Raw genomic sequence first — 144,179 nt, 5'->3', positions numbered from 1 at the left:
TTTTTAAATATTGCACTTCTCTCAACATCAACAGCATCATGAATGGGCTAAAGAAACAGGCTAAAGTGCCTTTATAGACTCGTTGTCAATAATTTTATATACTTCACTCACCAACTTTACTTTTACTTCATCCATTACTTATCCTGCAACGCTCGCTCCATCTGGGCTACGAGTGGCATCAACAAAAGTCACAGTGGTGGTGACGTGATGGATCAAATGGCAAATAGTTGTTGCGTGTATGTGTAATGGTAAATTGGACATAGAAATTGTAATACAGTATGTTTGGGGGGGAAGAAGGACGACCGGATCGTTTTGATCCGTTTCTCGAGAACCGGCGAACATTTAAAAGACTTAACCAAACAAAGCGAAAGTAACGCGGCCCCTCACGGACATCTGCCACGCACACACATAATAAAACAAACACAACTCAACGTAAAATCCAGGTCTGGTGGTGATCTCTCGTCCTTATATGCCGCCGAGCTCCCTCGTGAGAGGATTTGAGACCGGTGTTGCTCACAGGTGACACTCATTCGCCATCACGCCCCAATCTCGCTCGCTCCTCCGCCTCGCCACAGCACAGAAAAATATTGCACATATTTTTCATCCGCGCTTCTACCCGCTCGCACGGAATTAATTATCCGCCCGCACCCCGCCCGTGTATTTTATAATTTATGTCACAATCCACCTGTTTTAACACTTTTATGCCCGCGGGTACCCGACCCGTTGCAGGACTCTACTGCTAGCGAGGCAGCGGGAAACACACACACACACAATTTCCAGGCGTGTTCTATCTAATGCATTGACGCTGCGCAGACCAACCCACATATGATATCCAAATACTGCGCGAGCGATTCAAAAGCATAAGGGGTCGTTGGCGCTCGCTCTACTTTGATGTCATACGCAATCAGTCTGCACAGCGCGTGCCGATGCATCTCGAACAAGCCTTCCCTCAGTGGCTCATGGCTTTATGATCCTACATCAGCATTAAAACACCGCAAATCCAACGCATTTGTGCAGCTCTCCATGATTTGTATAGACGGAGATTACAATCCAGCAGCTGTTAGCTTGATTAGCTGCTATTGAAAAAATGGCGGTCACAGGTTTGTGTTCATCTTGTTGATCACGGTAACGCCGCCCCCAGCCGGTGACGCAAGCGGTTCTTACTTCTAGCCCAGCAATGTTTTGGTGTTACTTAAGAACCACTTTTCCTGGCTCGGAGCTGGTGCTTTGGCTGTGGAAACACAAAGAACCGATTTGAACCTAGGCTCTGGCTCCGATTTAGCACCAGCACTGCCTTGGTGGAAAAGGGGTATTAGTTGTTTACTCACAGGCCTGTATTGCAGTTACATGAAAGTGAGACTTTTTGGAAACAACTCAATTGTTATTGAAATATTTTTTAGTGAGGCCAGTAGGGTGTTTTCACACTAGCAGAATATGTGGGAGAGAGTTGCTATAGTTTGAGTACACTGTAATGCAATAGAGGTGGTAGCTCATTCTGAGGGGCATCTTGAGCCCCTCAGAATTTGCTTCCTCTCCATATGGACCATTTTATCAAGCCAGAACCCATCTGTTGTACTGTAGCGTCCCATGGCCGTACCCTGGCTTCCCAACGAAACTTAGCAGGTTCTAGCCCTGATGTAATGTGAACTGTAGTTTTTTTTTTTTTTTCAAAAACTCAATTGATATTAGAGGATGCTTTAGGTAGTCAACTCTTAGTTGTTTACTCACAGGCCTGTATTGCAGTTACATGAAAGTGAGACTTTTTTGGAAATAACTCAATTGTTATTGAAAGATTATTTAGTGAGGCCAGTAGGGTGTTTTCACACAGAATATGTGGGAGAGAGTTGCTATAGTTTGAGTACACTGTAATGCAATAGAGGCGGTAGCTCATTCTGAGGGGCATTTTGAGCCCCTCAGAATTTGCTTCCTCTCCAAATGGACCATTTTATCAAGCCAGAACGTATCTGTTCTGCTGTAGCGTCCCATGGCCGTACCCTGGCTTCCCAAGGAAACTGAGCAGGTTCTAGCGCTGATGTAATGTGAACTGTAGTGGGGTTTTTTTTTCAAAAACTCAATTGTTATTAGAGGATGCTTTAGGTAGTCAACTCTTAGTTGTTTACTCACAGGCCTGTATTGCAGTTACATGAAAGTGAGACTTTTTTGGAAACAACTCAATTGTTATTGAAAGATTATTTAGTGAGGCCAGTAGGGTGTTTTCACACTAGCAGAATATGTGGGAGAGGGTTGCTATAGTTTGAGTACACTGTAATGCAATAGAGGTGGTAGCTCATTCTGAGGGGCATCTTGAGCCCCTCAGAATTTGCTTCCTCTCCATATGGACCATTTTATTAAGCAAGAAAACATCTGTTCTACTGTAGCGTCCCATGGCCATATCCTGACTTCCCAACGTAACTTAGCAGGTTCTAGCCCTGATGTAATGTGAACTGGAGAGTGTTTTTTCAAAAATTAAATTGTTATTAGAGGATGCTTTAGGTAGTCAACTCTTAGTTGTTTTCTCACAGGCCTGTATTGCAGTTACATGAAAGTGAGACTTTTTTGGAAACAACTCAATTGTTCTTGAAAGATTATTTAGTGAGGCCAGTAGGGTGTTTTCACACTAGCAGAATATGTGGGAGAGAGTTGCTATAGTTTGAGTACACTGTAATGCAATAGATGTGGGAGCTCATTCTGAGGGGCATTTTGAGCCCCTCAGAATTTGCTTCCTCTCAATATGGACCATTTTATCAAGCCAGAACGCATCTGTTCTACTGTAGCGTCCCATGGCCGTACCCTGGCTTCCCAACGATACTTAGCAGGTTCTAGCCCTGATGTAATGTGAACTGTATTGTTTTTTTCCCCCAAAAACTCAATTGTTATTAGAGGATGCTTTAGGTAGTCAACTCTTAGTTGTTTACTCACAGGCCTGTATTGCAGTTATATGAAAGTGAGACTTTTTTGGAAACAACTCAATTGTTATTGAAAGATTATTTAGTGAGGCCAGTAGGGTGTTTTCACACTAGCAGAATATGTGGGAGAGAGTTGCTATAGTTTGAGTACACTGTAATGCAATACAGGTGGTAGCTCATTCTGAGGGGCATTTTGAGCCCCTCAGAATTTGCTTCCTCTCCATATGGACCATTTTATCAAGCCAGAACGCATCTGTTCTACTGTAGCGTCCCATGGCCGTACACTGGCTTCCCAGCGTAACTTAGCAGATTCTAGCCCTGATGTAATGTGAACTGGAGAGTGTTTTTTCAAAAATTAAATTGTTATTAGAGGATGCTTTAGGTAATCAACTCTTAGTTGTTTACTCACAGGCCTGTATTACAGTTACATGAAAGTGAGACTTTTTTGGAAACAACTCAATTGTTATTGAAAGATTATTTAGTGAGGCCAGTAGGGTGTTTTCACACTAGCAGAATATGTGGGAGAGAGTTGCTATAGTTTGAGTACAATGTAATGCAATAGAGGTGGTAGCTCATTCTGAGTGGCATTTTGAGCCCCTCAGAATTTGCTTCCTCTCCATATGGACCATTTTATTAAGCCAGAAAACATCTGTTCTACTGTAGCGTCTCATGGCCGTACCCTGATTTCCCAACGAAACTTAGCAGGTTCTAGCCCTGATGTAATGTGAACTGTAGTGTTTTTTTCAAAAACTCAATTGTTATTAGAGAATGCTTTAGGTAGTCAACTCTTAGTTGTTTACACACAGGCCTGTATTGCAGTTACATGAAAGTGAGAACTTTTGGAAAAAAAACTCAATTGTTATTGAAAGATTATTTAGTGAGGCCAGTAGGGTGTTTTCACACTAGCAGAATATGTGGGAGAGAGTTGCTATAGTTTGAGTACACTGTAATGCAATAGAGGTGGTAGCTCATTCTGAGGGGCATCTTGAGCCCCTCAGAATTTGCTTCCTCTCCATATGGACCATTTTATTAAGCAAGAAAACATCTGTTCTACTGTAGCGTCCCATGGCCATATCCTGACTTCCCAACGTAACTTAGCAGGTTCTAGCCCTGATGTAATGTGAACTGGAGAGTGTTTTTTCAAAAATTAAATTGTTATTAGAGGATGCTTTAGGTAGTCAACTCTTAGTTGTTTTCTCACAGGCCTGTATTGCAGTTACATGAAAGTGAGACTTTTTTGGAAACAACTCAATTGTTCTTGAAAGATTATTTAGTGAGGCCAGTAGGGTGTTTTCACACTAGCAGAATATGTGGGAGAGAGTTGCTATAGTTTGAGTACACTGTAATGCAATAGATGTGGGAGCTCATTCTGAGGGGCATTTTGAGCCCCTCAGAATTTGCTTCCTCTCAATATGGACCATTTTATCAAGCCAGAACGCATCTGTTCTACTGTAGCGTCCCATGGCCGTACCCTGGCTTCCCAAAGATACTTAGCAGGTTCTAGCCCTGATGTAATGTGAACTGTATTGTTTTTTTCCCCAAAAAACTCAATTGTTATTAGAGGATGCTTTAGGTAGTCAACTCTTAGTTGTTTACTCACAGGCCTGTATTGCAGTTATATGAAAGTGAGACTTTTTTGGAAACAACTCAATTGTTATTGAAAGATTATTTAGTGAGGCCAGTAGGGTGTTTTCACACTAGCAGAATATGTGGGAGAGAGTTGCTATAGTTTGAGTACAATGTAATGCAATAGAGGTGGTAGCTCATTCTGAGTGGCATTTTGAGCCCCTCAGAATTTGCTTCCTCTCCATATGGACCATTTTATTAAGCCAGAAAACATCTGTTCTACTGTAGCGTCTCATGGCCAAACCCTGATTTCCCAACGAAACTTAGCAGGTTCTAGCCCTGATGTAATGTGAACTGTAGTGTTTTTTTCAAAAACTCAATTGTTATTAGAGAATGCTTTAGGTAGTCAACTCTTAGTTGTTTACACACAGGCCTGTATTGCAGTTACATGAAAGTGAGAACTTTTGGAAAAAAAAACTCAATTGTTATTGAAAGATTATTTAGTGAGGCCAGTAGGGTGTTTTCACCCTAGCAGAATATGTGGGAGAGAGTTGCTATAGTTTGAGTACACTCTAATGCAATATAGGTGGTAGCTCATTCTGAGCGGCATTTTGAGCCCCTCAGAATTTGCTTCCTCTCCATATGGACCATTTTATCAAGCCAGAACACATCTGTTGTACTGTAGCGTCCCATGGCCGTAGCCTGGCTTCCCAACAAAACTTAGCAGGTTCTAGTCCTGATGTAATGTGAACTGTAGTGTTTTTTTTTTATTTCAAAAACTCAATTGTTATTAGAGGATGCTTTAGGTAGTCAACTCTTAGTTGTTTACTCACAGGCCTGTATTGCAGTTACATGAAAGTGAGACTTTTTTGGAAACAACTCAATTGTTATTGAAAGATTATTTAGTGAGGCCAGTAGGGTGTTTTCACACTAGCAGAATATGTGGGAGAGAGTTGCTATAGTTTGAGTACACTGTAATGCAATAGAGGTGGTAGCTCATTCTGAGGGGCATCTTGAGCCCCTCAGAATTTGCTTCCTCTCCATATGGACCATTTTATTAAGCAAGAAAACATCTGTTCTACTGTAGCGTCCCATGGCCATATCCTGACTTCCCAACGTAACTTAGCATGTTCTAGCCCTGATGTAATGTGAACTGGATAGTGTTTTTTCAAAAATTAAATTGTTATTAGAGGATGCTTTAGGTAGTCAACTCTTAGTTGTTTTCTCACAGGCCTGTATTGCAGTTACATGAAAGTGAGACTTTTTTGGAAACAACTCAATTGTTATTGAAATATTATTTAGTGAGGCCAGTAGGGTGTTTTCACACTAGCAGAATATGTGGGAGAGAGTTGATATAGTTTGAGTACACTGTAATGCAATAGAGGTGGTAGCTCATTCTGAGGGGCATTTTGAGCCCCTCAGAATTTGCTTCCTCTCCATATGGACCATTTTATCAAGCCAGAACACATCTGTTCCACTGTAGCGTCCCATGGCCGTACTCTGGCTTCCCAACATAACTTAGCAGGTTCTAGCCCTGATGTAATGTGAACTGTAGTGTTTTTTTTTTTCAAAAACTCAATTGTTATTAGAGGATGCTTTAGGTAGTCAACTCTTAGTTTTTTACTCACAGGCCTGTATTGCAGTTACATGAAAGTGAGACTTTTTTGGAAAAAACTCAATTGTTATTGAAAGATTATTTAGTGAGGCCAGTAGGGTGTTTTCACACTAGCAGAATATGTGGGAGAGAGTTGATATAGTTTGAGTACACTGTAATGCAATAGAGGTGGTAGCTCATTCTGAGGGGCATTTTGAGCCTCTCAGAATTTGCTTCCTCTCCATATGGACCATTTTATCAAGACAGAACGCATCTTTTCTACTGTAGCATCCCATGGCCGTACCCTGGCTTCCCAACCAGGGATGGAAATTAGCACCCGCCACCAGCCAAATGCGGGTGATTTTGCGTTGTGGCGGGTAAACTCGCTTCACCTACCGGCCACCGTGGCGGGTAAATAAAAATAGCATTCTGTTTCCCCTCTTTATAAACTGTGTTCAGTGAATGCGAGTGCGGCCGCACTATGCATGTCCGAATATGACCAGATGTTTTCGCCGTCATTACCCGGATGTAGTGCCAGAAGACGCGAATAATAACCATAATAACTCGCGCGCACTGAGAGAAGCTGTCACTGTCATCCGGAAGCGCGCACCCGTCTCACAGCGTGCAAATATTGAGTTCTCTTTCAAGTCTTGTGCTTAAACGGACAAACTCACGCAAAAAGTATGCCAACATGTTCATCTTGATGAGAATTCTAGCAGACATAGTCTGAATATGCCTTAAGAGGACTTTATACAGTCGTGAAAGATGACGGAAATCCCTCTATTAGGTCTTAAAGGGGCAGTAGCTTTTACTGCTATGTTTAATGTCAAACAAACGATAAGGACATCACTCACTGCTCTTGATTGAATAGCTTTTGTAAGTTTAAAAAGGAATAATCTTTCATTTAAACAGTTAAATATGCAGTTATTTTACATTTGATTACTTTATTACATTTCTGTAGGCTAGTAGACCTGTACATTATTATTTAATGTACACATGAGTGAGATCAAGTTAAACATTTTACTTTGAATTTTATTTTATACTGATTGATGTTGCAATGTGCTAAATAAATATTTGCATAATTTGTAATTGATTTATTATTTGAAACTTTAATATTAATTAATGCAATTGCAATGCCTTGATTTTTAGTAGTTACTCAGTCATAGCATTAGCCATAAATGCAATGGATAATTGGCATAATTTCTTTTAGTGCTTCGGTTTCAGCCAATAATTTTTATTTCGATGCATGTTCTGCTCGGTATGTCGTCAACACACTTCAGGAGATGCCAAAACTAGTAGTTTCATTGTTGGTACTAAAAACCTAAAACTGGAAGCCATAAAAGAATCATCCAAATGCCACATCCAGGTAAAAAAAAAAAAAAAAAGAGAGAGAACATAGAGCCCTACTCATTTAATGAAATGTATATCAGTTGATGGTTTGTGTGTGTATAAGAGTGAAAAAATGTCAGTATTTCATTGAGATTTGAGATTAAATAAACAGCTTAAGTATTGTAGAGCTTGTAGTATTAATTTTCACGTGCAGTTACACGTTGTCGGTTAAAAACAAGAAAGTGGCTGGTAAAAACATTGAGTGGCTGGTAGATTTTGAAATCCACCAGCCACAGTGGCCGGTGGACAAAAAAATTAATTTCCATCCCTGTTCCCAACGATACTTAGCGGGTTCTAGCCCTGATGTAATGTGAAATGTGGAGTGTTATTTTTTTTTTTTTTTCAACAACTCAATTGTTATTAGAGGATGCTTTAGGTAGTCAACTCTTAGTTGTTTACTCACAGGCCTGTAATGCAGTTACATGAAAGTGAGACTTTTTTGGAAACAACTCAATTGTTATTGAAAGATTATTTAGTGAGGCCAGTAGGGTGTTTTCACACTAGCAGAATATGTGGGAGTTGCTATAGTTTGAGTACACTGTAATGCAATACAGGTGGTAGCTCATTCTGAGGGTTATTTTGAGCCCCTCAAAATTTGCTTCCTCTCCATATGGACCATTTTTTCACGCCAGAACACAGCTGTTCTACTGTAATGTCCCTTGGCCATACTCTGTCTTACCACTGAAACATAGCAGGTTCTAGCCCTGATGTAATGTGAACTGGAGAGTGTTTTTTCAAAAATTCAATTGTTATTAGAGGATGCTTTCGGTAGTCAACTCTTAGTTGTCTACTCACAGGCCTGTATTGCAGTTACATGAAAGTGAGACTTTTTTTGGAAACTACTCAATTGTTATTGAAAGATTATTTAGTGAGGCCAGTAGGGTGTTTTCACACTAGCAGAATATGTGGGAGAGAGTTGCTATAGTTTGAGTACACTGTAATGCAATAGAGGTCGTAGATCATTCTGAGGGGCATTTTGAGCCCCTCAGAATTTGCTTCCTCTCCATATGGACCATTTTATCAATCCAGGACACTGTTCTACTGTAGCGTCCCATGGCCGCACCCTGGCTTCCCAATGAAACTTAGCAGGTTCTGACCCTGATGTAATGTGAACTGTAGTGTTTTTTTTTCAAAAACTTGCAGTTACATGAAAGTGAGACCTTTTTGGAAAAAAACTCAATTGTTATTGAAAGATTATTTAGTGATGCCTATAGGGTGTTTTCACCCTAGCAGAATATGTGCGAGAGAGTTGCTATAGTTTGAGTACACTGTAATGCAATAGAGGTGGTAGCTCATTCTGAGGGGCATTTTGAGCCCCTCAGAATTTGCTGCCTCTCTATATGGACCATTTTATCAAGCCACAAGGCATTTGTTCTACTGTAGTTTCCCATGGCCAAACCCTGGCTTCCCACTGAAACTTAACAGGTTCTAGCCCTGATGGAATGTGAACTGGAGAGCATTTTTTTTAAAATCAATTGTTATTAGAGGATGCTTTAGGTAGTCAACTCTTGGTTGTTTACTCACAGGCCTGTATTGCAGTTAAATGAAAGTGAGACTTTTTTGGAGACAACTCAATTGCTATTGAAAGATTATTTAGTGAGGCCAGTAGGGTGTTTTCACACTAGCAGAATATGTGGGAGAGAGTTGCTATAGTTTGTGTACACTGTAATGCAATAGAGGTGGTAGCTCATTCTGAGGGGCATTTTGAGCCCCTCAGAATTTAGGCTAGTGACAAATGGTCAAAAAGTGCTTTCGTTTTTGAGATACCCCTACCGGAGGTAGAACCAAACCCAACAATGTTTTTCCTCCTCTCTAAGGTCTCCCATTTATGAAATGGATTCTTGGCTAAAAATATTTTACTGCTAAGATTGTTAAATTAACAGATATTGTTATACACCCCAAAACCAAAAAGAGACTAAAATATAGCCTGTCCGTTTGGGAGTTAAGGCATATAAACTAATGCAGATCAATCACACAAGCTCTGAGAGCTTTGAAACTTGACATGTTTGTAGTCAGGAAGTTGATTTAACTGCTAGAAAAGACTGAATGTGAATATATTGATGTATGGAATAAATAGAGGCATATAAACACATACCTAAAATAACCGGACATGCACAAATTGAATATCTATACAGAATGTTTTCATTTACTTTATGGTTGCTTAGCCAGGGATTGTCATATAAACACATATGATGGCTTGTTGGAAAGGTGAGGTTGTGCTGAATCCAGCAATACCAAATATGAAAATATAGCATGATCAAATCAGGGTATTCTGTTACTCAATGTATGAGGTGTCTAAAATGACTGGAAATGGAACACTAGCATAATTTAGTAGGCCTACAAAGCCCATTATCAGTGGTGAGAAGAATGTTGAGAAATTCAAATATGAGATACATCTAATAATGAAACATTTCATATGGCACCTTGTACTATATGGAAACAAAGACTGAAATCGAAAGATAACACGTTACCATAGCACAAACAGGAGACTCGGAGTCAGGATAGCAGTTTGACTTTAATGAGCCTTTTAATAGAACTATAACTTAACATCACACAATACAAATTAAATTACTGTCTTAAATCAAACAAATGGCAATCTAACTAAACAAACACTCCACGGGGAATGAGCCCTGTCTTCTCAGGCTGTTTTTTTTCTAGTAGCAACCATTTGGAATATGAACTGCTTTTGGTAGCCATTCTTAGGTCAGCCCCTCATGATGTTACAACTGCAACACACCACTGTCACTCATCCACATTGTCATCAGTGACAAAGTTGGTCATATTTGGACAGTCTGGGAAAGGGCAAGAGCAAAACCCTGTGCAGGTCAAGCCCACTGAAAGACACTGGCATTTGGTGGCATCATTGCAGTTTCCATCTTTACAGTAGAGGTGGGTGATGTTTCTAACTTCTTTAGGTGCTGGTGCCTTCTGTAACATCACAGGTTCAATACACCCATCTTCTCTGAGCCTCCATCCTCTACCAACTGGGTTCCAGAGAAGAGGTTTGGCCAGGTGGCGGTGGCGCCACACTGCTGTTTGATACAAAGCTCTCAGCACATGTTGCTGGAAGGCATCTTCTGTTGGGGGTAGATTTGCTGCTGACAAATCTGTGGTAGATGCTAGTGTGTACCTCAGCTCATCCAGGTTGGTGCAAGGATGCCTATCCACCTTTTTCTTTTGGCCATACAGGAGGAGGGCATACCTTCTTGCCACAGGCAAAGCCTCTTCCAGGCTACCAGAGAGTCCAAATTTGGTCATTTCCTGTAACTCACAAAGATGGGTCTTCCGTCTTGTGAGGGCAGTGGCCTTCCCAATTCTGTACAAACTGCTTGTGGTGTCACAACCCGTGAGGGCGTGGCATGCAGGTAAACACTCACAAAGCACTGCTCCAAGCTTCTGAGCGATCGAACAGATAGGGACAAATCTTTCCTTAAGGCCATGTCCCGAGTGCATAAACACTACTGAGGATCCAAACATCTCTTTGCTTGAATAGTACAGAAGCAAAACGAGTACATCTGTATCATCACATTTGACAATTAGACGAGAATTTGACTGTGCAAGGTGTATTGCATGTAACACCAGCCTCGTGTCAGCCTCCTCTTGGTCACTGTAAAGGTCTTTCAAGCAGTCAATGCCTGACTTGCTAACACTCTTAACCTCCTGACCATTTTCAAAGCCACCTGCCAAGATGACAGTGTTCCCTGAAGGAATTCTCATTGGCCCAGTACTGGTGATGTGGGTGCTGACAAAGCTACATAGAGCAGCCTTGTTTCCACTGATCCTGAGGTATTTTCTGTAGTTTGGAACACTTGTTTGTCCTGTGATGATGTGTGTTTGTCTGCTGGTGTGAATTGTGCCTCTTCTTTGTCTTTCAAGATCTTTGACGGAGTGTTGGTGGTCATATCTATCAAACACTATAACGACACAGCTGTTACCTTCCTTTCCCATTAAAGTTGCAATCTTTTTCCAGACACACTCTCCCAGGTCATTGAACGTTTGAAAGACTGAATCATTGAGACTCTGTAGAAGAGCCATGCCATCAATGATATATGCTGATGGTTCTTTAACATTTGGCAGATTTTAACTTTCTCAGATGCAACCTGACCACTTGCAATGTTGATCAGTTCCTCAGGAATGTTATCAAGATCAAAGGGATTCTGCCTCTGCTCCACAGCTTCCATTATCTTCTGTATGTCTCTTTCGTCTCTGTCCATTCTGGATGCTCCATGCTCCTTGTGTGCTTTCGAGCTCTGATCATCAGTGTCGCAAAGCTCTTTCATGGCATCCACATATGCTGTGGTCACATGTCTTGTCATCAACCATCTTGTGAGAGCTCCTTTTCGTAATGTGAACCCAACAACTCCCAACAACTCCACCTTGACTCTTGCCTTCTCAATTAATGGTTTGCTCTAGTGCCTGATCAGTAGCCACACAGTTGAAGCTTCGATGCTCAGACCGGCGAACAACAAAACCGCCTTGCTGCATGAATGTGTATGCTTCTGGTTGTTCATGTTCAAGTGCTTTCATTTCTGCAACATAGACTGGCATGTACTTGCCATAATTGGTCCTGCCAGCAGCTCTGAACCAAGGTATCACTTCACACATGCAATTCAGGTGAAGTTGAAAGTCAGCTTCACGCTCTGAGCGAAGAACCCTTAGCAATAGATCATTGTATAATAGCTGTTGTTAAAGAGACACAGCAGCTGCCAAATGTTAAAGAACCATCAGCATATATCATTGATGGCATGGCTCTTCTACAGAGTCTCAATGATTCAGTCTTTCAAACGTTCAATGACCTGGGTGAGTGTGTCTGGAAAAAGATTGCAACTTTAATGGGAAAGGAAGGTAACAGCTGTGTCGTTATAGTGTTTGATAGATATGACCACCAAAACTCCGTCAAAGATCTTGAAAGACAAAGAAGAGGCACAATTCACACCAGCAGACAAACACACATCATCACAGGACAAACAAGTGTTCCAAACTACAGAAAATACCTCAGGATCAGTGGAAACAAGGCTGCTCTATGTAGCTTTGTCAGCACCCACATCACCAGTACTGGGCCAATGAGAATTCCTTCAGGGAACACTGTCATCTTGGCAGGTGGCTTTGAAAATGGTCAGGAGGTTAAGAGTGTTAGCAAGTCAGGCATTGACTGCTTGAAAGACCTTTACAGTGACCAAGAGGAGGCTGACACGAGGCTGGTGTTACATGCAATACACCTTGCACAGTCACATTCTTGTCTAATTGTCAAATGTGATGATACAGATGTACTCGTTTTGCTTCTGTACTATTCAAGCAAAGGGATGTTTGGATCCTCAGTAGTGTTTATGCACTCGGGACATGGCCTTAAGGAAAGATTTGTCCCTATCTGTTCGATCGCTCAGAAGCTTGGAGCAGTGCTTTGTGAGCGTTTACCTGCATGCCACGCCCTCACGGGTTGTGACACCACAAGCAGTTTGTACAGAATTGGGAAGGCCACTGCCCTCACAAGACGGAAGACCCATCTTTGTGAGTTACAGGAAATGACCAAATTTGGACTCTCTGGTAGCCTGGAAGAGGCTTTGCCTGTGGCAAGAAGGTATGCCCTCCTCCTGTATGGCCAAAAGAAAAAGGTGGATAGGCATCCTTGCACCAACCTGGATGAGCTGAGGTACACACTAGCATCTACCACAGATTTGTCAGCAGCAAATCTACCCCCAACAGAAGATGCCTTCCAGCAACATGTGCTGAGAGCTTTGTATCAAACAGCAGTGTGGCGCCACCGCCACCTGGCCAAACCTCTTCTCTGGAACCCAGTTGGAAGAGGATGGAGGCTCAGAGAAGATGGGTGTATTGAACCTGTGATGTTACAGAAGGCACCAGCACCTAAAGAAGTTAGAAACATCACCCACCTCTACTGTAAAGATGGAAACTGCAATGATGCCACCAAATGCCAGTGTCTTTCAGTGGGCTTGACCTGCACAGGGTTTTGCTCTTGCCCTTTCCCAGACTGTCCAAATATGACCAACTTTGTCACTGATGACAATGTGGATGAGTGACAGTGGTGTGTTGCAGTTGTAACATCATGAGGGGCTGACCTTAGAATGGCTACCAAAAGCAGTTCATGTTCCAAATGGTTGCTACTAGAAAAAAAACAGCCTGAGAAGACAGGGCTCATTCCCCGTGGAGTGTTTGTTTAGTTAGATTGCCATTTGTTTGATTTAAGACAGTAATTTAATTTGTATTGTGTGATGTTAAGTTATAGTTCTATTAAAAAGCTCATTAAAGTCAAACTGCTATCCTGACTCCGAGTCTCCTGTTTGTGCTATGGTAACGTGTTATCTTTCGATTTCAGTCTTTGTTTCCATATAGTACAAGGTGCCATATGAAATGTTTCATTATTAGATGTATCTCATATTTGAATTTCTCAACATTCTTCTCACCACTGATAATGGGCTTTGTAGGCCTACTAAATTATGCTAGTGTTCCATTTCCAGTCATTTTAGACACCTCATACATTGAGTAACAGAACACCCTGATTTGATCATGCTATATTTTCATATTTGGTATTGCTGGATTCAGCACAACCTCACCTTTCCAACAAGCCATCATATGTGTTTATATGACAATCCCTGGCTAAGCAACCATAAAGTAAATGAAAACATTCTGTATAGATATTCAATTTGTGCATGTCCGGTTATTTTAGGTATGTGTTTATATGTCTCTATTTATTCCATACATCAATATATTCACATTCAGTCTTTTCTAGCAGTTAACTCAACTTCCTGACTACAAACATGTCAAGTTTCAAAGCTCTCAGAGCTTGTGTGATTGATCTGCATTAGTTTATATGCCTTAACTCCCAAACGGACAGGCTATATTTTAGTCCCTTTTTGGTTTTGGGGTGTATAACAATATCTGTTAATTTAACAATCTTAGCAGTAAAATATTTTTAGCCAAGAATCCATTTCATAAATGGGAGACCTTAGAGAGGAGGAAAAACATTGTTGGGTTTGGTTCTACCTCCGGTAGGGGTATCTCAAAAATTTGGGGGCATTGTCACTAGCCTAATTTGCTTCCTCTCCATATGGACCATTTTATCAAGCCAGAACACATCTGTTCTACTGTAGCGTCCTATGGCAGTACCCTGGCTTCCCAACGAAACTTAGTAGGTTCTAGCCCTGATGTAATGTGAACTGGAGAGTGTTTTTTCAAAAATTCAATTGTTATTAGAGGATGCTTTAGGTAGTCAACTCTTGGTTGTTTACTCACAGGCCTGTATTGCAGTTACATGAAAGTGAGACTTTTTTGGAAACTACTCAATTGTTATTGAAAGATTATTTAGTGAGGCCAGTAGGGTGTTTTCACCCTAGCAGAATATGTGGGAGAGAGTTGCTATAGTTTGAGTACACTGTAATGCAATAGAGGTAGCTCATTCTGAGGGGCATTTTGAGCCCCTCAGAGTTTGCTGCCTCTCCATATGGGCCATTTTATCAAGCAAGAAACGCATCTGTTCTACTGTAACGTCCCATGGCCGTACCCTGGCTTCCCAACGAAACTTAACAGGTTCTAGCCTTGATGTAATGTGAACTGGAGAGTGTTTTTCAAAAATTCAATTGTTATTAGAGGATGCTTTAGGTAGTCAACTCTTAGTTGTTTACTCACAGGCCTGTATTGCAGTTACATGAAAGTGAGACCTTTTTGGAAAAAACTCAATTGTTATTGAAAGATTATTTAGTGAGGGTAAAAAAGAAAAAGAAAAAAGTAAATCTTCCAATACCAATAATGTTTTAACTTTCATGTCACTGTCAGACTAGAACCATCAAAGTTCCAGTAGTAAGTCAGGCTTTGGCAACGGGACGTTACAGTAGTATTGACTTTTTCTATTTTTATTCAACAGGTCTTATGGAGTTGCAGCAGATCCGGAGGAGATCATAATTCCTCTTAGAATGAGCTACCACTTACATTGGCAATCAAGTTTTACCTTTCATGTCACTGTCGGGCTAGAGCCATCAAAGTTTTGTTAGGTTGTCATGCTTTGGACGTTGGCTACTACAGCAGAATTGTCTTGTACTATTTTTATAAAACGGGTCTTATGGAGTGGCAGCAGATCCTGAGGAGAAAATGTGTCCCTTTCATATCACATCCTGGCTAGATTTGCTTAGCTTTGGTTGGAAGCCATCAAAACAAATGGAATGCTTCAGCAGAAAATGGTAAATCTTCCAATAACAATCACGTTTTTTTTCCTAAAGAGTTTTCCTTTCATGTCACTGTCGCACTAGAACCATCAAAGTTCTGGTAGTTAGTAAGGCTTTGGCCACGGGACGCTACAGTAGTATTGACTTTTGCTATTTTTATACAACGGGTCTTATGGAGTGGCAGCAGATCCTGAGGAGCTCATAATTAATCTCAGAATGAGCTACCACTTGCATTGCTTTACAACGCATTGCATTAGCCCCTACTGGCCTTGCTGAAGCATTTTCTAATAAAAATTGAGGTTGTTGCCCAAAATGTATCCTTTTCATATCAAATCTTGGGCGGACCTGCTTAGCTTTGGTAGGAAGCCATATTTTGTCCATGGGATGCTTCAGCAGAAAAAGGTAAATCTTCCAATACCAATCAAGTTTTACCTTTCATGTCACTGTCAGGCTAGAACAATCAAAGCTCTGGTAGTTAGTCAGGCTTTGGCCACTAAAAACTACAACAGAACTGACTTTTTCTGTTTTTATGCAATGGGTCTTATGGAGTGGCAGCAGATCCTGAGGAGATCAAAATTCCTCTTAGAATGAGCTACCATCTGTATTGCATTACAGTGCAGTGCTTTAGCCCCTACCGACCTCGCTAAAGCTTCTTCCAGTCAGGTTTTGGCCATGGGACGCTACAGCTGAACTGAATTTTGCTATTTTTATTCAACGGGTCTTATGGAGTGGCAGCAGATCCTGAGCTAATAATTCCTCTCAGAATGTGCTACCACTTGCATTGCATTACAGTGCATTACATCAGCCCCTACTGGCCTCGTTAAAGTATCTTCCAATAAAAATCTAGGTTTTTGGCCAAAATGTATTCCTTTCATATCACATCCCAGGTAGACCTGCTTAGCTTTGGTAGGAAGCAATCCTTTGGCTCATGGGATGCTTCAGCAGAAAAAGGTGACTCTTCCAATAACAATCAAGATTTTTCCAAAAAGATTTCCTTTCATGTCACTGTCAGGCTAAAGCCATAAATATTTTGGTATGTAGTCAAGCTTTGGCCATGGGACGCTACAGCAGAACTATCTTTAATTATTTTTATAAAACGGGTCTTTTGGAGTGGCAGCAGATCCTGAGGAGCTCATAATTCCTCTCAGAATGAACTACCATCTGTATTGCTTTACAGTGCATTGCATTAGCCCCTACTGGCCTTGCTAAAGCATTTTCCAATAAAAATTGAGGTTGTTGCCCAAAATGTGTCTCTTCATATCACATCCTGGCTAGACCTGCTTAGCTTTGGTAGGAAGTCACATTTTTGCCATGGGATGCTTCAGGAGAAAAAGGTGACTTCCAATAACAATTAAGATTTTTCCAAAAAGATTTCCTTTCATGTCATTGTCAGGCTAAAGCCATCAAAGTTCTAGTAGTTAGTAAGGATTTGGCCACGGGACGCTACAGTAGAATTGACTTTTGCTAATTTCACATAACAGGTTTTATGGAGAGGCAGCAGATCCTGAGCTCATAATTCCTCTCAGAATCAGCTACCACTTGCATTGCATTACGGTGCATTGCCCCTACTGACCTGGCTAAAGTATCTTCCAATAAAAATCTAGGTTTTTGGCCAAAATGTATTCCTTTTATAACACATCCTAGGTAGACCTGCTAAGCTTTGGTAGGAAGCCATCTTTTGGCCATGGGATGCTTCAGCAAAAAAAAAAAAAAAAAAAGGTAAGGTAAGGTAAATCTTCCAATAACAATCAAGTTTTTTTCCAAAAATGTTTTTCCTTTCATGTCACTGTCGGGCTAGACCCACCAAAGTTCCAGTAGTTAGTCAGGCTTTGGCCACGGGACACTACAGTAGAATTGACTTTTGCTATTTTTATAAAACAGGTCTTATGGTGTGGCAGCAGATCCTAAGGATCCAATAACAATCAAGATTTTTCCAAAAAGTTTTTCCTTTCATGTCACTGTCAGGCTAGAACCATTAAAGTTTTGGTAGGTAGTCACGCTTTGGCCCTGGGCTGCTACAGCAGAACTGTCTTGTACTTTTTTTTATCAAACGGGTCTTATGGAGTGACAGCAGATCCTGAGGAGCTCATAATTCCTCTCAGAATGAACTACCATCTGTATTGCATTACATTGCAATGCATTAGCCCCTGCTGGCCTCGCTAAAGTATCTTCCAATAAAAATCAAGGTTTTTGCCCAAAATGTATCCGTTTCACAACACATACTGGCTAGACCTGCTTATCTTTGTTAGGAAACCATATTTTGGCCATGGGATGCTTCAGCAGAAAAAGGTAGACAAAATCTTCCAATAACAATCAAGTTTTTTTTCCAAAAAGTTTTTCCTTTTATGTCACTGTCATCCTAGAACTATCAAAGTTCTGGTAGTTAGTCAGGCTTTGGCCACGGGACACTCCAGCAGACCTGACTTTTGCTATTTTTATACAACAGGTCTTATGGAGTGGCAGCAGATCCTGAGGAGCTCATAATTCCTCTTAGAATGATCTACCACCTGTATAGTTTTTGATTTAACTCCCCCTTACTATCAATATTTTGACATTTGGTTTAAATATATAGGCTATAGCTATCGATGTCACATATCTGTCATGTCTTGTTGAGCACATGTGGTGTTTTGTTTATTTTCTAGCCATGTTCTTTCCGCTGTCATTTTTTGGTTACGTCATGTCTGTGGTCTTTTTTCCTGACCCTATCCCTCTTGTTATCTCATTATTGTGTAAGAAATTGATCCGGATCAAATCAAAGGAGTATTGAATTACAGTGAAAGGAATCGTGATACATATTAAATGATTCAAAATTAATATATTTAACACTTTATCAGCTATTTGTTCAGCGATATGTTGAAATTTGAGTACATTATCAATCTTGAATCGGGATATTACTCGTTACAACGGCAATAATATCAATTTTATGTTTACTGTTTGTGGGCTTAGGTAATTCAATCGATCCGTTTGACGCAGTAACTCATAAACACATAGCCAAGACACTTGTATAGATGAAAAAGTAAACAAAAGTTTATTGAACTAGTACAGTTACTGGGAAAGGGATGATTGTTCATGGAAATGTAACCCCTTTAAAAAATGAAGGTGGTTAAAGGACTCTTAATTTGAAAAAAAAAAAAAAAAAAAAAAAGGTAGTACCTACTATTCCCCACTAGAGGTCGTTTTCTCCGCGATTAATATAATAATAGACAAAGGAAGCAAGCAGCCATTTGAGAGCGAGTGGAGAAAGAAAACAGTTGTTGATTCACAGCACATCTATCTTAAAAATGATTAAATAGAGAAAAAGTGATTTTCTGGTGATTATCAGTAGGGATCTTTCACACTATATTTTAAAGAAACTCCGGTGAGTGTTTGTTTATCTATTGTGGCTCTGTAATCGTTCATGTGTTCAATTCATGATTTATAGTAAGAAATATGATCAATAACAAACAGAAGATGAATGCATATTGAAATGTACATGTTACAAAGATTTTTTTCATAAAACCAATCGGAGTTAATCAAATGTGATGTTAAAATCAAGTGTGTCACAGGCCAATTGATGTGCATCATGTTTATGCAAACAGGGCCATTTTGTGATAGTGAGCTTTGTAAAATAAGTTAAGTTAATGCTGATAAAGAAAGAAAAGAGTAATTTCATCTAAAATGTCATGTTATTTATATCTGTTCTCAGATTAAGTGAATGTGAATGAGTGATGTTCTCTGCATTATGCAGGTTGATTATTTGTTCCTGTTGTTGATGCAAACATCAGCTGTGTTCCAAAGTGAAGTGAGCACTTCGAAGTCCGCATTTGAAGTGCGATTACGTCACATCGGCCTTACGAAGTCTGTCCCAAAGTGAAAGCTGCACCTCTGAAGGTCACATTTGAAGTGCGATTGTGTCATGGTGCAACGAAGGCTGCCACAATTCATGAGCGACTTCAAAATGCGCCCTTCGGTTCTCAGGCAAAAGAAGGGTACAGCAGATGGAACCATAGATATCCATAATAAAGGCTAAATATCTTATGGCGGAGTCACCATCGTCATCACCGGCGGCCATCTTGTCACAGGCAAGCTTTCTGTCGGGCTCTGTGGAACCTAATGTAAGGTGAGTGATCTGTACAAACATAAATACTTATCTCGCTGAAATCTTGACGGATTTACAAATGGTTTGGTTTCTTACAAACGTTATTAACATGGCTACAAATCTGGGTGCTTTAACAAGTTGAAATTGCAGCTTTTCGTTTAGATAAACGATTTAATCGTGCAGCTTGTGTATCACGGCTATAACTTAGGCTACTTGCACGTTATCAAGGCTGAGACCACAATCGAGCTGTTCAATTATATCGGTTTATTGACACAATAATGATTTTATGACAACCAATCTTTTGTGTAGTTAAAATAAACTCTGTTGCATGTTTATTTTTTTTATTTTTTTTATTTTTTTTATTTTTTTTTAAATACAAATTATTTTATTAGAATAGTGATATTCTTATTATAAAAGTGTGTGTGTGTATATGTGTATATATATATTCGCAATAGCTAGCTCTGGAAAAAAACATTCAGAGCGGTGTGTGTGTGTGTGTATATATATATATATATATATATATATATATATATATATATATATATATATATATATATATATATATATATATATATATATATATATATATATATATATAATTTCTCATGTTGCCATTCGGTACACAGTTTTAGTAGCCTATATATTGATTTAACATAAATACATTATTGCACCTGTCTGTTCTGTTCAATGTTACTTTCATATTGAAGTCCATGGTTATAATTATTTATAAATATGTAGTGTCATAACTACACCTCTGATGTTTATAACAAATGAAACAGTTTGGAAATCGCTTGAAAATTGAGCAAGTTATGGCTATTTTTTTGGTTGAATGTTGGCTATTTTTTCAGTTGAATTTCGGAAATCGGTTGAAAATTGAGCAAGTTATGGCTATTTATTTAAAAGTACATGTACCATTAAAACCTTCCCTATCCCAGAATTCATAGCACACTGGTGGTCCGCATTCCCGTGGCACTCGATCAGATTTCCCAGTTAAAGACGGTATAGCGGTCGGTAACTCAAGTGTAGCCTGGATACTAGCCTATTGAACACAACAGTGCAAGCTCTTGAAGTAAATAAAACGTTTAGTACACAGTTCCCATTTCCCTGCCCTGAGCAACCAAGATACATTTTCATTTCCCAATTTTTAAATGCTATTTATTTCTCAACCATTCTCTCAAGAAGAGGAAATCATTCCATTATCACCCTTTTCGCTGTTTCTTTCTTTTTTTTCATACATTTTCTTTAAATAGCCTTCAAAATTAAATCTGCGCGGGGCTGTATTTTCGTTTCGCTCCCGCTATTCCGCACTGCACCATTCCGCTCGCGCATAAAATTCACTCCGTGCTCACCCGTTATAAATGATTTTATTCCCGATCCGACTGATCCAGCTAAATTTAGATTTTGTTTCCAGAATATATCTTTTAAATTTCCCTTACAGAAAGAGAGACACTGGGATAGGAATTGTTATTTTTCTTATAGCCTAGGCTACTGTCAACACCGTAGCTAAAAAAAATATCACAGAAAAATAGGCTAAATTAAATGTGACCTCTGTCACTCAGAATTATAAGAAAAAATGCAAATAAACGAAAACTGCTGACTTAGATGCTAAAATAATGTTTTTTATATGAATGAATGAATTAATGAATGAATGAATGAATGTTCACTGACGACGGTCACCGAAAGATCGATCCTCCAAAGGCTGAATGCGTGGCCGACACAGCACAATTTAAATGGCTAGGCTATATTATTAGTTTATTATTATTTTTTATGCAAGTTATTTGTAAATTAAAAAACAAAGAAACTACTGTCTATTGTTCATTTTTGTTAACTTCAAACGTAGGCTAAATTAAAGAGAAGTGGTTGTTCTATAGCCTATTGTTTATTTTTGTAGGCTGATGCACAATATAATTTGTAGCTATAAAACACGTGATACAAATTATAACGTGCATTACAAAAATAAAAACTAAACATTTCAAATTACATGACAAGAAAATATATAAAAACATATGTGTTTATACATATGTTTTCTTGTCATCTAATTTAAAATATGTAAATGAAAATAAATTGGTCTATACATTAGCCTACCTAAAATAGGCTTTTTACAACTAGCCTATTTATAGACCAATAATATAACTTAAGTTTATCATCAGAAACAACAGAAATTTTAATTATCAGCCAAACCAGAAGAAAACCCTTTTCTACACTTTCATTGAGCTGAGGGGGAGAAGCTGGAGCTGGACCGGGATGGGGAATAATGCACAATAGAGACTCTGGTAAGGCCTGAGCGGGACATCATCTTCTAGAATGATCAGGGCATATTTCCACTGTCCGCAGCTTTGCGGCATCATGTCATAAAAAGTAGACAATGCATCTGAGATGATGAGTTGAATAGAAATAAGGACATACTTGCAAAAAAAAACTTGGACATATAGGCTAAATGTTTAAAATATATTGTAACAGTTACATTTAACATAAGAAATAAACTATTAACTAATATTTACAATTTGACAACATTTAACCGGCTACAGATTTACATGCTTATGGTCCGGTCTCCCATCTTCGCAGGCTTTGAAGCATGTCAAAACCCAATAAAAAGCTAAAAAAAAAAACATATATATTCTATATATACCTCAATTTAATTGTCCATAATGTTAAATGAAAGCCAAATGCTGGTTTCTTTTTCAAATAAAACTATTTTAATATAAATTTCCCAAAACGCATTCGACATTTTACTTGTAAAACAAAGTTACAATACATTTGTGCCTATTTACACTTTAAAGCAAACAAATAATTTAACACATTTTATGCATTAAAATAGGCCTATTCTTTAATTTCCTCGTTCCCTCATATTTATTGTGTAAACTTTGAAACATTTTCGTTTTAAAACAATATTTAAAAACAATCAATCTTATTTCGTCAACTTTTCAACATAAAGTTGGAGTTTTTATTTCTCAAACTAATTTAATTTAAAATATAGCTATAAAAAAAAAAAGTTTGTCGTGTGAACTTTGCAATAATTGAAGCTATTTCATAGCCTTTCTTCTGTTCTAAATGTTAGGAACTGTGCAACGCTTTTATCTTTAAACTTTTAAACATATTTGATTTATTATATGGCTATGAAATGTATGAAACTTTAATATCCATCCATCCATCCATCATCTTCCGCTTATCCGGGGCCGGGTCGCGGGGGCAACAGTCTAAGCTGAGACGCCCAGACTTTCTTCTCTCTGACCACTTCCTCCAGCTCCTCTGGGGGTACCCCGAGGCGTTCTCAGGCCAGCCTGGAGACATAATCCCTCCAGCGTGTCCTGGGTCTTCCCCGGGCCCTCCTCTCGGTGGGACATGCCCGGAACACCTCCCTGGGAAGGCGTCCAGGAGGCATCCGAAATAGATGCCCGAGCCACCTCAGCTGGCTCCTCTCGATGTGAAGGAGCAACGGCTCTACTCTGAGCTCCTCCCGAGTGACCGAGCTTCTCACCCTATCACCCTATCATTTCAGCCACCTGTATCCGGGATCTTGTCCTTTCGGTCATGACCCACAGCTCTTTAATACTTTAATATGCATGTGTATTTTCATATCGCAATAACTTCGTTTACACGAAGTTCAGGATACAGCAGGTAGGCCTACATCATTGTTTTTTGTTTAAAAATATCAACATGTTAACATGTTCCGGGGTTAGTCTTGTGCAAAGTCTGTTTACCGTCAGGCCAGCTGTTGAGAACACGCGTTCTGATGGGACGGATGTTCCCGGTATGCATAAATATCCCTTTGCCAGCCGAGACAATCTGGGAAACCTGATGGCATTCGCTTTCCACCATTCTAGTGGACTTGTGTCAAGCGACGGAGGCTGTTCTCTGAGAAAATTGTTCACCTTGCTTTCAGCATCGTTGATACATTGTTCATTGTTAATTACTTCCGCAGCCAGCCTCTCTGATGTCGATAGAAAGCCTAGATGCTTGTATCTAGCATCCAGCATCTATGCATCCATGATAGCAACTATCATGGATGGTTTGAATGGGAGTGCGGTAGAGTGAACCTAAAGTTATAAATGTAAACGATTCGGTTGCGCATCCACAATTAAATTTTGTAGGCCTATATACGTTTGTCAATATTTTTCTTACCTGCATTCGTTGCGCCAATGTGTCAAGCACTTTTGCTTTGAACTCTAAAACCCGAGTGCTGTCCTCGTTGTGTCTTTTAAGATGTGACCGTAAGAGGCTGTATGTGATAGGGTAGATATTTGAGATGGACACATCAAATTCGGTAGACCTTACAGTCGTGGCACATTTTAATGCTCCATCAGCTGCCAGTGCTCATCTTTGAGCTAAAGAATTCTGGCGTCTGCTAACTTTGTGACAGTGCGGTCAGACAGTACGGCCGTCACTGCCCATCTTTGTTCCACGAGCTGGGCAAACATGTCACTGACCGAATTCCACCGTGTCTCTTGCAGGACTGTATCAGGCGATGCGGTGGAATTTTCACCCGTGCCTGTTTGTCACGAAGTGCTTTGGTAGCTACAGTACTATGATTGAAGTGCGAAACGAGTCTTCCAGTAGATGCGATAACCCTGTTCAGGTATATGTTGAAGCCATCGTTTATGGCGAGTTGTAATGTGTGAGCAAAGCACGGCACGTTATCCCAGCTTACACGAGTTTGATTATTCGAGTTTGCTATTATTTGCCCTGCTATGTCCCATGAAGCTGCGGCCTCGTTTAACTTTTCTGCAAGTCTGTCAGAGGTGTGTTTATCAGACAAGCTCTCCGTAAGCAGAACCGCGCTCTTCATTTGCCATTCAGGGTCTATGTAATGACATGTTATGGTTATGTAGCTTTCCCTTGTTAGTGCGGTCCAGCAGTCAGTTGTGAGGGCAATCTTTTCAACTGAACTCAGCGCCATCTTTATCTTTTCTTTTTTCTTTTCATAACGATCTTCTAACTGGCTGGTTATTGTGGCTCTTGATGGTAGATTGTACTCAGGCTTAATGAAGTTGATTAACTTTCGAAATCCACCACCTTCGACGCTGACGGGCAACAAGTAATTTGAAATCATTTCACAGATTTGTTCAGTAATTGCTTCTGCCATTTGAGCTCTGACCTTTTTCCTTGCTAAAACAGAAGTAATTGTAGGCTGTGTCGATTGTTCAAATCCTCCTGTCCTGGAGACCGCTGGATGCACTTTCTTCAAGTGATATATCATGGTACTAGTTGTCGTATTATATTTTAAAACACAATCACAATGTTAGCAGTTAACATTATCACCATTTGAAGTAAAATGATCCCAAACAAACTCTTGCGTGCTCGCTTCATTTCCCCCCTTTCATTTGCTGTATGTGTTTTGGCGCGTAACTCGGCTTAAACTATGCACGTCAATAATGACCGCTCAATTGATCATCCATAAGGTGTATCAATTAAACGGATTATCGACAATTAATCGATCGTCGATTAATCACTGACATCCCTAATATATATATATATATATATACAGTGTTGCCACAGTTACTTTGAAAAAGTAATCTGATTACTGATTACTCCTTTAAAAAGTAACTTAGTTACTTTTAAAATCAAGTAATCTGTAAAGTAACTAAGTTAGATTACAAGTTACTTTATTAGTTACATTCAGCAGTTGCCGACAACACCCCTGCCCCCTCAACATAGAAATGACAACCGTTTTTGGCAACACACTTTATTGGAAGTACATTTTTAACAGTTACGTCAACAATGTATCCTGACTAGAGCCCTGCATTTATACCTGAAGGCCCCGACTTTTTTACACCCCTTTTTTTAGGCTTCTCCTTCATTTTATTTTAATAATTAAAAGGAACAATGAGATGTACTGTGCTGGTGGAAACAACATGAGACCATGATAGCTTACGCCACTGTCAAGATATGGCTCGTGCAGGGTTAATGAGTCCGTTTCCATAGTGCAGCTGCTAGAGTTATGGCCTTTTTACAACTGGTTCCTTCATTCATTTTCTCTGACCAGGTATCTATCTGATTGCGAAATGACCAGGAGTAGGCCTAAATGCCTTCCGAGAGTCTTTCGAGACGTATTTAATTTCCGATCACTCATGAAAGCATTTCAGACGAAACCGGACAAATGTTAATGTATCTGGTTGTTTAAACCACATGTGTAAATTTTACTCCTGGCAAATAATTAAAAAATAAATGTGTGAGAGCGTGTTATGTTGTAGTCCGATAGATATGATGGTGCTACTGCAACATCGCTGCAAATGAGTAAAGCAAGCCAACGCAAATGGCCGTAAATGAAACTTTAAAATAAGTCACACAAAACACAATCATCTTCAATATAAATTAATGAGATGAAATGATCTTACCAGTGCTTAGGTCACTCTCTCGTATTGTGATCTTTGAATTTGAAATGGGCTGCTGAATATGTTACATACATAATACCTTAGTATATGTTTAAAGTGCTGTTGGGTGGATTAATTCATGTTATTGAATCTCAAGTTTTATATTAGTCTTTGTGCCTGATTGGTTAAAGGTCTTTGTGTGAGGTTCAAAGGGTCTCTGGAATGTGCCGGTAGAGAAAGGAGGTGAGAAGAGAGGTGGTGTCTGTCTAATGTCGGGACTGACTTCGAGTCTTCAAAAAGCTCTTAGCGACTCTGTTTCCTGATAACGATTTGAATTTATGCCTGTCGGTAATAAATGAGTCCCTTCTTCGTGAGGTTCTTCCCGCTGTTAGCTTGTAGAACAGAGAGGAAAGGTCATGTGATTCATCTTTTCCTTGTGCTGGTTTTGAGTTAACGCAGGTAAAGGGGGAGAGCTGTTGTCTCTGGGCCGTTTGGGCATCCTTGATTAGTTTTATGATCGGTTCAGGGTTCGGATCGGGGGTCTCTGGAATGCTTTGTTGTGTCGACTCACTGCCGGAATATACATATTCCTACAATTGGTTTAATTTGCCCACCTGTTGTTCATTTATCTGTTTGATTTGTCCCCTTTATAAGAGCTTATTTAGTTGGTTCAGATGTGTTTAATTTGGTTGGAGCTAAACTCTACAGGACAGTGGCCCTCAAAGAGCAGGGCTGAGAAGGCCTGCTTTACAATAAACTCGGTTAGAGAGCTACATATGGCAATTTATCTGTTCATTAAAATACCAACTCATTTGTGGATTTCTGTGCCGCTTGCATTCCAACTCCCTCAGTTATCATCATTTCTGAAAAGGCAAGCTAATGTTGATACTTGTTTTATTACGAATTCTATCACTTTTTCATTTTGCCAGAAGACTCTTCTTTTCTGCATTTGTTAAAAACAAGTGATTGTGGTTCAATATTTAGATTTAGATCAAGACTCTATATCAACCTTTCTCATTTTAACTAACCTAAGACACTCCTAAAGCATACATGCATCAAAGTAGCCAGAGCAAATGTTCTCATTCTCTATTTCCTACATTAGTAGAAGGAATGAAAACGAGCGAGCAAATTTGGACACTGAGTGTGCCAGAAGGGCTGTCACTTTTGTATAGTTTGCTCTTGCTGTTTAGTATAGTATCAAACGATTTAGAAAGAAAGACTGTGTTAACTTGAATGATTAGCTACACATCAAAAATCACTGATCCCAGATCAGGCATTAATAAACAGTGTTACCACTGTTTGTGGCGGTGCTCTCGAATCCATATGGTAAAGTCTGTGCTGCTGACATTGTGGCTGATCAACTGAATCCATTCTCTACTAATTTTTTTGGGCGGGCTAAGCAGAGAAAGGGGAGGTAACATTTCCGGTAATGATGTCATAACAGGAGGATTCAAGATTAGCTCATCTGAGCTCTCATTTTCTCAGAGAAGAAATTATTAAATAAATTTGTTTAGTTTTTTCCGCAAAAAAGTATAGTTTTCACTTCAAAATATTAAGATTAAACCACTATAATCAAAAGGACTATTTTAACAATGCCTTCACTACGTTTCTGTGCCTTGAAAGTGGTCATAACACTGCAGTCTATAGGGGGTCAGAAAGCTCTCGGATTTAGGTCTCACCGGTTTGGAACGACATTAGTATGAGTAATTAATTACAGAATTTTCCTTTTTGGGTGAACTAACCCTTTAAGTCCTATTTTTATATTAAAACCGCTTTATATTATACCGCTTTTTCATATTAAACTGTTATTTCCTTAACTAAAACCAGTTGATACATAACTGCTTGCACTTAATCTCTCTGACGCGCGGTGACGATCTGATAGCATTTAGCTTAGCCCACTAAGCCCAGTTCATTCACTATGGTACCAAACAAAGATCAAGTTAGAAGCGACCAAACACCTCCACGTTTTCCCTATTTAAATACAGTTACATGAATAGTTGAACGACCTAGTTTGATGACATAAAATAAAACGTGGTGCTTTTCTAAGCGACTCTGAAACATCCTCCCTCACATCTCCCCCTCCCCCCTGTTGACAGAACTGAGAGAGGGAGAGGGAGATGTAAGGGAGGATGTTTCAGCCGGGACTTTATACTGCGCCGAGTCGAAGTACTCTCAAAAGTGCTATTCCGTCATACATTATAGTTCTCCTTTTTAATCCGCTTAGAAAAGCGCCACGTTTTATTTTATGTCACCATACTAGGTCGTTCAACTATTCATGTAACTGTATTTAAATAGGGAAAACCTGACGGTGTTTGGTCGCTTCTAACTTGATCTCTGTTTGGTTCCATAGTGAATGAACTGGGCTTATAGTGGGCTAAGCTAAATGCTATCAGATCGTCACCGCGCGTCAGAGAGATTAAGTTCACGCACTCAGACGAGAGAGGTATGTATCAACTCGTCTTAGTTAAGGGAATCACATAGTTTAATATGAAAAAGCGGTGAATTATTCCTTTAAGACAAACACCTTTTAAGATTATGGTGTTAAAATAATGTGAGTAAAGAGAAAATAAATCTCTTAAACTTTTAAATATCTGGTGCCAGAATATATCTTACTGATGAGAATGACTCATTAGGTAAGTTTTTTCAAGGTGAAAAGTGCTCGAAAATGTATGTTTTTTTCTAAGGTACAGTTCTTTTTATAGCCCAATGATCATGCAGTGCTGAATGTTCCTTCATTCATCCTGAAGTACAAACCATATTATGAACAATGGTGAATCATAAAGATTAAAGTCCATACAATGTAATGAATAACATACACTGTCCCTAAATCACAATAGATGGCATTTTATTAAGGATATCTTTGGTTTACAGTACTGTTTGCAAATAATCATGTTAAGAAATCACAGTTAAAACAGAAATGTTATATTAAAAATCGAATTCTGGTCTGTGTATTTTGGGTGGTCACAGTTTGCACGTTTGGACGTTCATGGCATTCTCAGGCCAGCTGTACGAGTCCACTGCAAACTCATCATAGTCGGTGCTGTAGATGAGCGAACGAACAAAAGCCTCTTTATCGTTCGGCTCCGGGTGCAGGGTTGCCATTTTGTGTTTATAGGCGTAGTCCACAATCTGTCAGGATGCACATTAAAATGATTAGTATCCGTAAATAGTGACATGCATGAATCACAGCTGTGGTTTGAGATGTCATTGAGTTGAGCCCACCTTAACAGCCAGTTTGATAGAAACATCTTGGATGCTGTTGAGAGGAGGATACAGACGCCCCTCTGCTAGATCCTTTTCAGTTACCATTTCTGCTATAGTCTGTAAACAAAGCACAATTTGATGCTTGTTATGGATAGTGTCTAATTAAACCATTTGTGTACATGCACAAAGAGTATGAACCTAATTAATCTTCTGTTGTTTGTTTTTCTGATCAAATATTCCTCCCAGTTTTCCCACTGCTTACATACACTATATTGCCAAAAGTTTTGGGACACCTTTCTTTGGACTGCATTTATATGGACTGCATTTATATTTGCATTTATATTTTGCATTTATATTTTTATATTTTGCGAAACTTCTTTGCATGCACAAACTTTAATGACATCCCATTCTGTAGGGTTTCATATGGATGTTGCCCACCCTTTGCAGATATAACAGCTTCAACGCTTCTGGGAAGGCTTTCCACAATGTTTAGTATTGTGTTTATGGGAATTGACAGTTCTTCTAGAAGCATATTTGTGAGATCAGGCACTGATGTTGGACGAGAAGGCCTGGCTCGCAGTCTCCGCTCTAATTTATCCCAAAGTTGGATAATGCTGCTTAGCCATGGAAACCCATTCCATGAAGCTCTACACACTGTTCTGAGCTAATCTAATGGCCACACAAAGCTATTGACTCTGTAGAAAGTTGGCAACTTCTACGCACTGTGCGCCTCGGATTGTGCTGATCCTGCTCTGATTTTATGTGACCTACCACTTCACGGCTTAGTTGCTGTTGTTCTCAACTGCTTCCACTTTGTTATAAAAACACTAACAGTTGACTGTGGAATATTTAGTAGTAAATAAATTTCATGAATGGACTTATTGCCACTTATGTACCACACTTAAATTCACTGAGCTACTGAGAGCGACCCATTATTTCACAAATGTTTGTAGAAGCGTCTGCATGCCTAGGTGCTTGATTTTACACACCTCTGGCCATGGAAATGATTGGAACAACTGAATTCAGTGATTCAACGAATGTTGTCAATTTAGTGTACATACGACGATTGTTTAGACAGTAATACAAGTGTTTTTCTAGCCCAGAGATCAGCCAGATCCAGAACCTTTTTTTCCTTTTTCTTTTTTTTTTTTTTTACATTTAAACAAAAATGTTTTCATGAATTTAAATAAAGCTGTTAAAGTTTAAGTTGAATTACTGAAATACAAATAAAGCTAAATAGAAATAATATAAAAAATTCTATAACAATGACTAAATAATACTAATAATATAAAATGACTATAACTTTGACATGAAAAAAAGTTATACACACACACATGAATAAATTCAGTAATTGTATATAAATAATACTTAAAAAACACAGAAGGTGATAGAATAGCAAGTCTCTTGGAGAAATAATAGCCAGAAGGTCTTGCAGCTTTAATTAAACTAAAACTAAAGCACAGTCATGGTGCTTTATTGTGCTGCCCTAAAGATCTTTCTTTCTTTGTAAATACTTCTAGATCCCAAACTAACTTTTTGGCTCCATTATATTTACAGCTTACAACAAGTAACAACATGGGATAATTAATTACAATTAGCTGTGGTAATTTTCCAATTTAGAACTAATCAAGAAAGACAACAAAATTCTCCAGCTACCATCATCTGCAGTCGTTCATTGATCTGGTTGCTCATTATATCTTAGTTGCCTAATTTACATTAATTTCCTGTCTCTCTCCCTCTATTCCTCTCAGTTGGTTTATTTTGTGTACCACTTTGCCATTTCAGGTCACATTGGGTTGCTGCAGTAAGTGATTATAGACCTCCCGGAGACTCGATAGCACAGAACCATAACTTATTGAAATATATAAAGGCCTAGTACGACCAGCGGGGAGAGACATTAAGCATTCCCCCTGCTGCCCAATGCTGTTTGAAGTTCAGACATCCACATTGCAGCTCTACTGGAGTTGTCCACAGACTGCAGGAGACATGTTCCCGCTCGTGCTCTGAGTACATCATTCCAATTTAAAGCTTTAAAGAGATACATCTCCTTCACTGGCACATGCTGATATAACGTGGGCACGTAAGGCCTTGGCTAACCATTTTATGCTGCAATGGTATGTTTCCAAAATAACAGGGCAGTGGTTCATTGACATTCATAAACCACTCGCTTGTTTACACCGTATGATGCAACCATTCACTAAAACACTGTCTGGCTGATATCAGGTAAAACACAGAGGACAGCTTGACAGATAAGTTGAGCAAAATACAAGATGACAATGATTGCTTACAGTGATAAAATGGGAGATGTTCGCATACTGAAATGGGATTTTATGGTTTATTACGAGTATGTAAATATAGAGAGACAGCCAAAGTAAGGTTGGGAAAATATAGTGATTTACTGATTATGAATGTATGGACAAATATACATATGCACATTTTATTGTTTGTGTTATATTGTTTGTTATTTTTTGTGCTGTCAAACGATAAAAAAAAATGGACTAGTCACACTTTTTTTCTGCAAATCGTGATTAAAAACATTGGAGTTTTTATTATTTTGTTATTGTAATAATGTTACTCTTCGAATTAATGTAGAATCAACTATAAAGATATTGAATGAAGACCAGTATCACTAATTTCATAGTTATCAAACGGCTTTCTTAACTGCATAAAATAAATTAAATATAGATTATTTCTTATTAAAACTACAATTTTCTCTGTTTCCTTTGTTCTTTGGTTAACATTAATGACAGACATCACAGCAACTGGTTTATAGGATGGAATGCATAGTTAGAGCTTTATTGTATAATTTTAAATAGTTTAGATACTATATTCAATCTGTATTGAATCTAATGAGGATTTGTGTATTAATACCGAGCCCTAAGAAAGAGAGTGTGAAAGATGGATACAACCGAATAAAAATGAAAAAAATAGATTAGAGAGAAGATTTCCAGAAACACATATTGACATATTTAGGTAGACAGAAAAAAGCAAATGAGATTCGATCACCTCAGCTGTAACGAGGAAAATATCCTCAGAGATGTGTCTCATCGCACAAGCGGTGACGCCCAGACCCACTCCAGGAAACACATAAGCATTATTGCCCTGACCGGGGTAAAACTTCCGGCCATCAGGAAGGGTTACCGGATCAAAGGGACTCCCGCTTGCAAAGATCCCTCTTCCCTGCAATATAAAACAAAAAGCAAATTAAAAACCAAACGTTTCACTCTCTCACATAAATGTACACATAGCACTTCCTTCAAAAGCACCTCAGTGAGTGTGTAGCACTGCTCAGCAGTGCACTCCGCCTTGCTGGTGGGGTTGCTTAAAGCAAAAATAATTGGTCTCTTATTGAAGGACGCCATAGCCTTGATTATCTCCTCTGTGAAAGCTCCAGTGATAGCTGCCACCCCTGTGGAGATGATGAGAAGTATTTGAGCCCAATAGCCCTCATAGGGGACTGCTGGGACAACAGCAGTGTATATACACAGTCCATGTATTACCAATTAAAGCAGTGGGTTTCAGCTGCTTCACAACATCCTCAAGCTTCTTCATTTGTGCATGATCATGTGCAAACCTCTCTTTCTCGTGGGTGATGTGATCCCTACCCTTAATGCGGGACAGAGAGATGGCAATAGACAGAGAAAAAGACAGAGAAAATGAAAGCGTATCAGGAACATACAATAGCACATCTCACCACACTTCAAAATGAACACAGACTGTAAGAGTGTATAATCAGCCAGATGGGCAATAAAAACACAAACATTGCTCAGTGTGTAAAATATACACACTTAAAAATGTAAACAAGTAAGAAAGCATAAGTAATAGTTAGGGTTTAGATGATAAGGCTATAGAAAAGTAAGATTTTAAAATGTTTTTACAGAAGTCTCTTCTGCTCACCAAGGCTGCATTTGTTTTTAGAAATACAAAAAAGCTGTAATATTGTGAAATTATATTAAAATATAAAATAAATGTTTTCTATTTGAATATATTTTAAAATATTCCTGTGATCAAAGCTGAATTTTCTGCATCATTCCTCCAGTCTTCAGTGGTGTACAATTTTTTTTTTTAGGATTCTTTGATGAATAGCCAGCTCAAAAGAACAGTATTTATCTGAAATAAAACGCTTTTGTAACGTTTTTATTTGTGTCCTTAGATCCTCATAAATACTAGCCTGACATTGTTGAACAGTTGCGGTTTGTGCATAATTACTCCTCTACGGATCAAGTCCAGACCGAACTGCCCGAGCTCAAATGTTGTGGATGGGGCTGAGTTCGGCTGGCATCCAGGCTACATAAATACTATTCACTGCACCGTTAAAATAAAATCATGTTGAATTGTTACCATCTTTTCTGATGAAGTCCAACAGTGATTTTAATGGACAATCAATGCACAAGATTGAATGAGAAGAGTGTAAATTCCGATACAAATCACGTGGTTTGCTTAAATGTCAATCTTAATTATAACTTGTCACTAATGACGACCTTACCTTAACGATAAGTCCTTTAGAGTCCACCATCCAGATTTTCTTTATACACTGCTCACGAGGAAGCCCCTCTTTCTCCATCGCCATAATGATAAGCTCAGCTATACCCATTGCGGCCTGAAAACATAGTTAAAATTCACATACACCTCTAAAAACACCAACTATTTAAACTTCACAATAATTCAACTCAGTATGGGTTAACCACCATACAAAATACTGGAACAATTGGCATTTAAAACAGTTATATGTGGATCTGTGCAGCCAACACACACACCTCCCCTGCACCCTGAAAGACAATGGTATGGTTGCACATTTTGCTCTTGGTAATGCGAAGGGCAGCCAGTAGTCCCGCCACAGCCACTGAGGCAGTACCTATGGGAGAGGAAACACAAATATATTTGAGTTTCTAAACATTCAAGACATCAATGTGGAGTTTATATGGAGGTGAATTTCTGGAGGCATTGTTAATGGAGTAAGAAAAGCAGCTGTTAATAGATTCTCACCCTGTTAAAGAAGATAATGTTATATTGAATAACGGGACCTTCAAGTAAAAACGGCTGAGAATCAGTGGTCTAGACACCTCGAAAATGTGCAAATTTGTTTTTGACATGTGAAACGAGCACTGGCAAGAAAGTCCAATATCAACAGCTCCCATTTAAAATAAATTGAAATAGGACGATCAGCTTTGCCTGCTCGCTCCACTCCAGTGGACACATATGGTTAACTCTGTGAATGGTGATATTAAATTAACATGCACCATCCAAACATTTGACTGAAACTCAATTTCAAACAATAAGATTGTGCTGAAGTTGCTGATTGGAATGTGTCTGCAATGATAATGCAAAAAAGGATAGAGTGAGAGAGGTGGTTGGTCTCCCTATCGAAACATAAATATAAGAGGAGTTTAAGCAACAGTAGGAAGGAAAATCAGAGTGAGAGATGTGGTCTGAATGAGTAACTTACAATCAATGATTTCAGCATTCGCTCAAATGGACTGCACTACAGACTAGGAATCAGCTTAAAGGGATACTTCACTAGCCTAGAAATCTAGACGCACCCTAGCAGCAGCAAATCTAATTTGCCCGGGAGTGTCGTCTAGCAACTCTTAATACCCTTCTGAGCTGTATTCCCCTAACTCTTGCCGGGCCAATCACATCGTGTATAAAGTCGGTGGGCGGGGCCCTAATGACGAAGGCCGAGTTGCGTTTGCGTGCTTGTAGTAAACACAGAAACTGGCGAACGGCGGTCCATCGAATCAGCTTTGACCGCGACTCTGGAAGACTTGGAGTTAAGCTTTTCTCTGAGAAAAGAACAAAGAACGGCACTGAAGTCATTCTTAGAAAGGGAAGATGTGTTCTGAGTTTTGGTGACCGGATACGGCAAATGTTTAATCTATCAACAAGCTCTGCTTCACCTTCGTTGTTTTGGTTGGTTGTGCACCGTATCCTATCGCGTGCAGAGGGAGTTTGAAAGACAACCGTTTATCCCGCCCCTCGGATTGAGTCCTGTCAATGGTGAGTTTGCAGACCAAACATCTTGATGTGGGTCTGGCTTGTCAGGCTAATACTTCACCACTGGAAAGATGAATGTGTATTTAAATTGGGTAATTTATGTAGTAGAAATTTAACATAATTTTAGAAGGTGCCTTCTACACTGAGAAAGCGCATGTGGCTCGACAGTGGCTCTACAATAATTTTATGAAGCAATGAGAATTAGTTTTTGTGCGCAAAAAAAGAAATAATGACTTTTATAGTGATGGGCCGATTTCAAAACAAAGTTACCGTCTGAGACCGCTACCGTCGAACCATTATTGAATAAGCGTATTGATTCATGATTTGGATCGCCAATGTCACGTGATTTCAACAGTTTGGCAGTTTGACGCTCGACCCAAATCAAATTCGAAACTTTGTTTTGAAATCAGCCCATCACTATATAAGTAGTAATTGCATTTTTTTGCGCACAAAAACTATTCTCGTCGCTTCATAAAATCATTGTAGAGCCACTGTAGTGAGATGGGCTTTGTAACGACGTCTTTAGTGCCTTTTATGGGTCTTGACAGAGGAAAAGACATTGAAAAGACAAAGGCCTTTCTGAGCCACTGGAAAAATATCTTCATTTGTGTTCCGAAGATGAACGGAGGTCTTACGGGTGTCGAACGATATTAGGGTAAGTAATTAATAAAATAATTTTCATTTTTGGTTGAACTAATCCTTTAAAAAAATATACTACCGGGTTTCTACTGATACAAAGCTTAATGCTAATTGCTGAAGTAACACTTTAAGCATAACATTATGACTTTTAATTGACCTAAATCATAACTTATACTGTAGGTGTTGTTTGTGCTTTCATAATTTAGTGCAAGAGAGACTAAAAAAATGTGTGCGAATAAAACCTCTTTTAGTGCCAATACCTTGGATGTCGTCATTGAAAGTGAGGTACTTGTTGCGGTATTTACTCAATAGACGGAAGGCATTGGTGTTGGCAAAATCCTCAAACTGGATAAGGCAGTTCACTCCATACCTGCATAACAGAAACATATGTATACAGTATATTTCTTCAAGAACTCAAGAAACACAACACATGAAAGATAATATCAAAGGAATTACAAAAAAAAAAAAAAAAAGATAAGTACAAAGAATCCTTACAAAATGGAAGTTAAAATGGCAAATCTTCGCAGGCTAGTCTCAAAAATGAAATATAACTTTTATCATTTCATATAAAGTGGCTAGCTAATGCACTTCACTTTAGCCTGCAGAGGGGGCCATCCAACTGCTCCTCAAGCCCATCATAGATGGGGTAGTTCAATCCTGGAGGTTTTTTTCCTTCTCACTGTGGGCCTGAGACTGTTATTTTTTCTTCTTAGTTGTTTCCACAGCCAGACACAACTCTCAGTGGTCAGAAAAGAAAATTACACTCCTTGTATGATCAGTTAGCTAAAGGCCTTATCACATCATTAGTTCAAGCCGTGGCCTCTAACTCTCCCAATTAAAAAAATAAATTGCTAACATGACTATTCATAATCAATAGCCAATAAACTGCACTCCCATGATTGTGTTTCTCTTCAGAACAGCAACTTTGAGAATGGACTACAGTGGCAATTCAGTGGTTTCTCATGTTATATATCAGCAGAACAATTGAAGGAATAGAGCAACTAACTGATTCCCAAATGGGAAATAGAGAGCAGAGATCCCCATCAGATTTTGATGAAATATTAGAGGTCACAGACACCCAAGCATTGAAAACAAGATGGATAAACACTGTAGTGTGGCCCCGTAGAGAGCCAGCCTGTCACTCAACCCAGTGTAAGAAAAACAGAGCTCTGCAATGCTGCACAGAGCTGCCGTGTATACATATAATTCAAGCACACACAGGGATTCGCTCACTGTATTCACAATGACAGTTGTCTCTTGAAGCATCCATCTGTTTCCCTATTGCTGTCAACGACATTATAAATAGAAAAGACAAAATTACAACAACAAAAAACTACAGAAAAGTATCTATATAACATGTGCATAACATTTCAAGTTAGTCATGATTGTTTTCCGAAAGCAGTAACTCTTTTGCACATCCATCATTCAAATCACATTGGTTCAGCAATTGAACTGGCATTAATGACTAGAATTTTTAGAACTGTAGAATTAATCTTTTCGAGATTTAATTAATTAGGTTTAGGTTTATTTAAGTTTTGACCAGGCAGGATATTGCAGCACAAAAACCTGAAATGTGTCTGAAATAACATATTCAGAAACAACCAAAAAAAAAGTAAAAATCGAATAATTCTGACCTAATTATATTATCATTACATTCTGTCCAAATACACAGAAAAAAATGGCAGTTATAGACGTCATACAATCAAACACCTCAGTTATTTGTAAAGCAATTTAAGAGCATGTGGGATAAAAGAAAATGTCTTTTTGTTTTACTCTTGGGCATTATAAATGTCCTGTGCTGCCGTGGTAGATAACTAGTGTAAAGCCACAGACAGGAAGCAATGCAGTGGTGATGAACTGTCCTTAACTTCGTCACCTCTCTCACTCAGCGATGTGTGTGTTGATGTCAGAATACCTATTATACGGCAGCAACATTTTTGAACCTTCTCTAACTCATCAGAGAGACCTTTAGGTAATCCACTCCATACTGGTCTAGCATACCCCAGAACTGGCTGTATACAAGTCAAATATATTTGCATTAAAACATCACAAGGGAGACTCGCTCTTTTATTTCTAATCATGTAATTAAAGTGGGCATCCCACAGGGCTGGACTGGTAATCTGGCAATCTAATTTTCCCAGTAGGCCGACGCACTTTGGGGCCGATAGGTTATTTATTTTATGTATTTTTTGCCACTGACTGGCCCATTAGGCAGCGACCGTGGCCCATTGGTTTGTCATCTTAATTGATGGGCCAAAGCGAGAGAGACCTCCCCTCCATATTAGGCACATTTTTTTTTTCTATTTATTTATTCATATTTTTATTTAAGCACATGGAACTGCAAAAGGCTAATATCCGCACAGCGCAGCCGCTGACAAACGTACAAACACATTTATGCTGCTCTATAAACGGCACTTTGACTTCGAATTTTGTTTTATACATCGTGTGGAATTGGAAGATTACAGTTTCTGTGGTGGATCAGCTGAAAACAGCCGTGAGCATGTATGATGAGGTAAAGTGGAAAACGGCAATACACACAACCACAAACGTTTCACTTTAGCACAACCACAACTGGAACAGTGACAAACAAGACTGGAAGAGGTCCCAAGTTTATCTTGCCACAGCGCACAGTGAGGAGGATGGTAAGAGAAGTAAAAAAAAAAATCCTAAACTCACTGTCACAGAATAGCATCAAAGAGTGGCATCTTGGGGTCACAAAGTGTCCAAAACAACCTCAGACACTCTCTATATGCCAACAAGCTGTTTTGGAGGCATGCAAGAAAAAACGTTTTCTTACTAACACTCACAAATGTAAATGTCTGGAGTTTGCTAAGTGGTACTGGGATTTTAACTGGGATTGTGTGCTTTGGTCAGATGCGATACATGATAAATGAGAGAAATATATATACAGGTCCTTTTTAAAAAAAATAGCATATTGTGATAAAGTTCATTATTTTCCATAATGTAATGATAAAAATTAAACTTTCATATATTTTAGATTCATTGCACACCGACTGAAATATTTCAGGTCTTTTATTGTTTTAAAAACTGATGATTTTATATATATATGAAATGACAAATTTCAAATTTTTCTCAGGAACATGATATATTCAAGTCTACTATGACTAATCATAATTTAGTCGACTAACAGAGTCTTTGTCAACCACAAAATTTGGTGAGTCACAGAGAGAGAAAAAATCCACAGGGAGTGGCAAAATCACACAATCTGTGAAGGACAGATCTAGTGGTAATTACAGTATGTCAGGCCGGAAATCCAAATGTTCGCCTTTCATCCAGCGACTTCTAATTGTGCTGGGTGTGGAAGGCTTGGAATAAAGCATATAAAACATTTGTATAATACTTAAATTGTGCTTCTACTGTATGTCATTTTGTCACTCAATTTCCTTATGAGGAGAAGAATGTCCATGGTGTTCTTCAAAAATGTAATTTCAAGTCATACAGGTTTAGAAAAACATGAGGGTAAGTAAATTAACTAATCCTTTATGTAATACAAAATGGTCAATATTATGTGGTCAGACATGCTGCAAAAACAGAAAAACACTATAAAGTTTTCATTGTCTCCAGAGACTTTCCAGCTCCAAATCACTCTAGGAAAACATGGTTTAATGAGTTCAGAAATCTTTTTCAAGTTTTCAAGAAACCTCCAATCTGGGGATGTGTCTCAGGACAGTCCTTTTAATTAAACTGCAGGCTAGGCTCTACATATATACAGGATGAGGCAGGAAAGTAGTCAAGAGACACTGACAGAGTAATTGCTCATGGATTTGGAGAACTTTGGCAGATATAAATAGGATGTAGAGGAAGTGAGTCATAACCCTAACATGCTCTCTGATCTGCTGTAGCACATCATCTGAGGATGAAGATGAAAAGAGATGAAACATGTAGCCAAGTATGGTGTCCCATACTCAGAATTTGTGTTTTGCATTTCACCTATCCAAGACCACAGCAGTGAGTATTGAACACACACACACCCAGAGCAGTGGGCAGACAGTGTTTTTAGTATTTTTTTTTTTTTTTTGTATTTTTTTTTTTTTTTTTTTTTGCTGTGGTGCCTGGGGAGCTATTGGGGTTAGGCGCCTTTCTCAATGGCCTTTCTCAGTGGACCACAACTGCCTGATCTACCTCAACAGTTTAGTTAAAAGACATTAAGATTACAATTAGAACAATAAAACTTCTGCTAACTTAGTATACTTTTTATTATTTGAGGTAAGACAGAGTTAAGTATAGCTCTCACGTTTGTTTATTTTGGGTAAATGTGCCTGAGAAAGAGGCAGAAGCAACTAGCCGCCAAAACAAAGCACCCATTCGGTGCATTGTGCTCTCATTCTCACTTAAGCTTGTTGTCTTTTTCTGGCGCCTCGTTCAATCAGATCCATAATGCATCTCTGCGTCTGTTGTAACACTCAAACAAAGAGCTGGCCGAGGATCAACTCCACTGGTCCTCTCCACCAAAAATCAGGACAGACCATGATAGACACACCCAAGCACACTGAAAGCTACAGTCTCCCCTCATCTGCCTTTACCTCAAGACAGGAGCAGAAAGCACTGGGGTGTTGAGAGGAGCCAATATTAAATCAGCTCTGTGCTCTGGGACAGCAAGAAAAAAGTCTACTTACTTTGGTTCTGTCCTAAAAGTTCTCTCAGTCAACAGATCAGCATCTGTGAATGAGAAAACTCTTTTGGCTAGAATAACTTTTGGAAAGAACTTTCTCCACAAGCCTTCTGGTTACTGCACTTCTTTTGACTTTTTGCTGCCCTAGGCTTTGGAAAACACATACCTTTGAGACTGTTGGAGGTAGTAGAACTGCAAAAATCAAAGAAAATGAAGGCTATTTTTATGGATGTAGCATATGTTGTGTTTTGCTGTTTCCTGTGATCTAGTTTCTCAGTTTGTTTGATTAGTCATTCTGTTGAGCTTTTGTCTCATTAATTATCTCAATAGTTCCCTTTGTTTGAGCATTCAAACCCTTAATTCACTGTTTTGAAGCGTTCGTAACTCCACACGCTGGTGACCCCTGCTGGTCAGAACAGTGGAAATGCAACAAAAACTCAGGCGAACATGAATAAAATCAAACACATCACAAATGTTTTATTGAAAGTAAAATCTATCAAATAAAATAACTAATCATCTAATAAGATGAAATATGAAATGATGGTGTAATATGTGTTCTTTTATTAATTTTTCAGAGCTTGAGTCATGGGTTCACAGAACGGTAAACCATTGAAATTTCAAAACCTTTCGAAACGGCTAAGACATAACAAAGCCTATTTTACTGAAATCACGTAACTTTTGCAGTATGATACATGTTCCGAACTACTAAATTAAAACCAAAGATATATTTTGAAGCTTCATGAAGCAGTGTTTTGAAATTGGCCATCACTATGTGTGTTTTGAATAAAAGACTGTTTCTGTTATTTCCTCGTCGAGTTTCTTACACAACCATACAGTAACAGAAGAACGGACCTTTCAAACGAGTACTCAAAGAAGCTATGTCTGGAGCAGGAGCAGCAATCCCTCGAGACCCACGACAGTGGATTTCTGGATCTGGCATGCCTCACCAACTTTCTGGACAAGTTGCAGAGTATCTTTTACCATGCAAGCCTCAATGACAAAACGAAGGTCTGCCTGGTGTGGGTCAGCCTCACTTAGAAGGATGTCACCAGCCACACTTCTTATACAGAACCCAGCCATCACCCAGCTGCACAGAAAATTTACCAGAGCACACCACAGATAGAGGAATTGAGCCTGACGCAAGGAACAAGCTGGAGCCAGCGAAAAGGGAAAATCATCCCCCCAGAGCCTGAACCCTTGGACAATCGTCTAACCAGCTGTATGAGCTAGCAACACCGTGCGCCATTGTGGGAGTCCTTGTAGAGTTTGAGGGTATGGAGTGGAGCACTGCCCACACTCCTGCCACAGAGGCTATTCCACATTGGCTCCTCCCTTCCTCTGCTCCACCTAGGACCATCTTCCTTACGGCTACATCGAGCTACCTCAACCCTCCGGCCCCACCTCGGTCAGACGTCATCTTGCCTATGTCACGGACTTGCAAGCCGTCTGCTGCGTGTCGTCTTTTCATCTCTGTGGCTCCGTTGTGGCCTCCTAAAATCTGCAGTCTTGTGCCTGTCCATCGGCCCACCATGTCTGTCTCCATCCAATGTCCCCATGGCCTTGTTTATGAGATTTACACCATGACTGCTCCTGCCCTCCCCCTCCCCCTTTGACAGTATTGCCAAACTAAGTGTTGCCTAACCCCTCTTAAGTCCCTAACCGTCCCTCCTCTGTTGGACTATTAAAGGGGTCATATAATGCCATTTTTGTACAAGTTAATGTGATTCTTTACTGTCTAAATGAAAAGTTTGTAATTTACATTAATTATAAATTCTCCTTAGTATTGTAAGAAAACACTCATTTTACCTGGACAAAAACAGCTCTGTTTTCAGCAAGCCATTCTAGTGCATACGGCTTTAAATTCTAATGAGCTTTGCTCACCCCGCCCCTCTGTTCTGTGGGGTGCTTTGACTCACACTCACATGGAGTGTTGCTTTGACAATAGTTGCGGTATATTTTGGAGAAAGAATGGCAACGGGAGTATATGAGGACACATCATATCAATTTGAACCCAGAACGAGATGCTATGTGTTTACTGATGTATACGTTAGTTCACTGACAGATTGATGTTACAGCTAATGGTCATGAAAAACTTTTTTCCGGTAAATGTAGGCTTGTCAGTGATGCGTAACGTAATGCGTAATCTTGATAATCACTGACGGTTTTAATGATAATTAAATTTCTTGCGTCTGCCTCTGAGAACCGGAGGCCCGGGCAGGGACCCCTAAGTCTCGGAGTCGTGTTGCTTGGGAAAGCAGCCCAAAGTGGGTGGTAAACTCCATCTAAGGCTAAATACCGGCACGAGACCGATAGCGGACAAGTACCGTGAGGGAAAGTTGAAAAGAACTTTGAAGAACGATATTACTAACCGTCAGTACATTTTATCGTGAAACCGGTAATCGTTTCATTCCTAGCTTAGACGCCATTCTGCTCCATCATAATGGCGGACTATGCTGATGATGACAGAGCTCACTCAGGGCGGGTCTGAGGTGAAACGCTGCTGTCAGTCAACAGTCGTGGGAGGGGTGTCCGACCGTGTGACGTCACACTGTGGGAGGAGCCTGGCTCGATTTGAGACAGGAGAAAACTGATTTAAAAAAAAAAAACACTGGATGGATTTTTATCATTATAAGATGGTTGTGTACAGGCACTGCCAACACACATTTCCAGACAATCAACATGTAAAAATGCATGTATACCATTATATGACCCCTTTAAAGGTGCAAGGACATGCCTTTTTAGGAGGGGGCATACTGTAGCATTTATATTATGTTTGGTTGTGACCTAGTTTCTCAGTTTGTTTGATTAGTCATTCTGTTCAGCTGTTGTCTCATTAATTATCTCTAGTTCCCATAGTTTGTTCCATGCATCTCACAACTGAACACAACAGTACCCTGACAATGGATTGTTTGTAGATTTTTTAAACAGACATGATTTTTATGACAATAAATACCACATGCACATGCACACTCCTAAGTCATTACTAGGGCTGGTCTGAATGCCATTTTTTAAGCTTCAAAGCTTTGGTAGTAATCAACACCAAATATTCAAAGCTTCAGAGGGAGGGGGTGATATTCTTCTCTCTAATAAAGGCCGGAATATCGAGATTATCTGTGGTGCCTCATGCAGGTAGGGCTTATATGCTCCAATAATGAACACTGCACTAGGGATACAAAACAAACAGGTATGTTACGTCCCAGTAACAAGCTCCTATATTTTGCAGTAGATTAATTTAGATTGATAACAATGGCTAATAGGCTTGCTGCGATAATTGATGTTACCGGTGTTCAGGCATTACACGGGTTACATCACTTGTCCACAGCAGCACCATCCTATTAAAAACAGCTAGGCCATAAGATAATTATATAAAAAAGAGTATTGTATTTCGCCAGATGTAAACATTCAAGTGTAAATGCGAACCTTTTCGAGGGGGGTGGCAGGTTTGGAATAAAAAAATGAAGTGGAATGCAGTAAATGAGCTTGGAGCCCATGAGAGAATGTTGAATCCATCTCCACACCATTACCCATCTCACTAACACATTACACCAAGCCCCTTTGTGTCTTCCTGTTTCATTCACTGTTGATTTATTACTTGTTTCTTTCTAAGGTAAACAATTTGCCCCAGACAAAAGTGCAGGCAAAAAGTTTATTTTGATAAAGCACTAAGATTTGACGCAAACCAATCAAATCTAACTGCAGCACTTCAGGTTTCATACACTAACAGGAACAAAACATGGCTGTTGGGAATTAAGCATTCCTCATTAAGTGGTTTGCTCAGACATAACGGAGTGGAGAAAAGAGAGATGAAAAACCCAGCCACTAGGTTTAGGTTTAGCTTAATCCTGCTGGGCCAGTACTGACCACACACGCTCAGGACGTTTGCTGAGACTGGGTCTAAGGATTCTGGTGGAGCTCACACGCTTTTAAAGATTATCTTTTCCCCGTATGCCTACCGCGCAGTTCACAGGCCTCCATCATAAAGGTCATGGTAAGAATCTCATCCAAACACAGCTGTTCAACCAAAGATTTCAATCCGTGCACACACACAGTACCAACATATTTTCAGTAGTAGGTTTGCCCACATTATCAGGTTTATAGTCAAACTGATAAACATCCACATTTATAGACTATTTTTCATCATATGTCGAGGGTGGATATCTCAAACAATGTACAAATGGCACAAACTTCACTTTACAAAAATGTATAAATTACAGTTAGTGAAAGAGTGTTTATTCACCACAATAAACATATGGAGCTAATAATGTGTATTTTAAATGTGCATTACCTCATTTGCATTTATTTTTATAATGTAATTTATTGCAGAATTTTCAGCAGCTATTACTCAGAAATCTCCAGAAATCTTTCTAAAATGCTAATTTTGTATTCAACTTCTTAATATTTTTGCATAAATTACTTTTTTAAATGAAAAGAAAGTTGAAAAGAATACATTACACTGTCTCTTTTAATGAATACATATTCAAATAAATAAAAAATATATAAAAGTAAATAAAACTTTTTTAAAAAAAAATTCTAAGCACAAACTTTTGAACGGTAATGTATTATTCGATAGTAAGATTTTTTAGAATGGTTTCAAGCATAAGGTGCATCCGTTTTATGTTTGAGCCTTATTCCAAAATGGCAGAGGGGGACAGTAACTAAGCACATTTACTTGAGTACTGTACTTAAGTACACTTTTTGAGTATCTGTACTTTACTTGAGTCATATTTTCCTGGAAACTATGTGGTACTACCTGGAAAATAGTGCTATTTTCACAATTTCTCACATTTTTTATGTGGTTCAGATACAATTATATTTTGAGTTTCTATTTATTAAACAAATTTCCTTCATTGTATCAACTCAAATTTTTAATGTCAATAAACTCAAAATTTCAAGGCAACCAGGTTACTTACTTTTTTAAGTTAAACCAACAAAAAACATCTTTTTTTACAGTGTATCAAGGTCGAAAGTCGTTTCTGTAGCAGCTTTGAAAGTCAAGGGATGAGTGAAGGTAAACAGTTGGGAGAATATCAGATGTGTATCAGTTTATTGGATCTGTGCATTCGGCCTTAAAGTGACAGCATCTTTGTAAATGGCTTGGTAACTTTTATACAAGTATTTAAATGAGTTAAAGTTAGTCGAATGCTAGTATGTCAGATGTAGCATCACTGACAGGCTTAAACCTTCATGATGGAATAATGTGCATTTATACAACAATAATAAAATTATGCATTGACATAAAAATGGAAATTAACTTTTGATACTTAAGTAATTTCCTTTTTATGTCAATGGGCCCTGGGTACAATGGGCCCTGATTTTTTTTAAATACTTCTGTACTTTTATTTAAGTAAAAATCTGTTTTTACAACTTTCACTTGTAATGGAGTAATATTTGACCAGCAGTACTGTACAGTACTGAATGTACAGTACAGTAATGAAGTTGTGTACTTTTTCCACCTTTGCAAAATTGATTCAAATAATTATTTAATCAATGAATTATTATAATTTTAAAATAACTATTATCTTTAACAATACCCCACATGACAATGTGAAAGAAGTTTGTTTGAAATCTTTGCAAATTTATGAAAAATATATAAATAAGAGATTTTTTAAAAATCACATGTACATAAGTGTGCACAGCCTTTGCTCAATACATTGTTGAACCCCTTTTGTCACCAAATAAAGCTTCAAGTCTTTTGAGTATGATGCTACAAGCTTGGAACACCTATTTTGGGCAGTTTATCCCATTCTTCATTGCAGGACCTCTCAAGTTCCATCAGGTTGGATGGGGAGCATCAGTGCACAGCCATTTTCAGATCTCTCCACAGATGTACAGTCAGGTTCAAGTCAGGGCTCTGGCTTGGCCACTCAAGGACATTCACAGAGTTACCCTGTAGCCAGTGCTTAGGGTCATTGTCCTATTGGAAGATGAACCTTCGCCCCAGTTTGAGGTTCAGAGCACTTTGGAGCAGGTTTTCACCAAGCTGCATTCATCATTTCATCGATCCTGACTAGTCTCCCAGTTTCTGCCACTGAAAAACATCCCCACAACATGATGCTGCCACCACCATGCTTCACTGTAGGGATGGTATAGGCCAGGTGATGACCGTTGCCTGGTTTTCTCCAGACATGATGTTTGCCATTCATGCCAAAGAGTTAAATCTTTGTTTCATCAGACCAGAGAATTTTGTTTATCTCAGTCTAAGAGTCCTTCGGGTGCCTTTTGGCAAATACCAAGTGGGCTGTCATGTGCCTATTACTGAGGAGTGGCTTCTGTCTGGCCACTCTACCACACAAGCCTGCTTGGTGGAGTGCTACAGAGATGGTTGTTCTTCTGGAAGGTTCTCTTCTCTCCACAGAGAAATGCTGGAGCTCTGTCAGAGTGACCATCAAGTTCTTGGTCACTTTCCTGACTAAGGTCCTTCTCCCCTGATTGCTCAGCTCTAGGAAGAGTCCTGGTCGTTCCAAACTTAGTCCATTTACAGTTGATGGAGGCCACTTTGTTTATTGGGACCTTTAATGCTGCAGAACTGTTTCTGTACCCTTCCACAGATCTGTGCCTCAATATAATCCTGTCTCGGAGGTCTACAGACAATTATTTTGGTTTGGCTTGGTTTGTGCTCTGACATGCACTGTTAACTGTGGGACCTTATATTGACAGGTGTGTGCCTTTCCAAATCATGTCCATTTAACTGAATTTACCACAGGCGTGCTCCAATCAAGTTGTAAAAACATCTCAAAGATGATCAGTGGAAACATGAGCACTTGAGCTCAATTTTGAGCACCATGACTGTCACGGTTCATGAATTTACCTGCTCGCCCTCCACTGTGTCATGTGGTACGTGAGTGTTGGTGTCTGTGTGTTTGGTGGTGGGTGTGGCAGCTGATTATCACTCTGCTGATTACAGCACCAGCTGCCACCTGATTCTTGGGTCTACTTATACCCAGTGTCTAGTGTCTATAGTGTTTGTCAGATTGTTTGCTTTGTTTCCTTGTGTGTGTGTTGGCATTCTCTCATTCTCCAGCAGGATCGTTGGTGTTACCTGAGCATGGACTTTGCTCTGTTCTCTCACGGAGGATCACTCTGCTTGTTCTCGGAGAATCGCTCTGCTCTGTTCATGAGGACTGTTCCAGTGCAGGTGTCTGGCCTTCTCTGTCTCTGCTGTGGATCTAGCCCGACTCCTCATCTGGAGGATCTTCACACACACTCGATCCGTCACTTCACCAGCGGTCTTCACTCACGGTTGCACGGACTACGAGATCTGGGTTGTCAATTGGGTCCCTGCGCTGCCAGTGCTGACGAGGACATCACGACATCATACTCTGACTCGCATTACTACTCTTATATTATCAATAAAGATAATTGTTCACTTGCTCTTGAATCTTCTGCCTTTATTCCCGTGACAAAGACAAAGGCTGTGAATACTTATGTATAAGAGATTTTTTTTTTTTTTATACATTTGCAAAGATTTCAAACTTCTTTCACATTGTCATTATGGGGAATTGTTTGTAGAATTTTTAGGAAAATAATAAATTCAATCCATTTTTGGAATAAGGCTGTAACATTAAATGTGGAAAAAGTAAAGCACTGTGAATACTTTTTGTATGCACTCCAAACGTATGTAAATAATATATACTTTATATAAATGCATCACTTCAAAAATATTTTGATATTTTTACTGGAAACCAAACAGATATTATGAAATTGTTTTTCAACTTTAAAAAAACATATTGTTTGGCATTAGAATATAATTGAAATACATTTTTTAAAACCAAACTTGTAAAGCTGCTGTTTTATTCAAACATTACACCTAAGCACTTCTGAAACGCAATGTGTTAGGAAGGCCCAATATGGGGTTATCATTATCAGGTCAGGGTTAAGTGGGACAGGCAGGCAATTCACTCATGGTCAGGATGCAACTATGAATTCAGTGCTCCTCTCCAGCACACATGGGCTCCCGCGGCGCACTTGGGGCTTCATAGGCTGCTCTTTCTATTAAAACGCTCCTTAAATTCCCATTCCTCAATTCCCATCTGCAAAGAAAAATCAAGCAACATTCCCATCCATCTCTTTTCCTAACATGGCTTCATAACATTGCCCTAAGATGGCCGGTGTTACCATAGCGATAGCTGGAACACCGTCACCATTGCAGCTCTGTGAAAAGCAACGAGCTTTAATTAAATAATTTGACATGGGAATTGTGCTGGTGCACAGAGAGGGGCTAAATAATACTTTTCAATCTGTTCTGGGAGAGGGTAGAAAACAAAGTCAACCCCCACAAACTACTTCAGCGGCACAACACAAAGCCTTAGAAACAAAAAACTAAACTTCATTCTATTCTTGATTTAACTACATCATAAAAGAAGCATAACAACCCCCAGCGCAGAAATACTCCCAGCATTTACTGCCTAAAATGCAGCCTTTTCCTGGTTGTGTTTCTTTACGGTATTGTACACTCTTTAAACAAAATAAAGAACTAAAATATATCTGTGCCCACTATCTGTTCTATAGTCCTCTTGTTAAAGCCATTGTGGCACAGAGAAGTGGCCTGATGGAGATTGGTGTCATTATTCTTCATCACCTACACAAAAAGGCTTAATGGGAAACAGAGCATTTGTAAGCTGTTAAATGTGTGGTCTAAAAGAATATACAATGCATTTAATGATTTTCCTTTGTCTTATTTATACATTTGATTTCAAACCTCCATTCAAACCATTCATTTCCACAAAAACTATTTATCTCTATTTTTAATATTGAAATAAAGCCAGACTTTTTCATTTCACTAACCCTCCCCACAAAAGGTAAGGAGCTAAGGTAAGGGAATGGTTTTGAACACTGGCTGATTATGTACTTGCTCAAATTGATTTTGTATCATTTTTAAACAAAAAAGTTACAGACTGCAGCTATAAGTATACTACCGGTATGTTCCAATCTACACTGTAAAAAATTATTTAGAAAAAAAGTTACCTGGTTGCCTTAAAATTTTGAGTTCATTGAAATTAAAATTTTGAGTTAATACAATGAACATTTTTTGAGATTCGACAACCTTTATTAAAATATTATTAAAAGATTTAGTGAGCATATTGGGTAATTATGTGTGTGTTATTTCTGATGATGCAGTGAAACATGCCAAATAGTGCTATTTTCATGATTTATCATATTTTTTATGTGGTTCAGATTCAAAAATATTTTGAGTTTCTATTTATTAAACTAATTTCCTTCATTGTATTAACTCAAATTTTTAATTTCAATAAACTCAAAATTTTAAGGCAACCAGGTTACTTACTTTTTTAAGTTAAACCAACAAAAAACACCACAAATTTTTTACAGTGTAGGTATTCATTTTTATACTTGAAATATAACTTTAACTCTTTCCCTTTTAAATATGTTTTATTCCAGCTTCATGAATCTTTATTCTATTAACACTAGAATGTGAGCAAGTTTCATTAAAAAAAGCATTTTAAACTAAAAGTTGAGAAAATCAAAATTTTGTCAAAGACTACATCCGGTTTGGATTCAGGATGATGATCAAAATATAAATGCATTTAATTTGGTATGTAGCTTGGATTTATATGCTGTTTATGTAAAGCTCTGGTTCTAGAAAGATGATGAAGATAACAAAATTTTGTATTAATGAGATCCAAATAACAAGCTCACATGCGAGACAGTGTGCACAAGACACAAACAATATCGGACAATGAACTGAAACCAAGCAGAAACTTAAATACACAGATGATTAACTAAAACGACGAACAGCTGTGATGAATGAGGTTAGGTGTCCAGGGTGACAGATTGTGGCGGGAAATAGAACAATGGAACATATGAAAACAACTGAATGTCGATGAAAACTAAAACAAGCGGAACTGTGACAGTTTAATGTTTGAGGATTGTGCTATTTTACATTTGCGAGGCAATCATTTGGTTCTACTTCTTCTTCACCTGTGGTTTGACTGGAGATTCCGTACTTTTCAGAAAATGCATAATAGCGCCGCCTACGTATACCAGTGAAAATATGGATGGCCAGAAAATTCAGTCAGTGGTGGGTAAAGATTAAAATTGATTTAAAGTAAATTCCTAACTACAGATACAGATACTTTTCAGCATTTTCCTGAAAAATGTAATGAATAATTCATCCTAAAATTAAAATTCTTTCATAATTTTTAACTTGTTCCAAACCTGCACGAGTTTATTTCTTCTACTGAACACAAAAGAAGATATTTTAAAGAATGGCGGTAACCAAACAGTTGATGATCCCCATTGACTTCCATAGGATTTTTTTTTCCTGTTATAGGAGTGAATGGGCATCATCAATGGGATGGTTCCTGACATTCTTGTTCAGCAGAAGAAAGAAACTCATACAAGTTGAGGAAGAATAAATGATGACAGAATTTAAATTTTAGGGTGAACTATTGCTTTAAGCCTCTGAATTTAAAAATTATAAGGAGTTTATTAAAAATCACCAGGACTGTAATCATTTGTTCAGTCGGAAACCTATAATCATTCATTTTCCACCAACTCTGCACTTTTGGGGAAAAGTGATGCTGTTCCCTGTAGTTTCATGTCCACCCCGTTATTATAGAATCATGGCTATATTCTGCCAGCTGGAGAGAAATCAGACACTGGGGTTTTTGAGTTCTCCTTTAAATACAGCCATGTGTGGCATTACGTTCTTATGACAATCTCCATCAAACCAGGCCACACCAGAGCCTAAAGCAACCGAGAGACCTTTGACCAAGACCCTGGTTCAACTTTTAATGGTGTTAACCAGTGCAAAAAGTGTCACCATGTTCCGGGTGGTTGCTATGGAATTGCTAGTTGGCTAGTTGGTTGTTTGATAGGTTTTAGGGGGTTGCTTACTGTTTCAGATCAAAATTAAAAACCCCTATGAAATCCTCTCTTCTTCAATGCAAGTCTTAGGAATTTGTCTTCAAATTTTTGCATCCCAAAAAGAACAATGACTCCAAGAATAGCACTCATCTCCTGAACAACTTGCACGATTATAAGTATCATTCATGTATGTAGCACAGCTATACAACTATACAATTTGTAATCCAAATCCTACAGTAAGGCTGTGTATCCACCAAAGCATTTTTAGCTCTGCTGAAAATACCTTAGTGTGAGTGCCTAAGAGCGTTTTTGCAGCACAGCATTTTCTTTCAGTTGACATTGCTTGCTTTGATATGGAATATCCGCCGAAGTGTTGCTAGTATCTAAATTCACAGATGGTTTGTTTCTGTATTGATTCCATATGAAAATTATGATACAATGTAAAGCATTTGCTCCAGCTCTTTTTTTAAATTATTTTGTTATTAAATTTGTTATTATGATTCTTGTTGTCATCTGTTGACATTGGACAAGCAGAATGTAGCAGTTGTATTTTTTCCGCCCACCTCCACTGTGATTGGATGTCTGTGGCCTGTTGCACAAAGATGGTTTCACTTGTTGGATTTGTTGGATTGGTTTTTATCAGTGTTCATCACCATGGTAACTTACACTACACAGCTAACCTGCTCTGGAGACGTTTTTATTCTGGGTTAGAGATTGAAAACCCAAACTGGACCAATCAGCTGCGAGTAAAGACACAATAAAGCCACACATCCTGTATCTCTCGTTCCAAATTAAAGCAGTTTATAATGAAAAATATGATTAAAGTTATTCAACTTATTATACAAATAAAATATATGAATTAGGTCTTATTTAATTCTATAAACTATAATACTGATCTGCCAACATTGTCGCTATATGATAAATTAAAATAAGCTGATAACATCACTGTTTTCTCCAGTACGGCTGTACAGCCAAATCTAATTTTGTCGCAATATTACCCTGTTTGACACTGTGAAGCTGCTTTGACACAATCGTGATTGTAAAAGCGCTATATAAATAAAGTTGATTGATTGATTGATTGAAAAAACTTTTGAAATAAAATTGTGGATCTTTTGGTGCTAATTATTTATTATATTTATATTATAAGAATTATAATCACTTTTAATTCATATAATATGTTAATATTAATATTATATTAATTGACAACAAATAGTAATAGAAATATAATACATGCATTAATAATTATTTTAAACAACATGTATTAATTTGAGCTCTTTGTGAACCTATAATTTGTGAACCTTTGTGAGCATATTTCTTTGATTCACATCATCCATTGATATAGCCTAGTCAGATATTCTTTAACTGCCTTTTCAATCATTGGCTGCAGCAGCAGTGTTTATTCCTGCCTTGTAAACACATTTAATTTCATAATAATTTTCAAAACGATCAATCTTCAGAAGAGAAATGAATTAAACGGACACTGTGATTGGCTGTTTGCCACACGTGTCACACTTTCAGGTACACGTGCTTAAGAGTTGATCGCTAACTCTGAATTAAACCTGAGTTGACAGAGAAAGTTCATACCAAGCTTTGAGAAACGGTTGAACTTGATCTAAACCAGGTTGGATTTATCTGGATTTGTCAACTCTAAACCCACTCTGAAACTCAGAGTTTGTTCAGCTAGCTTCGTGCAACAGGCCTCTGGGTAAAAAGTCATTGTGTTGCGTGTTTTACTCAAAGTTAAACATTCTTCAACTTGTGGCGACCGGTAAAAAAAGAGTGCTCAGCGCTTGAGTGCGAAATATATGCTCAGTGCCTCGTTACGCTCATGGCGTTTGAAAAATGTGGCACTCCCATTGAAAACAAATGGGGAAAATATGCCATCCGCGTGAAGAAAAAAAAAACACTTTGGTGGTCCCATGGCCTAAGAGGTAAAGTAATAGTAATGCCTGAATTAACAAGTTCCCATAATGAAGACTTAAAACACACAACGTTTCATTCTCCATACGAACAATGCAAAACTCCAGCATCCATTACATTGGCATTGGCATTCTTTCTCCATTTATCTATTTATGCATTGGCATTCTTTCTCCATTTAGCTGTCAAAAAAGTGACAATGACTCAAATAACCCAACCTGCCATCTTGAAGACTATCAAAGAAAATGGCACAAGCCTTTGAAAAATTCTAAGTATCAGGGAGCCTGATGAGCCATCAACCAGCCAGTGGGGGCTGTTTATAAGCGGAATTACATCACTACATGGCACTATATAGAGCAGGATATGTGGGGAGAGAACTGATGAGGCGTGCAGTCAGTGATCCGGTTCGCGTCCCTGCCACTGGAGTCGTTGCTCAGAGCCCACAAACCTAGAGGCATGCGCTTTACCCCACATTCCTGCAACGCAATGGCTCAGCTATGCTCTCCAGGCATTTCCATCAGCGGCCTGTGGAAGGAAGCGTGTGCTGTGAGGGAAGGGTAAAGTGAATTTACAATACCTGTCTGTGATGGCCTTCATAAACTCCTCTAGCAGCTCATCATAGGCCTGTCCACGTACTCTTTTATGCCTCAGACCAATGTACAGAGGATCCTTCAGGAGTTCCTGTAACCGGGAAAGAGAGAAATAAAGGTTTTTAACCTCACTTTTATTATCCTAGGCATCAACTAGTAACAATAGCACAAAGATTAATCATATTTCTCTAACCAGTGGAAAGAATGAGAACCAAAAATACAACACCATCAAAACCTAAAAAGCGAATGTTTATTATACAGTTTCTCTTAAATTAGATTACATGGTAATCTGGTTACCCCGCAGCTGGATAAACCTCTCAGAGTTATTTGTGCCTGCATGTGCTTAAGGAAACACAGACAGAGACAAATAGAAATGCATAAAAGCATAAAAAGAGACAGAAAGAGGCCAACATGTGAGGAAAAAGAAAAACTCTGCATTTTCAATTTGAAAGTCTAGCAGCTGTCGCTCTTGTACAGATCTGCAGACATCACAGTGTGAGCCATATACACTATGGGAAACACAGAAAAGATGTAGAGAGAGAACACAAGTGTCATATAAAAATTCTGGGCGCCCCATCACTGTCAGCATGCCAGTCAACCAAGAAAATGAATTTACAGAGCACCGGCATCACTCTTAGCAGTTCTGATGCATGGTGCATACTTAACATCTTATGGCAATTAGTCTTGAACATTTTCCATGTTTTGATGACAGTGAAGGAGGAAGTGCTTTTATCAGAACTCAAAATTTCAGTCATAATCAGTTCTGACGATCTGTCCTCAGTATTAAAGTTTTTCTGATTGGACCAAAGCGAAAAAGAAAAAAGTAGTGAGTGACTGAAAAAGTAACTCCTGTGAAGCTTTAAAAAACAATAGTTGAATGAAGAATAAAGACTTCTCTTTGGTGGCATGGCAGGCTTCTCCAATCTTTAAAGGGTTATTGCTACTTCCGTTTCATTTCTTTAAAAAACTCTAATCAATAACAAAAGTCATAAACAAACAGATTTTCTTGGTAACACTTCATAAAAAATGCAGTTAATAAATATTACATTGACTTCTGTTGTATGGACAGAAAAAACAGACATTTCTCAAAATATATACCTGATTCTGTCATGAAACACTAAATAGCACAGGCTGATTGCTCCTGATTGGTCCTTCCAATTCCCTGATTGGAACTCAGTTTGGTAGCGATCATCATAATTTACAAAACGCAGCTGATTGGGTGCAGTGGCATTACTGGCCAATGAACTGAGACTCAACATTCAAACAAATACCGGTTGTGTTGCTGTTAGAAGTCTTCAGTGCACTTTCAGAAACCCTCCACCTTCCCCAGCTCCACCTGTATAGATCTGCTTCAGGGGGTTATTTCATGTATGTTATATGCATTATCCCTGATTAACTTTCGATTCACTATAGGTTACGTTTGTTGTTTAAATTATACTGTATGGACTAACACGACAATTGCCAACAAAAGCTTGTTGCTCTTGCTTTCACTCTGGTTGACATGCACACACGCTTATCCGGGAGAAGTGCATATATTAGGAATTTCAGCCTTTATGACATCGTACAGGACCATACTAAAAAAAACAAAAAAAAAACTTTCTGAAACTTCGAATTCTGAATCCTGAAGTAGTGTATTTGGCACAGTAATGCTCTGTCATACGTCCAACTCGTTTTTTGACATTTTGGCCATGAGAATCCAACTCTTTAAGAGTTGTTACAATCCTCTGTACCTGTTTTGTGTGGGTTTTTTTTTTCTCTGTCTATGTGTGCAGGGATTGGCTGTTGCTGGAGGAGTCTGATTGCCGGATCTACTGAGGTGTCGCTTTAAAAGAGCGGCGCTTATTGAAGATGGTGATCTCATTATGGCGTTGGCCTTGTAGCATGAAGAGCTCCGGATGCCTGCTCCGGTCCACAGATACCAAACTCTTCAGGTGACCATTTTTTTGTTGTTGATTATGATTTAATTGGGTTAATCCTATGTTTTAGGATCATGGGGGTGTCCTGCTATTTATTTTGACTTTGTTTGTGATTTGTTTATTATTATGTCGATATGGAAGTTGGAAGTTTCTTTGTAATTTTTTTTGTTCATAAGGTAATTTATACATGTTTTATTTATAAGTGTCTTTTGTTTGTTATGTTGTGGCAACCTGAAGCCATTGCTCATGTATTTAATTACTTTTTTCACCTTAAAGGAACTGTATGTAAGAAATGTATTTCAATTAATCATAAAATGGCCCTGATGTGTCAAAAAAAAGAAGAAATCATGTCAATTTTAAATACTTATATCAGTGACAACAGTACTCCGGCCAGGATAATGTCATTTTAAAGTTATTATTGCCGCCCTTAACTGATGTTGATGTTGACATCTTGTGTTTTGGCCTGAAGCTCCACCCTCCACCTATCTACCAATCACGAAGTCAGTGGTTGCAGCTGCAGCTACAAACATTCCTGCTGGATCCTGCAGCCTATCTGGCAACCTTGAGTCAGGGGTGAGGGTATACCGCTCTAGTAATTTGAATGTGATTGCAATACCAGTTTTGGCGACAATCTTACATACACTACCTTTAAATAAATGTATACTTTTTGTGGAATTTAGATGTTCCTGTTTTACCCAATAGAATTCACATTAACACCGTCTTCTAATAATGGGTCATAAAACAGTATAAATAAGTCTGAATGCATGAAAGCATGAAATTGACCCAAGGTGATATTTTTCTTCCAGCATTTCTTTGGATTTCTCCTTAAGAGTTTTGCATAACAAGAGAGCTCATAAAGGTGCCCTTAAATGTGAGGATTGTCTGGTTTCTGGTGTAAGGTCGGTAGGTGAATTCAGTGTGGGAGAGGAAACAGAGAGTGCAGTCTGAGATATGAGATGGTGACTGCAGGCAAATTGATTGTGTGTTAATAATGCGCTTCTAAGTGCACACTCAGTTGGAGGGAATATACTTCCAGAGGGTCTGGTTTGTTGTGACTGTGTTTTTTAATCTCAAGACAGTCACTAAAAGTAGTTTATCTTAAACTCACAGGAACCAAAACAAACATCCCATCAATGGGATGGAGACCAAATAAGCCCTCACATTGCATTTATAGGATATTCGTAGACTGCACTAGGAGAAAAAAAAAACTACACTCACCTAAAGGATTATTAGGAACACCTGTTAAATTTCTCATTAATGCAATTATCTAATCAACCTAACATCACATGGCAGTTGCTTCAATGCATTTAGGGGTGTGGTCCTGGTCAAGACAATCTCCTGAACTCCAAACTGAATGTTAGAATGTGAAAGAAAGGTGATTTAAGCAATTTTGAGTGTGGCATGGTTGTTGGTGCAAGACAGGCCGGTCTGAGTATTTCACAATCTGCTCAGTTACTGGAATTTTCATGCACAGCCATCTCTAGGGTTTGCAAATAATGGTGTGAAAAGGGAAAAACATACAGTATACGCCAGTCCTGTGGGCAAAAATGCCTTGTTGATGCTAGAGGTCAGAGCAGAATGGGCTGACTGATTCATGCTGATAGAAGAGCAACTTTGACTGAAATAACCACTCTTTACAAAAAAAAGCATTTGTTAGGTATGCATCAAAGCATTTGTGAAGCCACATGATGCGCTACAACAGCGGAAGACCCCACTGGGTACCACTCATCTCCAATACAAATAGGAAAAAGAGGCTACAATTTGCACAAGCTCACCAAAATTGGACAGGTGAAGACTGGAAAAATGTTGCCTGGTCTGATGAGTCTCAATTTCTGTTGAGACATTCAGATGAATTTGGCGTAAACAGAATGAGAACATGGATCCATCATGCCTTGTCACCACTGTGCAGGCTGGTGGTGGTGGTGTAATGGTGTGGGGGATGTTTTCTTGGCACACTTTAGGCCCCTTAGTGCCAATTGGGCATCATTTAAATGCCACGGCCTACCTGAGCGTTGCTTCTGATCATGTCCATCCCTTTATGACCACCATGTACCATCCTCTGATGGCTACTTACAGTAGGGTAATGCACCACAAAGCTCAAATCATTTCAAATTGTTTTCTTGAACATGAAAATGACTTCACTGTAATAAAATAGCCCCCACAGTCACCAGATCTCAACCCAATAGAGCATCTTTCATTTAATTTCCAATTAGTGATCTTCTTACCCATTTGATAAAGACCAGAATGTATTCTGGTCAAATATATGTCAGTTGTTGACGTTACTTAATAATCTTTTATCTGAAAGGGTTCAGATTACAAGCTAAGATAATATCTAAAATAATAGATAACATCTAAAATAACAAGATATGCCTGCGCTCACAGAAAGTAAAATGCTTGAAGTGCTCAGAAGAAACAAATCCACCTGAGATATGGGTCCTGAATGGTGAGTGGGTGATGAGAGAAAGCCTTTTTCTCTTCGGGGTTTTGATGAACCATGCTTTGTGTGTGAACTGTATGTGTATGTGGTCTTTCAGGTGAGATTAAAGCACAGGAACAGTCAAGGTCTGTTAGCCACAGTCAGAGAAGAATGAGAAAATGAGTGTCAGAGAGAGAGATAAATCCTTTTGCCTAGGCCACCCACAACCAAAACAGACAGCACTTTGTTTGCAATGACATCATTTGGTTTCCTTTCAGTATGTGAAAATATGCATGTGGATGAGGTCACATGAGGAGACAGGGGTTTAGACAGAGTCTGAAGTTCAATGTTGATCTGTAAGAGACGTCATCAGAGATCATATTGCCTTTTTACACCAGACACATCAACAGACTTTGTATCTGCGATCATAATCTAATGTCTGGAAGTCTACAGTGTATACAGGAGCTCACAAATTTCCATGAAATGCAGCACTGTTTAGACAAGGCACAATACTCCAGAGAAACTCACAGGAGGTGTTTACAAAGATAGTGTTTAAATGGGTTTGATTACAATCTGCTTTGTCTATTTGTGTGTGTACAATCTGGATCTATACTGCAGCTGCACCAAGGTGTAACTACTAGTCAGACCGTGCAGCTATCCGTAGCAAAAATTGAACCCAGATTGTAATATATTCAGATCCTACCTGACTATATTCCAATCTATAGTTAATGTGTTATTATTATCATATATATATATATATATATATATATATATATATATATATATATATACACACTTCAAAATATATCATTATACACACACACACATGTAGTGTTTCCATGTTTTATGGGGACTTTCGTAGGCGCAATGGATTTCATACTGTACAAACCGTATTTTCTATTCCCCTACACTGCCCCTGCCCCTAAACCTAGTCATCACAGTAACACACTCTGCATTTTTACTTTCTCAAAAGAACTCTTTCTGTATGATTTATAAGATGTTTTCCTCATGGGGACCTAAAAATGTCCCCACAAGGACAAGGATTTCGGATATTGCCATCTTTGTGGTAACATAATGTCCCCATAACGTAGGGATTACCAGCCCACACACACACACACACACACACACACACACACACACACACACACACACACACACACACACACACACACACACACACACACACACACACACACACACACACACACACACACACACACACACAGGTTCCTCAAAAACCTCATAGGATTTGTCATAATAATAGTTTTCCACATACATTTTACTAATATGTTGTTATACTACTTTATAATTATATATGTTTGAATATTTTCAATTGTTAAAATGCTCATCATATCATCATCATACAAATAGCAACTGCAATTACTAGGCACAAATAGTATCTGACAGGAAATCCAATCTGCTGACATGAACAATTAGCGCATTTAAGCTCTTTATAAAAAGCCTGCACAAAGTCCCTCCATGATATTTGCACATCTTGAGCTTTCTCTAGCAGCTTGACCACATCAGCGTTCTTCGTGGAATAGAGTTTAACCAGAGCATACAGGGCCTGGATCAAGCAATCATAAATTACATATGCTGATCCTGGATCAGATTCCTCACTGTTTGTATTGACGTTAGTGACTGTGTTTGGAAAGTCAAAACTGATACAAGTGCAATTGTCAAGCTCCCTCAGACAGGCAGAAATAAAGCAGTCAGCCTGACCCCAGTCAGTAGGCGTCTTTCTCCTTTAGAAATAACAGTAGACTTAATCCTTTAATAACACTCATTTTATCATCTGACTGCATACTCCTATAAAATGCACACACACAGCTGTGAGCTTATGTGCACACACATAAGCAGTGAGTTCATCAATCAGATCTGTCATCTCTTCAGAATATCCTGAAAACAAGGTCTTAATTATCTCAGACTTCATACAAAGTCGGCCAAATGGTGCAGCAGAAGAAGTCTTTCAATTTTAGACTTGTAGAGGGACGGAAGACTAAACAGCAAGCCTGTGTGCTGTGCAGGGATGAAATACTGCATATGCGTTTTTGTGAGTGTGCGCTGAGAGTGAGACGATTTCAATAACAAAAACAGACTCTTTATCATGAACACATGCATGCAACATTAACCAATATAATGAAAAATAAACAGATAAATAACAAAATAACCCAAAACAAATTATAAATAAATAAATAAAAATATTAAAATAAATAAATAAATACAACTTTTCCCCCTCCATTCCTCCAGCTGAATACACTTGGATGCAGACAGAGACAGTGGGCCAAAATGTAGAGTCAACTCATTAAAGTGTTTTGATGCCTTAGGATATGTTGAATTGCTGACTGGCTACTCTGGATTTAGCATCGCAGCAGAAGAAACATGTGGAGCTGGACGGCTGGAGACTGAAGCAGAACCGAATGGGAAAACTGACTCAGAGCAGTTACACAACAGTGTTAATGTGCTTTTACCCTCTTACTCATTTATGAGCTTGTGTACAGACCAACAAGAATGTGAAGCTGTCAATGTCAACTGAGTTAAGGAACTTCGAATTTTTGTGTAAAAGCAAGAATTGTTGACATGACCTCATGACCTCATATTAACTAAGATAAACATTAATGCATACCTTGAATTTAAAGTAAGATTATTTTGGTAGGAGAGCTAAGATTTTTCTCAGAAGTCTCTTGTGCAGGGTAAACGCACTGCACAATTTTATTCCTGATATTTACTCGACAGTTGAGTGACAAGCGTGTACTGCGAATGATCAAAGATGCGATCTAAGAGAAGCGCCGGTGCCCATGAAATATTTAGTGTGCTAAATATCTGGATCTCTCAACTGAGATCTGATCAGTCATCTGACTGGAAATTTAATTGACGATAACCTCCAGTCAGTGAGAGAACAAAGATACAGGGCAAGGGAATATTCGGGGGGGGGGGGGGGGGGGGTCCTGCAACAGGACATCAGCAAGCATGGCTTCTGCAAGTAACCATTCTCTTTTATATATTTCATTTCCCAAATCGCGCCGCACAGACAACTTGTATCACAAGCTTCTTGCATGCATATAAACAAGAAATGTTATTGCCTATCCGTTGTGTATCGCACACACACACACACACACAAAAAAATTTAATAGTACCCCAGACAGTCGTATAATGTGAGAAGAAAAGCAATCTGACGACTTGTGCGGTGTGTACTCAGCATTATGTTCACCAAAGCTGATCAAAAATACAATAATAAATTCAACTTTATTGCTGTGAAGGCAAAGCCGAATTTTCAGCAGCCATTACCTCCAGTCTTTAGTCACGCGATCCTTCAGAAATCTGCTGCTGAAAAATGTAGCTTTGCCAAATAGAAGTTATTTTAAATTGTAATAATATTACCGTTTTTACTGTATTTTTGATTAAATAAATGTAGCCTTCATGAGCATTAGAGACTTCTTTAAAAAAAAAAAAAAATATATATATATATATATATATATATATATATATATATATATATATATATATATATATATATATATATATATATATATATATATATATATATATATATATATATATATATATATATATAACATAAATTATTCCAAAATTTTACTGTGGAGTATTTATAGAGTATATATACAAACCCTCCACAGCTCCACCTTCCCCAGCTCCATTTGAATAGATCTGATATGGAGGCGATTCATGTATGCTTGTACAGCAGCAGCATGTCATGTGTATTAGCAGTGGCAAGTTCCATACTAACAAATATTTCTGCTTTATTTGCGTCTATAAAATAATCTGATTAAATTAATTTTAACCTAATTTTAACCTAAAATGTTAAAGCTAAAAAAGTGCATGTCTGTGATTTATAGACTCACAGTTCCATTACTGTACAAATACATGTACTTTATACATTAGGGATTGAACGGCTTTATGTGATGAAAGTCGAGTCGACGACGACTAGTCACTGATGGCATCATTAAAGAACAAATAAGCCTCGAGCTGAGACTTGAAAGCAGGTTGCCTTGCAATGGCAATGGCATATGACACAGCGCTATGCCCAAGAGGCTGTGCTCCTCCATAACAGCTTGTTTTCATCAGTTCTTTTATTTTTGGGTCATTTTATTTCTCACAGATTTCTGTTCACTCTAAATCAGATGCACCGTAAAGATTACATTTATTAGTTATTGATCGGTGGGGGTTGAGAAGATTCCCCCTTCCATGTAAAGCGCTTTGAGTACTATTATGTATTATATCAATGCATTAGTGAGAGAACAACAATAGTGAAGCTGTGGGTTTTAGTTACTAAAAAATGTATGCTAGAACTTTTAGGTTTCTAAGATATTTTATTGATACGCGTGTAGCACGTTAGTTTAGAATGCCGATTAACTTACGTGTACAATAAGTTGTTTAAAGCGTGCATTCGCTCACATTTTGAGCATCCAGATGGTATAATCAAACATATCTTGTGGAGTATTTTCAGAGTATGCATGTATTTTTATAATTATTTTTTTTTACTGTTTGGAAAAGGAGTGTAAAAGTGGCCTTTAAAGATTTCTTATTCTATAGCGCCCTCTATAGGCCATGATCAGAGACTAGTCGACATCAAGCTTAAAGTGTCATGGCAGAGCATTAAAGTCGACCAGCCTGTGACAAGTGTCTCTAAAACACGAAGGCAAGTCATTCACTCTCTTAGTCTCATCTTCTCTTACTTTTTGTCTTTCTCCCTCCATCTGATATTTGGCATCTATGATGGCATGGCTTACCCACTGCTTTGGCACAGAAGGGGAGTGCCAGGTGGACACTGGAGCAAAGCCTTGGTAAATGAGGCAGTGGTTTTCTATTTCTGCAGTGCCACACCCTTCAACCCTGTTGAGAATGACACAGACTTTTTGCTCACTAAATTTACCTCTGAAGTCACAGGGCTATTCATAACCTACACCTACTGCAGCAGTAACCTCCATCCTTCTGCTACAGCACTGCAACATTGTGACCAATGAAAACAAACAAGATTTGATTAAAGTTGTGAGAGAGGATGTGGCTAGTTTGTTTTTGATTTTGTCAAGGAGAGCAAGATGGCAAGTGGGTGTCAGCAGTCACGGTCTGGATGGCAGTGGTGCCACATGTCTGCCTACCTCATTGTCTGTCCCCACGTCCAGCATAACAGGCAGGCACTGCTGAGGCGGCATTCCACCACAGGCGGTGTACAGGGCCAGTTTACCCACTGGGATGCCCATGCCATAGCAGCCCAGATCCCCCAGGCCCAGTATCCTCTCCCCATCTGTCACTACTACAGCCTAGCAAAAAAAGTACAACCAAGTTATTGAGACAGTCAGCAAATTCAGAAACAGACTGCAAAAGTGAACAACCAAATCATTTGTAAAATATTAGGTGAACAAAAAAAAAATTGTACCAAAAAATGTGGCCCATGCATGCATTTTTGGAAGCAATGATTTTGGTATATGATTTATATAGTGTGTATACTGCACACACACACACACACACACACATACACACACACACACACACTAAAATATTTCAAATAATTTCAATAAAATAATACTTTTATTCAGCAAGGACACATTAAGTTGAAGTGACAACACATTTCTAATGAAAAATACATTTATAATGTTACATAAAGATTTATATATTAAGATTTTTTTTATCATACTGATCTCAATTTTTTGAATGGTAGTGTGTATATACTGTTTTGGACTCTACAGCAGCCTGTACTTTTAATTCATCCTACAAAGCTTGCTGATCTAATTTAAGCATTTTATTATCAAATCACTCTCTTCAATGTATTTTTATGTTTTTATGTTTTTGCCCTGGATTAAACATATGCATTTATAACTGGATCTGTGATAAGCTATGTTGGCTTGTAAATCTGCCCTCCAGGAACAACAGATTTTCTGCTTTTATTTTTACATTTTCACACATTCACAATAAACTACTAAATTTAAAATAACAGCATGAGGTGTGTAATTTAATCCAATTGCTGAATGCAATTGATCCCAAAGCAAGAACAACATGTTCTTTCCCGTTAACATTGTGATGCAGATGCATTAGGTGTTTAAAATTTTTACTGCTTCATTTCATGCCACCCTGCATTGTTCCTCAACACGCCAAAGCCCTACAGGGTGCGACATCATTACCTTAATCATTTTAAAAGCTTAACAAGCAGATTAATATGACTTTATGGCATCGTTTTCACGGTACGTACAAGTCATATAAATTTGGAATCAATGTCTTTGGAAATGGTGAAACCCTGGAGTGTTTTAATTTGTGTCTGACATTGAGAGTTCTGGTACATTATGTAATAGTAAAGGATGCTGTAGATGTAAGTGGGCAAAACTCACACGAATGTCCTTCTCTGGCCAGCTCTGAAGTAATGTGGAGATGTGGGAGCGGTCATGAATTGTAATAAATAGGCCCCTAGGAGAGAGAGAAAAACAGAGTAGGCTAATTTATAAAACATGGTCAACTGAATTGATGCTGCTGTCTGTGTCAGCAAGTGTTTCCATTCATTATATATAGAACCAAATATAAAATGAGGAGGTAAAGTCCATCATTTTATTATCTCTATCGATTAATGTCATGAAGCAATTCATGAACCACCTTTAGGAATATGTGATGATAGGCATTTTACACTTAAATGATTGATTGAGGTCAAGTCATAGTCTTCCCTGGCATGTGACTCACAACTCAGTGTATTGCCAGCTTCTGTATTGTTATCATTAGACAAAAAAATAAATCTATTAAATATTGTTTAGTAATTGAAATAAAGCTAGAAAAAAATATGACAGTAATATATATATATATATATATATATATATATATATATATATATATATATATATATATGTGTGTGTGTGTGTGTATATATAATATAGTACACAGATCAGGCAAAACATTATGCCACAATTCTGCCAAAACAGCCCTGACTCATCGAGGCCGACTCCACTAGACTCCTGAAGGTGTGCTGTGGTATCTGGCACCAAGATGTTAGCAGCAGATCCTTTAAGTTGCAAGATGCAAGCCTCAATGGATTGGATTTGTTTATTCAGCACATATGCTCAATTGGATTGAGATCTGGGAAATTTGGAGGCCAGGTCAACACCTCAAACTCATTGCGGTGCTTCTCAACTATCCCTGAACCATTTTTACTCTGTGGTAGGCACATTATCCTGCTGAAAGAGGCCACAGCCACCAGGGAATATTGTTTACATGATGGTCTGCAACAATGCTTAGGTAGGTGGTACGTGTCAAAGTAACATCCACACAGATGACAGGATCCAAGTTTCCCATCAGAACGTTGCCCAAAGCATTACTCTGCCTCCGCCAGTTTGCCTTCCTCCCATAGTGTATCCTGGTGCCATGTGTTCCCCAGGGGGCGTATTACAGAAACATCTTAGCTTTAGAATCCTATCTTCTCTGTTTGGTAACCATGGCAATTTCAGTTAGGACCGCATTTAGGACAAAAGCTATTACAGAATGATATTTCTTAAATGCAGAATCTTATCTTAACTATGGATCTGAAACTGGTATTACAGAATCATTCTAACTTGACAAAAAATCCTAAAAGCTGTCTTGACTTTAGGACAACCTCACTGGTGTACTAACTTCAGTTGAACTACAGAAAAATCACAATACAAAAATGCATACAAAATTTTGCAGTTAGTTGACAAATTGTAATCAACATTGCAGAGGCCAACGAGCTGTCACAGAGCATTACCAATAAATCTTAAAGTGACTAATGCCTTACTTTTTTTTTTTTCTTTTTTTTTTTTCAAAAGGCAATTTATAAAACAGGCATTAACTGTTCAACGGAGCTTTTTAAAATTTCAAAAAGCATGCTGTTGTTTCTCCATTTTGATTTCAGGTTTAACTCAGAAGCAGTTTGTGTGTTGTTGGTTGCATGGTAACAGACCTGACAGCTGATCACCTAGCTCGATGGAGCAATTTAAGATTTCCTAACTACAGAAAATAATCCTAAATCAAGTTAAGATTTGCATCTGTAACCTCCTGGGACCCAGTAATAGACTTTTGTCCACTGTAGTGGACATTATATTTTAGTGAGTTTCTGTGACATCACACACGTCACAGTTTTGAGTCAGGATGTCCTTTATAGAGCACATTCAGGGCTTTGCACAGATACCAAATGTTTGGAGGTTTCACCAGGACAACAACAACTTCTTGGTCTTTAAAAATGGCTGACATTAATGTTTAGCACCCTTATGGAAATATGATAATATTTTTGAATTATAATTTAAATCTGATTAATTTTCTTATTGTTTGTTATAAATCAACATCTCAGGAAAATGCTATGGGGTTTCTAATCAAAATATGACTCTTTGTTACAAAACAGGGCATTGATTTCTTAAATGTTCACTGTAGAGGACATCGGGACATAAATCAAGTTTATCAGGTATTTTGGAGACACAACAAGTAAATAGGGAAATAAATTACATATCAATATTCCTATGAAATATTACATATTATTATGAAAATGTTGCCAATTATTACTCCCCTTATTACACTTCTTTTTTTCATTACATGTTGCACCAAGAACACAATAATATGCAAATTAGATGCAATATACCGATACATTGTATTGAATGGAAAAATCCAAGTATGGCCATTTTACCCACATATTGCATAAAGTAAGATGGTATATCAAAGCATTCAGTTATATCTTTTATAACATAGCTCAGAATCATCTTTTAAAAAAGTTTGTTTTAAAAAAAATCCTGAAACTTAAAAATGTATTCGTGAATTAAAAATAAATCCCATTGTTTTTGCCTACACATGGAATTTCATTTCATTACATTTTTTTAACAACTGAGTCCTGGTGTCAACTACAGAGGACATATCATAAAATATGAATAAAATATAATTTTCCAAAAAAATAATCTGTCACTTTGTTTCTTATGCTCTAAACAATCTAATGACATGAAAAAATACAAAATTCAAAAAACTTTTTTTTTCTGGGTCCCAGGAGGGTAATATGAAACTGTGAAAAATCTTAAATTAACTTTAAGACATAAGATATAAAGTTTCTGTAATACGGCCCCAGGTAAGCAACGCACATGCACCTGGCCATCTACATGATGTAAAAGAAAAAGGTGATTCATCAGACCAGGCCACCTTTTTCCATTTCTCCGTGGTCCAGTTCTGATGCTCCTCACATGTGTCAATGAGCCTTGGCTGACCATGACCCTGTCGCCAGTTCACCACTGTGCCTTGGACTACTTTAGACCACTGCAGACTGGGAACACCCCACAAGAGCTGCAGTTTTGGAGATGCTTTGACCCAGTCGTCTATCCATCATTATTTGGCCCTTGTCAAACTCATCAAATCCTTACGCTTGCCCATTTTCCCTGCTTCTAACACATCAACTTTGAGTACAAAATGGTGATGAAGATATCACCTCTCAATGATCATAATTTTATGCCTGATTGGTGACAAAAATGGTTGCTGCTGTTGCTGAGCTATTATATATCCTATGTTTGATCCTATATTTCACTGTGCTTGCTTTGCTTTATTTCCGTACTCTCAATTATTTTTCCATCCAAATCAAATCTATCAACCTCCCAGAGGATGGTTCTATCATTCCCACATGTGTCAATAATGACAAGTCTATTTTTATAGCCATCCTTTCCACCCATAACCTTTTTAAAATGAAATAAATCATCAGGTTCAAACCTTGGCAAGAAACCAAAAGAACCCCGTTTCTAAAAATAAAAAAAGGCTTCTCAAATGCACCTCCTGTTACCATTTGTGATTGAAGTTCAAGGACTGATCTATGGTGGTTCCTATAAAAAAAAGATGAGCAAACGTTCAGATATTCTGATCCATACATACTTAAGTAAGAGTTACTCAGATGTGGCACATGTTTGACCAGTTTTATATATGGTCTACGAGTGGTGTATGATATTGGTGTGTGTTAGTTGGTAATGGATGTAGGGCAAAGAGGTGTTGAACAGTTATTAATCATAGGATGAATAAATATGACAAACAACCTTGGCTTGACCTTGCTTAGGTTTCAATTTACTGTACATAGCCATCAAAAGTAGTGTTAGTTCTGGCAGTTCATGTCAGTCAAGCTTGCATCGGCTGACTTTCAGATGGCGTATTCCTATAGGTGGACATGAATCAGCTATCACAGCATCCCTGTATAAGGTCTGTTCAGTATTATCAGCTTTATGGGTTTCTTGGGAGCTAATCACCCTCCTTTATCCGCAGCTTCTCTTGGCCTTCTATTCAGTCTCATTTATCTTGATTTAATGATGTTACATTTAATTATTGTCATTAAGAACATGAATGATATCTGCAAAAACCTACAGTTATATTGGTTATGTTCTGTTAAGAGTGTTATCACTGCTCTTATCCATGCTAGGCTACATGAATGGGCAGGGAGTTCTTGCCCAGAATAGAATCATACCGCCAGTCCAAACTGTATACTAATTGTTAACCGATAGTGGTTGTGACAGAAATACAGTTGAAGATGATGTAGTAGATTCTCTCTGTAGCTCAAACTCTCATTCTTTACCGCTCTTTTTCCCTTTTAAGTTTTTATTTTCTGGTCTCATGAGATCCACTGAGTATAGGTGGATGAACAGGAGCCCTGGGACATATTTCACATTGACCTCAAAAATCTCTCCAGGACATACACCTACTGTAGATCTATCTTCCTTCCACCTACAGCTTCATGGAAAACTTCCAATCTCTCAGTCAGCCCAAGTTCACAGAATCCCTAAAAAACAGATTATTCGTACATCTGGAATAATCTTGAAATTAGACTTCACCAGGTGGAATTGATCCAATTCCAAGAAGCCAAATGGAGATCTTGTGATAAGACACCACCTCAGGAATTGACAGGAAATCTAAATATGCGTACATAACAAATTATTTGACACCAGGTGTATAGTTTAGACATCCTTTTAGGCATCAACAAGTTGCTTAATTCCAGTACAGCAGAAAATGCGCATAAGAGTTCTTCCTCAGTAGCTGACTTCAAGTCAAACAAAAAGCACACGCCTGGGAGCAGGGATCGTGCTCGAAACACAAACAGACTGCATGCTCCTCTGACACAGAACTCTTTAAAAGTCAATCACCAAGCACCATTGTGAAATAACCTCTGCAGCTTCAGTAAACAATCTTAAAAGTATAATAAATTAAATGCACAGATTTGAATGTTCTGCAGTATTGTGAAAGCCTCATTCGGAAGTGACCTTTGGAAGCCTCATAACTGTCTACCACCATGTTTCTCTGAAACAAACAGGATCCAACAGTTAATGGACAGTTAAAAGATTTTTAAAGGACCAAATGAGAATGTAAAATGTCATTTGAAGTTGTCAGGAACAACTTGGTGCTCATCTAAATATATTATCCTGCACTACAATCTAAAGCTTTGGAATCGGTAGGTATACAGTATCTGACCAAGGCTGCATTTAAAAAAAAAATCAGTAAAAATAAAAACTACAACACTGTGAAATTGTGTAACTTTATTACAACTATTTTATATTTTAATGAACTTTAAAAAGTAATTTATTCCTGTGATGACAAAGCTCAACACTCAAAAAAATGAACTTATGATGCTGTTCCCTTTCGTTCAGTCACTCCGACGTAACGTCAGTGACTGACGAATGGGGGTTTCGCCTAGAAGCCAATCATCTTCGAGATCTTAGAAAGCGCCCAATGGCAGTGCCAATGCCATGGGCATGCGAAATTTGCATGCGTAACTCCGCCTACCCACCTGGGTATATAAGGAATGAGCTGGCATGAATCGCATTATGTTTCTGCTTCGGAGCCAAGAGCATCTCTTCACTCCGGCAAGCCTGAATTCTGAAGTCCTCTCTTCAGTCTTCGAGACGAGCGGTTCTCCAGGGTGTTGGTGTAACGGCGCGTTCCAGCGATCTCACATTGCCTGCCTGCTGATCTGTGCAGTGATCTGCAACAGCTGTGTGTGTTTTCCCTGGGCGCTTCGGCACTCTGCAGAGCTTCCTCTCACAAAAAGAGCTTGCGTGTGGCACGTCTTTTTCAAGACGGGTTGCCCGCGCACTTCCGGGTGCGGTCGATATCTGTTGCTGTCTTTGGGACGCATTCACTGCTCGACGTGTTTGGGCCCAGCACGTTTGGACAGTGTTTGTGGATGTGCTGTGTTCCCTCTGTGGGAACATGACCATCGCGATGTTGTGGTCGAGACTCAATGATCTCTGTAAAGAGAGAGAGTCCCCTCTGCCACACCCCGATCTACCATCTCCGAGAGAGGTGGTACTTTGGCTGGTGGCCAGGGTGACCTGAGGGCGGTGCTGTGGTATTAAGAACCCCGACGATCATTCCTCGGGCCACTCCCGCCCTCTTGCACATCGCTTCCAGTGAGTGTTGGACTGAAGCAGCGGGACCGTCTGCTGACGCCCCGTTCGTTTCGTTCATACTCCAGATAGCGGCGAGAGGTCGATTGCCGCATCTCAAGGTGGGCTAGAGTCCTTTGGGGATGACGATTCGGCTATGCTCCGCCTCCGGGTGTGGTAGCACTGTAGAATCACAGCTTACCGGCTTGCGCGCGCAGTCACTGCTGACTTGCCTCAGGCAGATAGAGAGCAAGAGCGCGGTTCCACTGAAACTATTTCAGAGGCTCCTGGGGCATATGGCATCTGCAGCCGCGGTGACGCCGCTCGGATTGCTTCATATGAGACCGCTTCAGCACTGGCTTCGCGATCGAGTCCCGAGATGGGCATGGCAGTCTGGCACGCTCCGGGTCCCAGTGACTAAGGCCTGCAGAAGCAGACACTCACCCAGTGGTCGAACCTCAGCTTTCTACGGGCAGGTGTGCCCTTAGAACGAGTTTCCCGACATGTTGTTGTGTCAACAGATGCGTCCACCACGGGTTGGGGTACCATGTGCAATGGACATGCAGCCACCGGCTCAATTGCCTCGAGTTGCTGGCAGTTCGGTTCGCCTTGCACCGCTTCCTAGCGTTGTTGAAGGGCCAACACGTTCTGGTCAGATCAGACAACACGGCCGTAGTAGCGTACATCAACCACCAGGGCGGTCTACGCTCCCGCCGCATGTCTCAACTCGCCCGCCATCTCGTCTTATGGAGTCAGAAGCGCCTGAGGTCCCTTCGTGCGGTCCATATCCCAGGGATCCTGAACCGTGCAGCCGACGAGCTCTCACGGGTTCAGCCTATCCCTGGGGAGTGGAGTCTCCATCCCCAGTCGGTCCAGCTGATATGGGATCAGTTCGGGGACGCACAGGTAGATCTGTTTGCCTCCCACGACTCGTCCCATTGCAGCCTGTACTTTTCCCTGACCGAGGGCACGCTCGGCACGGACGCACTGGCGCACAGCTGGCCGCAGGGCCTACGCAAGTATGCGTTTCCCCCAGTGAGCCTTCTTGCATGTGTTCTGTGCAAGGTCAGGGAGGACAAGGAGCAGGTCATCTTGGTCGCCCCGTACTGGCACGGCCGGACCTGGTTCCCAGAACTAGTTCTCCTTGCGACAGCTGTCCCTGGCGATTCCTCTGAGACAGGATCTACTCTCTCAGAGACTGGGCATCCTGTGGCACCCGCGTCCCGATCTTTGGAACCTCCACGTGTGGCTCCTGGACGGGACGCGGCAGTTTTGAGTACCCTACCACCTCCGGTGGTGGCTACCATCACTTCCGCTCGGGCCGAGTCCACGAGACGGGCCTAGGCGTTGAAGTGGAACCTCTTCGTCAATTGGTGCTCTTCTCGCCAAGAAGACCCCTGGAAGTGCCCGATCGGGTCTGTGCTCTCTTTCCTCCAGGAAGGGTTGGATCGAAGGCTGTCTCCATCCACCCTGAAGGTTTATGTGGCCGCTATTGCCACCTACCATGACCTCTTGGACGGGAAAACGGTAAGTAAGCACGACCTGGTCATCAGGTTCCTGAGGGGTGCGAGGAGACTACATCCTCCTCGTGCTCCTCTCGTACCCTCTTGGGACCTCTCAGTAGTTCTAAGTGCTCTGCAGAGGGCCCCATTGAGCCTTTGCGGTCAGTAGATGTTAAGTTCTTGTCTATGAAGACAGCGCTCCTGACCGCATTGGCCTCCATCAAGAGGGTAGGGGACCTGCAGGCATTTTCGGTTGACGAAGCGTGCCTGGAATTCGGGCCGGCTGACTCTCACGTGATCCTGAGACCCCGGCCTGGATATGTGCCCAAGGTTCCCACCACTCCATTCAGAGACCAGGTGGTGAACCTGCAAGCGCTGCCTTTGGAGGAGGCAGACCCAGCCTTGGCATTGCTCTGTCCAGTACGCGCCCTTCGCGCTTACGTAGACAGGATGCAGTGTTTCAGGACCTCAGACCAGCTCTTTGTCTGTGATGGTGGGAAGCTGAAAGGGAAGGCTCTCTCAAAGCAAAGGCTGTCTCACTGGATAGTGGACACCATTGTTTTGGCTTACCAGCAGCAGGGACGCCCATGTCCCCTTGGGGTCAGGGCCCATTCCACCCGGAGTGTGGCCTCCTCTTGGGCTTTAGCACATGGCGCTCCGCTGACAGACATCTGCAGAGCTGCAGGCTGGGCGACACCAAACACATTCGCCAGGTTTTATAACCTCCGAGTGGAGCCTGTATCCGACTATGTACTCGCCTCTACAAGTGGCCGGTAATGGATTGGCTCAGGTGTCTTCGCTTGCTCGCCATTCCACTCCACGGACTGGATACGTGCGATATTCTTCTCAGGTGAGTTCCCCGAGAGCCCTGAGCTCCTCCAGCACTGACGACGCCGACGCCAGTAAGTCTGCCCTTAGCCCAGACACTCGTGTCCGGCCAGGTGCCCCATGTGCATGGTTCCCCTCCGGCGACCCCCACATGTGTATTTCCACCGTAAGCCTCCCTGAGCTGGTGTATTCCCTTGGCAACCTTGCCACCCCCTGGGGTTAAAAATCCACCTGCGGCTGGTACCCCAGTGATCTTCCGTATGCAGCCCCCCGGGGTCATACGTGTATTCCTAAGTCCTCCCTACGGGTAGGCATCTTGGCGCATATCTCCTCCTGGAATATGCCTCCCAGTGTACCTTGGTATTCCTGCGTTAAGTAGAGGCCTTTGACCGTCCTAACTGGCATCAGGGTTCTCACACTTGCGCAGGGCACTGGAAGACAGCCGAGTGGCGTTATTGCATTGGGACCCCCATTCGTCAGTCACTGACGTTACGTCGGAGTGACTGAACGAAAGGGAACGTATGTAACCCTCGTTCCCTGAGGAGGGAACGGAGACGTAACGTCCCGCTGCCACTTCCGCTGTACTGCTGGAACGGCCGAGAGTTCAGTCTTGGCTCCTCAGCAGGTAACATAATGCGATTCATGCCAGCTACTTCCTTATATACCCAGGTGGGTAGGCGGAGTTACGCATGCAAATTTCGCATGCCCATGGCATTGGCACTGCCATTGGGCGCTTTCTAAGATCTCGAAGATGATTGGCTTCTAGGCGAAACCCCCATTCGTCAGTCACTGACGTTACGTCTCCGTTCCCTCCTCAGGGAACGAGGGTTACATACGTAACCGAGACGTTCACTTTATTTAAGCAATTCATATTGATTTATAACCATTATTTCAGGTTTCTGGTTCAAATGTAATTGATTCATGTTAAACTGACTTAAAACCATTACTTTTTGACAAAACTTGATGTGTTTATTTTGAAATAACATGATTCAATCAAGTAAGCCGAACAAACAGGACTTTCAATTCCCATCATGCTTTGCAAATGGGCTGAATTTGGAGAGTAAGAGAAAGTGCTATTTTATGCATTTCTAACGAGATGAGAAAATGGAGAGACTTTTTAATGTTTTGTTTTGTTGTTATTTAAAAGTTTGTGTTATGTTAGTGTTTTTGGACGTTACTATTGTTGTGAAGTGTAGAGCATGAGCTTGGGTTGAGCATCTGCTAATAACTATTAAAGTTTTTTTATTAATAAAAAAGGACCCACTTTATATTAGGTGGCCTTAACTACTATGTACTAACATTGTAATTAATCATTTGATACAATGCACTTATTGTGTACATACATGTTTTTACATTGTACTTACATTTAAAAAAATACCTGCATGTTATTACATCTGTAATTAATTTCTGTAGTTACATTTGTAATTACACAGTTGGCACTTCCCTTACACCTAACCCTACCCTTAAACTGACCCACACCACCACACCTGTCCCTAACTCTACCCGTATCCCACCTCAATATTAGCAAAAGTGTTTTGCAATACAGTTTGTACACATTAAGTACATTGTACTAATTTTTTGATGTAAGTACATAGTACTTAAGGCCACCTAATATAAAGTGGGGCCATAAAAAACAACTACTTTGGGCATGCCATGGATGTAACAAAACCATCTAGCCAATACAATCTTGTAATGTAAAAGGTTTTCTAAATGTTGTAAAAAAAAAAAAAAGCATTTCACTAAATAAAAATAATCAATTAAACTGGATTACTTGTTTTGTTTTTTTATATTCATTTCAGAGTAATCAAATGTAATCGTTTAGGACAAAATTAAGAATGTTAACCTGATTTAACTTAACTTATCTGTTCATGTTAAATGAACACAAATATTTCAAGCTGGTTGAACATCATCCATTGTTGTTAAGATAATGTGGTGTAATCATGTGGAACCACTGTCCACGATTAAATCATGTTCAACCAATGTGCTATTTTTTTTGAGTGAATTTTCAGCAACCAGTACTCCAGTCTTGAGTGTCCCAAGATCCTTTAGAAATCCTTCAATGCTGATTTTGTGCTCAAGATTTTTGTTATTATCAGTGTTGAAAACAGTTGTCCTGCTTAATATTTTAGTGGATGGCGTGATTTGATGAAGCATTTATTTGAAATATAAATAATTTTTAAGATGATGTCTTTGTCATTGTTGATCATTTAATGCATTCTTGCTTTAAAAATGTATTAACTTAGTTCATGTTAAAAAATATTATACTATACTAAAAAAAATTCTGATGTTGCATGAAACGTGAATCTCATTGTTAGTAACATCCTGTCTTAGATGCCCTCCTCTGTTCATTTTTAAAGACATGCCCATGATATCCCATAGTCCAGTGTGTATGGTTTGACAGTTTGGTTAAAATGTATAAAATGGCGTCTAAAGGAGTGGATGAAATTAAATTAATTTTTAAAGTTAATTTTCTTCTGTTTTCCCCAATGTATGATTGCAATTATCCTGAAGCATAGTACTTTTGCTTAGTTATGTCTAAAGTTCTTTCAAATTTGTTTAACATCATTGCAAATGAGGTTATGATGCCTTGGAAACCTATTTCTTCTCAAAAACATTTCAGAATAAAGTGTCCCAGGTTTTGACTGCTCTATGAAATTCTCCACAGTGACTCAAACTTATGCATGATGAGGGGAAAACCACAACAGATCTTTTAAACAGGTTTGAACCATACCCAGACAGCCTGGACAACTTCCCCCACGTTATGCTGTCAAAAGTATGGGTACTTTGGTACAATTTAAAACTGTACCAATACCAGCCTTTCTGTAGTAACAGTACCTGCAGACAGACGCCATCTTTCTTAAGCGCACTGTGAAGAACATCTATGGTTTCTATTTACAACATGTTTTGATTGTAGCCAATCACAGACAATTCTGTTGAGTGCATGAACGCAATGGCTCTCTCTCTCTCTCTCTCTCTCTCTCTCTCTCTCTCTCTCTCTCTCTCTCTCTCTCTCTCTCTCTCTCAATAATACCATTTTTTCATAAGTCTATTTTCATTTATAATTTTTCTGAAATGCTAAAACACTAAACCCCCATTCTCTAACACCAAATTCTCATTCGCCCAAACCAATTTGTTGAATAAATCACTCTTTCTGCAAAACAATAATCACATTCGCACTGTGATGCACTTGTTTTCACAATGCTACAACACAGTTGTCATCATTTACACACAATGACTCAATATTGTTCATACTTATTTCTAATGATGTACCAAACCAACTGTACATACATATCAGTTCAGAGTGCCAAAATTGACTCAATTTGTTGCACTGAATGTTAATACCAATGGGTGTAAACAATATAGTAAGAGGGAGAGGAGGAAGAGCATGTGTAATGGACTCTTGGATGAGGAGGAGGAAGAGGATGAGAGCGAGAAAGAGCAAGGTGTGGAGAATGTTGTCATGGCTGGATCTGGCACACCAGAGAGCTTTCCCCTTTGTCTGGCAAGAGAAGATATTGCCTGTGAGGTCAACAAAGTCCTCAGGTCGGACCCAACAAGAAGACGTGCTGCTGAGGCAGAATGAATCTCTAACTGACCTTGAAAACTCTTTTGAGTGTATGTGCTTTTCATTTAGTTTTCATTGGCCTTGTTGGATTTTGCTTTTGGGTTACTGTATTTTCACAATATGCTCAATATACAGACATTAAATAGGCCTACTATACAATATTCAGTACAATACACTTGCAGTGCATACAGTATACAATTTATTCACCTTACTTAATGTATGTTGTGATTACCCTGCTAGAAATTTTACATTCCCAGAATGTTTACAGAACATGGTGTCAAGGACGTCACCTAGTAACGTTACCAGCACATTCTGAGATGGCCATGATGTGGAGTTCTCTTAAGGTTTGGGGACGTTTTTTGGATGACCTTCAGGGAACATTCTGGGCATTCTGGGAATGTTTATGGGACCATTACTTAAAAAAAATGTACAATTTACAGAACATGTTTGTCAGTGAATAGAATAACCAAAATGGAACATACTATGGTGGCCGAGACAGCTCAACACGCAGCAAATTAAGAAAGCACCAGCAAATAAAGAAAACATCTTCATCAATTTGACAACACGCACGCTGCAAATGTTCACAACGCATGCAAATACAAAAACGCACAGCAAATCCTCACAACACATGCAAATTCAAAAAAGTGCTGCAAAAGTTCACAACACATACAAATACAAAAAAGCTGGGCAAATCCTCACAACACAAGCGCGTTTTTGTATTTGCATGTGTTGTGAGGATTTGCAGCGCGTTTTTGTATTTGCATGTGTTGTGAGGATTTGCAGCGTGCTGATGAAGATGTTTTCTTTATTTGCTGGTGCTTTTTTTCATTTGCAGAGTGTTGAGCTGTCTCGGCCAACGTACAAAGTCCCAATAAAGTCATAGCAGGGACATTATTATATGACCAACAGAGGACCATGTGAGAATGCTCTTTTCACAATTGCTAAAATACTAAATCCTATTATCTGAACCAAATTTACAATAGCCTAAACCAAAACAATTTTTTTTTTCTTTTTCTGCAAAACCTTAAACAAGTGTATGCATTTAGATACTGTTTGCAAATCGCATGTACCTTTTGTTAAACTCTAAACACATTCTAAATCACTACAACTTTTTTTGCATTGTGATGCATTTGAGAGCCAAAAGTTAAACACAACTAAAAAAGTTGTCATAATTTACACACAACGACTCAAAATTGTTTACACTTATTTCTAATGATGTGATTAAACCAACTGTACAGAATATATGCCATTTCAGAGTACACAGATGGGTGGCTCAGGTGCTGAATTATGATACCAATGATAAGTGGAAACAGTAAGAGACGGTGGACGAGGAGGAAGAGGCGAAAGATCAGAAAAGGCAAGGTGTGGAGAATGTTGTCGAGGATGGATCTGGCAAAACAGATGGTCTTTCCCTTTGCTTGGCAAGAGACTCAACAATATTCAACAACATGATTGAGCTGGCTGCACTGACACTATTGATGGAGAACGGAACTGAGCTGGAAGATGAAATCACTGTTTTCATGAACTTATTATAATGCTAACAGTTTTTTTGCTGAATTGCTAAAACCATCACCTACTTTCTCAAAACTTAAACACAAAACCAAATCCTTAAACTACATTCAGAGAACCTCTGGCTCTTCTGTTAAAATTAAACAATTTCCTCAAAACCGTTTTATCGGTGTTCAAAATCAAATAATGTTTTCAGATCATACACACAGTGAGTCAATGTTGGTCCACTGTTGGTCATATAATAATGTTCCTGATAGGGGACATTTGTCTCATTGAAAGGTCATCAATTATTAAATTAGTTTATTTAATCTATAAAGCAGCTCTGGAGAAAATGATGATTCAACTATCCCACAGACAGAATAATCCCATGGATGTTCACTGGTTTCGAAACAAACAAAAATACAGAAAAAGAAATAATGAAAAAGGACAGCGATAGGAATGAGACATGAGATTACATTATGTGGTTAAATCTGACCATTTTCTGGCACCAAAATCCACTGACAATACAATACTTTCAGAATGTGGTTACTGATGTCCTGACACAGACTCCTTCCTAATCCTGATCTATTAGATAATAACAGGACAGAAAGGTAATCTGAGTGGAAAGAAATGGGGGAGGGGGAGGGGGAGGAGAGGAGAGGAGAGGAGAGGAGAGGAGAGGAGAGGAGAGGAGAGGAGAGGAGAGGAGAGGAGAGGAGAGGAGAGGAGAGGAGAGGAGAGGAGAGGAGAGGAGAGGAGAGGAGAGGAGAGGAGAGGAGAGGAGAGATTGCGATCTTAGATGATTACCATGCACAAAAGTGAGCACCTGGTATTAGAAAAGAAAGGGCAGATTTAATTTCCACCTTTATAAACCGCCTGTTATATTTACAGAGTTGGCAAATGGAAATATGCCCAGAGCAAACGGTATAAAATTAAAGTTCTGTAAACATGAACTTGCTTCAAACGTCATTGTGGGGACATGATCCACTAACAATAAAACAGAGAGGCTAAATCTGTGAGAGCACTGCGTGGGAGTGTGCAAGGGCGTGCGTGTGCTCTGAGGGATGGAAAAGTGCTTGGCAGGAACGGGATGGAGGGACTCAGATGAAAAACGAAGAATCAGCTGGACAAACACACCATCCGTTCTTTCCAATTCCCTCTTCTCCGCTCTGTGCGGGCCACTAGCAGCAACAATAGACTCCTCTCCACCCAGCTGCCGGCGGCGGCCAAACTTTCCTCTATTCCAGTAAGACGGAGCGCATTGCATGAGACGTTCATTTTTCTGAACCCACCACCCTTTTCCATACAGCTTAAGCAAAGTGCAAATCCATTTCAGCTCCTAAAAAATCAGAGAATTATAATCATAGACCCTCCTCTTCAGACCCGAGTGCCAAACTGTGGTTTGCATCACCCTCATTATGAGCAATCCAGACATGGCTTTTAGATGAAAAATTAGAGTTAGAAAGGAATAAATACAATGATTGGAGTTGGTGTAGATGGTACTGGCCTTCCTTCTTCAGTATAAAGTGGTGCTGCATTTCAATGTCTGTGGGTCAGAGTGGGCTGCCGTCTGTATTTGTGGGAGTCACAGACAGTTCCTCGACTCGGCATTCAGACAGTCCGAAGAGTCAAATTACCCAAGCTTACATAACAGTGAAACACACACACACACACACAGACGCACAATGATAATGCAATAAGCCCTCTGCACTCAGAGTAAAAAGGACAGATAAATTACAACCATGCTCCTTTACAGTAATTGTAGCCTTTTGGCATGACTTTGGCTATTAAACAACTGCTTTAAATGCTCCATCAAATAGAGTATGGCTCATTGTGCTAACGACTGACTGCTACTCTACAGCAAAAGCCAAAATTACACTTACATCCCATATGAAAATAGTATTAGTTGTGTCTGACCACACAGAGACTCTTTTAGGGAAAGTTAATTCAGAGAGCCCTGGAAATTAAATAAAAGGCAAAGTTACAGCATCATTAAATGTTGCTTGTGTGACAATGATTTATGGATTGTGCAGATTTGGTATATTTTATAGATGAACGTGGAGAGCATTTTCTACACGCATGTAAAATATAACAGTGCCTTGTGGGACGACTGTACACAAATCACTGTTAATGCGATCCACATGTCTCATCGGACCCCATTTCGAGAGAAGATTAATGTAAGTTTCAACAGTAAAATAATTTGATTTTTTGATAATTCCGTGGGAAAAATAACATCACTCAAAACTGCTGGCGGCTGAATTAAGATTATCTAACCTCTGACTACTGATACTAAAATAAATAAACAAATGAATAACATATAAAGAACAGGCTTAAAAAACTGGCAATACGAATGGTCCTTCCCCAGTGGTTGTTTTTTTTTTTTACTCAACAAAACATTCTTTACCATCATCACCAATCATATCACCTTGCAGAGCTTGTCAAAATTCATGTAAGCAAATTGCACCGAAAGACATCCAATCTTCCATAAAATCTGTGACCAATGAATTCCCATCACTTGGTCACATAAGTGGATAATTCCTTAAATTAAAAAAGGAAATTTGATGAGAATGCCTGAATTGTTCATGACATATTTACTTGGGTAAAGCTTTTTTTCCCCCAAACAAATAATACAACAATATATTCCAAAGCCTCCTCCTCTGACTGTGGGTGTACTGCACCCACGGTGCCCATTCAATCTCTGCTATAGCTATGATTACTGCCAATTTACACCTCATCCAAATAATCTTGAACAGCTGCATCTGTGTTTATGTGTTAATGAGCATGGATACTCAAAGAAAATGTCTATTCAAACAACATACCACGGGCAAGGTGCACTGCATAAGGATTTCATATTCAGAGAAGCACAAAAATCTTCTTTGAAACCATTTTAAACATCAACCATATGCAGTTTGCCATATGCAGCCAAATTATCCACCTAGTCTGGACTTTGCTAACATGCCATGCCCAGGATAGAGCGGTGACATTTGTTAACTTTCACATCTCTTCAAAATTGTGAAGCTATGTAGATGCGAGCAAAAAATAAGTCTGACACTAAAGTTTTAATGATGATAAACTCCCACATATCACAATTATATGCACAAACGGAGAGATAAATTGACACAGAAATGTTTTTTTTATTTTTTATTTTTTACCTCCGGTCACGCATATTCATCTTTGCTGCAATGCCTGTCACGCTTTGTGAGTCCTCATTAAATGTGATTAACATCTTGGGATACAGTATATTCAGAGCTTTTGCACACGTCACTCTTTCTAAAGTACTGGAGTGATGTGCAACCTCTTGATGCTTTCCAGGTTATAAAACTCCAAGACTAAGTGCATATACAGGAAACGTAAGTGCTTTAATAATGTCCCATAAAATGTAACATGTTTTAAGGCCACGAGTCCTACACAGAATGGGTTCTATCCACATTGGTCATAAAATAAACATAAGATACATTTGAATTTAAATGGCCCTATTTCACATCATTATTTATGACTATGCATCCGGAACCAAACATCAACAGTTCTGCTAAATAAGAAATGAGCAACATGAGCAACATTACAACAAGTCAAGGGGATGTCTGCATTTTTGTCTCTAAAGGTTACTTTCCCACAGTTTTAAGAAGGACAAAATTGCCCACAGGCTTATTTATTTAACTAAATCACATTTAAAGTTTCTTCAGGCTGAGATTCTGTTTTCCCCACAGGCATTGTTGCACTTACTGCAGCTGATAAAATAATAAGGCACTAAAATTAAATGTAGAAGTGTCAGCGCAGTGACCTGTTGGACGGGTTTTTTTTAAATATGATACCACACAAAGTTATAAACTCTGCAATAGTGTTTGACACTGCAATAGAGCCTGCAAAAAGAAAAAGACTTCTTTCCTCCCCTTGAGAAAATCACAGCACGTTGCATAGTGTTTCACAAGCCCTTATTAAACACACCCTGGCATCTTCAATTCATTCCCAAACTATTAAAAGCTCTCTTTAAGTTCAGGCCAAAGATTTTGTGCTGTGACTACTTAACTTCATTTCATAGAAAAAGTACAGGCAGACCAAAGTCTGGAGCTTTACTTAGTATTTAACTTCATCTAAAGATAGTTTGCTCTGCTTGCTTGGTTTTAAGTGAAATGAATTCACTACTGTATGACTATCTTCTGTTGAACACAAAAGGAGACATTTTTAATAAAATACTGTTATCTATAAGCTAGTGTGCTGCAAAACAATGAATAATTTAGAAGATATAACCCTTCCAAACTTACAGTCTTTCACTTCCGCCAGTAGGGATCATTTGATGACATCACCCTGCACTTTAGCTTCTCATCAGATATTCGGTCCAATCAAATGCTCTCTAGTATCTAAAGGGTCCCGCCCCCATAATAGATACTAAAGCTCGCTCACTTGTTCAGGCATTTAGTATTTTGTACATGGTGAATGGCACATAGTTCACTGTATAGGGGATAGGGAATGATTTAGATATCCATTGATAGCACATGATAGAACAGAGTGGATATGCGTAAGACCAAAAAGCGTATCGAACCCTGTATCGCACATATTCTACAAAGAAAGCTGTTTTTTAAAGTAATATGGAGAAAATTAGGAGGAAATGGTGACTTTAAGTAGCTTGATATCGCTGGCTGAGCCGTGATATAATTAAAACACTAATGGCTATTTTAAAAAAGAGAGGAGCTGTTCAATATGTTCAGGCCTGTCTTCCTGTTTCATTGAAAATTCCGTCAACAATAATGCTACACGTTTCAAGACATAGGTCTCTTTTTCCTAAGGTCTCTTTTCCATACAGCCTATGCAAAGTGCTCCTAAAAATCAGAGAATTATAATCATAGACCCTCCTCTTCAGACCCGAGTGCCAAACTGTGGTTTGCATCACCCTCATCATGAGCAATCCAGACATGGCTGAGGGCTTTTAGATGAAAAATTATAGTTAGAAAGGAATAAATACAATTATTGGTGTTAGTGTAGATGGTACTGGCCTTCCGTCTTCAGTAAAAAGTGGCGCTGCATAAACAGAACAACCACTAAGAGACAAGCTATTATCAAGAATGTGACAAACACAGGGATATATACACAGGCAAACCAATCAAATAAAACAAGCAACAGGTGCAGAAAGTCAACTAAACAATAAATAACCATAGAAACAATTGCAAACACAGGAAACTGAACCTAAAACAATGCAAAACCAGCCCAAAACCAGCCCAATTCACATATTATTCATCCTCAGGAAAAAAATGAGTATGTCCAAAATCGTAGAATGTCGTAATGAGTACCCAGACGGTCTACTATTTCCAGTTAGAATTTGAAGTGCAGATCTTTGCACACAGCTAATATTGCCCACAACCCATTGCAAGTTGGCATAGGGTTCGATTAGAACTGAAATAAAGTGTTAAAAGATTACAAACATGGCGGAAGTGTGAGTCTGACGGTGAAGTAGAGATGTTTAGATAGGTTTAAGTGAATAATTATCAGGATCTTACCTGACAAAAAATATATTTGTTCAGTGTTATCCACATTATATTTCATCTGCAGCAGCTTTGAGAACTTTGGTAATAATAAGTTTGGCCATTTATTTTTAAACATATCATCATATTCAAATTGCAAACACCTTAGGAGAGCCTCTGAATGAAATACCCACAACTGGCAGATCGACGTTCTACTACAATTCTTTTGGTACGGTAGGAAATTAAATTAAATTAAATTGATTGTGGCAGGTTTTACCTGTGACAAGATGTAGGGCAGTTTAACGGGAACAGGATGCATGTGACTAAGCGATAGAGCTGTCCGTTAAAGATGACGAAGTAATATGTCCCAAAGCTTGCCTACTATTCTGCTACACACACAAAAAGTATGTACTTTTTCTTCACAAAAAGAGTACATAATTTTAGGACATATTATACAAGTAGGCAAATTGGGACGCAGCAAAAGTTCAACTCAGACTAAACTTCAACATTATTTTGAATAAATAATGATGGAAATTTTCATTTTTGGGTGAAATCTGTCTTTAAATTCTTCCAGTCATAATTTCTGAACATTTGCATTAACTTAACTTTCAAATTTACCATTTTCATCCAATTAAACTGTGCAAGTGTGCAAGTCTGCTTTCACAAGCTGTTCCAACCAAAGTAAAACAATAATTGCATAATGACACTGTAATCCAAGCTTTATGCATTCCTAAATAATGTTTAAACAACAGACAAGTGTTATGTGATTTGCCATGCATATATAATTGTTTACTGTCTTATCTCTGCAAAACAGGTTAAAGGATTTCACAGCATATGGCTAAGACCTAACAACCTCTAACAAATGATGTTCAATTTGATGTTATTCCAGACTTATTTTTTTATGTAAAATGTAGGCTATGTTTGGTTAAACACTGCTTAAAGTCGAGTACACTACTTTCAAATGGAGAATGAAAAGTGTAAAGAACTTCTTTTTTCTTCTTCTTCTTCTTCTTGTTTAAATCAACCCAACCAATGAGCACAAACATCTTTCCAAGGTGACTGGAAATTAAAACATCCTCTAAAGGCAAGTAAATGGCACAGACCCAGACTAACACATCTGGATCAACAGATAACCTAAAACATCTGGAAGGAGAATTTGTTGGCCTCTGAGCACTACCAAGAAGGAGTCAATGCCATGGCTTGGCATGTGTGGGACTGATGACCACAGGTTTAAGAGGTCATAAAATACAGATAATTATTACAACACTGAGTGTACAACACCTGTTGTCAGTATGATACACTTTATTGCTCCCTATATATTAACTGACACTAAAATCTGGTAAATGTGCATTGTTAACCTTGAGGTCAGAACAGTGTATTTGTACAATATGTGAGAGACCCTGTGTCAGGTGCCTTTGGGTTCCCTTGAGTGGGAGATTGTTGAAATCCTTTTAGTCTTATAATGGAATCTATAGCTCAAATATATCTTCAAACTGACTGGTGTCACATTGAGTGCTACACTAAACACTAAACTACATATTTTGCTTCCTGCAAAAATAATTCCTTTATCAAACTGTGTATCATATTAATACGTATATCAAATTGAATGTATCAAAAAAATGAATGACGAAATGAATACCCCTTGGAAAAACTCTTAACCTTAATATTTAGGGGAAAATTATTAAGCAGCTTGAATATTCGATCTACAAGTTCCAGAGAAATAAGCTTATAGGTGTTTATTTGAGAAAAGGGTATGTACCTTGTATCTTCTTCTGTATATAATCAATTAATATGCTTCTTTGGCAAACTGCCTGTTTTATTTTATTCTCAAAATCTGTGTGGCAAAACAGTGTTGGCAATATAAAACACACCGTTTTGTGTGACATAAATTAAATAAATTCAGCTTTTCAATTAAAACTCTTATTTCACGAGTTCACACTTACAAATAAGTAAGATAGTATGCACATATATATATATATATATATATATATATATATATATATATATATATATATATATATATATATATATATATATATATAGGCGTCCTCTCGTGTTTATATGATTAGATGTGGTAATTGGTGATGACGAGTCGATTGGATAGAATATTTGTATGTGCTCCTTTCGAACATTGTTGATGAAACATCATGACTGCTGCATGACTGGTCTAATCTTCATACAATGTAGGTGTATTCATCTGCTTTGAGTTTATTCACCTTATCACAACCTTCCTTTTTTGGAACACACACACACAAATAAAACAAACAAATCCAGTTTGCGCTTGCCCATTTAACGGCAGCAAATGGTGACTTTCATAAAATATATATATATATATATATATATATATACATATATATATATATATGAATTCTAAAGCAGATGCAAACGTGTCACAATAATGCTATGCCAATACCCAGCAACTTCACACAGCCATTAAAAAGGAGTGGATTAGCATTCCACAGGCCACAATCAACAACCTGATCAACTATGCGAAGGAGATGTGTTGCACTGTTTTTCAGACCAATAGTAGGAAGTGAGGCAAAATCTCACAATAAAATAACAATGTTATTTTGTTATTTTGTAACAATGTTAACAATGTTACAACAATGTTAAAAATAACAAATACATTTGCTACTTAAAGGGTTAGTTCACCCAAAAATCAAAATTCTGTCAATAATTACTTATGTCGTTCTACACCTGTAAGACCTCCGTTCATCTTCCAGAACACAACTGAAGATATTTTTGTTGAAATCCGATGGCTCAGAAAGGCCTTCATTAACCCCAATATCATTTCCTCTCTCAAGACCCATAAAAGGCACTAAAGACGTCATTACAAAGATTATCTTACTACAGTGGATCTACAATCATTTTATGAAGCAACGAGAACAGTTTTTGTGCGCAAAAAAAAATTAAATAACGACTTATATAGTGATGGGCCGATTTTAAAACAAAGCTTCGATTGGTTATGGATCAGCATATCGATTCATGATTCGGATCGCATGTCAAACCGCCAAATTGCTGAAATCACATGACTGTGGCGATCCGAATCATGAATCAATGCACTGATTCATATCGGTTCAAATCTTTGTTTTGAAATCAGCCCATCACTATATAAGTCGTTGTATATATATATATATATATATATATATATATATATATATAGTTTTTTTTTTTTTTTTTTTGCACACAAAAACTATTCTCTTCATAAAATTATTGTAGAATCACTTTTAATGACGTCTTTAGTGCATTTTATGGGTCTTGAGAGAGGAAATGACATTGGTGTCAATGAAGGCCTTTCTGCGCGTGCTCAGTGCGCGTAGTTGTAACCCTTTAGTCGTTCACCATGCCAGACGTAGTGTGATGACATTTCACAAAATATACGGATTGGCTGTACACACGAAAACGCAAGAAAGCGCAAGAATGTTGTTTTCAGATTTATCCACTCTGGGACCCGGTTTCAGAAAATATCGGATTCATGCTTCCAAAGCTCCAGATCCATGTGGACGAAATGCTGATACAATACGAAATGTATGCGTTTACAGCTAAACTCGTCTCCGTGTGGACGGGGCCTTAGAGTGGACATTTATTGTGGCCAGCCAAAGGCACACCTGTGCAATTATCGTGCTGTCTAATCAGCCTATTGATATGCCACACCCTTAAAGTTTCTAATTTTATTCAGTGCAGTAACAGTTTTGTGGATTTTCTGTATCAAAGCACATAGCATCTCAAATAAAAAAGAGGCATTTTCAGCTAGTTAAAACGCTTATTCATTCACACATCCTTTTTCATTTCATGCTAAATTAATTTCGTCATGTCAAAATGTAGCATATCCTGAAGCCTCAATTTAAATTTCTGGTACAAGAACCACAGGGCTGCAAACCCTATGACACATGGGAATGTAAACATGCAGCACATGTAAATAATTTTCTTTATATTAAAAAAAAAAACTACTTTTGAGTCAACACAGCAATATGGTAGAATTTCAGCTGCTCTAAACAGTGCTCTACAAGGGAACACCTCTCATCAGATATATAAACTGCCTTACAAAAAAACTTTTTTTGCCCACTGATTAATATACAGTCATAAAAAGACAACCATCCCCCAGAGACAACTCTGACTTCTACTCGGGATAAATCAAAAAAGCAGAATGTGCCAGTATGTCACTGTGGTTGGAATATTAGGTTTCTGAGTAGCTGGAGGGCTTTTACATCCATCACAGAATGGTAAAACATCCAACCTCTTACCACTAGGAAATTAGTTCTTTTTAAATGAGTCTTGTGATATTCAGTGCTTCACATTCTGTACATGCAAATTCGGAAGATGCTTGGGGGTCTCCAATACAAAAGGATTTTTTTAATCTGTTCTGGAATCTCCATGAGAACTTTTATTATTTAATATTATTACCTCATAGTGTTCCATTGCAGGATAATTTCATGTTGAAATAACATCATAAAAACACCCCATCATGAACGAGTATACCAATTGAAACCGCCAACGCTACACCTTGTTTCTCTCATCAGCCTCTCTTGCTTTAGGGGAAGGTTCCTCAATTTTACTAGAAGGAAAAGAATTTCAACAACGTAGCCAATTTTAGTGATTTGCTACAGAGAAAACTTGGCCTGGAACTGGGTAACATTGAATTTTTTTTAACATAATCTGCTATACAACACAGTGGTTACAACCACAAAGTAATCATCCACAGGTCAGAGTACATCTTCATAGCTAGTTGTGAGGGAATACGCGAAATAATCCAAAAGTACTATATAGCTTTCATAGTTTGCTATGTACACTGCAGTGCAATTCTAATTTAATCAAAAAGACCTGATAGTCCAAATTTCATATATATCCATGACAGTGTTTGAATGAGCCATCCAGCTCTAGGCAAAACTTTTTAGTGTTACATTAAGATTTTACTTTAAGAAGTGTATATACGTGTTTAAAATTAAACATTTCACAATCTACAACTGGATGTGATTTTTATACTCCACCAAGCATAACCTTATTCCCTTTAGGTTTATTCAAGTGTGCTAGGACTTATTTTTAAACAAAAAAATAAGAAAGTAGACTTTCAGTCTACTTTTATGTCCTTCTCAGAAATATACTTAAAATTAAAATCAAGTATACTTGACTTATACTGAGAGGAAAGTCCAAGTATATTTGGAACAATACATGTACTCAATCTTTTGACTGAGATATACTTAAAAGTATAATTAAGTATTCTAAGTATAGTTTTTTCACATGATTTTTTTTTTTTACATACTGTCTTATAAACGTACATTGTTTATTAAAGGTCCCGTTCTGCGCGATTCAATCTTTCAAACTTTAGTTAGTGTGTAATGTTGCTGTTAGAGCATAAATAATACCTGTAAAATTATAAAGCTCAAAGTTCAATGCCAAGCGAGATATTTTATTTAACAGAAGTTCCCGTTCAAAGCCTACAGCGAACGGCCAGTTTGGACTACAGCAGGAAGTGCAGGGATGTAATGACGTCACTAGAACCGTTTGTTGACTAACCCTCCGCCCACAAGAACACGCAAAATAGGGGGTGTGGTCTTGTTGCTCTCCCACGTGGAGAAGAGCGTGCATTCAGCACTTGCATCTCCCCGTTATGGTAAGAGGCGGGACATTTCCGGGCAAAGTGCGCTAAGCTGCTGTCCAATCACAACACGGGAAGCGCTGGCCCAATCAGAACTCGTTACGTCTTTCTGAAGGAGGGACTTCATAGAACAAGGAAATCATCAGGCCGTTTTTAGGACAGAGGAAACAGCGCGGTACAGATAAGTAAATTGTGTGAAAAATACTGTTTTTTTACACGCGAAACATGAACTCATGTTATATTGCACACTGTAAACACAACCAAAGCTTCGAAAACACACGAAGAATGGGACCTTTAATTAATAAAGAAAACAGATATGTTATTAATTCTTAGTATCTAAATTTTGTGCTGTCTAGTCCACCTTTAGTTTACATATGAATTTACTTTAGATCAACTTTACTCTTTCATCGCTGAATTCATCACTGACTGAATTTTCCGTCTAAACATGTTTCCTTTCAAACGCTTCACTCAATGCTGCATGAAGTGCATATGGGAAAGTGTCTTACCATGACCCGTTGTTTAAACACGTCAATGAAATTCCCAAATGTGTTTGGCTGACTAGCAAGAGACGATTCTGTCCCTTTTTCGCTTGCTCGCTCACCAAATCTACATGATCCTGAAGCGCGCTCCGTCATTTCTTCAGCTCACACAGGGAATGATGATGAATCTCTGGGTCTGCGGACTTCGAGCAGCCAGCCTGTGATCGTTCCTCACATGACAGTAAATCCATAACAAGAAATGTATCAAGGGGGCTAGGGTCAGTTTGACTTGCACCATGAACGAGAGATCCCCAAGCGTAGTAAGATTGAGCGTTGACAATACATTTTGGTCCAAAAATAACAAAAAATACGACTTTATTCAGCATTATCTTCTCTTCCGTGTTCCTCAAATAAAGATTCAAATGGTCATGCATAATAAAACTGGCAAACTGCTGAAATCCTGTGACATTGGCTATATGAATCACGAATCAATCTGCTGATTCACGATCGTTCAAATCTTTATTTGAGGTTTTAAAACAAACGGGGAAGAGAAGACAATGCTGAATAAAGTCGTATTTTTTTGTTATTTTTGGACCAAAATGTATTGTCGACGCTTCAAAAGAGTCTAACTAACCAACTGATGTTACATATGGACAACTTTGCATATGGACAACTTTGATGATGTTTTCATTACCTTCTGGAAATGGACAGCAAGTGGACATACACTCACATTCAAAGGAAAGCCCTCGGACTATATCTAAAATATCTTAAACTGTGTTCCGAGGATGAACGGAGGTCTTACGGGTGTGGAACGACATTGGCGTGAGTCACCCCATTCACCCCTCTACTCTCAGGGTTTATTTGGACGCTCTTTCGGCTTGCCACCCCCTGGTGGATGGGGTACCGCTTGGGAGGCATCATTTGCTCGCTTGCTTCATTCGTGGGGCTGGGCAGTGCTGTGCTGATGTCCCAGGATTGGAAAAGACCTGACGGCTTACAGCTGGGCTCATCTATTTATAGCCTTATGTAGCAGGTGCGCTGATGACGTTACCGACCAAGGATATAATACCTCCAGGTCAGTTAGATTGACGTGTTTAACCAATTCAACTCTGCACCCCACCTGTGGGTCCAATTTTGCATTATAATGTAATAATTCGAAATATACTGCAGAGCTGAAGTGTACACACTTTTTCACAGCGGGCCGTGATAAGACACTTTCCCATATGCACTTTGTGCAGCATCTCGTTTCGCTTGATCGGAGAACAGGGTTACAGTCAAGTAACCCTGAGAGTTTTCACTGTTAAACTAAAGGGGAAACTATTATACATCTTCTGAAAGAGTACATAATCTCTAGTCAAACCACAGGTGAAGAAGCAGCAGAAACAAGTGATACACTGTAAAAAAAAATTGGTTGTTTTTTGTTGGTTTAACTTAAAAAAGTAAGTAACCTGGTTGCCTTAAATTTTTGAGTTTATTGAAATTAAAAATTTGAGTTGATACAATGAAGGACATTTGTTTAATAAATAGAAACTCAAAATATTTTTGTATCTAAACCACATTAAAAAAAATGATAAATCATGAAAATAGCCCTATTTGGCATGTTTCACTGCGTAATCAGAAATAACACACACACAATTACCCAATATGCTTACAAAATCTTTTAATAATATTTTAATAAAAGTTATCCAATCTCAAAAAATGTTCATTGTATTAACTCAAAATTTCAATTTCAATGAACTCAAAATTTTAAGGCAACCAGGTAACTTTTTTTCTAAATATTTTTACAGTGTAGCAGTTTGCTTGAGCAAATGTAAAACAATGTGATTATCAAACATTAAACAGCATATAAATAAAAACTGCCTTACATTCCCAAATGAAACCTTGACCCAAGGAGAAGGAAATGACGTTGAAGCTTTAGAGGTGTTAATGGACTCGATCTGCTCCATTTGTGTTTTGATCACAACTCATAGCTCTCATCTTCACTTAACTAACGTATACGAGGGTACACTTCAAAGTGTTCTTTTATAAACTTTTTTTTGTATTAAGTAAAAGTGTACGTATAAGTTCACTTGTAGTAGAGATGCAGTGCAAATGAGAAACTTGTTGTGCACTTACTACTGTTACTCATAGTACTTATAAACGTACTTTTATATACTATATACATTATTGAAACAGTATACTTGCAAGTTATACTTACTGCAGAAAAGTACACTTAAACATATACAACATTAACAATAAACATGAACAATATAGTACACTTCATAAAAGGAACTTGAAGTATACTTTATTTTCATAAGGCTGTACTATATGAGCTCCAAATTGTTTCACAAGCTCCACAAAATCACCAAAAGGTTTAAAATTAGGGCTTTCTAAAGGCTCAAACTCAGTAAACACAATCAATCACTAAATGCAAGTCCAATAGCTCTCTTGAAATGGGGATAAATTATTGAAAAGGGAGTTTTTTGTCCTAGACACTCATTGATCCGATCCTAGAGTGTGTGGGCCAAATTAAAGCATGAAAGTCTTAAACTTCTTAATTGGGGCCACAAAGTTTAAGAGGACATGTTCAACATGACAACTCTGATAAGCAATTTCTTTGCCATTATCTCAGGTATAATGACAGTAAAACTATCCAGCCACACTGTTAATCTATGGCCCTACTTAATCATGTCAATACAGTTATACTGTTGTTTAGACCTTTGTAGCTGCAACCACAAATCCCTCTGAATCTTTCGTTCGAAATGAACGAAACTAGCAGACAACTTTAGTTTTTGAAAACAGTCCAGGCCTATAATGATGCATCTCTTTCAAAAGACTCCACAAAAGATGTTAAATTGATATCATAAACTTAGTAATATACAAAGTCCTTTCATATTTGCATTCAGTTACAGCTTATTCTGAGAGTCCTAGGACATGGAAAGGTCATTCGTTCACCCCTGATATTTCACATGAAAGTCTTTTTTGATTTTGTGGAAGGAAGGTCATCCTCAGAAAATTAGAAATTCCCCTGTCTGTTCTTTGGCATCTGAAGATCAGTGTGGTCAGCAGGTAGATCTGTCTAAACCACCACTGCAAAAAGGTCATCTCACACTGGGCCATTATTTGGGGTTCAACGATCTGATATGAACCCTGCTGGACAAGCACAAGAAAGCTGACATGATAATTTACGACACGCTGTTGTTAAGACTAGTGATCTTAAGTGATTAGAAGCTTGTTTATAATGCAGTCTGTCACCCATACATTGATTTGGTCACGCTTCATATACAATATATGTTTACAGTGCCTACCAAAAGTAGTACCTCTCAGACTGTGAGAATCAAGATTATCTGGTCTGATGAACCTCAGTTCCAAGCTTCATGCATGTAAGAAAGCACTGCTCATCGCCTGCACAATACTACCAAAGTGTGGTGATAACAGCATCATGCTGGGGGGTGGGAGGTGGGGGTGTAAGCAGCGAGGTGAGGAACCGTGAGAGGGGGCTGGTGACGAGAGCTAATGAGCGACAGCTGCGCACCATAACGGTCTTGTCTCATGGAGGAGTGATGGGAGCATAAAAGAAGAAGCAACGACAGTGCAAGACGAGAGAGGACCAGGCCTGGATTTTATGTTATGGTTTTGTTTATGGTTTACTATGTGTGTGCAGTAGTCCATGAGGCGCTGCCCGCATTACTTTCGTTTTGTTTGTTTTGTTGGATTGAAGTCTTTTAAATTTTCGCCGGTTCCTGCCTCCTTTTTCCCATATCATCGAACTTGCTACGGGGTGTTTTTCAGTGGCAGGGCCTGGGGGACTTAGCAGGGTAGACAATGACCCCAAGCACAAAAAAATGCAAGATTGGTTTATGGGAAATTTCCTTGAATGGCCCAGCCAGAGCCCAGACTTGAACCCAATTGAAAATCTCTGGAGAAATTTGAGAAATTGTCCCCATCCAACCTGACAGACCTTGAAAGAATCTGAGGAAAAGTAAAAGCTTGGCACATCATACCTAAAAAAATTAGAGACTATAATGTTAATTTAATTAATTAGTTATGGGAAAAAAGAATGTGTTAAAATTATTAACACGTTTAAGGCATTAATTAGTGCAACAACTCACTGTCTGAATTAGACTCACTGCCGTTAGAATGCATACATAAAGTGGGTACGGAAAGTATTCAGAACCCCTCAAATTTTTCTCTCTATGTTATATTGCAACTATTTGCTAAATTATGTAATTTCATAATACATTTTTTCTCATTAATGTAATATTACAAGAAAAAACTGAATTGTTGACATTTTTGCAGATTTATTAAAAAAGAAAAACTGAAATATCTTATGGTTCTAAGCAGTGGAGGACTTGAGCCCCATGCCCCTTTGAAAATGAAGATCCTCTCCTGTTCTGTCAGGTTGGATGGTAACCGTTGGTGGACAGCCATTTTCAGGTCTCTCCAGAGATGCTCAATTGGGTTTAAATCAGGGCTCTGGCTGGGCCATTCAAGAACAGTCACAGAGTTGTTGTGAAGCCACTCCTTCATTATTTTAGCTGTGTGAAGGGGTCATTGTCTTGTTGGAAGGTGAACCTTCGACCCAGTCGAAGTTCTTGAGCACTCTGGAGAAGGTTTTCGTTCAGGATATCCCTGTAATTGGCCACATTCATCTTTCCCTCAATTGCAACCAGTCATCCTGTACCTGCAGCTGGGAAAAAAAACAGCATGATGCTGCCACCACCATGCTTCACTGTGGGGACTGTATTGGACAGGTGATATTTTTCTCCACACATACCGCTTAGTATTAAGGCCAAAAAGTTATATCTTGGTCTCATCAGACCAGAGAAACTTATTTCTCACCATCTTGGAGTCCTTCAGGTGTATTTTTTAGCAAACTTTCATGTGTCTTGCACTGAGGAAAGGCCACTCTGCCATTAAGCCCTGACTGGTGAAGGTCTGCAGTGATGGTTGACTTTCTACAACTTTCTCCCATCTCCCGAATCTCTGGAGCTCAGCCACAGTGATCTTTGGGTTCTTCTTTACCTCTCTCACCAAGGCTCTTCTCCCCCGATAGCTCAGTCTGGCCGGACGGCCAGCTCTAGGAAGGGTTTTGGTCATCCCAAACATTTTCCATTTAAGGATTATAGTGGCCACTGTGCTCTTATGAACCTTAAGAGCAGCAGAATTATTTTGTAACCTTGGCCAGATCTGTGCCTTGCCACAATTCTGTCTCTGAGCTCTTCAGGCAGTTTATTTGACCTTTGCTCTGACATGCACTGTGAGCTGTAAGGTCTTAATATAGACAGGTGTGTGGCTTTCCTAATCAAGTCCAATCAGTATAATCAAACGCAGCTGGACTCAAATGAAGGCGTAGAACCATCACAATATTGTCTGCTTTTGCTAATTTTTGCCAACATAAATTACCTATAAATCCAGAGCAGAACTGTTGTGCATTCCTGAGCAACACACAGCGGTGCTTCATTTTTGTGGTGAATGAATCCACATTTCGAGAGAATCAGTTGGGTCAACCAATGATTCAACAACCCATTCAAAAAGACAGCAATTTACTTAATTCCTAAATGAATCTGCTGTTTGAACAAATAGATTATTTTTTTTATCCAAAGATACTTTTTGTAATGTATATTTGATGGCTTTGCTCATTTCACACAATAATGACTTAAAATGCTCTTTTTGGGGCCATTTCTCAGCCCAATTAGATTAGATTAATTAATTTTCCAATGTAATTAAAGAGATACTTTAGTCAGGAATACACTGCTGTTTTGTCTGTGTGAGAGAGATTCAGGGCAATAATACCCAGCAGCACCTCACACTGTGTATTACAAGCTTTTGTGATTAGCACTCTAATCTGAGATTTTTCCTCCACCCTGGTGGTCCATTTGACATTTTTAACACCCATGAGGAAGTCTTTGCTAACATTTGTGTGAGTATAAATACAAAAAAAAAAATATTTTTCTCCAAAGAGAAGAAAGAAGATTTATTTTTGTTGTTGTTGTTGTTTTTGTGAGCAATCTTTAAAATTAGGGATGTCAAATATACTAGTGCATAATATATGCGTAATATACTATAACAGTTCTACTTTTTTTTATTTATAGTAATAACATTGGCTATATTTTTTCATTTATCCGCCATAACACAAAAATAATTATTTACTGGCCAGAATATGAATATCAAAATATGTGTCCATACTTAAATACAAATAAGACATTTTGAACAACACAAGTAAATGATGACAGAATGTTCATTTTTGGGGGAACTAATCCTTTTATGTGAAACAAGCATTGGGTGAAATATTTTAGAAAAAAAAAGAAGTAATAGCAATACTATCAAGTGCACAAAAATACTGTAGTTTGATGTGACTTAAACAGTCTTTAACCTCATCAACTAAAGATATGAAAACTGTTCTCTTTAATTTTATCCCTTTAATTTATCTTTCTATCTTAATGATGCACAATTATATGGTTAGTTGGGTTGCATTTTTTGGTTGCAACCCACCAGAACCACTGTCCTATATCATAACATCTGAGGTAATGAGTCTGCTAGGCATTCTTTCCAAATACTTTGCATTTAGGGAGATTGCAGGCTCTCATGTAACTTTGAGGTTGTGGAATGCTCCACATTATTTACTCCACAAAATTTTCCCTCATTTGAGCATCCAAGGAAATCCCTCAAAATGAATCACTGAAAACAATGAGAAGACTTGAAAAGCATTCTTATATTTGATTATGTCCAGACCTAATTCCACAAAGCAGTGAGGGGAGGTGGTGGGGGAAGCAAGAAAGAGGCATATTTTGAGATATAAAATGGGTGATAATGGCTGCTAACAACATTGAACCAGAACAGGAAGCTGAGAGCGATAATAATCGTACAACATATGCCAAGCTCGTCAATGAACTAAAGGTTCTGCTTATTTAAACTGGCATATACTTCAAGGAGTCCAAAAAATCTAACAGCACAGCCTCCAAATTCCTCCATACAATACATTTTTTTTGTTATGAAAGGATGTATATTCAACTCTCCAGACAGATGTTTCAACTTTCCTGGAGGTGTTCAGTTTCATTTGCCTTGAGGCAAGATTTTTGACGATTTGTAGAACAATACAAAAGCAGAGTGACAATGCCAGAAGCCGAAAGATAAGCTGTCAGTTGGATGGATGTGTTTGCTTAAGGAACGTGTTGAAGGAGAAAGAGCTTAACTATAAAAACATATTAAATTACATTCAGCAGTCTTCTTACCTAGGTCTCCTGAAGGTAAGGCCATATTGCTGGCATGCTAGGCCGACAGTAGGCGTGTACACAATGGGCATGAATCTCTCTACATCTGAGATCAAGATCCGGTAGAACAGCTTCTCGTTACGGTCCTGAAGGCCCATCAGAAATACGTATCTGTAAGAAAATGAAACATACATACAACAACATGCATTAAAGCCATGACCTTTTTATAACAATAGTCAGCAAATGCTAAAGTAAAGGATAATAAGAATGCAACTAAAACTAGAAAGCAGGACAGACACAGGGTACAGAGAGTATCTTTAGGACCTTCGCTGGGATTACTGCTCCATATTTAAGGGAGGATTACCCAAACCACATACCAAACCATTTAAAGCTGGCGTCACAGCTTTAGATTTTATTTTGGTCATTTTGTTGTTAACGTTTCCTGCCAAAATGGAGCTTCTCAAAACAGTGACAGGCAATCGGAGCAAAATGTCAGACACATTTGTTTAATCGGTCAGCCCTCTTCAATTCTTAATCTGTGACTACGACAGAGAAGGACAAGATTTCAGCAACAACAGTCAGCAAGTGTGACATCCCTGACCTATTTTTGAGTCGTTCTGATTCAGCTAGTGTGACACCAGCTTAAAGCAGAAACAGACAAGCCAACGTCCACAATTGAGTAGGAAGGTGAGTAAAGGCAATATGAGGACTGCGGAGAAAATGGTTGAGACAGAATGAAAGAAAGACTAATAATAAACTAAATGCTGAGGAAATCACTCTGATAAAAAGTATAGAAAATCCCCTTAAGGGCCCTATTTTAACGATCCAAGCGTATGGTGCAGGTGCTCTTAGAGTGTGTTTGAATCCACTTCTGCTAGTTTAACAATGGAAAAAATGGTTGCCGTGCCAGGCGCATGGTCCAAAAGGGTTGTACCGAAAGAGTCATGGGTGTGTTTTGGGTGTGTACAATAAACCAGACTACAAATCAGATCAGACTGTTATCTCCCATTACCTTTAAAAGCCAGGTGTGCTTGCACCATAACACGGATTCACTGAAAAATATAGACACTCTCAACCTAATGAGTCAGTTTAAATACATGTGTGCATTGCCATGATTGGTCAAATAATTTGCCAATTCAATTTGTCACTAATGCAAATAGGTAAGTATTTCTGATACATGCTATAACTATCCATATGATATGTAGGCCTTTTTATCTTTTTGTACACAATAAAAACCTTTTACATTGTAATCCTTTTATTTGTAATATTTGGCATGTTTGTGTGCTGCTGCAAGTCCCTGTTTGTGTAAGTCCCTGTACACGTTGTGCACCCATCTATAGGCACAAATTAGTAACACGCCTTTAAAATAACAACAACAAGAAAAAATGACTTTAGACCAGGTTTTGTTGGTCAATGACGCAATCGTTTTCAGTTGCCTCAAAGTAGCAACACACCAATAATGCAATTTTTGGAAAGTACTGCATAATACATAGTACAGCATAACTTTCGGTAATTATAGTGTAACTATAAAGTAAGTATATGGGAACAATATGTAATATTGGGGGAATAAAGGGGTAACTATTAGGAAAATTTACAAATGATTTATACTGTAAGTATTTTTTTAATTAAGGGGTAATTATACTGTGAGTATTTTTTAATGAAGGGGTAATTATACTGTAAGTATTTTTTAATGAAGGGGTAATTATACTGTGAGTATTTTTTAATGAAGGGGTAATTATACTGTAAGTATTTTTTAATGAAGGGGTAATTATACTGTGAGTATTTTTTAATGAAGGGGTAATTATACTGTGAGTATTTTTTAATGAAGGGGTAATTATACTGTAAGTATTTTTTAATTAAGGGGTAATTATACTGTAAGTATAGTTGTGTTTTGGATTTTAAATACCATATAAATATAGCTACATGATATTATATATATATATATATATATATATATATATATATATATATATATATATATATATATATATATATATATATATATATATATATATATATATATATAATAAGTTAAAAAAGTCACAGTATGTTAATTTATATATTATATATAACAAATTAAAATACTGTGATTTTTTTTTACTTTTATTATTATTATTATTATTATTATTATTATTATTATTATTATTATTATTATTATTATTATTATTATTATTATTATTATTATTATATCATATGATATTGTTTTTATTACCACATTGGGAGATTTCTTATTTTGATGTAACAAACATTTGTATTGTAAAGTTGGTTGACAGCATAGGGAGATTCAGTTAGATTCACACTCACACTCACATTCACATCAGATTCAATATCAGAAGATAGAAATTACATAAAAATGCCAACCAAAGTAGCTCAGAAATGACCAAACCGTCACATTAAAAAGTCTTGACCATGTGCTGGTGCTTGAAACAAAGCTCAAGAATAGAATAATTGGGGGTTTTCCCTGCTTATGTCAAAACGTTAGGAAAAATACACAAAAAATGCCCCCAGAGATCTTAGACACAAGTTCCTTGTTATAGAAATACGTTCAAGAGAAATACGTTCATGTTCTACATCTGACCCAAATTACCAAGACCACGTCACATTCCCCATCAGTGCGAGCAAGCTTTCCATCAAGGCAAGAGCATAATATCTCTCTTGTTTGGCTCAGAAAAAGTGTGCCCACCTTCCTCAGGCAGAAGGAAACTAACAGATGTTTACCAGGACTGTAAAGTGCACAAGGTGGGATGAGAACAAATCTAACTCTACCTGAAAGTGTCAGCTCTATTGTGACAGACAACAAATTTAGACCACAGTGCTCTGAGGGTGAAAGGTGTGAGTGATATTTTGGCACCTTGTTACCTAACAAGATCTCATGAGAGTCAACCAAATGTCATTCTTGAGACTCGCCTCAGCTAGAACCTGGCTGGACTGGCAAAGCCAACTGCTGTAAAGCTCTATGAATTCCCAATAAACTATTGGGAGTAATGGCTTTCACAGAGTTTATACTGTTATTATATTGTGAAGGGGAAAGGAGTACTTTAAAATGAGGTGCTTAGACCATGTTAACAAGCGTGATAATTCTGGGAACATTTTCTTTGCATTACTTTAATTTAGACATACTTTCTTTATGTAACAGGTGTCTAAAGTATTCGGTAACTAATTAATAAATGAATTGCTGTTGGTGCAAATAGTTTATGGCTTTGTATCAGTAGAAACCCTGCAGTATATTTAAATGATTGTGCCCCCCCCCCCCCCCCAATTCCCCCTGAGGCAAGAGATTAATGCATTTGATTGCTGAAAAATTCCTCCGATGACGCAAATTGACGATATTTGCGTCATCTGAGGAATTTTTGGCCAAAGGCTAAAGACTACAGCCAGTAGAGGGAGCCATTTCCGCATGTTTTCAAACTGTGCATGGGGTATGGGAGATCGCACTCACAGCTCAGCTCGCAGCTGCAGCCATTCATTTAAATGGAGCTATGCTGAGCAATGTAAGTGTTTTAACTTCTCAAATTAATTTCTATGAAAGTAAATCTTCCAAAGGCATGAACTGAAAGCGCGCCAGACTGCACATGCGCCGTGAATGTATGCCGCGGTCGTGATTACCTCAGCTCTCATCACGAGAGCTCATTCAGCTCATTCATGACGTTAAATGTAATCTGACTCCTGCAGTGTTAGTGCTGTGACACTTGCGCGGTGACTCACTCATTATATTAAACAGACACGTTCAGTATTTAATTGTAGTGTCTGTTCTCCAACTCAGTCACAGTAATCCTGTAGCAGTGGCTTTGGGAGTGGCTTCACAGGGCAGTGAAGCATTCTGGGAATTGTTGATTTTCATCCCCATGAGAAAAAAATACATTTTCTGTCTTTCCTCAGTCTAGAAGGCACCAAATTCAAAAATAATTTCACATTTCTACTACATTAATGACCCAGTTTACATATTCATCTTCCCAGCGCTGAAGTACCCTTTTAAGCAGAAGATTAAAAGTTTGTAAAGGATGGGTTGTGGTGTATTTTCTTTAAAATACTGACCAGTTTCTTCTTGTTTTCCGTATTTGTTCAATTCAACCCAGAAAAGGAACTTAATAGTTCTCTAGATAGGAATTGTCTTCCATTCATAAATGAATGAATGAAAGAATGGATATTATCATCTGTAGCAGATTTGGGTGGCTCGCCATCAAACTTGAAGTTTTTCAGATAACAGATGGTACGAAATAAAATCTATTTGAACACTTATCTACACTCCTAAGCTTTTCTCAACTGTATTTCTTTGACTCAGATCGCGAAAATTAGCTTACGTCTTTTCTCCTCTGTCATTCTCAGCTCTCTCTCTCGATGTTACGCAAGCACGCCCATATAAACTCATGCAGGGCGCGTGATGACGGAGAGCTCTCATTAGTCAGTCACTAATCAACGAAATAACTTAAAATCAACTTTTCTTTAAACGTTCTTGATTAACTTTTACACTTATTTTCAACATTTATAAGGGAAATATGATGTTAATAAAATGTGAATAAATAAAATGTAACTCCCTTTATTTAATCCGGGGTTAAATTTATTACGGCATATTTCTTTCTTTCTTTTGAGCCACTGTGACAGGCATTCTGCAGACATTTTGCTCATCCCTAAGTTTTGATCATTCATTTGTATTTCTTATTTCACTTACTTTGTATAGTATTTATAATCAATATTATTCTATTAATGATCCTGCAAGTTTAACATGATGGTGGTCCGACAGTGAGCCTGAAGTGGTGGTCTGATATCTGTAAATCTGATTTTACTATCTGGGATTTTGCTTACAGTTTTGTACCCCCCACTTTGAAAATGTCTCCTGCACCCCTGGATCCACACTTTCTATGCTGCTGTATGTGTAAGGCTACACAATATTCAAGAAAAGTTTAATAATACAATATGTGATATGATACTGCTTTAATAAAATGGTATGGTAATGAGGTACAACAATAGTGTAAAATCAATTAAAATGATGTATATTAATATATGTTAAAACTGAAAATGATACAAGCCAAATGTTTTTAGTTCGTTTGGCAATAAATCATTAACAGCATCTGCAGGTGCCTTGGGCTGAATCCTCCTTTCATTAGTTTGTTATGAGAGTGTCCTGATGGCTTGTTAATCATCTCACATATGCATACATCACCTAAACTCATCATTCAGTTGTTGCAAGTCATTGTGAAATATGCAAATCATGATTTGTACAATTTGATACATTGCGCAGCCCTAATGTGTAAGTATTTGTAGTGATATAAGTAAAAATGCTGACACCAGTCAAGTACTTATTATAGCAAAAATTCATTCCGAAGGATCCCGATGTTAGAGAAAAATGGATTCAGTTTATTTTTACGAATGTCCTAGTCATGTCAGTACTGACTTGCATTGTAGCTTACATTTTACCAGCGACTGTTTTAAGAACAAGTCATAATAAGATACTGGCTTTGCCCAAAAACTTTTGCTTAAAGGTCAAGCTGTGCCAACTGTAAGTAATACATTTACATTTTTAATCCGTAATGACAAGTTAAATTCATAATGAATAATCCTATTTTTACTTTAAAGAACATTCCCTTTATGATGGCTGATGCTGTCAACCATATAGTGCGAGGTTATCTGGAAAATATAATGGACCAAAACTCCGATTATAGGGACACTCTTACACTACACAATTCATCTCTTACTGTATTTATATGGCGTTTGCATGGCTAGTTATGGTGAAAACATTTTGTGAGAGTGCGAAATTGCATTGTAATGACGAAATCACTGCATTCACATGATCAACAGACTATCTGCTCGATGCTCATCACTGCAACCTCACATGTGATGGGAATAGATCTAAATACAAAATAATCAAAAATTTTCACGATTCATTCATTTTGACAGCTTAAAATGTAGTAAAAGTATTTGAGAAGGTTCCACATATAATACTTATTTCATATACAAAGATGTCAGCCAATCACAGCAGTGGGTATTTACACTAAAGCAGACTAAAGCCTCGTTTCCATCAGAATTACCCGGAATAATTTGTCCCAAGAACTTTTTACCCAGGAACACTTTTCCCCCCAGACATGTCGCTGTCTGTGTTTCCATCGTGGTCTAAAATACTATTAAGATTAATCCGGTGACATAGAACTGTGCAACTGAAGTAGCTTGTCTGTTTGATCGGACCACACGGACCAGCCTTCACTCCCCACGTGCATCAATGAGCCTTGGCCACCCATGACCCTTTCGCCGGTTCACCACTTGGACCACTTTTGATAGATTCTAACCACTGCAGACCAGGAACACCCCACAAGAGCTGCAGTTTTAGAGATAATCTGACCCAGTCGTCTAGCCATCACAATTTGCCCCTTGTCAATCTTGTTCAAATGTTCGGACAAAATGTTCACTTCCTGTCTAATATATCCCACCGATTAACAGGTGCTGTGATGAAGAGATAATCAGTGTTATTCACTTCACTGTTCATAATGTTATGCCTGATCGGTGTATAGACTATTAATATATGAAACATTATATTATTTTTTTAATTTTGCATTATGTAATGAATATAGCTCAAAGATCTCTATTCTTTCTATTGTATTGTATGACAGAGACTTTTCAGACAGGTTTCAGAGGCTATGCTGCACTTTGTTAAAGGGGGGGGTGAAACACTCAGTTTCAGTCAATCTCATGTCAATCTTGAGTACCTATAGAGTAGTATTGCATCCTTCATATCTCTGAAAAGTAAGAAATATAGGCTGTACCGAGTCTTTCTGGAAAAAACGAGCCCCTGGAGGCGTATCGTGTGGGCGGAGCTAAAGAATGACGAATGCGCACAAAGCGGTGACGTCATCAAGCGTGGAGAAACCCATGGCTATCGATCGGATTCAGCTAATACATATATGATCCAGAATCACATTCGGAGGCTGAAATATATTGAACAGGAGAAACAGCAACAGCAGGACGTCCGTCTCTGTGGTATGTACTGTATTTAGTGGCCTGTCAACATTTGTGTCTTTACTCGCAGTTTATGAGAACATGATTCGGTTTATGGACTATTGGATGCGACTAAACCTTAGCAGTAGCAAGCAAAACGGTTTTGCACGTCAGAGTAGTGTAACGTTATACATAGAACAACAAAGGAGTAACCGTTAGCGCATTTGAATGACAAAGCACGCGATCATGTCGTTTACTGATGTTTACTCACGCGACGATAACCAACAGCACAGACATTTGAAGCAGTTTTACTCACCGGCTGCTTCCAAAGCAGGACCGAACCTTTATCGCTGGGACCGCTCTGTCGAAAACACACTTCTTTGGTATGATTTAGTGAAGTCCTGTGACAGCAGTGACCGTGGAAATCCACTTTGCGACACGACTGAAGCGATGTTGTGAAGCTTCCCGTCATTTCTGCGTTCAAATCGGTTCAAATGCAGCTCTGCCTTCCCGGAATGCTGTGCTGAAGCGTTGAAGTTGCTTGATGTCACCCATAGGAATTAAGTGGAGCGCGGCGCGGACTATAACTGACATAAGTGTTCACGGACGACTGGATCTGCACCTGAGCGAGTGTTTATGGGCGTGCATTTCTTCTTTCGCTCTAGTCACGCGCGCGCGCACCCTACCGGGAGAAGAGCCCGTACGGCCCATACAAGGACATTCCGCTCTATCGACGTCAAGCCGACCCATTCTCGAAAAAAACTCTCCGAAACTTGTGAGAAACCGGAAGGAGTACTCCATCAAACGTCCAAAATTTGTTTTTGAAACTTTGTCTAAGTTTAGGATGGAAATCCAAGTCTTTAACAGTGTAAAAAGCTCAGTATGCATGAAACAGCATTTCACCCCCCCCCCCCCTTTAACAGATTGTCAAAACTATTTGTTGTGTTTATCCAAGCAAATGAATGTAAAAAAAAAAACTTGAAATATGTTTGTTAAAAATGTTGGCGGACTGCCTGTCTCTTCACAAAATTCAGGCAGCAAAACATCAAAATAACTTTGATAGTCTGGGAAAGGCTCCCTCATTGCTCAAGCAGTCAGAAATATGAGTGCCAAGGTCAGGGTCGTTCGTCTGAAAGCGACCCATCCAGAAATAAACTGCGTCCACTATCTGCAACCAAAGACTGTTACGTGACTAGTAGCCTTGAGATATGACAGGAACATATATTTTTTTTAAAGTCAGGCATGCAAAACATGGGTTGCAAAACAGATCCCTTGCAGGGACTAATCAATTCTGTGAAAATGTGAATTCACAAGATTGATTAAAGACCTATTGATGTTATTTGGATGACAATCTGTTAATGCTTTTTATGTCTCATCAACTCTTGATGTCCCTTTGCTTTGCAGTTCAGAAAAATAGGGAAAGCAAAAAAGAGAAGAAAATGAAAATCATTCTTGCTGGAACAAAGGATCTACTTATATTGTGCAAATGGGAAAGAACATAACACTATAACACTTTTGCATAACATGTCTGTGATCTGTTGGTGTGAAATTTAGTCAAAGAATACAACTCATGGATTGGACAGAGTAATTCTGATGAAGCAGGACTGAGAGCAACAGTATGGACGTCAGTATTCATTTCTTCACCTGTCCAAGTCATCCTTTTTCAGCTCGTAGTTTCTGAGGACCCGCAATACTTGCACATCCTGGCTGAGGAAGCAGGGAGGCAACAGCCCATGAATGCCCAGCTGCAAGCGCTCTTCCAGGGAGAAGGCCATCCCCTGCAGAGAGGACATAGGAAAGTCAACTATTAAAGACCCCCTGTGGTGAAAATCAAGTTTTTAATGTTATGTATGTGTCTATGTGGTGTTTTTAATATGCTTTAAGACAAACCATGTGCAAATTCATAAGTCAACACCATTGCTGAGTATTTTCTTCTTAAAGTTGCAGTGAAAAATAGTCTCAAAACAGTTTGAAATCACCAATGTTTCTTGCATCAGAAACTACCTTGCATGATTGCTTGGTGTATTTACTTGTTACCATACCAATACTATATAGAGAAAAAAAAATTAAAAGCTATTAGTGAACAATTATTTAGCCATAGCAAAATTACTTGTAAAAATGAATGTGGTAAATAATAAATACTCTAAACCACAAGTGGATTTACACAAACGGAGAAAGTTAAAAAAGTGTTTGGTTGTGCCCTGCTTTCCCATATTTTACTATGTTACGATGAACTAATTCTCCAATTGGTTTGTGAAAATTAATTGGATAACATTAGTAACAAATTATTAGCTGATTTGATAACTTAGTCAAGCAAAAGGATAAGGATGTTGTAGAGTGTGATACATAAAACACATAACCATTCTGATACATCAACTTGTATACAAACCCGTATGAGTGAGTGGATGCGGGTCTTATTTGCATATTCATGCATATTCCACTTGTACTAAATGAAGCATGGGTGACATATGGGTTATTTTAAGGCATTCTTTTTTTTAACAGGAATTAATTTTTTTTAAATATGGGACACATTTTTTGACTACAGGTGGATGTAATTACTACAGTTACTGACCACTGAGAGCTGACACTAATGTGCACTGTTACATTTAAAATAAGACAATAATGTGACTTTTACTTCAATAATGTGACTTTTTAAAAATGGATACACACACACACGCACGCACACACGCATGCACGCGCACACACACACATACACACACACACACACACACACAATTTAATAGATATTAAAAGAATCCACAGCTTTTACTTAAATACAAATGCTATTATAGTAATAAGAAACATATATACTTTGCATTCATCTCAATAATTAATCTTTACTCAGCTAAGCTTTAGCAGCTGTATTATTAAAAGACTGTTTTGAAAAGCTTAAGTAAATCCCTATCCGTGTGTCTCAGATGACTTAAAAGGTCTTTTGTTGCTGTTCTCATAGAGTTCTCTTCCACACTCACTGTTTGTTATGCTGAGGAAGTCTGTAATGCAAGCAAAGCCTAAGAAAGGTCACAGAGGTCACGGTTGGATCACACTGCAGTGTGGTGCACAGCCAAAAGGCCAAGACTGCTGCTTTGCTGCTGCGACCCTCGACATTTACCCTGACCCTGACCTCTACAGAGTAAATGCTACAGCCAGGGAGCCCTGAGTTCGTATTACAAGACTCATGAATGTCTGTCATGAGCAAAAGCTGTGGCATTTGAAGCTAGCCTGTCTTTTCCTTAATGACAGACTTGCATCATCATTGCGCCTCTGGCTACTCCTTCAGAGGAACCACTAAGGAAGGCCCAAAACCCAGAAAGGCTGTGCTAGATTTGCTTTTTTAACAAGTATATGCAAGCTTGGCTTTTCGGCCCTTTTTCATCTTATGTTAAGTGGTCTGTTTGTAAAAAAAAAAATGATTTTGGCCTCATAAACATGAGAAGACTAGTCTGCACACGTGCAATAAGATGTGGTGTTCACGCAATTGAGACCCAAAGAAACTTGCCATGTAAACATTCTGAGAATTTTTCTGCTGCTTCATGAGAGGTAAATCAAATGTAATATATATATATAAAAAAGTAGTTTTACTATTTATTGAAATGTAAAATCCTCAAACTTCCTTGGACAAAACTCATTTGTGACATCTACACATATAACTTTTTGGCTTCTAAAAATACAGACTTATTATTCAGAAGCCAATGGATGCTATTTTTTTAGCTTCTATCGTGTCTGTCATTTTCTGAAGATAACTGTGCAGTGAGCCACTAATGGTTTGTATTTAAGAGCCTCAAAAAGTCACCGCCATCTTGCCAGGTCTGAATTGCAACCTTGCAACGGACATTCTATTTTCTCTATTCTGGTTTATATCCCTAGACACTTATGATTACATCAGATTTCCTTTCTGTTGGTTTGTAGGGTTATTAAAACACTAAATATACTGTATATTAGAGACTGGAACTGTGTTGAAAACATATCCAAGACAACTTTGACTTAAATAAACATTTAATTGACCTCTACTGACACAAGCGAATGCCTAAAAGTGCTTGCTAATCGTGTAACTAGTGATTCGAAAAGACTGAAGATGACTTGCAAGCAACAGCATAACAACAGGGATTCTCACTGAGAACGGCTCAACCAAATATAATTACTCGAACAGCTCTACAAACACTGAATGGTTCCTTGTGTCATATGTGTAATGGAGACATCGGTGGAACCGGGCCCAAGCGGCAAATTAACGTCTCTGACAATGGAGCTGTGGGCAGAACTCCGGAGGGCACGTCCACAGGCCCCAGGACTGGCATTCTGATCACAGCCACGGATGACTGGACTGGGGAAAGTGGTCTGTTTGATGGCACGCATGGATGGCAAGATTAGAGCAATGAGTCCTGGCGGGGCTGGCGTGGGAACTGGTGAGGTGCTTGGCGCTGGTTAAGAGCGACTCTGCTTTGACACCAAGTGGAGTGTGAGACTTGCAAATTTTGCTCTATACCTAACACAACAGTAGCGCTGCTATCAAAAAGGGTTGCAAACTGTGGCATATGAAAAGATTAAAAGACAAGTAAAAAGTGTGTATTGTCCAGATGGATGCATCATTTAATAGCACTTTACCTACTAATAGATTGTTTACCCAAAACTTACATTTTGTCATATTTTACTCACCCTCATCTCACTCCAAACCAGTAGGGCTGCACAACTTTGTCAAAAAATAAATAAATAAAATAAAACCTCTGCTGTGCTTGTTTGTACAGCTGTCCAGTCTGGCCCAGATCTTTGTGACTACATATCAATACGTAAACTATATATACACTGTAAATACACTGTAAAATAAACATTTTAATCTGTGCACTGTAAAAAAAAATGTGGTGGTTTTTGTTGGTTTAAAAAGTAAGTAGCCTGGTTGCCTTAAAATTTTTAGTTTTATTGAAATTAAAAATTTGAGTTGATACAATGAAGGAAATTTATTTAACAAATAGAAACTCAAAATATTATTGTATCTGAACCACATAAAACATTTGATAAATCATGAAAATAGCACTATTTGGCATGTTTCACTGCGTCATCTGAAATAAAACACACACAATTATCCAATATGCTTACAAAATCTTTTAATAATATTTTAATAAAGGTTGTCGAATCTCAAAAAATGTTCATTGTAATAACTCAAAATTTTAATTTCAATGAACTCAAAATGTTAAGGCAACCAGGTAACTTTTTTTCTAAATAATTTTTTACAGTGTGGGATTATTATTAGTATTACTAAATTAAAATATTAAACAAACTAGGAAATATTACTACTGTAAAATTTTACTGTAAAATAAAAAAAAAACAGCAAAAAAAAAGTAAAAGTTGAAGCTAAAATCAAAATACTAATATTCGTGGCTTATTTGCTTTCAAAGACAAAGCCATCAAGCTTTTATTTTGGCTGAATGGAACGGAAGTAGCAACAGATATTTTCTTCCATATCGTGATGTACCCAAGTTTAACAAGATTTTCAAGGAGAAAAATAGATGCTGGGGACTCGGTTCTATTCTCTAGTTGATTCAATTTTGAGATGTTGGCATGGCCTTCAGAAATAGACCAGATTAACATGAGTTTGCAGGGTTAAAGCAAAATAAATAATTAGACCTACAGTAAATACAGTCTTTTTCAAGATCCTTTTTGTTATCCAGTCTGATTAAACATTACAAAGTTAGAATTTTGTTAAACGAAAAATATGCAAGGATGAATTGTTCACAATACGATCTCTAGCATGCATTTAGTAAATTGATAGGGTGAAGCCATTGTGAACATGTCATGATGACTTTAAAGCTTTGTTTGTTGTTGTTGATAACAGCTGGATTATAAGCACTTGCATCCAAATGTGTGTTATACTGTAAGCAACCCAAACTCAACAGATGCAGAGATGAGTTCTTGTAGAACTAAAAAAAAGTAGCAAATATATTTATTTAAATAAATTGCAGCCTTATTTGCGATTTCTGCTTCTTTTTTTATTCATCATGCAGCCCTAAAAATATTTATAACTTTTTCTTTCTGAGGAACACAAAAGAATGGCATCCAAACAACACAGGGACATCTCACCATCATCTTCTTTTTTCTTGTTCTTTTTTTCTTCTTTTTTTACAGAATAAAGAAAATGCATATGATAATGGGTAAATTAAGACCTAAACTGATATCAGAGGCCCTGCCATGTTTATTAGCTCAGGTTGTTACAGCTTTGCTTTTTGTAGCAATAAAGGGACAGGCAGGGCAGGAATGTGTGAATGCTTCCACATGTGCAACAGCCACATAAAAGACGCCAGTGTGTTGTGCGTCAACGTGTGTTATGCCCACACAAGCTCAAGCAAGGAGAGCTGCTGTGCATGCCAACCTGTAATATCAAGATCAATGCAACCACTCCTCTATTTTGCCCATGACCAGCACCACCCCAAACACAGCACTATAAGTTACTACTTTGTGGCAAACATTAAAGCCTGGTTTTTGACTGATAAATAAGTCTACAGCTTTCAAAAGCTTATCGTAGCTTCAAGCAAGAGGTCACGTTGAAGAACTCGGGGATTCCAATTTAAACAACTCAATCTGAATCCTGAAATTCCCAGTACTTGTACGCGGAAAAAGTTGCAGCTGCTTCACAGAGTGCCAAAAAAGCACCAAGGCAGAAAAGCAAAGCAAAGCTGTTCTTCAATGGAACTTTACAGTGGGAGTAATGTTTTTTGATCATGTAATGGAGAATACATGAGAGTCCGTGAAGCACATCACTGTCAGTGGCACTATAATGAGCCGCTTTGGATGAAGTATTGCATTTTGTGATCTCACTGATGAGAAACGTTTTAGCTGAGCCATTGCATAACCTCTGCTTCCAAAAATCCATTCTTGTTCATTGAAATGTGACTTTTCTTATCATATATTCTGGACATACTTAATGTTCTTGGAGTGAGACCAAAGCACTGCTAGGTGTTTCTTCAACTTTGTCTACTTGTATGTTGGGTTGGTCTCTATTTTATAAAAACAGATAAAAATACTGAAATATTTTATACAATGGAATTGAAAATGTGGTGTGAATTTGCATCACCTTAAAAAGCTGTTGTATATTCATAGAGGACAACTAAATGTCTGATCATTCGAATGATAAATGAGCGTGTGAAAAGAGTATCTTAAGATAATTTATTTTCTAAAATTCCACAGGGCCAAAGTCCCTATAGTTGAAGAAACACTCAACTATGCATACATACACATACATACAGTAGTCCAACATTCACACATCAAACATAACTGCAAATCTTGCTCCAAACGGAAATCATGGTGTGAAGCAGGGCTCGCTACTTGACCCTTTTCAGATTCTCAAAATAAGAAAGGGACGTGAGAAAGGAAATCGTTCATGTCAGTCTAATATACACACTGGCTCGATTTCTGAGAAAGAGATCAGAGGCAAAGTTTTTCTTCTGATTGTGCTTCTCACATTTCTCTTATGTCCAAGTCCTTCATCTAAGTGAAAACACTTAAACGTTTTCTAAGAGAAAGCTTTGACCTGATAAAACAACCATGCTAAGTGATCAGACACAGAGGATGACAGAGGATGTTTTTTTCCCAGCTATCTGAGACTCATCTTGCAAATTGCTATGTCTATATCCTTTAACAAGTGTGATCACAGCGGAACATTAAAATCTACTTGACACCGTCACTGAACCAAAGAGAGCAGTTGTCATCTGCTTTATAAACAGTCCACACAGAATTATTATTTATGTGTTAAAATCATTCAAATTATCACAGAAGTACTGGAATAAAAGTTTATCATATGGATTTAACCAATGTCTACGGTAGTAATCAAAATACAATAAATCGCCGTTTGAAAGTAACTTGATGTTTCAGATTGTATCAATTACACAACTACCCCAATAGGGGGTGAAAAATGACTGTTAAAAAAGTATTTTTCATTAAATCATTCTTTTAAGAGATTAAAAATGCTGCTTCGTCTGTGGCAATAGCCTTGTGGTTAGCGCGCCGACATGTAACACAACTGCACCTCTGACGATCCGAGTTTGATACGCTGCTCAAGGTTCTTTCTCTACTGTCCTATCCAATAAATGCATAAACTTAAAAAAATGCTGATTCATCCATTAATGAAACAAGTGAAGTCTTTATGAGTGAGTCATTGAATCATTCATTCAAACCAATTTTTTTAAACAATGAATTCAAGCCAATTAAAATATTTAGACTGCAACAATTAACATTTTGTCAGAACCTCTAAATTACATTTGATTTAGTTTAGCTGTCTATTCATAAACTTAAGAGAATCGTGATCTCTTTTTTAAACAATAAAATAAAAGTGATTCTCAATTTATCATGCATAAGGGTCATTTTAAAGGGTACATTTAAAAGGTGTAAGCGGACTCACTCATGTGAGAAAAAAAAAATCACATGGTTCCAGCAGAATTTATCACAGGGTATAACTCAGACTAGACTTTTCCAGCTGGCCAAACAGGGAATGAATGAGCACATGCTATTCTCATAAACACCCTCATTGCTTAAATAGCTGTATTAATGCCATGCATCTTCCCACGTTCTTCAGTCCACAAGCAGCCATTTCAGAGCTGTAATAAAGCCAAGAAGGATGTGACTTCTAGGACACAGGCAAAAAGCAACGCGTGGAGATAGTGTGGTGGATTTTGTATTGGCCTAAAGCATATACATCAGATTTGGTGGAGTTGGTACTGCGATTAAATCTGAATGTTTGCTATTTCGATATCCTCAAGAAGCAAGCTATGAGACATCAGAATAGTTTATGAAAAGTATAGTTCACCCACAAATTTAAATCCTAATCATTTACTTTCCCTCAAAACCTGTTTCGTTTGCAGAACACAAAGTAAGTTTTTGCCCAATCAATAAGGGTCAATGAGGTCCAAAACAACATTGAACCACATTGACTTTGATTGTATGCACACACAAAATATGAAAATAAAAAATATATATACATATTTTTAAATCAAGGACACTGCTGTTCCACGGAAAAAATAAATGTATGAGTATAATTTGATGTATTTCTGAGTCAAAAAATACTCCTTCCGGTTTCTCACAAGTTTCAGAGAGTTTTTTTCAAGTATGGGTCGGCTTGACGTTAATAAGAGCGGAAGGTCCTTGTTTGGGCCGTACGGGCTCTTCTCCCGGTAGGGAATGGCGAGCAAGCGAAGACACCTGAGCCAATCCATTACCGGCCAATTGTAGAGGCGAGTACATAGTCGGATACAGGCTCCACTCGAAGATTGTAGAATCTGGCAAATGTGTTCAGTGTCGCCCAGCCTGCAGCTCTACAGATGTCTGTTAGCGGAGCGCCATGCGCTAAAGCCCAAGAGGAGGCCACACTCCGAGTGGAGTGTGCCCTAACCCCAAGGGGCCATGGGTGCCCCTGCTGCTGGTATGCCAAAACAATGGTGTCCACAATCCAGTGAGACAACCTTTGCTTTGAGAGAGCCTTCCCTTTCAGCTTCCCACCATAACAGACAAAGAGCTGGTCGGAGGTCCTGAAACACTGCGTCCTGTCTACGTAAGCGCGGAGAGCACGTACTGGACAGAGCAGTGCGAAGGCTGGGTCTGCCTCCTCCAAGGGCAGCGCTTGCAGGTTCACCACCTGGTCTCTGAACGGAGTGGTGGGAACCTTGGTCACATATTCAGGCCTCAGGATTAGGTGAGAATCGCCCGGCCCGAATTCCAGGCACACTTCATCAACCGAAAAGGCCTGCAGGTCCCCTACCCTCTTGATGGAGGCCAACGCGGTCAGAAGCGCTGTCTTCATAGACAAGAACTTAACATCTACTGACCGCAAAGGCTCAAATGGGGCCCTCTGAGAGGTCCCAAGAGGGTATGAGAGGAGCACGAGGAGGATGTAGTCTCCTAGCGCCCCTCAAGAACCTGATGACCAGGTCGTGCTTACTTACCGTTTTCCCGTCCAAGAGGTCATGATAGGCGGCAATAGCGGCCACATAAACCTTCAGGGTGGATGAAGACAGCCTTCGATCCAACCCTTCTTGGAGAAATGACAGCACCGACCCGATCGGGCATTTCCATTCCTCTTGGCGAGAAGAACAACAGCTGATGAAGAGGTTCCACTTCAACGCATAGGCCTGTCTCATGGACTCGGCCCTAGCGGAAGTGATGGTAGCCACCACCAGAGGTGGTAGGGTACTCAAACCTGCCGCGTCCCATCCAGGAGCCACACGTAGAGGTTCCAAAGATCAGGACATGGGTGCCACAGGGTGCCCCGTCTCTGAGAGAGGAGATCCTGTCTCAGAGGAATTAGCCAGGGAGGGGCTGTCGCAAGGAGCACTAATTCTGGGAACCAGGTTTGGCCGTGCCAATACGGGGCGACCAAGATGACCTGCTCCTTGTCCTCCCTGACCTTGCACAGAACACGTTCAAGAAGGCTCACTGGGGGGAATGCATACTTGCGTAGGCCCTGCGGCCAGCTGTGCGCCAGTGCATCCGTGCCTAGTGTGCCCTCGGTAAGGGAATAGTACAGGTTGCAATGGGACAAGTCGTGGGACTTAGACTTAGACTTAGACTTAGAAAACTTTAATGTCCTCAGAGAGGGCAAACAGATCTACCTGCGCATCCTCGAACTGATCCCAGATCAGCTGGACCGACTCAGGATGGAGTCTCCACTCCCCAAGGATTGGCTGAATCCATGAGAGCTCGTCGGCTGCACGGTTCAGGATCCCCGGGATATGGACAGCACGAATGGACCTCAGGCACTTCTGACTCCATAACACGAGATGGCGAGCGAGTTGAGACAGGCGGCGGGAGCGTAGACCACCCTGGTGGTTGATGTACGCTACAATGGCCGTGTTGTCCGACCTGACTAGTACATGTTGACCCTTCAGCAATGCTCGGAAGCGGTGCAGGGCGAACCGAACCGCCAGCAACTCGAGGCAATTGACATGCAGGCGGCGCTGGCTCTCTGTCCAGGAGCCCGCGGCAGCATGTCCATTGCACATGGCACCCCAACCCGTAGTGGAAGCATCTGTTGATAAAACAACATGCCTGGAAACTCGTTCTAAGGGAATACCTGCCCGTAGAAAGCTGAGGTTCGACCAGACCAGGTTGACCCGAAGGCCCAGATGGGCTAAGTGGTGGAGAACCAGATCTCTGTGTTCGCACACCTGCTCCCGAGAGTGGCCCAGTATGAGCCAGTCGTCGAGATAGTTCCGGATGCAAACCCCCTGCTGCCTGAGTGGCGCAAGGGCTGCCTCGACAATCTTCGTGAAGACGCGAGGGGACAGAGCTAGCCCGAATGGGAGTACAGCAAACTGATATGCCCGCCCTTCGAAACGCAAACCATAGGAACGGTCTGTGTAGTGGAAGGATGGACACATGGAAGTATGCGTGCTTCAGGTCGATCGCTGCAAACCAATCGCGTGGACGAATGCATTCGAAAAGGCGTTTCGCAGTCAACATCCTGAACGGAAGCCTGAGAAGGTCCAGGGTTGGCCATAATCCACAGGTTTTATTGGGTACAATAAAGTAAGGGCTGTAGAAGCCGGACTTCATCTCGGCTGGAGGGACGGCCTCGATCGCGCCCTTCACCAGTAGGGTAGCGATCTCTGCACGCATGACAGGGGCATTAGACCCCACCATGGTGTAGCGGACAGCCCGGAAGCGGGGAGGAGGGGACTCTCACTCCGGCGGCCGCACGGAGCTCATTGAGTCTCGACTGCAACCCGGAGATGGCCATATTCCCGAAGTGGGAACACGACTCATCCACAAGCACTGCCTGAGCCTGCTGAAAGCCCAAATACGTCAGACAGTGCAAGTGCCCATCGGAAGGCGGCAGAGACCGGCCACACCCAGAAGCACTTGGGTGAGACATCCTGAAAAGGATGTGCCACGTGTGAGCTCTTTTTGTGAGAGGATAACCTCACAGTCGATGCCGAAGCACCCAGGGACCACACACCAACTGGATACCGTATCCTCTGACCAGCAGGCAGGAAGTATGCTATCGCTGGAACGCGCCGTTGACAACAACACCGACTGGAAGGTCTTGTCGTCTCGAAGAACTGACAGATAACTCAGAAGGCTTTTGGAGTGAAGAGGTATGTAACCCTTGGATCACAAGCTAAAATATAATGTGATCATGCCAGCTACTTCCTTATACTCACGTGGGTAGGTGGAGTTACGCATGCAAATCTCACATGCCCATGGCATTGGCACTGCCATTGGGCACTTTCTAGATCTCGAAGATGATAGGCTTCTAAGCGAAACCCCCATTTGTCAGTCACTGACGTTAATCGGAGTGACTGAACAAAAGGGAACTATGATGACATTGCATGAGGTTCTTCAGAACAAATTTCATCGGTTCTGGTTTGCTTAAAAAAATGTAGTTTAATGGAAAGTATAACATATCACAAATACAAGAAGCAAATCACCTCAAATGCAGAAAGACAAACACGTGTAAACCTTTAGGAAAGTGCAATAAGCAAGATCCACATGTGCACCATTAACATGTGAGATCATGCCAAATGCCAAAAATATGTTCTTGAACAGTGATCAATAATAAAGATAAAGAACTAAAATTCTTCAGTTCTTCAGCAGCTGGAGGAGAGTGTGACTCACATGTACAAACAAAAGCGAAGACTGCATCAGTAAACATCATTGTGAACATCAGCAAAGTAAAGCAAGTGCAGAAATCCCCCTCCATCAATAATACACTGTCTGGCTACAAACCAGCGCTGTGTTTTATGAATTGTGGGCGTTTTAGTGGTAAGCAAACTTATGGTACCAGAACGATGACTCAGATTCTTGACTTCCCCGCTTGATAATTTCCACAGAGATTTTAAACACAACACTCAATGATAAAACCATCAATATGTGATGTGATCTAACAACACACAATCACATCACTTCTCCACTTATCTCTCAACACCAGGAAAGGAAAAAAGATTTCTGATTTTATGGCTGGCTTATATTTAGCAAAATTATAAAATGGTGATGAAAAACTGTGATCTTTAAAGAGTAATACATCACAAGTTCTGGTAATTATCTTATTGGGCTGTTTTTTTTTTTTAATAACAAGAAACTATAATTTAATCGAGGCCACAAATACACAAAAAAAAAATGTTGTCTGGTGATATTCCAGTGGAAAGATATAATTTTTAAATATTTATTTTAAATATATTTTTTTATGTTTTATACTTTTATTTTATTTTATACGTTTATTTTTGGATGGCATCAATTTTTAATTATATATCCCTTAAAATATAGCTGCTATATTTTTCCATGTTTAAAAGGCTCATTTTTATTGTGATGAATTAATATAATAAATATGTGTTTATCTGTATCTTTTTATTTTTTATCTGTAACATTATCTGTATCTTTTTGCACTCACCAATTAGAAGGCAAAATTAAACATAATATTGTCTTTCCCTTACTGTTACATCTTAAAGCAAAAATGCAGAAACCTGAATTCAGCAAACTGAAAGTATGCAGACAGCTCCATAAAGAATCCAATAAAGAAAATATTTTGCGAAACATCTTTAAATATTTAACTAAATTGTGAATTATGTATATTATAATATACATTCTTTAAGTTCTATAAGTCTTTTGCTACAGTTGGATGAAAACACTGCTGAAGGCAAAGTGCCACAAGGAATTCAATGATAAGATTAAAGGAAAGAGAAAACAAGAAAAAGAGATATGCAATAAGGACATTGATGGCTTTTGCTCTCAGTTCTTTGATCTGCTCTGAATCAAGCTCCTGCATGATCCTTCTACAAAACAAACTCAAACCGAACAAAAACTTTGATCCTGAACATCAGACTATATTTATTTTGACCGTTTGACTATTTCATGCCTTCTGACTTATTTACACTGTATGACAGAGTATTTCTTTGCCAAATACATTCCATCAGTTTCATAAAGGTGTTTTTTTTTTTTTTTTTGCCCTGTATGACATCATAAAGAGCGGAATTGCTTGTATGGGCACTTCTCATGGATAAGCGTGTGCGCACGTCAATCAGAGCGAGTTGACCAAGCGGCAACCTCCCGCGATCTCTCTTGAAGCCAATACGGAAGTCATTTAAACTGCAATTCCTCGACTGGTCACTAGGGACAGGCTCCAGAATCTCATTGAATCTCGACAGGGAGCAGAATCTCATTGAGTCCCATGTTAAAATTCCCAACTTTACAGCAGAAAAAAACATGTTTACAGCCTGGTACAAATTGTGGATTTGGCCTATAAGGCTAATTTTGTCCTTCATGACAACTGTGAGGGGGGTGAATTTATAACTCATTTATTTACGCTATATAAAGCCTTAAAGTTATATAATTAAAATAAGTTAAAATAATTAAGGGCGCGGTTACTTTGAGTGACAGGTGGATAGCCATTTATCCGCCGTCTATAGTCATTGCGTCACCTATTTTCTGTTATCCAGGCGTGATGCACAATGACGCCCTAGCAAGATAGCAATGCCCAGCTCGCCCCTACTTTACGTCACGGACACTACGTCCATATTTTTGTGTGTGTGTGTGTGTGTGTGTGTGTGTGTGTGTGTGTGTGTGTGTGTGTGTGTGTGTGTGTGTGTGTGTGTGTGTGTGTGTGTGTGCGTGCGTGCGTGCGTGCGTGCGTGCGTGCGTGCGTGCGTGCGTGCGTGCGTGCGTGCGTGCGTGCGTGTGTGTGTGTAAATGTAAATGGATTTATAAACATACTAAATAAAAAAAAATTTTGAGAAAGTAAAAATGCAGAATGTTTCCTGATGGGTAGGTTTAGGGGTAGGGGCAGTGTAGGGGGATAGAATGTACAGCTTGTACAGTGTAAAATCCATTACGCCTATGGAAGCACCGCCTACTGCAGGCCTCCACCACAAGCTTGACTGTTTTCGGAAAAGAATCGGTACAGCCTATCTGTCTTTTATAAATATGATCAAACTTAAGGCCCCGTCCACACGGAGACGCGTTTAGCTGTATACGTATACATTTTGTACCGTATCAGCGTTTCGTCCACACGGATCCGGTGTTTTGTAGCATGAATCCGATATTTTTCTAAGCTGGGTCCCAAAGCGGATAAATCTGAAAACGGTCATCTTCCGTCTTCGTGTGTACAGCGAATCCGTATATTTTCTGAAACGGTGATGTCATCACACTACGTCCAGCACGGTGAAGAGTTTAAGGGATACAACTACGGGCACTGGGCATGCGCACATCAATATCGCGGCATTTAATTACCGTATCTGCATTACTGTAAGGGTATGTTTAGGGTTGGGGTAGGTGTAGGCATTAATAAAACACATCTGTTAAGTAGCAAATGTATTTATTGTTATTTAATTGTGAGATTTTGGCTCACCTCCGACCACTGCTATACCCCTGCTAGCCACAACTCTTCTTCTCTGTTTTTAGTGTATTTCTGTGGCAGAATTACAGCGCCACACACTGGCCTGGCATACAAACTACATCGTTTTTAGTCCGTTTTCTTAATCCCGTGTGGACGCAGATATTTCTTGAAACGAGGAAAAAAAATGATCGGATTAGGAAAGCGCTGGCTTCGTGTGGACAAGGCCTAAGACTCTTCGGCGATATGAAGGATGCAATACTACTCCAAAGGTACTCAAGATTAACATGAAACTGGCAGAAACTGTGTGTTATGTACCCTTTAAAGTTATAAGGATGCATTTTTTTACCTCCTAAGCTGGAGCAAAAAGAAATCACTATATTTGCACTCAACTGAATCAGAGGACAAAAAGATTAGCATTTTTATTGCAACAAATTAATTGTCACTATGTCTGTAACACCGGAAAGGACATGTAGTGTAAACTGGTCTTTTCAACAAGGTCAAGTCATTGTGGTGAGTTTGAAAAGATGATGTCAACAGCATTGTTTTCTTTTATTGCATTTATTTTTTTCTACTCGTTTCTCTCTGAAATGTCAGAAATACTTGATGAATTGTCATAGAAAACATAAAACTTTTTTTCCACAAAAACAAAAGGGCAGGCACACAGATTTATCGGTAACACTTTACAATACGGGTGCACTAATATGCATTAATTAATGCTCAGATAATCATGAGTTAATGTATTACTAATGGTGAACTAACCCATTTATTAATGATTACTGCATCAGCAACTAATGAAGATTCTATTTGATTAATAGATTAAGTAATCATTAAATTGTTATTAGTTAAATGTGTCATAATGTATTAATTCCTTAATAACACATTAAAATAACTAATGATGTAAATTAATGTTTTAATTACGACAAGTTGTCATAGCCATGCATTTCAACTGTCAGTTGTCAGTTGTTAGCTAATGATTTATTAAGGTGTCATTATGCTATGACTTTACTTGTTGGGGCACATGACTATTAACTAATTCAAAATTAATTCAAAACTCATAACCACTAGAACATTACTTAATCAATTAGTTAATAGTCATGTGCCCCAACAAGTAAATTCATAACATAATGATACCTTTATAAATCATTAGCTAATGATTAATTAAAGCAGACAACTGACAGTTGAAATGCATGGCTTTGACCCCTTGTGGTAATTAACACACTCATTTAAATCATTAGTTATTTTAATGTGTTATTATGGAATTAATACATTATGACACATTTAACTAATAACAAATTAAAGATTACTTAATCTATTAATCATATATAATTTTCATTAGTTATTGATGCAGTAATCATTAATAAATGGGTTAGTTCACCATTAGTAATACATTAACTCATGATTATCTGTGCATTTGTTAAGCATGAATTAATGCATATTTGTGCACCCATATTGTAAAGTGTTACCAATTTATCTTTATGAATTGTTTTTGCAGCTGACTGAATGTGCATGTCTTCGATGTCTTAAAGTATACTTTTACACAAAGCAGCATTGTTTATTGTCACTATTCATATCTGCAAATCCACAATCCAGCAGAGCAACAGAGAAGCAAATTCGGTAAAAACAGCAATCCAAAGCCATCTACTTCCTTTAATTGTTAGAAATTGCAATCTGACTTTTGACCCTGCTGTGTTAAGTGAGATGATTGTAAGAAGGGTTGCCATAGCTGTGGGACACAAACAAATCATGTACCAGTGAAATTCCCCTTCCCCTTCCTCTGCATCCAATTCTATTTTCAGAATGCTTGTCAATGTGGTCCACTAAGCTAACAATGTCTAAAAGTTGTAAAAGGTGGGCTTTTCAATGCTTTCTGGTAAGGTCGTAAAATGTTCTTTCAGCCCAGCAGGGTCTAAGATGGTTGGTGGACATTAATAGTCCCGTTCTAAACAGTAAGTGAAATCTTTACAGGCCTGGACTGCAGGTGTTGGACTTGCAGTGAAAAAGGCAGCGTTGAATTCGGTCCCGACCTCTAACAATGGTACAAAAGCGCTGTCTAATCCATCAATTTAAAGTGTACATTCTGTTAAATAAAAAAGAGCTGCTATTTGTGTAACGGTCAAAGTGACATACAAGGAGATTATTCATATTGAAGATAACTTTTATCACTGGCTGCTTTTATTGCTTCTAGCTTTATTGATGTAGTGCATGTAGGGCGCATTCCCTCTAAAAAAGCAGATTAGCTAAGTCACAGCCATAAACCATGATAATAATTGTAATATTTTTTATCCAAGAAAGATTATGATTGGGGGGGGGGGTGTAGCACAGTGAGAGTTATTATTTATATTTTTGCAGTGTTTTCCCAGAAAAGAAAGACTGTAAATTAAATTGTCTATCAGCTAAAGGTCAGTTTTGCCAATCTTTAGTACACTGTAAAAGTGACTGATCACATCTAAATTTTTCACTTGGCCGAATCAAATTTCTGTGAATTAACCTTAATTTTTGCATTAATTCACAGAATTTCAATTCGGCCAAATTAAAAATTTAGATGTGATCAGTTACTAGAAAATTTTCAATTGGAGCCATTATTTTATTTATTTTTTTACAGCGTAGTGCACTATGGCACATATGACACCACAAAACTTTAATTTCAATGGTTTTTTTTTTAAACAGACAGAGGAAATAAGATGTCATCGGCCAAACCTGAACGTCAGAGTCAACACCCCCATAACTGGGGTTATATCTTATTTAAATTAGGGGAAGGCATCCTATCTTTTATTAAATGATATAGACTCTGAAGATCCAATTGTTAATGTATGTTAAATAAAAATTCAGAGAGCTTGTGGCCAAGAGAGAGTCAAGGCCGGGCAAATACTATGCAGTCAATCCCTCCAAGCACTCACTCCGTGGTCAGGCTCCTAATCTGTTCTCAAGTACATCAACCCTGTGTCTGTTTTTTGTATTTTTTTATTCTTTTTTATGTTTAACACTTTCCTTTATCAGTGCAAAATGGTCTGTCATCATCTCTTTGTACTTCAAAATAAGTCTCTCCAGCTTTTCATCAGCACACTGAGGAACAGGATCAGAACAACTAGACAAAAGACTAAATAGGAAACCACAAAGGACTGGGTTTAAAAGTAACAGAGAGAATATCCTAGGTGACAAGGCTAGTTGAAACAAAGCACCCTGTGTATCATAGAAGAAAAAAGATACTTTATTAAAAAAAAATACTAGCTGGACTTTGTTAGCCTAGAAATCTAGACGCACCCTAGTGGCAGCAAATCTAATCTGCCGCGAATGTCTTTACACTTCGGAGCTGTAAAAACCAAACTCTGGTCAGGCCAACTAGCTCCTCTTCACATTGCTCTGGTTGGTTGTAGCGTTATCCTATCACGTGCAGAGGGAGTTTGAAAGACAACCGTTTATCCCGCCCCTCGGATTGAGCCCTATCAATGGTGAGTTTCCAGACCAAACATCTTGATGTGGGTCTGGCTTGTCAGGCTAGGACTTTGTAAAATAAGACCTCAGAATATGGAAAGAAACTAATACTCAAGTGACAGCAATGACTGCTCATGAAAACAGTAAGTGACTTGAAAGCTTACAATTCAATTTAATCTGTTCAAAGCAACTAGATGAAAGAGTATGTGTTGGACACCACGTGTTAGTGAAATGTCACATTCATCCTATAAAATATTAGATATTTTTATGAAACTCCCATTATTACATTTCTTTTTTTCATTACATGTTCGGCTTGAACGGTTTGAAAGCACTGGCTAATAAGAGTCCTTTGTTTGGGAATCACACTATACCCATTAATCAGGCTGTGCTTTATTTATTCTCTAGAAATAATTTGATCATCATTCAAAATGTTGCTGCACTTGACCATCCCGAGAACAATACAATCTGACAGCTAGCTCATGAATTTGATGTTAATGGCCGTTAAGAGTCAAATGGACACTGCACACATTAATTTTTTTCCAAAAGGAGCCAATTTTATTGTCTGGAAGAATCATTTAATTTCAGCACTTAAATGAGTTATATAAGAGGGTTGATAATTCATACAGTATGTGGAGATCTAATTAAAACGCAGAAAAAGATGATGGTAACACTTTACTATAAGACCCTTCCTGTTAACATTAATTAACATGACCATAATTCATTAGCTAACATGACCTAACGATGAACATTATATTTTTAAAGCATTTATTAATCTTAGTAAAAAAATAAAAAAATGTAAAAAAAATCTTAGTTCAATAATTCAATGAAACGTGTTCTTGTTAGTGGATTGTGTTAACAGCCTTTTGGCTTTTAAAAATGTATTATTAATTGTTGAAATTAACAGGTATGATCATGTTAACAAATGAAACCTTATTGTAAAGCGGTATCGGGGATTGTAGTAACACAAAGCTGTGAAATCAATTTCTCTGTTTTTCATATTCATATTCTTTTCATATTATTTTTCCTCAAATGTGCACATCATATCTTTAAATAAAATTTCCTTCTGTACAATGTTTTGACACCATAATAGCCTTCTTTTTCACAGTGTCACAATATTGTTTTTTAACCTTGGAAAGCTTTTATAACCTTGCTTAGGTTACCAGCATCCTTCAAATGCTTCACTTCCTCAATATAAAGACTAAATTGCTATCTGCCTGACAGATGAATTCCTCCATAAACTGTTCATCCAAATAGGTCCATTTGCGTGAATCATGGGTAACTGGTATATTTGCCTTTTGTTTTTGTTTAGATAGAAGATGGCATTTATCTTAATTGATCTCAAATGGTTTTGCCATTGTGACAAACATCAGAGAATTATGGGCCAAGAGAAGACTTTTCCAAACATTCAGTATTGTTAAAGAGTACTGTTGTTGTTGTTGTTTTTCCACTTGCTTTACAAGCTGTGCCGTGACAAGGACACTTCACCTCACATCCATTCATGAAACCTCATGTAGCAGACACCAATGACAGTAATAAATAAAGCCAAACAGGCATCCTGCAGAAGCTGGTCTAAACGAACTGACAAAGTAGGGCAGTGACAATGTTAAAAAAGTATTGGCTGCACTTTGCAAGACAGGAAAAGTAAACATGATGCTTCATTAAACGTTCTTCCATATGCCGTGATGCTGTCCAACAAATCATGTTTCAGATCCAGAAAAGGCTGGATATTATTCCTTTGTGTTAGTTTCAACCCACACTCTCATTTTGACTCAAGGAGAAATGGGGTTCAACACATTTCATTTCTTCACATAAAGTAGTCCCATCTGAGGGATGTATAAATGGACTTGTTAGTTAAAGAGCCCTGAAAAAAGTAACAGTCTGACATGTTGGCTTGAGGAGAACAGATATAGATGCAAGACATTACACTGGTTTGTGTACATCTCCTGATGCAGAGTCTCTTTTTTTCTTTTACATAGTCATCTGTGAAGATTTTGGTTTCATACTCATATCACTTTTGAGTGATTTTTGTTTCATTTTTGCACTTTTTATTCTTCCATGCCTTTTTTAACTGTTCTATATTATTATTATTATGATTTATTTTTTTATTCTAGTTTTATTAATATTTTGTTTATTTATATTATTCGTTTTCATGTTCATTTCAGTTAAACATTTAGTAAAATTAATTTATCACTTGAGGTTTTTTTTATCTTTAAATATTATAACATTTCAAATTTTCACTTATTTCATTTTTGTTATATATATTTTTTATTTATTTAAGTTTTTAATGCTTTTAGTTAACGATAATATCCTTGGGCTGAGCCATTTGGTTCTTTGCATCTCTAGCCTTGATCTAAGAATCATTCAAAAGTAATTTAACATACAACCCAAATACACAGACACAGCAGGAGCCCTCTTAAGGCGATAACCATGATAAGAGGCATTTCTCAGACATATACTAAAGCACAAGGGAGATTATTTTTTCCAGAGATTACCATCTACCACAAACATTAGATGATAAATATCAAACCATTTCTTTATTTCTGAAAGCTTTGAAGTATTTTAACTTCACAATGCTTTCATATATTACTGAATGAAAAGAAGGAACAGATATTCCAAGCAAACACTTAAATAAGTGCTTTCAAAACATCCTTGATGTTTAAGTTGATGCAGATAAGTGGTAGAGTATAATGAGGTAAGTTATTTTACTTTGAGATAACAATTAACAGGAATGGAACAACAGTTCCTGTGACAATTATGTAAGAATGCTGGCTATGTCATTGAAAGCATCTGCCAAAGGAATAGACTGCCAAAACTGAAAAAATAAAGAAATGCTTGCTGAACTTGAGGAACTTTCCACACATAAAGTTAAAGTCAGCATAAAACGGAAGCTGGGACTGTCTTTTTTTACTTATGACGTATATCTGCGTGAAACGGCTTCTAATGTAGGGTAGTCATGATTTCTTCCATCGGGAATTGATTGGATTGGATCATTGTGGTTTACTATTGCTGTGTTCTGATGTGAGTGACAGGTTGCCCAGCCCTTGCACCAGTAAGCATGTCATAAAAGAAGAGAAGAGATGTTGTTGCAAGAGAAAGTGAAAGTTATTTTGATTAAGCATTACGAGTGCTCATTCATTTTACAATAACATGTTTAAATCATTTATATAAATCATTTTTAAATATAGCTGCAAGCAGAGATTATGGGACCAAAGCCAGTAATTCTATGGCAATTTTCTGGGATCAACCCTCTGTATGAAAGAAGCTTAAAGGGTTAGTTCACCCAAAAATGAAAATTATTTCATTAATTACTCACCCTCATGTCGTTGGACACCTGTAACACCTTCGTTCATCTTCAGAACACAAATGAAGATATTTTTGTTGAAAGCTGATGGCTGAGAAAGGCTTCAAAAAGGCCTCCATTGGGATTCAGTACATTTCCACTGACCCACTCACAAGACCCATAAAAGGCACTAAAGACTTCGTTACAAAGTCCATCTCACTACAGTGGCTGTACAATAATTTTACAATGCGACGAAAATAGTTATTGTGCGCACAAAAATCAAAATAACGATATAATCCACCAAATTATTGTCGACGCATGCACGAGAATATGACGCAGCTCCGCCTTTCGAATCATAGCGAATACATGACCCGGAAGAGGAGGAGCGCCGCTATCGCGTGAGTTCCAGGTGAGTTCACGTCTGAGACCTACACGGAAGACAATATCTTGGCAGATAAAGTCATTATTTTGATTTTTTCTGCGCACAAAAACTGTTCTCGCCGCTTGGTACACTTATTGTACAGCCACTGTACTGAGATGGACTTTGTAACGAAGTCTTTAGTGCCTTTTATGGGTCTTGTGAGTGGGTCAGTTGAAATGTACTGAATCCCAATGGGGGCCTTTTTGAAGCCTTTCTCAGCCATCAGCTTTCAACAAAAATATCTTCATTTGTGTTCTGAAGATGAACAAAGGTCTTACAGGTGTCCAACGACATGAGGGTGAGTAATTAATGATATAATTTTCATTTTTGGGTGAACTAACCCTTTAAGACTTTTTAACAAAACAATCTTTATGAACACACTTTGGGACATGTTCTAGTCTTTGTGTATGAACCTTAACTCATTTGACTCTTGATTGCTGACGTAGTGTGACTGTTGAACCTCATTTCTACACAGGTTCAGCATCACTCCTCTGGGGCTTTATTGTGCTGGGAATTTAATTTGACACCATTAATTCACATCCTGCTTACATCTAGTTAAGTTATTCACATGCCCACCCACATGGTGGCCATCCATGTGAAAAACTGCAAATCTTTAAGAAAACTAAAGACAAAAACGAGGTAGACTTAAGGGCCTAAAAAAATATTTCTCTTTGAGCAAACACTATGACAACTCTGAAGGAAGTTTGAGCATTAAAGGCAAGAAAGCAAACAATTCAGAGCAGATTTAAAATCCTGTGAGCCCCTTAAAATACAATTATTCTCACCCATTCCTCACAAGACACTTAGTATAGGTAATTAATATATTAATTTAATTTGTTTAAGCATTTAGTGCATGAGATTATGTATGCCAAGAAAAACAAAAAACAAAGATTATGTCAAAGTTACTGATAGACATTAATATGAATGTGCTGTAAAGCCCTGATATGTGTAGTAAGTTGGTTGACCTTTAAATTGTCAAAACATTCCAGAACATATACGCTATCATTAGGGCTGTCCATCACTATATCGCCTTAGGTCTGGCATAAATTATTTTGCCTTATTATTTAAATCATGACAGATAGACCAAAAAGAAAACCAATTTGCATTTAAAATCAACTTTGACAAACAGAGAAACAACCTTGTTCAAAATCAATAAATGAGATTGGACAGCTACAAATTCTTGTATACTGATTATCAAAAAATACGTGATGTTTGTTGCTTATTCACTTCTATCAATTTTTGTCAAATCATATTATATTTTACACAGGAGCAGTGCAGGGTTGTGACGAAGCGGGAAATAGAAAACATGTAGTGGATCTAAGGCGGAATGACTGTGAATGTGATATTGATATCTAATAAAGAGGAAGTTAATGTTGGGCAATGATCCTTTAGGACATAACATTGCCACTTGGTTTTCTCACAGCTAAAATAACATGTGTGGGTCTCCGAGCAACAAACAGTGATGTTTGGTTGGTGAAGGAATCAGTGTGCTTGAATGAATCAACTGAGTAAATGACTTTATCATAAAGACAGTCCTTTGATTTGTTCCTGAATGAATGTGTGTTTTTTAACAAATCAGTTGGAATGAATTTGTTCAATGATTCACTCATACATTATTGGGGCATATTTCAACTGACACCAGAAAGACCTCAATTGGATAGACCTACAACCAATCAGAGCTACAGACTACAGAGCTACAGTTTGCTAAAGACATCTTTCCCATCGACAAATGCCTTGATCGTGGTCTTCTGTTCATCTTTTAAAATGAATGCGATGTCGATCTCTTCTATAACAGACGCGATGGCGGAATCTACACATCTCAGTTCTTCAACACCAGCCATCATTGTTGTAAACTAATTCAACCCAAGCACTCTTTGATGATGCGGCTGATTACGTTTCTGGTGATAACCTGTCAATCATCGCCGTGACAATGTGATTGGTCCGAACAGTTTCTGTCCGGGCATAATAACTCCTCTACGGATCGAGTCCAGACCGAACTTCCTGACCTAAAAATGTTGTCGGCGGAGCTAAGTTCCGCTGGCATCCAGGCTAACCTACTGGTGTATTAATGTAACATGCCGAAAGAGTCAGATTTTTAAAAACCTGATCATGTAAATTAGTTCAAATGACCTCAAAGTATTGGATGCACTAAAAAATATAAATAATTTGCAGAGGTCATATTGTGGGAGACCTATGCATATAACTGTGTGCAAATCATAAGATGGGCTAATTATTTGGCCTCAAGTGCACTTTATAATTTTCTGGGAATTTAAACCTCACTAAATTAAATTAAATGCCTTTTATTAGGTTTCTTTCTGATAAGGAGTCTGGTAAACATTTCTAACTATTTTTAGCTGAACATTTGCACATGAAAAGCTGAACTATTTGCTATTGTAGTCGCCAAAATAATCAGTGATATCAATAATCAAAAACAATCAAATTTGTTTATTGACCAAAAATTGTCAAAATGCATTTGTTTTTTTTAAATGCATACTATAAAAAATATGAATAAAATTGCCTCCTGTACATATCATTATGGGAAAAAATATATTGTAATATCTAGACTATCATTTTCAAACTAAATTACTCTAATAAATTGCATCACTTCTCATTTAGAAAACACTTTTCTGCTGAGACATTGTATGTAACTTTACAATTTGTCAAAGAGAAAAAATGTGAAGCCCAAATGAGCAGGAAGATTGCGATCAGGAGGCTGTTTTGTGCATGCATGAGTGTGTGTGTATGTGTGTAGGAGTTAGATAAGGGTGACTGGCACTGAATCTCTCTGTGAACAGTAGAGCCCTTTCCTCATTTAACCACTTCACTCATCTAGCACTGGAATGCTTTACCTCTACCCCGTGGGTGGTCAGTCTCCTCTCCCATATACACCTGGGCACACCTGGGCTGCCATACATATATACACACTCCTGGAGCCCACCTAGAAAGAGAGGTGACCGACAGCAGCACCTGACCCTCCCTGAGAGCTTCGATGCTCTCTGGCCAGACAAAACGAAGTCTGTTCCATCAACCCTTCATTAGCATACTGACTCAACACACACATTTATAAGAATCTCAGCTGCATGTATAGGCAATGTCCTTATCTTCTGTAATGCCCACACATACAGTATTCTGTGATGTAGAGCACAATTCGTTAAATAAGTGTTGAAATTACAACATTCCAGAAGCTCACGTTATCTTGCATCCTCAACGCCCTGAGATTATTTCTAGAGCTTAGGCTAGGGTAGAAGTGAAACTAATTAAAATGTCTGAGATTTCAACCAAACATCTGTTAGTTTTAATGTCAGAAACAAACCCATTAGTCTCTGACAAGAAACATTTTAAACATTTTTTACCATGGTGGTTCAGCATAAAGTTGGGCTTTTTCTTCAATAAAGATTTACTTTAAGCACCCCTCTGCATCTAAATTAGCATTCAAATAAAAGCACCCAAAAAAATGTTTTTTATTTTTTTTATTTTTTGTCATTTTGGAAGAGAGCATCTGGCAAGGGAGGAGATAAAAATGTAATGGTCTCTGCCAACACTTGAAAAAATACAACATTTTGGTGGAACTGAATTGAATGGAATGAAAATATGAAGGACTGAGTAGGATTTAAGCTTGGGTTACATACAGTACAGTGCAACATATCACTGTCTATAATGTTATATAGTTAATATAAAATGTGTGTGTGTGTGTGTGTGTGTGTGTGTGTGTGTGTGTGCGTGCGTGCGTGCGTGCGTGCGTGCGTGCGTGCGTGCGTGCGTGCGTGCGTGTGTGTGTGTGACCTGGTAATCCCTACATTATGGGGACAAAATATCCCCACAAAGATGGCCATATCTGAAAATCTTGTCCTTGTGGGGACATTTTTAGGTCCCCATGAGGAAAACATCCAATAAATCACACAGAAGGAGTTTTTTTGAGAAAGTAAAAATGCAGAATGTTTCCTGTGATGGGTAGGTTCAGGGGTAGGGGCAGTGTAAGGGGATAGGATGTACAGTTTGTACAGTATGAAATCCATTACGCCTATGGAAAGTCCCCATAAAACATGGAAACATGGAAAGGTGTGTGTGTGTAAATAAATATCAATTGATTCATGCTTGCAGACAGTGAAATTTTGACAAATTGTGCAAAAAAAATATTAGTGAACTGTACTGAAAAACAGATTTTTTTATCGGGTTCATACAAAAAATTGTCAAAATGTCAACATCAAGCAAGATTAAATTCTTTCACGCCTAACCTTCAAGAAGAAAAACTATATGTCTTATGGAAAACCTCAACCCCCTTTGAGATTAAACATACCACATTTGTGATGGAGCAAGACAAGCATGCGTGTAGGGGAGGCAGATGTAAGACAGCAGGTTTAAAATAGAAAATAATTTTGTCCAATGTAGACAATTTTGTTCACAATTGCAAAGAAGGTTGTTGTCATAAGAATGCTACTGTCAATCCCATTTTGGAAAGATTACCTAGCAACCTAGCAAGATCAATAACCAATGTTCTGGTTAGCCTACATAGCCCCTGCTGGTAGATGCTGGAACTACACTATTGTGCGTGGCAGCCAAAACCATTTTTATGTTATGGCCATCACTTGTCCTGAACATTTTAGAGCATGTAGCAACTGCAATTTGAAATGAAAGGGGAAGCTAACAGATGCATTTCCCAAAATAGCTCTTTCCCTGTTACAATAGGTCAGCGCCACTTTGAGGCAATTGGCACAAATAACAACCACAAGGGGGCCTTGAAGTCTCCAATGCTCAGCCCAGGAGGTGCCACATTTCCAACTGAGCTCTTGTTTTCCACAGCAAGTTGAATGGGCATCTGTTAGTCACCTGTGCTCCTAAAAGCACATTTCCCCATGTGAAACAGGATCTCGGCTTGGATGCTAGGAGAGTTTTGTGCTGCGTTGTTTGCGTTTTTGGTCTCTGGCATGGCATGAAGCCAGAGGCTAGTGCTATTGGCCTCGATTCACACAAGCGGTCATTAATGAGAGATAAAGCAGAGACACAGAAGAGGTCTGTGGAGAGCAGGGCAGCTCCCTCTTTCTCTCCTTTGCTCCACAGAGACCTCTTTCTCCTCACTCTCGTTTCTTACTGTGCAAAGTTTCCCACAAACACAGGGATAATATCCTGCTTGCACCTCAAGCAGACACAGGGAAGGGCTGTTGAGAAGGGAGGTCAAAGGGGATACCGGGGAGGGGCGCTGCGTAAACTCCGGCTTGCGGACGTGAGGCCTCTACATTTTCAGTCCCACAGCATCAATTAGCATGTTGTCCTCTGCTTCTCTGCAGCTAAGAGCGAGAAAAAGTGAGAACACTCAAGCCCTGTGATCGCCAGGCCCATGGGAAGGCAACAATGCACCAATGGAGAACCACAGAGTAGCGAGTGTACAGCCTCGCAAAGCTCCTCTCAGGGGTCATTTCCTACCTTCTCTCTTAATTTCCTTATTTTTGGTTCATGAGTTGTGAAGGTTGGTTTTTCAGAAAGCTACATGAAAGAGCAAATGTTTCACTGGGACTGCATATATAGGCGAGTGTCCCTATATAAGGGTAAACTATCTATCTATCTATCTATCTATCTATCTATCTATCTATCTATCTATCTATCTATCTATCTATCTATCTATCTATCTATCTATCTATCTATCTATCTATCTATCTATCTATCTATCTATCTATCTATCTATCTATCTATCTATCTAAAATGAAATACTATGGCATAATTTTAGGTTTGAAACCTTCCATACAAATTTAATAAATATCAATAGTCTTAAAGCTGTTGAGCTGTTGAGAATTTTTTTCCAGTCTTCTTTTAAATGTCAGGATGGCACAACTGCAAACATGGCTCTTTTATTATGAATTTACAAATAACAGTAAACATGATAGTGCTTCATCCAGAGGACCCAACTGATCCTTGCGGCAGAATGAAAAGGTTTGTAAATCTCTTTCAAATACTGGTAAAAAACGAATTAAAGTATGGGTAGGTTGGTACACTTTTCATGTCAAGTGGTTCTGAATCAACTATATTACACACAACTGCTTGGTTGTACCGCCTGATATAAAAACAGTCAAAACATTTATTTAGACACTTTTAAATGTTATTTAACAACTGAAACTTCTATCTATCTATCTATCTAGGCATCGTGAGAGGTGAAGGGTATCAAAGATTTCTTCACAAATCGAGTCCAGTTAGATCAAGCCACACTGGTTTCTTTTTAATCATCAACTCAAAACTTTACAATTTTACAACCACAAAACACTCTTCCAGCTTCTCTCTATATCCAAAACAGGCAGTCTTTCTTTTATCAGCTCATTAAACAGATTTTTTCCTTCACTGCAACAGCTGTGCTTCCACCGCTAATGAATCTGGTAATTGTAGTCCAGAGCCAGGCGGCCATCTTGGTTTGTAGTCCCCATTGCAACCACCTAGATGGCTTCTATCTATCTATCTATCTATCTATCTATCTATCTATCTATCTATCTATCTATCTATCTATCTATCTATCTATCTATCTATCTATCTATCTATCTATCTATCTATCTATCTATCTATCTAAGGGTTATCAAACATCAAGTTTATTTAAAAAAACAAGCTTTTATTAACTTTTCTAAACAGAAAAGTACTCAAAATGTGAATTTCTTTATATTTCAATTCACTTTAATGCTATTCCATATTCAAATTCAACTAAATATAATTTGGCACCCTGCATCCATTCTCAATTTAGCTCTGAATGGATTGCTTTGACCCTGAATTTGACTTAATGTCCCTAAACAATTTAGCAGCTTGCTAATTGCTGTGCTTATTATGATACGTTTGCATCTGCATCCATTCTACGATTTACTTAATCCTCTTTCGTTCCTTCCAGTGACTCTGCAGAGGTTTCACACAATTTCCCTGACGCCTTTAGCAAAGACAGCAAAATCCAAGGCCTCTCTTTTAATTAATCTCATTAAATCACATCTCTTTCTATAAAACAAGACAATAACACTGAATTTAGCTCATTAGAGTCAAGGATGGGCGTGGAACTGGAAAGCCACGTCATAAAAACATGAAAGAGTTTGAATTGCTCTCACACCTCAAAGCACCACATGAGCTTTAAGTTGTGGCACCAGTCTAGAAACTTCTAGCAAAACAAACAGGAGCCACATTAATGAGAGACATTAATCCAAGGGGTTTTTTTGATACCAGGAAAAGAAAGTATATGGAGGGTAATATAGTGACACCTAAAAATATATATATATTATTTGGGCACTCATACTGTATGCAATCATAAGTTAGTTCATCTAAATTGAATTTAGCAGGCTGAACAAAACTGCACATTAACTGAAAATCAGTTGAAATTGACACTGTGCCCACAAAATGCCCCCGACCGACACACCAACTCTTAGTTTATTTTATTTTGCAGTAAGGATCTTTTGACCTCAATATCTCAGGTATAAATATTTAACATCTCTCACAAGTACAGAAAAACCTTTTCAGATTAACATGATGTGAAAACAGCATCATGACCTCTATAATGAGTGGGTCACTGAAAATGTCTTACTTCAATAGCCAGTTCTGATTAAAGAGAGCCTTTGCATCATATATAGGCCTATGAAAATGTTGTTTTTTAGCCGGGGTCAACATAGCTGAAATGACTGTGAAATGAAGTGCACTAAAAAAAGACACCCGTGATCCTCATACCTCGACCAACCCTATGCATTCATGTATACATAAAGACACCTTTCAGAACTTTCTGGTAGTGTGCACCTGGTTTGAAAATATGACCTCATTCTTTGGTGTCTCTTGTGCAGATTAGAAGTCATTAACCTTAACGACAGGCAGCGTGCTGTGTTGTCATCAGTACCTGACCTGTGGCAGAGTGCCAAAAGACGAGACGTTTGATCAGATTTAGGTCCGTCATTTCAGGACGGAAACTGATGCAAAGGGTTCAAGAGGACGAGAAGTCTGCGTAATAAAAACAAAAGTGCAGAGTGCAGGCACACGCAGCAGAAAACTGGAAAAGTCCAAAGAGAAATTAACCAAAGGTCAGGGACAGTGAGTTACAACTGAGCGTCAAACTGAAAATAAATAAATAAAGTACTATGCAAATGAGATAAACAAGTAGGCCTAAAGTATTTTAAAAGCTCTTAAATTAAACAGGGATTTGGGGAAAAGACCACTTAAATGGGCTGTGTATATAATGTAAAAAAATTTATGTATACATTTTTTTTTAAAATTTTGCCTGTGAAAAGCTTGTAAAGAAACTTAACTCTTTCCCTGCCAGCGTTTTTTTTTTTTTTTTTTAGGTTTCCAGCCACTGCCAGGGTTCTTGACCATTTTCACACAAATTTAATTGCACATAGAATATTTTGTTTTATGAATATCTGAGCATGCAATATATCAAAAGAAAGAGCTGACCCTAATAATGTTTATTCTAGCTTCTTGCATTCCTTTTTTATCAAAACTTGAATATGGGTAAGTTTCATAAAAAAGCAACCTTTTGAAGAAAAAACTGAGAAAATCACGTTTCTGTGATAGACTGACTCCAGATCAGATTTATAGTGATGATCAAACACAGATGGAGTAGGGCCCTGGCCCAAATGCCACCATAAACCCTCACGGTCTTCCTCTGAGTCTGCGCTTTCACGACGTAAGGCCACTTTGACTGCCGGGAAGAAGTCCGCTGCTTAACCCACACTAGTGCATGCTCGGCAGAAGTGCACATCGAGGGCGCATATCGACCTCAAAGGGGGAGGGGGCTCGCAAGCACTTTTCTGAGACAAATGGGACACCCTGCGGTCTCGTGGACTTAACAGACACGCGCACGCAGTGGCCTTTATAACTCCACAAGACCGAAAGTGCTCATGAAAAGTTCCATTTGGGACAGGGCCTATATTGAGTCCATCAACACCACTAATACTTGCACAGTCCTGTAGGTCGTCCTGGGTCCACATTTCAGTCAGTAACATTAGGCAGTTTTGATAAATGTGATTTTTAATTTTGATGATCCCATTAATTTTCATATGCGTCTGATAACATACAATCGCTTGTTTTACTGAGAACACGGAAACACGGACAAATCCGCTTTTGGCCTGGAAGTGTTTTCCCAAAAATAACTGAAAAATCCGTGTTTGGCGGGGAAAGAAACAGCCATACTGTAATGTCAATGTGTCAAGCAAAGAATATGGATTAACTGTAGTCTCACATAGTCAGATATAGTCCATATTCTCAAATATACTTTATAATTAAACTATCATAACAGTGTCATTTTAATTACCTCGCCTGTCAACATGATGGCGGTGAATGCCGCTGTCATTTTTTGATGTGTTTATTTTGTTATTGAGAGAAAAATGTGCAGCACATATTCACATATTCATTTAAACGTCAGTTTCAGTGGCTTGAACGGCATCTGGATCTTCATTAAATGTATACCTCTGCAAAGAATTTCCAACTTATTTTTAGTTCTTAGCCAAGAACAATTTTTTTTTTTTTTTTTTCTGTGAGGAGGGCCTTGAATGACATTGAGTTTCTTGTATGTCGCATGTGCACGGGTGCGAGCAGTCAAGCAGCACGAGCAATAGGTTGCTGCAGTGTCACTAATACCAAGCATTTATGAATTCTATATGTAGCCCCTTTAAAGATTCTAGAATGACAGCCAGTGGTTAAAGTGAGTACTGCAGTCCAAATTAAAAATATTGTTAGCCCCACCCCCTCTTCCTCCTCTGACTCAACACTCATGCAAGTTGCCAGTTTGAGGACACGCAAAAGAAACAAGCGCAATTGACAATGGAAGGCGAGGAGATTGACACACTTTTGATGTGCTTCCGTTCATATAGATTTTTAGATGGATGACAAGGTTTTTTAGGTCGGGTAAAATCTGCAATCTCTGACCCGGTTTGTTTGCTAGTTTCCATGGCAGCAATATGCAGTGCTTTCAGTTAACTGGCAACCTGTGGTGTCGAAATGCTATTGGGTAAACTGGCAACATGCGGTATTTCACAGACCAAAACAAAAAAAAGCTATTTTGACACGAAACGAACATTTCAAAGTAAAATAACTGGCTGTAGAATTGTTTTTCAGAGAAAAGTGTATGTGAACTCAGCATGTTTTCTAAATATCTGCAAACATATGGTATTTGTATACTTTAGTAAAAACTTACATACAGCACCTTTAAAGTGAAAAATGTCCTCCACTATTTCGTTCCCTCGATTTATAAATCGTGCGCATGTTTTTTTTTACTAATTCGTTCCCCCGATTTTTAAATCGTACGAACGATTTATCAAATCGAGGGAACAAATTAGTAAAACGTGTGCACTATTTATACATCGAGGGAACAAAAGAGTAAATCGCTTTTTACTGCATGTCATATGCGGGGCTCCTTAGAAAACACTCCAAATAATTAAAACAGTAATGTCAATCTCCTCTGGCAAAGAAGAGAGCTTAAAGAAGAAATTAATGTGGTAATCAGCCAAAAATATATTCAAATAGAGTGTTTACTCTTACCGGGGTATGATGTTTTGTGATAACTTTTCCTATTCACTTTCCAATCAGTTAATTAATTTGTAGTGTTTCACATGAATTAATGATTTTGACATTTGTTTTGTTATATGCATGAATAAAAAAAAATGCCCAAGAAAATAAGGGCAAACATTGATCTGTCCTTTTAAATGTTTTTTTTTTCTGTCCTTATTGATTTTTTCAATCAATTGGTAGTATGGTGGCAAAAAAAGAAATAAAGAAATAACAGTAACAGTGAATCATGCCAAGCTCTTGTTGGCTTTTTTTCTATGAAGGGTTTGAACGTCAGCACATTGAAAAAAGATCCTAAAAAAAAACTTTTAAAAAAACATTCCAATTGATTGCAAGGTCAGAATGAAAAAAGGTTTATTGTTATTTAACTCACTAGAATTTTTTTCCCCCAAAGCATTTTTTTAGTGACCTGAAAGTGTTAATAAAACTGTATACTGTAACAATATACACTAGCAGGTGGAAAAGCTGGGCTAAACATTTATTTTTGAACAAATGACCTGTAATTATTGGAACACTGGAGCGCTATGCACTTCATGATTGAAAGAGTGATGTTTACAATTTAAGAACTTTTAAAGGATTATAACCCTGTTAACAAACGTGAGCATGAACAAACAAGCAAACAAAGTATTTTATCTGCAGCATCACAGTCACTTGAGGTGTTGACAGCAACTACTAGTCAGCACCTTGGACAGCTGCTGCTGATCTTACCAAAAGATGATAAAAAATAAGGGTTATGGGTCTTATTTTATTGTTTATTTTGTTTTATAGCGAAATATGGGGCTTAAAATTAAGGATTTGTATGAATTAAAGCAGGTAAATGTAGACGTTAAAAGAAAACTTCGTGCGCTGAACCTGAGGGTGGCACGTCATTGACGTCAGTTCAAGAGCATGAGCACCTGTAAACTACAAACGGACTTGCTTTAAACAAGCAGCAACCGCAAACAAAGCAAGCGTGTGGCCCTTTAAGTCTAATTTTAGTTCCTCTTGAAACTGATATCCACTGCCCTGCTGTCCTATTAGCAAACAGTAAACACAAAATGTATTTTTGTTTTAAAAAATACCGTCAAAAAGTTATTAAACCAACTAATTTTACCTTATTCAGGTGGGGGTTGCGTGTAACATCATACCCCCTCTTCTTGGTGTAAACAAAGGTCTTGCTTTGGTCTGCTGACTTCTGCATCTCCCACTCGATAGATTCCTGTTTGACTAAAGCTTGTGCCATGTTGCTTCCCCTTTAAATAGCGCTGAACTCAACAAGTGCACGCGCTGCTTCACAGACAGGAAGACGTAACACAGCGAGAGTGTCAAGCGGCTGCGTGTTGCCCTTATCGACAAACTATTAGCTGTAAAAGTCGATAATAGATTGGCAAATCTAATCTGGGGCTGATCATTATAGGATTTACATAATATTTTCCCGCGTCGTTTCAAAGCAACTTTCCTCATTGTTGGAACAGGGGCTAGTTGTAACAATGCCTGTAGTGCAAGTATTATACAAATGCCTAACGTTAGGCATATTTTCTCTAGCAGTGGTTTGTTTATGTTAGTTATAGTGTATGGTTTAAAAATAAAATAAAAAATAAAAAAATAATTCTGGCATCCAAACAGATTTTTAAATATTATATTTAGCTACAGGCTAGTATCACAATGAAACTACAATTAAATATAGTTCATAATTGTTTACTATACAGAAAGCCTTAAAGACAAAATATTGACATACATTAAATGAACAGTTTCCTTGGCAAAAACAAATGTTCAATCTGCTACCAAGTTTATGTGCCTATGCAGAAATTAACCTAAACCCCAACCTATCCTAGGTCTGCACCACCATTTATTTCTGATCTTAATCAACAATTAATATATATATATATATATATATATATATATATATATATATATATATATATATATATATATATATATATATATATATATATATATATATATATATATATATATATAATATTATATTATTATTATTTTTATTTTTTATTTTTTACTGGTGTGTGGTGTGGTGTGGTGTGGTGTGGTGTCAGGTGATTGCTAGCAAGGTTGCAAATTCACAACCAAGATTTTGTTGTGCAAGTTACACTTAGTGAGGCAATATGGCTTTGAATTATGCAAAATTGCAATATGGCTTTGAATTATGCAAAAGTAAGACAGGTATGACTAGGTAAAAGGTAGTCTCATTCTTAGATTGCAACTTTATTGATATCTTATTTTTGAATACAAGCTTACTGTTCCCATATGGACAGTAAAACTATAGATTAAGATAGTGTGTGTGTGTGTGTGTGTGTGTGTGTGTGTGTGTGTGTGTGTGTGTGTGTGTGTGTGTGTGTGTGTGTGTGTGTGTGTGTGTGTGTGTGTGTGTGTGTGACCTGGTAATCCCTACGTTATGGGGACAAAATGTCCCCACAAAGATGGCAATATCCGAAATCCTTGTCCTTGTGGGGACATTTTTAGGTCCCCATGAGGAAAACATCTTATAAATCACACAGGAGGAGTTTTTTTGAGAAAGTAAAAATGCAGAATGTTTCCTGTGATGGGTAGGTTTAGGGGCAGGGGCAGTGTAGGGGGATAGGATGTACAGTTTGTACAGTATGAAATCCATTACGCCTATGGAAAGTCCCCATAAAACATGGAAACACGACATGTGTGTGTGTGTGTGTGTGTGTGTGTGTGTGTGTGTGTGTGTGTGTGTGTGTGTGTGTGTGTGTGTGTGTGTCTGTGGGCATTACCTCACTCACCTTACATTGCACAAGGCCACTGAATTAGCTGAACTGTCTCGTAATGATAAGAAGGATCAGGTTTCACAAATGAGCATGTCTGAGAGCAGTGCTTTGGCTGAACATTGGCCTGTGTGTGTGTGTGTGTGTGTGTGTGTGTGTGTGTGTGTGTGTGTGTGTGTGTGTGTGTGTGTGTGTGTGTGTGTGTGTGTGTGTGTGTGTGTGTGTGTGTGTGTGTGTGTGTGTGTGTGTGTGTGTGTGTGTGTGTGTGTGTGTGTGTGTGTGTGTGTGTGCGTGTGCGTGTGTGTTTACAAGTGTGCAAGATCAGGTTCGTACAGTATGCTGGCATGTGCATTCTTACAGACTTAGCAGTTAGGGTCCTCTTACAGAGATGCTTAGTCACTGTGACTGCTTTGAAAAGCCCAGGGCATTTGGCCTTGATCCAACACTACATGCCAGGGGCAAAAATGTTGAAATCGCTCCTGCATACCATTACTGCTCCTATATGAACAAATATGTAGATATATGAAGCCTGTCTACGATGTTAATTTGCAGTGTAATTTAACCTCTTTTCTAGATACAAGCAGAGCACATACGAGAAAATAAAGAAAGCTGGCACGGCATTAAGGAACTGGCTCATCAAGGAAGCTAATGGATATTCTGACCTTCAGACACTTCCCTGTATGTATGAAGTGTGACTCAAGGGCAGCTTGTTCTAGTGCATTCCTTTTAGCCCCCCGGCCTTTGTCACTTTATCTTAGCTTTGGACAGGCTGAATGTGGGAGATAGTGAACTTAAGAGCATTCAGGAAAAAAAGACATAGAGACGTTAGAACAGACTGCATTTTAACACACATTCTTCTTCCTGTTGCATTAAATGCACAGCCGTTTCATTCTTTCAGACTTCATGTCATTTTTTATGTAAATTTATCTTAATCAACAATTTGTAATATTAATTTACAATGTATTAAATTTATTAATTAACAATTTATTAATTTACAATTATTAAACATTTCATTAAAGGGATACTTCACCGCTTTTTCATATTAAACTATGCTATATTCCCTTAACTAAAACAAGTTGATACATGCCTCTCTCGTCTGAGTGTGTGCACTTAATCTCTCTGACGCGCGGTGACGATCTGATAGCATTTAGCTTAGCCCACTAAGCCCAGTTCTTTCATTATGGTACCAAACAGAGATCAAGTTAGAATCGACCAAACACCTCCACATTTTCCCTATTTAAATGCAGTTACACGAATAGCACTTCTGAGAGTACTTCGACTCGGCGCAGTAAAAAGTCCCGGCTGAAACATCCTCCCTCACATCTCCTCCTCACTCTCTCATTTCTGTCAATAGGGGGGAGAGGGAGATTTGAGGGAAGATTTTTCAGCCGGGACTTTTTACTGCGCTAAGTTGAAGTACTCTCAGAAGTGCTATTCCGCCATACATTATAGTTCTCCTTTTTAATCCGCTTAGAAAAGCGCCATGTTTTATTTTATGTCATCATACTTGATCGTTTAACTATTCATGTAACTGTATTTAAATAGGGAAAACGTGACGGTGTTTGGTCGCTTCTAACTTGATCTCTGTTTGGTTCCATAGTGAATGAACTGGGCTTAGTGGGCTAAGCTAAATGCTATCAGATCGTCACCGCGCGTCAGAGAGATTAAGTGCACACACACGAGAGAGGCTTGTATCAACTCGTTTTAGTTAAGGGAATAAAATAGTTTAATATTAAAGAGCGGTGAAGTATCCCTTTAAGAAAAAATACAAACAAACTGGTGTGTTGTGTGATGTTGTGTGATATAGCAAGGTTGCAAAGTCACAACCTTTATATCATATTAATATGAGAAAATAGAAACAAAATAGAATAAATGTGATATCAGGAAGCTCTTCTTATTTGTGACCTGTGATTAAACATGCCAGAAATAGACGGTAATGATTTACAAGAACAGTGAGCAAACCAGACTCTTGACAGTGCCAGGTTTGAGATGACATAAATATAATCCCAGATTGCAAAATAAATCAAATATTTATCCTGCTAAAAATATTGTATAGGGGTGATTTTCGAAGAAGCAGACCTTTAAATTATATGACAAAAAGACAAACAATTGCTGTCCATGTTGAACAGAGTTATAAATGGAGGGATAAATGGGGCAAGACTGTGATAAAGAGGCTCAGATAAGAGCACAATGAGGTTCAAATAGGAACACATTCGGTTCATTTTCCATTAAATGCTGCACACCAACAGGGCAAGATGATGAGGCAATTGATAATAACTCCAGCTTTACAGAAACAAAAGAAAATGTAGGAAATTGATATGTAGCCATTTAGCAAACTTATCCAAAGGGACAAATGCAATATATCATAAGCTAAACGTATGTGCACTCCTTATAAACATGAAAATTATGGACAAAACATATAACAAATATACACTAAATATACTTTGGAAATAGCAAAGATTAAGGAAATATGTTTTACAAATTTAAAATATATTTTACTTACACTTTCAAAATGTAGTGGCAATAAAATACATTTACAAAATGTTGAAATATATTCTGGAGAATATATGTTATATGTATATATATGTTATACATATATATATATGTTATACTGATAATGTATAAATGACCAAAATAAATTGTGAAATATAAAGAAAAACATTAAAACATTATTTTGGTAAATATATTTTAACATTTATATAGTAATGTATTTTTGTTATATTTTTTTGTATATATTGAAATATATTTCAGCTAAAATATGTTTTACTCATTATTTAAGAATGAATCACACATTTCCAAAGAATATAAGCTAAGCTAGAAAATAAAATTAACAATATACTGTATAAGTGAATATGTTGAATGCTAAACAAAGGCAGAATCTAAAATACAGTGCATCCGGAAAGTATACAATGCGCTTTACTTTTTCCCCACATTTTATGTTACAGCCTTATTGCAAAATGGATTTAATTATCTATTTTCCTCAACATTCTACAAATAATACCTCATAATGACCACATGAAAGAAGTTTGATTGAAATCTTTGCTAATTTATTAAAATTTAAAAATTAAAAAATCTAATAGGTTGGGGTTTAGGTTAAAAAATGATACTCAAAATTGAGCTCAGGTGGTCCGGTTTCCACTGATCAGCCTTGAGATATTTCTACAACTGGATTGGAGAATTGAAATTCAGTTGATTGGGTGCAAATCAAACACCCTAAGGTCCAACAGTTCACAGTGCATGTCGGAGAACACAAACCAAGCCATGAAGTCCAAGAAATTGTCTGTAGACCTTCAAGACAGGATTATATAGAGGCACAGATCTGGGGAAGGGTACAAAAAGATGTCTGCAGCATTGACGGTCCCAATGAGCCCAGTGGCCTCCATCAACTGTAAATGGAAGAAGTTTGGAACTACCAGGACTTTTCTCCTGGCCGCCCGGCCAAACTGAGCGATCTGGTGAGAAGGGTCTTAGTCAGGGAGGTCAAGAACCCAATTGTCATTCTCACAGAGCTCCAGCATTTCTCTGTGAAGAGAGAACCTTCCTGATGAACAACCATCTGCAGCATTTCACCACTCAGGCCTATATTAGTAAAATGACAGCACATGACAGCCCACCTGGAATTTGCCAAAAGGCACCTGAAGGACTCTAAGACCATGAGAAGCAAAATGATCTGGTCTGATGAAACAAAGATTGAGCTCTGGCCTGAATGGCAAACGTCATGTCTGGGGGAAACCAGGCACCGCATTGGCCATCACCTGGCCAATACAGTGAAGCATGGTGGTGGCAGCATCATGCTGTGGTGATGTTTTCCATTGGCAGGAACTGAGAGACTAGTCAGGTTTGAAGGAAAGATGAATGCAGCTATGTACAATAACATCTTTGGTGAAAACCTGCTCCAGAGTCCTCTGGACCTCAGACTGGGGTGAAGGTTCATCTTCCAATAGGACAATGACCCTAAGCACACAGCAAAGACAACAAAGGAGTAGCTACAGGGTAACTCTGTGAATGTTCTTAAGCGGCCCAGCCAGAGCCCAGACTTTACATTTACATTTATGCATTTAGCAGACACTTTCATCCAAAGCGACTTACAAATCAGGAGTACAGGAAGAGATCCATCAAGAAAAGGCAAAGAAACACAAAAAGTGCCCCAAGATGTTTAATCAGACTTCACCTGATTTACCTGGCTATGCACTAATGATCCCCATTCAACCTGATCGGGTTTAAGAGGTCTTTCGAAGAAGAATGAGAGAAACTGCACAAAATAGGTGTGCCAAGCATTGTAGCATCAAAGACTTGAGGCTGTCAAAGGTGCTTCAACAAAGTATTGAACAAAGGCTGTGAATACTTATGTACAGGTGAATTTTTTTCTTTCTTTCTTTCTTTTTTTAAAAATAAATTGGCAAAGATTTCAAACTAGCTTCTTTCACGTTGTCATGTAGGGTATTGTTTGTGGATTTTTGAGGAAAATAATTAATTTAATCCATTTTGGAATAAGGCTGTAAGATATCAATATGTGGAAAAAAGAAGCGCTGTGAATAGTTTATAGAATAGAATAAGTTTCTTTTTTTTTATTAAAGAGCACAGAGGCTTTTTTGGATTGCTTTGCTGAATTTGAAACCTTTTCGTTTTTGTTCACTGTTCCTTAATGGTAAAGGATTTGTCTTCCCAACCCTATATCCGGAACACCGAATCCCAATATTCAAGAAACAGCTGAAAACTCATCTCTTCCTGCTGAGAAAAATACATTATTTTCTTTCTTTCACTATTCCTTGTAATATTCTCTAAACCATGTCTGAAACTGTATTACCTTCCCTTCTTTTGTGTATTGCCTCCTTATGATGACTCGTTTATTGCGTTCCTCGTTTGTAAGTCACTTTGGATAAAAGCGTCTGCTAAATGAATAAATGTAAATGTAATACATTTTACATAGCAACAGTTTATGCTGATTGCCTTACTATAATACTGGACAACCTTATAT

At 38.5% G+C, this 144,179-nt stretch overlaps 1 protein-coding gene and 1 pseudogene across 1 annotated transcript; both read right to left on the bottom strand.

The window, feature by feature from the left end:
- Positions 1-22,907: 22,907 nt before the first annotated feature.
- LOC137083501 (zinc finger BED domain-containing protein 4-like) lies at positions 22,908-24,760 on the bottom strand (annotated as a pseudogene).
- Positions 24,761-28,849: 4,089 nt separating this feature from the next.
- On the bottom strand, positions 28,850-137,858 carry me1 (malic enzyme 1, NADP(+)-dependent, cytosolic). The gene is made up of 14 exons (XM_067448384.1): positions 137,569-137,858; positions 105,174-105,307; positions 96,624-96,773; positions 64,499-64,574; positions 63,275-63,436; positions 53,810-53,913; positions 36,119-36,228; positions 33,983-34,080; positions 33,712-33,825; positions 32,726-32,831; positions 32,492-32,634; positions 32,232-32,405; positions 29,244-29,342; positions 28,850-29,150 (listed from the first exon to the last, which is right to left on the bottom strand). Exons 1-14 carry the CDS (start codon positions 137,695-137,697, stop codon positions 28,983-28,985), a joined length of 1,767 nt encoding a protein of 588 aa, XP_067304485.1. The 5' UTR covers positions 137,698-137,858; the 3' UTR covers positions 28,850-28,982.
- Between the last annotated feature and the right edge of the window lie 6,321 nt (positions 137,859-144,179).

Source organism: Pseudorasbora parva, chromosome 7 (genome assembly GCF_024679245.1).
Source record: "Pseudorasbora parva isolate DD20220531a chromosome 7, ASM2467924v1, whole genome shotgun sequence".
NCBI lineage: Eukaryota > Metazoa > Chordata > Actinopteri > Cypriniformes > Gobionidae > Pseudorasbora > Pseudorasbora parva.
This window is presented reverse-complemented; position numbering and strand designations above follow the sequence as displayed.

What these genes read in the sequence shown, in the direction of transcription:
- me1 (XM_067448384.1), bottom strand. Translation starts at nt 137,697, where the DNA reads ATGGCACAAGCTTTAGTCAAACAGGAATCTATCGAGTGGGAGATGCAG. An exon ending in CTTACCTTCAGGAGACCTAG is followed by an intron (nt 64,575 to 96,623) that starts GTAAGAAGACTG and finishes TCTCTCTCCTAG; the next exon opens with GGGCCTATTTATTACAATTC. An exon ending in CTAAAGGACTTATCGTTAAG is followed by an intron (nt 32,832 to 33,711) that starts GTAAGGTCGTCA and finishes TCCCGCATTAAG; the next exon opens with GGTAGGGATCACATCACCCA.